Genomic DNA, 144,179 nt, shown 5'->3' with positions numbered 1-144,179 from the left:
GAAAATATAATTAAAACTTTATATGAATATTTCAGGGGGAAGTAGTTTTAAAAGACTGACCAATTTAAAGTAGAAAAAAATATGAATATATAATATTTTTAATGCCCTTTTTGGGGCAGGACCGTTTTGTAGCCTTAGGGCCTTTAAAGGGTGCATTTTTTAGGGCCTAAGAGGGGGTTTTAACTTCACTGTCTGCACATAACATGCAAAACTAAAAATAAATTAAAATTTAAAAAAAAAAAAAAAAAAAAAAAAAAAAAAAGAAAAGAAAGAAAGAAAGTTTGAGCAGTTTCTGATCCACAACATAAATGAGCAGGACACCGATACAAAGATTGACAGTAACAGAGTAAGACTAATTTTTCCAACCTTACAGTATCCCCTCATTCATTTTATGAACGTTTTCCCTGTAGGCAAACCTCCCCCCCCCCAGTGATTCTTTCACTTGTCGCTTACTCCCACCAACAGCGACAGCAGACTGTAGTTCTTAAAAGGCCAGAGTAGCCTGGCAAACATCAAGAGATCTTCTTTAGCAGACAACAGATGATGGCAATTAGTATCAGCTAGCCTAATTAATGTCAAATCTCTGAGAAGGTAGACCCAGAGGAAACCAGACGAGCCCGTTACTGCAGCTCAGTCGACCAGCACACAAACTGTTTGAGCCTTCTGATGGAAGCTGCAGGTAGCAGATATTTTCCTGTGGTACCAAAAATATAAATAAAAACCCACTATCACTACTGTTACTGTTTATACAAGTGGCAGTTGTAAGAAACAAGTCACTATACAGCCAATGTCCCATAAACATTATGTTCAATAATATTTAAATTTAGTCTTTAGACTCCAAAATGCCTCACCTAACAATCTTTGCTGTAACGTGGCATAATATCCTTGTTATGTCATAACATCTATCACTTTAGGCAATCATGTTCTGAATGTTACAGTTTGATGAGATTGTGTGGGTTGGGATAATCAGGGTCAGTGCCATTCCTGGCTTTTTTTTATTAAAGCTGAAACGCGCTCTCAGAGCAGGAGGTATAACTAAATAAAATAGAAAATATTCAGATTCAGAGCATTGGAAGACTCGGGAGGGGGAGAAAAAAAGCACACACACACACACCACGGTCAGCCATTTGCCTGACCCATAAAAACAAATTTTCCTACAGAGGTGAGCTGTGCAGCTTGTTCTTAAAGCTTGCTAAACAGCAGCTTAATGCCGAGGCTGCTGTCTGTGACATCCTGCCAAAAATCACGTGCACGGTATGTTGGCTTGCATAAAGGCGTATCTGCTTTGCAAAAAGATTAACCTTAATGTGACCATCATAGCATATCACGTGCATATGTTTGCATTATTTATTTAAAAATTATTTTGACAAAACGTTGTGCTGTTGAAAGTTGACCTTCATGTTTAAATTATGGCACAGCTGGCCAAATAGCTCTAAGTAGATTTAAATCTAGTCATGAGGAGATGAGGACCTAGAATGCAGTTACCAAAGCAGGATTGGATGGAAAAACAAAAGGCGAACAAATGTTAAAGGTGAAAAAACCAAAACAGCATAACAATGCCACAGATGGCAAAATGTGAATACACAGGGGAAGAGACAAGGAAAGAAACATGAGAAACACTGAGGGTTTAAATAGATATGTGAGGTAATCAGGAAGACGAAGCATAGCTGGCGACACAAGGCACAGGTGAACAGAATCAAGATAACAAGACAACAGCACAAGAGATTGAGGACTACTGAAATAATGAAAAGGAGGTAAGAAAACATGAACACATTAAACACAGCGAAGGAGACTTGGACTACGTCCACACGTACACGGGTATTTTTGAAAACGCAGATTTTTCTATGCGTTTGCACCTTTCGTCCACACGTAAACGGCGTTTTTGGTCACTGAAAACTGCGATTTTTCAAAACTCCGGCCAGGGTGGATATTTTTGAAAACGCAGTTTTTGCATTTACGTGTGGACGAGAAAAGCGGAGAAACATTTCTGCACAGTTAGGAATATATCGCCACCTGCTGCTTTGGCATGTCCTAGCAGCGTTTTCCTTCATTTCTGCTTTTACGTGTGGACGGGATTATTTTTTAAAACGAAAACGGAAAATCTCTGTTTTCAAAAATACCCGTGTACGTGTGGACGTAGCCTTGACCACAGATCTCGAGGAGCACAGGGGAGGCAGGAGTAAACAGAAAACTTTTAGAAAATGAAATATAAAAAATCCATACAAAATATAATAGTTTAAAAATCTCTTCATATGAAGAACAGAATTAAAGCAGAAACTCTATCCAAGTGAAACATGGCACAGAAAACGAGAAGTTTAAAATAACTACATATTCAAAAGAAATAAGGAATAAACTCTTGTATACTTGAATTCAAAAGAAAATTAAAACTTAAAAATCCTTTTTTTCCCTATTTGTTCTGTATTTGTTTACACATTCCTCAAAATGTGATTGAAGTGTAGACTTTAAGCTTTAATTGAAAGGGTTTAGCAAACGGCTCAAAAGTCCCGGGATAATAGAACATAATTTGACATATAATTTCTTTAGGGATTAAAAAGTATTCTGGTTGTGAGGATTGGGTTAAATTCTTTGCAGTCAATGGGGCTAAATTACAAACACTGCTTATATACAAATCATGTATATGAATATTTCATGCACTAATTGATAACACATAAATATTTAACTACAAATTTATAAGTGCCTATGACCATGTGTACGAAAATAAGAATTTTTAATCATTAAGCTGTCCATCACCAAAAATAATGAAGTTAATATTACACAGTCAAATTCTCAGAATTGTAATTAAATTATCAAAAATTATACTATTGTTTGTGTATTTATACACAAGCACTCATATATATTCAAATAATTTAAAAAAAATGTTTATTTACCTGTTACTACCACACACCAAATCTGGTTGTTGGTACTTCCTGGCTTGTGTAGCCACTAGGTAACAAAAGCTAAACACTGCGCCTAGCATCCTGGAGCACTTCTGTAAAAACTTACATGTTTTAAGTTTTTATGTGCTTCTGAGTTTTTACGTGTTTCGGAGTTTGTACGTGATTTGAAGTTTGTATGTGCTTTGTCTGTAGGGGCCACTGTAATTTTATATACTTGTATTTATTCACTCCACATAAAATGTAATAAATAAATCATATAATACAAAAATAAACTATTCACAGTTCAACTTTTAACTATTTAAATTTTCAGCTTTTTCTTTTTACAAATTTAAAGTGAAACAACACAAAACACTGCAAACCACAACACAATTAAATATAAATTATAATATGAAAACAAAAAAAACATGCATATTCTCTGTCATATGGACCTGCATGAATAAACTTTCTGAATCCTTTATCATCTGCAACTGAATATAGTTGTGGATGATTACTATACCTTTCTAATGTGACGTTGTTGTCCCTGGCTCTTTCTCTGTCTCTTTCCCTCCCGCTCTGTTCCTGTGAGTGTAACTACTGCCCCTCCCCCCTCTGCCCAGCGTAAAGCACAAGGCTCACGTGCTGAGTGAAGCGGGGAAAAAAGTGCGAGAGAGAGAGAAAGAAACAAAAAAACCCAGGGCTCGAGTCGTTCACGTCAAAGATCCGGCTCTAAGAGCCATTTCGTTCAGACCGAATCACTAATCTGCACAGCAACCTGAGATGAGTGTAACCTGATTTTTTGTTTAGAGAGCACCCAGCTGTGTCAGGTTTCAGTACAGCACACACTGTGTGATTGTGTAGAAGTGTGTGCACAGTGAAAATATAAATACTATTGATTGTTCTGAATTCCCTGTCTGGATCTGTGTTAAAGGTAACCCACAAGAAGCAGAATTCCTGCTATGGCTATTTTTTTTTAGTAATAAGAGAATTTATCACATTTTTATTTAAGTATTTTAGGTAACAGTAATCTACCTGTTAGATCCAAGCTACCCCAGTGTGGTCTGGATTGCGCTATTTAAGGGTCTGAGTTTCTGGTCCCAAAGGGTGTTACCCTAATAGAAATCGCCAGAAACTTGTTTAAGCCAATGGTGGGGAGTAGGGATGGTAATCAAGAACCGGTTCTTCTAGAGACCCAGTTCCCAGTAGTCCAATTCCTTGGAATTGTTAGCCTGCCTGCCCATAGATCCCGCTTATCAGTTCTTGAACACTCTTTCAACTCCACAGTTGCAGCACAACTTTTAAACTCCTCCAACTTCACAGAACTCATTTTCAACTGTAAATGAGCCATGTCTTGGAGTTTATTAAGGGCTTCAAAGTACTTCCACTTAACCTTCCTCCCATCTTCTGTCTCAAATTCCATCGAAGATGCAAAGGCATTACGAAGAAGCTTTAGCATATGGCATGCATCCAGGATCGCATGCACTTTTTGTGTGTGATTCTCTGGATGAAAGAAGTAGGGCTTCATGTTGTCGATATTTAATTCTGTGCCAAGTTCCCTTATCATGCCGAGGTTACTTGTAGGAGCATCACACGTAAGGTAGACAACTTTAACAATGACCTCATGAAGCCTGCTAAGGCTTTCCCGAATAACATTGGCCTTCTCTGATCCATCCATACCATCGATGAGGACGTATGCAACGAGTCATGGGAATTTTCCATGACTCGTTGACAGCCACAACCAAAAGGACCAAGGCCTGGGTGGCGAGTGTGTTGTCAATTTCACCAGTGCCTATATCTACATAGCCATGGAACTAGTCTTCTGCAAACTCAGTCATCTTGTGGATGTACATTTCATCCATTAGAGCACACACTGTTTCCTTTCCCTGTTCTCCATTTGCCTCCACATGACTTGTTAGTGCTCTGAAAGTTGCTACATTAATCCAGGATCAGCTGAGACACTACTGTACCAAGTGCGAACGGTGTGACTGTGTGGCAACGCTTTATTAAAATTCTCCCGTACATACTTGTATGCCTTTGGGCAGTAAAAATGAAGTGTGGTGGCAAACTGTTTCAGCTCCTCAGAATATTTAGCTGACTTTTTCCCCTCTTGTATTTTACGCAAGATGTGTTTTAGAACTTCATTGATTGACTCAAGCAAAGATGCACACTGATTTGAGATCAAGAGCTTTTTCTTGAGTTCTTTGGTGACATTCTTTAAGGTACACACTTTTGTCTTTAAATGCCTAGACTTTTGGCATTTCAGTCTCAGCTTTTTCCTGTACTTTGTTAGCATCTCTTCTGAAGCCTGATTTTCACGCTTTAAAGACTTTGGAGACTCAATGTTGTAGCAGTGATCCTCTTGAATACCGCTCGGTTTTGCTAATGTAGTTGTTAATAATGCGTAACTATGGTCCTGATGGTTAATATCCACTGTGACGGCAGTGTCATTTTCAATCAAGGTGCTGTAATTGGCAGCAGATGTCATGTTGTGGTCGAATTTTGCATGTGTTTGACCAACATTACTGTTCCCTGACACCTTGCTTGATAAACCTGGAGAGCTACTTACCTCTGTGCCAATACCTACCAAAATCTTACGTCTTGCTCCTCTCACAGTTGACTTCACCTGAATACATGGAAAACTGAAAATAGTTGGAACTGCTGTGCTGCTGAGGCAACAGATTTCCTAAAGCAGCACAAAATAAGAATGAGGAACTTTATATTTAATGTTATTTTTTTATAATATTACATATTGTATAGTTATGGATTTTATTAACCTTTGAGTCCGTGATGATGACATTTTCTTCAAAATGAGCACTGCAAAGACGACATGATGGTGTGTGGTGCTGTAGCCTGTAGGTTTATATTGTTAAATGGTAATTATGCGACAGTGCCTTTCATTTTACAGAGTAACGTGAAAGTAATGTAACGAGTAGTATAACGACTGTCTTTCTCCTGGGAGTAATTAAGTAACAATACTGCACTACTTTTAAGAAAAGTGTTCTCAATAATATGCGTAATAATGTTTTTACTTTACTTTTTTGAGTAATGACCCCAACACTGATCACAACCTTGATGCTGATCACACCTCCAATATGCACAAAACATTTGATCACCCAGCATGAAATTAATTTGCATGAATGTAATGTCTTTGACATGCTTGCTTAGAGATGATGGTGACTCTCAAGTTGGAACCAGTGAGAATTAATAAGGAATCGAATTGATAGTGATACATGGAGTCAGAATTGCTAAATTCTTATCTATTTCAATTCCTGGTGGGGAGACATGCCTTTATCACAGTGGCCCACCAGTCCGGTACCATAACCAGCCAGACCCATTAATAGCAGTTTTCCATTTAATGATCGGTGAACTTTGCTTGATAAAACTTGTAGTTAAGGCTAGCCTGAGTGACCCTAGCAATCCCTTATGTAGGGGTGGGCGATATAAACGATATACGATAGAAATGATATAAATTTGGCCAACGTTAGAGATTTTGACTATATCGCTCTATCGCGGTAGCGCATGTTGATGATGTCATCAAGCTGCGCCTGTTTTGGTCAAAAGCATTGCAGCGGCTAAAACCATTATCTGCAAATTATGGCGGGCGTCATAGCAAAGAGATGAAGCACTTTTGAAATATGGGGAAAGCCAAAAACTGCCCTTGTGGATGAATAATCTCAGTTGTTCTCCTGACTGAAGTTTGGCCCGTGTATAACATCCACTATGCGATTGCATTTGTCCCTGACCACCAGAAACCCTCACATTAACTTTTATCGAGTGGAAAAAAAGTTGGCGTTCATCCTCCAGCTTCTTTTTTTTTTTTTTTTTTCTGTCCCGTTTGGCTCTTTTGCCATCAGAATTATTGTCTAAAGGCGAAGAAAGATGCCCAACGGATTTTCTTTACCAAATTGACCATCCCAGCTTTGCCGTAATGGTCCATTTGATTCACCTTTTATTCTTTATTTTATTTTCACTTGCTGAATACGGGACAGACTTGACTGGGGGAAAGAAAAGGGAGAAAGAAAGAGGGAAAGAAAAACAGTTGAGAAGAGGGACGGGGGAGAAGGGCAAAAAACAAAAACCAGAATAAGCAAAAAAAAAAAAAAAAAATACATGTATCGATCACCTGGATCACCTGTTGAGAAAGAAAAAAGAAAACAAGCAGAAGAAAACGAGAGTAATACAATAAACAACATCACAATGATATATGGGAATATGACAGTAAATACTAAATATTAAACATTATTGTGCAGCACGTAAGATCGACAGCACAGTGTGCATTGAGGTAGGAGCCAAAAAGGGTGTAGTTTGTGTGTGTGATCACCCGTGTGTACACCTGTGAGCATGGACGCGCTTGTTTTCTTAAAAGGTTCCCTCATGTAATGATCTGCTAGAGGGTGTGGGGGGCCACTGCCCCGTCCTCCAGGGCATGAAGCAGGTATGGAGGAGATCAAAACTCCAGACATCCAGAGGCCCCCAGAACACAAGAGACCAAGGAAGACCAACAGAGGGGCAGCCGTGCCACTGTCCCAGAAAGAGCTGAGGAGAGTCCCAGATGAGGGGTCACCCAGCAGCCACGGAGCAGAAGCCAGGGGGGGTTGCAGCGACGTGCCCGTGAGCTCCGCCGGCAGCCAGCTGTGCCTGAGTGACCGAGCCCCAGGCCGAGAGGCCGGGGGCACCCCACCTCCGAAGTGGCCCAAGCGAGCCCCAGGCTCCAGGCCCCGATAAGCAGCCGCCAAGGAGTGAGCCGGTGTGCACCCGGACGCCCACCCCCGGACACAAAGAACCACCAACGCACCGATGTCTGAGGGAGTCCGCCCCCGGCAGGGGAAGTGGTGGGGGGAGATAGGCCTCCAAACCTTGGAGGGCCTGAGCTGTCCTCAGAGAGGTGGCGTCTGATACCCAACCTGACATATGGACACAGACATACAGGCACACACAGATACAAACATCCATTCCCACCCTCATGCTCTCATATGCACTTACTCCACACTTAACCAACGTGGAGACAGACATAAAGAGACGCTGTACACACAATCATACTCCCCAAGCGTACTCTACAAACCGGGTCTAGGTACCCTTGCCCCTGGAGGGGGGAACTGCACCCAGACCCAGGTTGTGTTACCCTTTTTCCCTGCGGTGGGGAGAAGCAGACCGCCCCGACTCCGCAGCAGCAGGGAGGCCCCACATTCCGGACCCCAGCCGGACGGCCAACTCCTCCTCCTAGCCCCCCTGCTCCAGCAGACCGCAGAGAACGAGGGTGAGAGAAGACTCCTAACCTCCCTCCACCCGCTCATTGTAGTGTTGATGTATGTGTGTTCTAAGGTGCATTTAAAACCCAGGAGGGCATGGAGCTACCTGCCAGAGAGCAGCAGGTAAGCGCATAGTCCCTCCTGCTAGCCCTCAATGTCTACGTGTATTTAAAATTGAGAGGTGGGCAACGACGCCAGGGGTGAGGTGTACACCCTGATGGTAATTGAGATTCCGTGTAGCGTGCCCACCCCCAAGATCCTATATGTATGTGTAATGAGAGTGTGAGTAATGTGAATGTCTAAGTTGCGGGATAAAATTGAGGCAGAGGCAGCCAGAAGGGGACAGAGGGGGGGGTTACCTCCTCTGCACCCTGGTGACACAACCCTACTCCAAGGCCCTGCATGTGTGGGTGGTTGTGGTGGAGCGGGAAGAGGGAGGCAGCTGGAGATGGGGAGGGAAGGAAGGGAGGGGCAAGTGACCCCTCCCTGGGGCCAGCTCCCCCGCTGACCCCAGTAGGCACCCCCATACTCCGCGACCCGCCAGGGAAGGGGGGCCCAGGCCCATCCGAACCGGGGCCCAGTGCAGCGGCGGCGCCCGGCCCCACAGAGCCCGGGGCAGTCCACCCAACCCCACCACAGAGAAAACTGCACCCACCCCATCATCCACTCATCTTCCAGACTACATAAGACAATAGACGCCCAGGCTGAGATCTTCCTCCACTTCTCCTGTATTTCCCCCTCTTGCAGAGAGAGTTCCTGAGAGAGGAAAGCTCCTGCAAGATGTGACAACCCCCCCCCCCCCCCCCCCACACCAGTTGAAGAGCCCCCCAGGTGGCTCGGCGCACCGGCGGCACCCCGCGCCAGTGGTGGGCCCCCATATACCCACCGGCCCACAACCCCGGCAACACACCAACCAGGACCCAGGCCCCCGAGGCCCGGCCAGGGCCCCAGGCCAGAGCCGGGCCCGTCCCGGACCCACCCAGGGGCAGCCAGGCTACCAGGTCAGTAACCCCCGTCCGTCAGCACAGACCCTCCCCTAGCCCCGCTGCACGTAGCCACGAGGAAACCGTCACCTAAGAGCCAACAGAGCTCCTAATTGGCCATGACCGCTACCCCGGGTTGAGCCCCCCAAGGAAGATGCTCCCGAGGAACCCCCCGACGCCCTAAGCCTGACCCTACCCCCACACCAATCACAACAGTGAAGGCGAGACCAAAATATGACCCCCCACCCCCACTAGGTGATGGAGCTGATCAGAGGAGCCCAGAGCGATTGATCTGATGTGGTGGCAGAGGCTGTATCAAGACTAATGTAATCTAATAGATAATTTCTATATTGGTTAGAATTAAGATTGTTTTTATTTTTCCAGTTCATGAGGACTGTTTTCTTGGCTATGCATAGGGCAGTGAAAACCATATGGGCTATATTCTTTTCTGAAGTGACATTATCTAAGCTGCCCAACAAACACACTAAGGGGGAAGTTGGAATGTTACATTTCAGACACTTTGATAAGTCTTCACATATCTCGCGCCAAAACTTCTGAACTGGTGGACAGAACCAAAGAGCATGGATATAATTGTCCGGTGAATTGGTTTGGCAGTGTGAGCAGTTGTTGGTAGATGCAAAGCCCATCTTGAACATCCGATGACCTGTATAGTGCACTCTATGTAGTATTTTGTATTGAATTAATTGAAGACTGGGATTTTTGATTAGATGAAAGGTTTTTAAGCAAATCTGAGACCAGAAGTTTTGGTCTAAGTTAACTGATAAATCCGCTTCCCATTTTGCAATAGGAAGTGATATTGATTCATCTATTTTAGAAAGCATTCTGTATATTTTGGATAGTAATTTGGGGGTTTTAAGAGTAAAAAATTGAACCACACTTGGTGGTGTTTGTAGTTCAACTTGACCCGGTTTAAATTTCTTTTTTATTATGGATTTAATTTGTTGATATTCTAAAAATCTTTTCTTGTTGATCCCATATTGTGTAACTAGTCTGTCAAATGAAATAAATTCTGTTCCTTCTAGTATATGTTCTACATATTTGATTCCTTTACCATTCCAATCTTAAAAGTTTATCATATTATTGTTTTGTAATATGTCAGGGTTGTTCCAGATAGGTGTACGTTTGCATGGGATTAATGAAGACTCTGTCAACTTCAGAAACTCCCACCATGCTGTCAGAGAAGAGCTGATGTTGATGCTTTTGAAGCATTCATGTCGTTGTATGTTTGAGCTGATAAATGGTAGATCTGAAATCTCTAGATTATTGCAAAGTGCTTGTTCTACATCTAGCCAAGGTTCATCTAAAAGGGTATGTTTTAGCCATCCTGAGATAAACTGAAGCCTGTTGGCTAAGAAGTAGTGCTGAAAGTTAGGTAGTTCTAATCCTCCTTTATCCTTGGTCTTTTGTAGTGTTTTTAAGCTTATACGTGGGGGCTTATTTTTCCAAAGGAATTTGGACATATATGAATCTAGAGATCTGAACCAATCTTGCGGCGGTTTAGTTGGGATCATTGAGAATAAATAATTTATTTTTGGTAATACCATCATTTTTATAGCAGCAACCCTTCCCATGAGTGATATGGGTAGACATTTCCATCTAGCCAGATCACCTTCTACTTTCTTTAAAAGTGGGGTATGGTTTAATTTAGTTAGATCTGCAAGCTTGGGAGAAATATTAATACCTAAATATTTTATATTTCCCGATTGCAGTGGAGTAGAAGAGGAATTATGGAAGCAGCAATTAATAGGAAGGACTGTAGATTTTGACCAGTTAATTGAGTAATCTGATATTCTTGCAAAAGAGTTTATCAATTCAATCACCCCAGAGATATTGGTTTGTGAATTTTGGAGAAAGAGTAACACATCATCAGCATAAAGGCTGATTTTATGTTCCACGTTCTTGCATTTTATGCCCTTAATTGCTGAATTCTGTCTAATTGTTGCTGCTAGTGGTTCGATAAAAATTGCAAACAGTGAAGGGGAGAGTGGGCATCCCTGCCTGGTGCCCCTCAGGAGACATAAGCTGGAGGATGTCTGGTCATTTGTTCTGACACAAGCTGTTGGGGAATTATATAATATTTTTAACCAGTTGATGAAAGAAGATCCAAAACCAAATTTGTGTAAAGTTGCAAATAGAAATTTCCAGTTAACTCTGTCAAACGCTTTTTCTGCATCTAAGGAAAATATTGTAGTTTCAAGGTTTTTACTGTATGAGTAGTCTATCAAATTAAGTAATCTACGTGTATTTGTTGATGAGTGCCTACCTTTTATGAAACCAGTTTGGTCAGGATGAATTAAGAGGGGGGTTATTTTCTCTAGTCTCTTCGAGAGAGCTTTGCAGATTATTTTGAGGTCTACATTAATAAGGGATATTGGACGATAGCTTGAGGGATATACAGGGTCTTTGCCTGGTTTTAGCAGGAGATTAATGTTTGCAGAATTCATATTTGATGGAAGTCTGCCCTTTTCTTTGATTTCTAACAACGTTCTGTAAAAAACTGGTGCTAGAATCGTCCAGAATTCTTTGTAGAATTCTGCAGGAAAGCCGTCTGGACCTGGAGCCTTATTATTGGACATACTTATCAGGGCTTCCTGGAGTTCACCTGATGTCAGTGGCGAATCCAGTGCCATTGCTTGAGCTTCTAATAATTTTGGGAGAGTTATGTTGTCTAAAAATTGATCAATTTCCTTTTTAGATGGGTTTATTTGTGGTGAATACAACGTTTTATAGAAATCCCTGAAAATGTTGTTTATTTGTTTCGGTTCATATATTGTGTTCCCAGATGAATCTTGAACAGCACATATAGTTGTTTTTTCTTTATTTATTTTTAGCTGGTTTGCTAGAAATTGACCGGATTTATTACTATGTTCATAATTTTGTAAGCGTAGTCTTTGTACTAAGAATTTTGTTTTTCTATCAATTATCTCATTTAATTCTAGTTTTGTTTTGCGTATTTTGTTCAATGTTTCCTGATCTTGGTGGGACGCGTAGGCTTCTTCTAGTGATTTGATGTTTTTTTCCAATTCCTGAATATTTTTGTTTTCTTTTTTCTTTTTATGTGATGAGAAAGAAATTATTTTACCTCTCATCACAGCTTTCCCTGCTTCCCATAAAACAGAAGCTGATGTTCCGGGAGTGTCATTAAAGTCTAAATATGAAGTCCACTCTTTTTTAAAATATTTAATAAAGTCTTCATCTTTAAGCAGTGATGTATTAAATCTCCAGTTTTTACTTGGCATAGTATTATTCTTGTGCATTAGTGTTAAAGATACAGGAGCATGATCGCTGACAGCTATAGGGTGAATCTCAGTGTCTGAAATGTCACTCAGCAGTGAGCTGCTGACCAAAAAATAATCTAGACGAGAGTAGGAGTGATGAACATGTGAAAAAAAAGTATATTCCTTACTGGTGGGGTGAAGGGAGCGCCATGCATCGCAAAGACCAAAGTCGCTCATATACTGTTTGATTATATTTGTGGACTGCCAATTACGCTGAGTTCCTGCTGTATTGAGCCTATCCATTTCTTCATTCAGTCCAAGGTTGAGGTCGCCTCCAAGCACAAGTGTGCCATCTAAGTGTTCAGAGAGTGCACTGAAAAAACCGTGAAAGAATGAGGGATCATCAACATTTGGACCATATACACTTACAATACATAGCTTTTTATCAAGTATAGATAGTTTAATGATTAAGAATCTGCCCTCTGGATCTATAACTGTATCGAGTACTGTGAAATTAATTTTTTTATGGATTAAAATTGCTACTCCCCTTTGTCTAGAACTATAACAAGCTGAGAACACATTAGGAAACTCAGGTGTTTTAAGTTCATTCGAACCTCTAAGAGGCCACCTGGATTGGCTGGAGGACTGTTTACTTAGCCTGATAGGGCGAAGGACACTGTCTCAGCTGAACTATGGACACGCATACACACACACTTACACTGATAAGCACTCACTCATCTCCCCTTCCCTTTCCAACGCCTTCGATGCTTGTTACCTCCTGGGAACACGAGGCGGGTCTGGGCCCGCGCTGGCGAGTCGGCGCAGTGGCAGGATGTCTGCTGTGTTGCCTGGGATTACTCCATCCCCCTACTCCCACCCTGTGGCTTGTTATGTCTTCATAATGTTGTGCTGTGAACATTCATGTGCTTTTTTTTGTGCAGAGGAGTTTTTTTTGTTTCCTGTTCTCGTGCTGTCCTACCATGGAAGCACAGCATGAGTAGGGGTCTCTTTTTTTCCTCTTGTACCTTCCCATTGTGTGTGTACATTTCAGTGTTTTTTTCCACAACTGCCGATCTCCGACTTGTAACCCCCATGTAATGTCTGTGTTATGTGTGTAAGGTCGGGGGGGGGTGTCTCATTTCACTGCGGGGAAACCTGTATGTGACAAATAAAATCTGAATCTGATCTGATCTGAATCTGTGGGTCTCTTGTAAAAGGACAACATCTGCCTGTAGTTTTTTGAGTTGGTTAAATATTTTTAACCTCTTTTCTCTGGAGCCAGCTCCATTTACATTCCATGTAACGAATCTTAGTGCACCCATAGATGTCTGTACATAACTAGGGGTGTACTCTGTGTGTGTTGCTTAGACAGGTGGAGAGAATACATCACTTGTTCATAAATAAGGAGAGGGAGAGAGAGAAAAAATGTGTGGCGAGATGCTCCCTGAGTCTGACTATGTGTTTGCATATTTACTAATATGAGTATGCTTGGCTTAAGTGTGTGTGTCCTGTAGGTCTGTGTGCGCTGTCTGACTGATGTAAATGTGCTGCCGTTGAGCGCATGACTGTGCGTGATTGTGCAGTGAGTAAGTGTCGAAATAAATGATGTTGTTTGTGGATGAGTGTGGAAGTAGGTGATCGAAGCAGTGAAAGAAATAAAGAAAGAAACCAAGGACGAGGGTGAGCAGCATAAAAACAAGAGGGGGAAAAGAGAGAAGAAAAAAAAACCAAACAAACAAAAAAAAACCGAGAAGAGTGAAAAGAAAACGTAAACATTCCAATTAAATCACTGACGGAGAGTGACGGTGTTAATACTGCTATGAAATCACACTTAAGATGCGATTTGATACCGGTAAGTTAAACAGATGTTAATGCAAGTTAGTGTGAGTGGATAGGGAAAGGGTGTAGCGGATTCTTATCTGGTCTGAAGTTAATACAGCCACGGAGTGATGTTGGGGTCGCGGTGGAGCTGTCCGTCCACGTACAGCCGGTCCACAGCGATGACAGCGCGGGAGCCTTTCTGGATGAAGCCGCGAATTGGGAAGAGGACCCTGCGTCGTTCCAGGATCTCTTTGGGGAACTGATCGTTCACGCTGAAGTCCGTTCCTTTTAATTCCCTGCCGCGGCTTTTCACATGTTGCTTTTGTTTGAAGTGGCCGAATTTGGCCACGATAGGACGTGGTCTCCCGGCCGTAGCCCGAATGGGGCCGAGGCGATGCACCCTATCGAAAACGATGTTCTTCACCGTGTCCTCCGGCAGCTTCAGGTGGGTTTGGATGAAGCTTTTTACCGTGGTCTCCGCGTCCTCTCCAGCGGCTTCTGGAATACCAGAAAATACTAGATTATCACGCATGCTACGAGCTTGTAGATCAATAACCGTTTCTTTTATTTTTTTATTTTCTCTATTGAGCTGAGTAACATTTTCTGTGAGAGATTTCACCGACTCCCTTAGCGTGGCATTTTCAGCAGCGAGCGTTTCCACTTGCTGCTGGCTGAACTCCAGGGATTCTCGCAAGCATTTAAATTCCCGGTGAAGAATCTCCACCAGGGACAGCCTTGCGTCGAAACTGGACAATCGCTTGTCGATTGACTCCAGTATGTCGGCAATATCTTTGCCAGCTGGCGATGTTGTGCCGGGGGAATCTGCCGGGCGTTGTCTTTTCGACGACGGCGTCTCAGATTTGGCCGGGGAAGCTGCACTCTGGGCCTTCTTCATCACGAGATCCTGAAAGCACTGATCAATATAATCTTGGAGAGCCTCTAAACTCTCCCTGTTGTTCTCCAGGGTGTTGGAGATTATTTAGACAAATATTGTTAGTTATGAGACAATTGATAAGTGTATTTGGTAATACTGAGGCTTAAAGAAATTTGTTCAAATCTAAACTACCATTTGCTTTAATTTTCCGCCAAAATCTCCGGCGTCTGACGTCAGTTACAACATGAATCGCTTACCTTGACCGTCACTTCCGCTTCACTGTGCTAATGTTATGCTAACATAGCTGTGTCGCTAGCAATCACGTAGCACAACATTATATACCAGGTAGTCCAACTTCAGTAACCCTGCAAACGCACTGCTGTTTAGTTTTCTGTCTTCATTTATGTTGGAAGTGGTAGCAGAGCTGTACGTTTTAATTAGTTTCAAAAATCTCTCAGTCAGAACATGGTATGAAATGTTTAGGTGGAAACTAGCGAGCTAACTTCCTGTTAACTTCTAACTCCGTTAAATTTAATAAATTCTGTTTTCATGGATGCCTGGATGTTAAACTTAATTGTTACACCCGATAAAGCAGCAACGCTGATGATTTAATCAAAGATGAAAGAATTCAGACCGTTTTTAACTAGTGTTTGTTTGACTTTGGGACCTGAAGGAGACGGAGTTTTGGACCTGAAGAAGACGGAGTTTTGGACCCAGATTACTCCGCGAAGCTCCTCACTACGGCAGCCGTAATGCTCTGACAATCCATCAAGCAGTGCGGCTTACCAAAGTTGTACTAAAACATTTTCAAACAGATTTCTGCAGCCAAAATCAGTTCGAGGTCAGTAAGCACAACCAGAATTCATACATAAGGCACACTGTTGACAAATTATATCGCGATATGAATTTTAGGCCATATCGCCCAGCCCTACCCTTATGTTATTTTGCAAGAGATCAAGGGTGCTGGGGGGGGGATTCCCATGATGCACTTTTCCTTCTTTACTCACCTCTTTTCCCTTTGTTTTTATATGCTATTCTGCATTTAATCATTAGTTGTTATTACTCTTGCTCCCCTCCACGGCATCTTATGTCTTGTCTCTCTGCCCTCAATCCCAACCTGTCAGCTGATGGCCGTCCCTCCCTGAGCCTTGTTCAGCTGGAGGTTTCTTCCTGTTAAAAGGGAGTTTTTCCTTCTCCCTGTCAACAAGTGTTTGCTCATAAGGGTTGTCTGATTGTTGGGATTTTCTCTGTATTATTGTAGGATCTTTATCTTTAGATATAAAACTCAGTGAGGAATTGAATTGGTGAATTGCTAAGATTTTACTTTAGTTGTCAAGAAAAGGAATGTATGAAATCTCTCCATAGTTCCCTTGAAATCCATAACGCAACATAAGAGAGTGACAAGCATTCCTTGTCTTTTCAAGACATCTATTAAAACGTTTCAAAGAGCATTCTGTTCGTGCACATTTTCCTGTGTTAGAGGCCTGACTTCAGTTCAGGAGATGTGGCTTGAGGTAAGGAGGAATAGGATGATATTTTATTGAGATGTTGGTCAGCATGGCAGCTTCTGCAAACCAGTACTTGCTTCTATGTTGTTTAATGGATACGATGCAGTCTCATAAAATTGTCAGTCTATGAGACTGCATCGGTTTGTTGAGAGATGCAGTTACACACTAGTCAATATATATATTTGTGAGTACAACATTATTTTTTTATTAAATAACCTAAAAAATCATCGATTGTACGTTTTAACTAAGTTCAGTACAACCGATAATTAAGGAGTATTGTTTGTTTCATATATTATGAATACTTCATGTATTCATATATTATGAATACACATGTGCTCAGTGTTGCCAACTTAGCGACTTTGTCGCTATATTTAGCGAGTTTTCAGACCCCCTTAGTGACTTTTTTTTTCTAAAAAGCGACTAGCGACAAATCTGGCGATTTTTTTCTGGTGTTATTGGAGACTTATTTATGACGACTTTTTGACGTGAAAACGCGTATTGCTCTTACTCTCAACAAGCAGCGGTGCTGCCTTGGGCACCTCACCTGTGCCAAAGCACTCCCAGGCGGAGGATAGTCCTCCCCCCACTGCTATCAGGGCAGGAGATTTTCACACCTGTGCGTCCAAACTGCAAATGAATCGCGCATGAGCGAAGCCGCTGCTCCCGTACTGACTGTAACACAGTCAATTCTTCTTTTACCGTTATGCTGTTTTGTGGATGACAAGGTTTAAAACTACTTATAAACACACACACACACAAAGTAACTCCACCAGAGTGCCAATGTCGGGTCACTTTTGCCAGTCCAGGCCTGGATAAAGGAGCAGGGTTGGAATTGTGACATTAAAAAACAATAATTGCTAAAATAAATTTAATTTGTAGTTCTAAATAAATTCAAACTGCATTTAGGACGTTTTTTACTCACTTTATGTCTCTTCCACGATGTTATTTCTCTCTCCAACAGCGTAGGTTACAATTACATTAGCAAGACCAATTATGCAAATTAGGCGATAAGGTCATTTAACGACTTCTAGCGACTTTTAGGACAGCCAATAGCGATTTTCCTTACTGAGGATTTGGCAACACTGCATGTGCTGGCTATGACCACAAAGGAGAAACTTCTGTAATAAACTCAATGTGCTCACAAACCCTAATTACATAAGTTACACTGAGGAAGAAAACTTCTCTCCTGCCTGACTGCCCTAGTCCTTTTTGCCTCTCTCTCTCTCCCTGGTTAACTACTGTACCAGGACCCATCAGCTAGTCTTTTTGCCTGTCCGTCTGTCAAGCTTTCCACTTGGTTTCCCACCAAGATGTGTTTTTTCCACCTCATGGAGCAGACATAAAAAAGAAAAGATTTTCTATTTCCCTTATTTTTTTCCCCCCAATATAGCAGTTTTTTTTTGTTTTTTTTTTATCCAAGTGAGTAAAATACACAAGTACATGATATTCAGTTGGAAAAAAAAATATCTTTGCTCTACAGCATGGTTGAATTCTTGCTTCTGTTAATCCATCTGTTATTCTCTTTTTGTTCATTGTCAGTCTGTTCTGAATTCACAGGAGCAGACAGTACTGCAGTCAAACAGCTCCACTTGTTCTTTGTCATCTGCTCGTTATTAGTTTAATGGAAGTGTTAAATCAAAACAATGTACAACAGTAAATCCAAATCACAGTGGGCTTCTTATAACTATGTGTTCATTGCTGTTTGTTCATTCTCCCTTTGTAGCCATCTGTCTGAGGTCCAACCCTCAGCATTCATTTTCCTTTCATCTGTGTCTGAAAAGGCTGGACTGCATAATTCATTATGAAAACCGACCTCATTATATACATGCCTCATTACAAACTACTTTACAATCATTTAAAATAAAAACACATTTATGACTTTTAAAATTCCTAGTAAGTGGGTTTCAACCATCTATAAATGTTCCTGCTTAATTCTTCAGGGGAATACAAAATGCATAGATGCATTACACTTTGATTCTAATAAGAGCAAGAAAAACAAGTTGTTCATTCTTGTTTTTATTTTTTTGTATTACATTGAAGGCTTAAAAAAGAACATTTACAAACTGTAGGACTGCCAATTTACAGATCTAGAAAGTATAAGGGAACTATTCAATTGTTTTGGAATGAGTTTTAAATGTTGGAACATTTTCCAGTCGTTTAAGTTAAAGTTTTGGTCTGTACCAACTACTGACAGAAATACTTGGGCCATTTATTCACAAAGCTTGATATTAATGCTATTCTAAAAAATCTAAATCCTAAACAAAAACAATTAAAGAAAGTTATAGAAGTGGGATACTTTCTAAGATCGTCCCAGTAACAATAAAAGGTGCTCACGAAACGTGTACTGTCTACAAATCATGTGACAGCAATGTGCACCCTTGTAGTGGAAAGACTCTGTTCTGTATTATGATGACTTAAAATATTAAATACTCTATGCGGTTTTTATTCTGCTAACCTTGAGTTTAGATCAACTACACACTTTTGTCAATTCTATTTAGTTGTGATCATTTCTGCACTTTTCTTACTGTGACCCGTGGTAGGTACCTATTTAAAATAGGACAGAGTCAGTTAAAAGGAGTTTAATTTTTAATACCAAATAAAAGTAACAGTGTAACAGCGGCACCTAAAAACAATTAAAAACTTTACCTTATTAAAAACGATAAAACTGTATGATTGCCCTTGAGACAGGACAAGCGCTGCAGGGAACCGCTTAAGAACAAATCGATATAGCACACAGGTTAAAAAGGGACGGCAACTCACACATGACCCCAAATGGACAAAACACTATAGAAAAAGGCTAATCTTCAGCGCCGTCTTCACTCAGGCAGTGAGTGCATGCAAAAGTGGTGAGACAAAAAAAAAAAGGATTTGTTTCCCCTGCAGCGCCTTCACCGTCTGCGACAATATATATTTAAGAAAGGGGTTAAAATACTAAAAGAATCAATCTCTGTGGTGCCTACTGATACAGAAAAATAAAACAAGAAACAACAAAATCGACAGCCGCAGCAGTCACAGTCTGTCGAATTACACCAGTTTAAAACAAATTAAAACACACTGATGTGTCAGGTCCTTTTACCCGCAGCCAGAAATCCACTTGGCAAAGCAGCAGCTCGGTACTCTGTAAATAAAAGGCAGGAGATGACTTACGCTGGACAGTAAAACACAGGAATATTCCTCAACTGTATTGTTTTCGTTACCTGTCCACAAGTTCGCGTCACACCCTAATAAATGTGGGTCAGTGGCGGTGAAGTCCACGACACTGTTCTCACGGGAACGCAATGTTTCCCACCTACAAGGGTGCAAATAACTGTAAACCTCAGCCACAACAACCAGAGCTCAGTTGGTACATTGTTGTGTAACCTACCGTTCTAACAGAAGTTTAGGGGGACCCGCATCAAGCTTTCATGGAAAGAAATTAAAAACACCAACTTGCCCAACTTGGACCAAACACTTGCAGCTTCAGGTTTGCTAAGGAATACCTAATTGCCCACACCTGAGCTTATGAAAGGAGCAAAGACCAGCTCCGCCCACCAGGGGCGGTTCCCAGTCTCAGGTCTCACCTGTCACATTACCTTAGTGGGTGATTTCATCCTGTGATATGGTATTTCTCTTACTGACCTATTTTAGCTATTTTGTTGTAGGTGGTGGGGTGTTTGGTGTCTGTGTCATGGTCCTGGGTCAGTGACCTGGTGTTTTTGAATTATTAATAGTCTTTGACTTCATTGTTATTTATAGTTTCTAGTCTCTTGGGTTCTGTCTCTGTGCCTCCCTGGTGTTCCTCGTGTCACGTCGTCTTTTCATGTCTTCCCCAGTTCCAGTGTCAAGTCCACGTCTCAGTCTGTGTCTCATGTTTCCTGTTTTATTTTGCTAGTTCCTTGTCTGGTGTGTAGCGCGTTCAGTTTTGCTTCCCTCCCAGCCTTGTGTGTGATTACTCCCACCTGTGCTCTCCTCCTGTGTCTCATTCCCTCGCACACTGGATGGGAAGCTGTGGGATAGCAGGCTGAACAAAACACGTTCTTTTGATTTGATTGATGTGAAAGGAGGGATTTGTTCGGATTAAAAGGATGACATTTTCTGGGCTGAGGGAGTCCGAACAGAATGTCCCAAACGTAGATAATAAATAGAATCAGTAGGATAATATTAATAATCAAGGCTAGGCTGGTGTTTTTCTTTTCTCTGATCTTTTCCAGGAGGAGCAGGTACGAGGCAAGGTCGATGTGAATCGCAGGGAGACTGCAAGACTGTCCTGCCGCTTCCGGAAGAAGATAGTCATAATAATACTTCTTATTGTTGAGGAATAAAACTGTACCGGTTTTAGATCCAGGGTGATCGGTCCAGCACTGTAACTTGGGATTTCAGCTGCTGAAGCAAATTAAAACGATAAACATTCTGAAAGATAACTTCATGAAGTGTCTATAGAGTTGACCATCTATGTAAGCTTGCCACCGTATGAACAATGGTCACATAGACATTAAACAAAAAATATTCAACCATGCAACAAATGGATTAAATGCTAAATATAACAGCATGGTTTTTAAAAAAAACCAAAAACATGCCAACGCATTGCACACATAATTGTTTGTTTGAATCAGTTTGTAGACAACAATATGGCTTCAGATCTGTTTGACAGAAATGTTTGTTACATGAAGTAGCATTTTTAACTATACCTCATCTTTATAGTGACTAAATTCTATGATTATGTATGCTTTTCTAAAAGTGCATTTGATGTTAACCAGTAAGCTCTTTCATATCTAGTGATATTGTTTTAGTGTCAGACTTTTTCTGGTGCATTTTAGCTCCATCATTTTGAAGCAGCTACATACCAGCACAGTATTGAAGTATATCCACAGGATGAGGACCTCACTGGAGAAGCAAGTGATTGGTGGAGGGATATTTATTGTCATAAAGTATATTTAAAGAAAAAGTTGAGCTTTTTTTTAAGCACTCCAGTCACCCCAAATCAATTTAAATCTGCAGGAAATAGAGCAGGGGCTTGGTTTTAATGTTAGTCCCACATGACAGGCAATCGATTGGATGATTTGGTGTGAGCAGAAAACTTTTGTATTCTGGCTACAGATAGGCAGTCTGTAACACTGGCAAAATGCTTAAGTTCCACTCACACTGTGGAACTTTGGTTTCTCCTAATTCATTAAGTAGATTAAAATGTTATTTTTAGGAGTAGTTGTTTGAACCACAGAGCGTACTGAATCCAGGAAGTTTTACTGGTCATTGTGTGACTGGGGACAAATATTCCTGCCGTTGCATCTTACAAACACTCAACTTGGGCTTCTGCAGTGTAACTGCTCATTTCCCCTTAACCCTCTCAGGCTCAAATTAAACTTTTTGTTGCTAATGCACAACCAAGTCCTGCAGTGGTACTTCTGAGTAAAAAAAAAGTCATAAAACATGTATGTGGGGTAATCAGGTTGTTAGTTTTTAACTGTTGCAAATCGGCAACGCCTGCCTCGAGAGGGTTAAACAGGATGCGATGGTTTAAATGGTGTTCAGGACCTTTGCTCCTGGTATTATGTGCGATTGTTGCCTTCGGCATTAAGTGTATTCTTCTCTAACTCAGGTGAGGTGAATGATGCACCTCCTTTTGGTGACAGCAGAATTTATAAAGCTTTGCCATGAAACTCCCGTGCTTATGTTCATTTGTTGTCTCAAAAACCCATCCCACAGATGCTGCTAATTTGATTTTACTGTGAATAGTAGGTTTTTTGGAGACCTGGTGCCAGGAGAATAACCTCCTCCTAAACATCAGCAAGACTAAGGAGCTGATCGTGGACTTCACCACAAAGCAGGCGAGGAATTACAAACCCCTCATCATCAGTGGCACGCCAGTGGAGAGAGTGGACATTTTTTGATACCTGGGTGTCCACATCACTCAGGACCTGTCATGGTCCTGCCACATCAACACCCTGGTTAAGAAAGCCCGCCAGCGTCTCTTCTTCCTCAGAAGACTTAGAGACTTCCATCTGCCACTGAAGGTGCTCAAGAACTTCTACTGCTGCACCATCGAGAGCGTCCTGACGGCAAACATCTGCACCTGGTTTGGGAACAGCACCAAGCAGGACAGACGAGATCTGCAAAGAGTGGTGCGCTCAGCCGAACGCATCATTCAATCAGAGCTCCCTGACCTGCTGTCCATCTACACCAAGCGGTGCAAGTCCAAAGCTAGGAAGATTATGATGGACCTCTCCCATCCCAACAATGGACTCTTCTCACTGTTGAGGTCTGGGAAGCGCTTCCGCTCGCTTAAGGCCAAAACAGAGAGAATGAGGAGGAGCTTCTTCCCCCAGGCTATTCAGGCCCTGAACCAGGTGTAGGACTGGACTCCCACACACATCACATCACCACACGCACCACCACACATTTCCTATAATTTATAATCTTTATAATCTCTTTCTGCTGTTTGCACATTTTTATTTATTTTTTTATTTTTATTTTTACTGTAAATTCCTAAGTTAATTTGTAAATTTTGTAGTAAATTGTAAATACTGTAAAACTTTTTTCTGTCATTTAATGGTCGGGCATTGTACAGCTACAAGCATTTCACCCCCATGTCATACTGTGTATGGTTGTGTGTGTGTGACAAATAAAATTTGAATTTGAATTTGATTTTCTGGAAGGACATTATTGCCTCTTCACCTTCTACCCGAGCCAAATGAATTGGCTGCTGAAAATACCCCTGCTATCATTATCGGAGGTGCTCCAACTGTTTAGAGAGAATAGAGATCTCAGCAGGTTTAAGAGACAGGAGGAGGTGTATTTATCCTTCTGCTGAGAAGAGAGGTACACTGCAGCGTCTCATCTCTCATTGCACTGTTCAGTCTGAAGGGGAAACTCCCCCATCTGTTTCCCTGCAGGGAAAATGTTATTTGGCTGACTGAGACAGCTTCCACGATTGCAGCCACTGATGGTGGGTAACGTGTGTCTGTCCATGTGCGTGCTGTCTCTTCAGTTATTTGGAGATGATTGTGTAATGGGTTGCAGTTGAAAATAGGAAAACTGTACATGAAGTGCTACACTAACAGAAAAAGGAACAAGGAAAACGGGTTCTTTACTTTGAATTATTGAAAGTTTACCTTACAGCTGAGTTCCTGGGATTAACACAGTATGGATCTTTATAGATTTATGTGTAGAAAAACTATATGTTTGGAGCAGCCTGAGTATGGCCTGGGTATGTGGCTCATTTTTACGTATTTTACCACAATCACAGCTTGGTCGTTGTCAGCATGAGTCAGACTTATTTCTGGTAGGGTTTTGGACTTCACCAAGGCTTCCTTTTGTCAGCTATTGTGTCTTCAATGATGTGCACGCTGTACTGATGCTGATGAGAAAGCTGAGCATAAATATGAAACTGAAATTTGAGGACTTTTTTAATCCCACTGAGATGTCGTCTGTAGAGGAAGCAAAGTCTGAAGGAAGGGGAATAAAAATAAACTTATCCAAGACCGCTTTGGATGGGGGGTTTTCGAAGTGGGAAAAGGGTATCGTGAGAATATGTTACTTAATCACATCATCAAAATGTTTTTTACTGGGTTGACTGACAGTACCCTGTGAGTTTACATTTTTATGATTATTGAAGCATGTTTGTGTGCTTAACATGAGGAATTTTGTTCATTGGCTCACTGGAAACTCTTGTCAATGCTATTTTCTGTTTCCAGGTGCCTTCCCAGTTACCACGGCCAACTTCTGTAGCATGACCTTCCATCCTCAAGCTTCCATAGAAGCCAGTAGACTCAGCAGAAATTACACTGTCCAGAAGCACCTACACACACTTAAGTAGTTTTATCATTACATAATATTAGATGGGTTATTATGGAAAGCTGACATAAATCGATTTTCACACAAATAGGTTGTTTTGTGAAATTTTAATTCCCTTTTGCAAAGGGGTCAAACAACAATACAGAGCACAACAGCACTCTGTGTGGCTTTTGAGAAAGAATAATAACAAAAACCAAATCATTTATAGAAACAAGTTATCTCCCTGCTATGGTCACAGCATACAATACGGACATTCCATGCAAAACAAATGGCATTCATAGCCGACTATATCTTGTATTCAAAGATTATATAAATGATGCTTTGGAACCTCCCGTTCAGCCAGGTCAGCTTAACACACACAACGAGAGAATCTTTACATTTTCCATCATTTTTTCACCGTCACACATCATGTTTACAAAAATGGCACAATCAATAAACTTCGAAACATCTTACCATGTTTTAACTTGAAGCAACTGGGCTCATAAAAACATCAGCAGAGGAGAAAGAGTTAAAATGAGAAACACGATTAATGCTGGAATAATAAGACAGAATTCCTTAATCTGTGGCTCAGTTGCTCTTCCACATTTAAAGGAGGCAGTTAAGCTGGTTCGGGCATGACCAGGATGTCTCCTCGAGATTACATCTCTCAGCTAGCCTCGGCTGGCATGGAGAAGGTGGCTGGGAAAAGAGAGGTCTCGGCTTCATTCCTTAGAAAATGGATGGATTTTTTTTTTAATCCTAAATGTGACATTTTTTGTGAGGTTTTAATTAAGAATTTAATGAAGGTTTCTTATTCTAATTCCACTTTCCATTTATTTGGGTATTTATTAATGCATTAATAGTTCATTTAGAAATATTTACTTATAATTTTGCTTTTTATTGTAAATTTAAATGATTAAATATAGAATTACTTCATCAATGTCTCTCAAATGATTCAGTAAAGGACTAGATGTTACAATCCCTGATAATGCATTGCTTCAAATGGAGAAAGTCTTGAGGGATGGCTGTTATTAGGAAAGGCAGTCCAGAGACTTTACCAGCGGGACACATCTATGTGTGCCTCAACTTCACAGGGTGTTTCGGTCTTGTATCCCAGGCTAATCTGCCCTTTTTTTCCTTCCTTGGTTAGGGTTTAGGAATTAGAGATCTGATCTAGATTATCATATTAAAATTTTGGGACACATCATCAGTAGTGGACCTTGGATTCATCGGGTGTTTCAGCCATTATTACTAGACACTCTCATCCAAGGAGGACTTCCATGGTTGATCAGTCACTGGTTTATGTTAAATTGTTATTTCTACTGCTTTCTTCTGTTTAGTTTTCTACAATAGTAATACTTATCCCTTTGAAGAAGCCTCACTTCTTCAAAGGGATAGAAAAGGTGATAGAGAGAAGAAAGACAAAAGAGACAAGATAGGAGAGGGCAGAGAGGACACACCTCCCCGCTGGATCGGGCTGTACGCTCTACCTCCCCACTGCCTCCCAGAAAAGGGAAGAAGAGCAGAGGGGAGAAAAGCGTAACATCTTTATTTCTCTTTCATTTAGTTTCACTACCATGAGGTTGACTGCACAGCCCCCAGGAGGCCCTGAGACAGCTGTATCAGTCAACCAGCAAAATTTCTAGTGTTTTCTACCCTTTTGACACCCTCTACTAAGGCAGGCCCACCACAGGTTAATCAATCCTGGGCGTGTGTCTCACGGTTAGCTGACTGCCTTAGCTGCCCAAGTGTTGTCAGTCCTCTTTAGCCACAGCCAGTGACTGGTCCTCTCAGCAGTGTTAGCTAGTTCTTTTATAGCCTGACGCTGCGCCTGTCCTCTGATCCCAATCTCTCTAAGCAGTTTTGCTGTTGTACTGCCAACAAAGCCCCTGTACCCCACTTCCACCGGGCGCACCTTGATCTTTCAGCCTCTGTCCTCTGCCTCAGCTGCCAAGTTGGCATACCGCAGCTTCTTCTACGCTCAACTGCTTCCTCAATTGCATCCTCCCACGGCACCGTCAGCTCAAAGACGTAGACAAGTTTTCGGGAGTTGGACCAAAGGACTTTATATTATAACTATATTATTATATTTTTATACTTTTTGATGTGCGTAACTCTCCTGATCCTCCACAATAAGCATTTTCGTTTTGCATTTAAAGAATTTCCCAGTGGACATATTTTGTCCAAATGCTTCATTTTGCAATTCATGCTAATTAGTTGGGTCTGTTGCAAAGAGAAAACAGATTGTGCTGAGCACATTTTGTTGTGATTTTGTAAGCAGATTTTCCAAACATCCCCATTTCCACAGCTATACAAGAGTGTGGTCTCTATCATCAATATTTCCCTTTGAAAATTTAGTTTGTCTTCAGAAAAACCGTATAGATGAATGTTTGTTATCTCCATGTCTGTAACTGTGCATTCAGCCAGGCTTGAATGAAAGGATAGAAACAGAAAGCGAGAGCTCTGTGTTTGCTCATCAAATATGAAACAGCCTCCTTGGTGGCAGCGGCTCCCCAGGATAGATTTTAATTTCTGTAATGCTGTGTGCTCGTACACCATCTCCCTGTGTATGTGTGTTAATGAGTGAGTAGGAAAGAAAGAGAAACTTGCCTGCTGCCGAAGGACGAGGGCAATCCAGTGTGTAAGCGTGTGTTTCCATCTGTTTTCACACATGTATGTGTCTTTATGGGAGTTCAGATGAGTTAAAACCAACATTATGTAATTATTAATTTCGTGGGAATAATATAATGAATGTTTTCTACCTTATTCTGCAAAATGAAACACTCGCCTGCATTGATTCGTTTTTTATCACTGCAGAGGACAAACGTGAGTGTCATGATTACATCAGACTTCAGCGTCATTATCAGCTTCACTTTTTTTTCTTGTTTTTTCTCTTAATATAAGTTAATAAACCTTGATGTTTTGAGAAGGGCTGCATGCTGCGTCGTGTAAATCATTTGATTTAAAAGTGGATTTTTCAGATTTCCCTTGTGGGTGTGTGTGCGATAATGCAGAATGACCGATTATAAACAATGTCCACCAAATGGACTGGACTATATATAGATATACACTCCCAACTGGTGCATCTGTGTCCAGTAAAGGTCCCTAGGCTAGACTTCCATGCCAACCAAGCCTACCTCAGACATGAGCAAGAGACAGAAAAATGAAGCGATACCAGCTCAGACATCACCCGGATTAACAAGGTCCACGTCAGGTGTTGAGGAACCAGGACACACTGAAAAGGGGGCAACTGGAACAAGATGGCATAAGTGGGCAAGAGATGAAAATAGGGTGCTGTTTGAATGCTACTACACAAGTAACCTCAGCGGAGGGGGTTATATGAATAGAATGAAAAACTGAAGAAGGAACTGCTATCACGGCGGTACAACACAAATGCTACGGCAAGGGGGAGCCAGGACAACAGGTGAGGGGATTATCATCATATGTGAGGACAGCCTGGAAGGCTTCTGGAGAAACCTGCAGCAGAGGAGGGACTGGTTCCATTCAACTACCAGCCGATATCCTGCCTCAGTACCACAGGCATCAGAAGAATCAGAATCAGAAAGGGTTTTATTGCCAAATGTTGAGCAGGTTTACAACATTAGGAAATTGCTGCGGTACTTAGTGCAAACATACTGTCATATAACACTTAAATAAACATGAAAATAAAAATAAGAATAAGAATTAAAAGTGCTAAGTAGATAGATATATACATGAGTGCAGGTGGTGATCAGTGCAAACATGGAATGATGCAGTGAACACAGTGTAGGGTCACGTGTTAGTGGTGGGAACAGTCATACGGTTATTGTTCATGAGTCCAACAGCAGAGGGGAAGAAACTGTTCTTATGGCGAGAGGTTCTGGTGCGAATGGACCGGAGCCTCCTGCCTGAGGGGAGCAGGTCAAACAGACTGTGTCCGGGGTGAGAAGGGTCAGCTGAGATCCGAGCTGCACGCCCCAGTGTCCTGGAGGTGTACAGGTCCTGCAGAGATGGGAGTCTGCAGCCAATCACCTTCTCAGCAGAGCGCACGACACGCTGCAGTCTCTTTGTCCCTGATAGTGGCTCCAGCGTACCACACGGTGATGGAGGAGGTGAGGATGGACTCGATGATTGCAGTGTAGAATTGCATCATCGTCCGTTTTGGCAGGTTGAATTTCTTCAGCTGCCTCTGGAAGTACATCCTCTGGCTAAGATGAATAGCCACATGGTTCAATGCATAAGCGGGACACAGAAAGGAAATGGCAAGAAAACCAGAGGAGCAAAACACCAGCTACTGGTAGACAGCAGTCGCCTGAGACTGCAAGACCAGGCCGACCAACCTATGCACTGCCTGGATTGATTACAAGAAGGCCTATGAGTCAATGCCCCACAACTGGATCCTAGAATGCCTATAATTGTACAAGATCAACTGGACCTTGAGAGTCTTCATCAGGAATTCAATGGGGATGTGGCATACAACACTAGAGGCCAACTTAAAGGCCGCAGCACAAGTCAAAATCAAGTGCAGGATCTACCAAGCAGATGCTCTGTCCCCAATGATGATCTGCATAGGCCTCAACCTCCTCAGTCAGCTCATTGACAAGACATGACGGATACAAACTAAGAAACAGAGCAATCGTCAGCCACCTCCTCTACATGGATGACATCAAGCTGTATGCCAAGAGTGAACACTGATCCACACTACCAGGATATACAGCAATGACACTGGAATGTCATTCGGACTGGAGAAGTGTAGTCGGATACTAAAGTGAGGCCTACTAGTTTAATTTCATTGAATCGGTTTTATTTGAAAAGGGATGATGTACAATATAAACAGAAATCTTGCCATGTGATGAATTATACCAGAGTTGATGTGGCCAGATGGGCTACTCGCCTTTCTTTTTATCTCTCGCTTGCTCTCTCCTGCGCTCGCTCTCTTCGCCGCGCAACTAGGTTAATTGGGAACCCACCTGCATATTGATCGCAGGGTGGCGTTAGCCCGTATAAAGCAAGCCGGTGTTTTTATTGGATCATTCCTCCCGTGCATTCGGCGCAAAGCAGCAGTAAATGCTGGCCCACTGTGACGGACTGATCAGCAAGAGTAGATCATATGACAGCTACAGGTACGCTATCGCTTAACCTCCGATTCCCTCCGAGCACTGGAATTTGTGTTAATAGTTTTTGCGGCCTGTTGTAGCGCGGCAGTTTGTTTTATTCCGGCGTTGCGGAGAGAGGTGCTCGTGTTATCCCCACCAGTGAGAGTATAGCGCCTCCGGTCCTGGGGTAAGCCGTTAAAACAACTTTTATTAGCATTCATAGCTATGAGAGTCTTGAGTTTTAGGGTTTGACTGCTGTATTCGCCTCTGCGTGGCAAATCGCCCAACCTAAACCGGAAGAGTGAAACGCCTTCCCAGCCGCTGTTGTGAGGACTCCTCCTCGGTGGAGCCTGTTGTCTTGTCTTGTCTTGTCTTGTCTTGTCTCGTCTTGTTTTGTTTTGTTTTAGCTGGTCTTATCTTGTTTTTATTAAGTAGGCTTACCTTTTTCTGGTTCGCCTGATTTTATTCTATTTTATTCTGGACTGTTGCTCGTACCCACGCTTCTGTGATCGGGCTGAAGCGACCCTCTGCCCGAGTGTCGTGCTGGGACTTTAAATCGCCTCGGTTGCCGGTCTCAGCCGGTGAAGAGCCAGACCGGCTTGCGATTGAGGATAATTACTACCAGCACGAGTGGTAGTTTGACCCGTGGGGTATAAGCCTTCCTGCGTGTGTGTGTGTGTGTGTGTGTTTCGTTTTATTAAAGTTATTAAAGTGTGTTTTAGTTTTTTATGATCTGTAGCGAGCCTGACACTCAGTGTCCTTTTATTCTTTTAACATATTTTTCTGCATTTTATTTCAGTGAACGGAAGACGTGCCAGTGACCTCCTCAGGCCCACCTCAGGTGGTGGGTCGTTTTCACACTTTCTTTTGTACAGCACCGGGTGGGCTGCAGTGATTTTATTTCTTGTGTGATTTTTCTTTTGGGTCCACGGCTGCTGGTAAGTCCAAGTTCCCTGATTGTTTTATTTTCACTTTAGGACACTGTCAACAATGACGCTACATCTTGGGTTTTAATATTTTATTTATTTTTACTATAAATAAAACTGTTTTAATATTGGAGCCAACCTGCCTCAGTGTGCATCCTTGAATCTGTGCGGCCTCCTTTTATTCTTTTTATCTGTTTTTCTTAAATATATTTCCTGGGGGTGAAATTCCCCTAGGTGGCGTTGTCATTTTATTACTTTTTATCTAACCCCGCCGACCACTTGGTCACATTAGCTTAAAACTAATTGGCATGTGCAGTCCCTTGGCAGGTTACATGCAAAGATCACAAAAATGTCCATGTGAGACAAATGAGGACACACACACAGCATTGCACATTGCTATGTGCTTTATTGTGTATACGATTAGGCACTTTCTTTCTGAGCAGCTTTCCAGCTGCTACACCGCTCTCCCCTCCAGTGCCGGCAACATCCTTTAGGGAGACACGATTCGATGATGGAGGTCAGGTGTGTGAGTCAGCCTCCCCTGACACCACACCCTGAACACACTGCTCCACACCTCCCTGCAGCTGAGCCACAAGCCACACCCCACCGAAGTTATTCACACAACAAAAAATAAACTAGTGCAAACATCCGTCAAATAGATCAAAACCATAAAATTATTGGACAAATAAGAAATGAAGTCTGTGTCCTCATCATAGATTTTTTTCTGTTTCTCATTTTTTCTGTCCAAATTGTAAAACAATAAGAAATAAACAAAAAAAATCTACATTATATGAATTTAAAGTGCACATAGAATACATAAATATGTGACTGGGCATCAGTGTAATCATTATAATTTCATTGCAATAAAGACAGATTAAACAAAGAGAGAACAAACTGTGAAAACTCAGTGCAAGGCAGCAGCAAAGAACTCTAAAGGGATTAATTTTAATTCTGTAACAGGGTAATTAATCTGCTGCGGAGAGTTCAGTAGTTCATTGTTTTTTTCTTTTCCACAACCAGGATTCATTCCAGAAAAACGCAGCTGAACACCTCTAACATCATTTTCACCATGTGCTACAAAGTTCTTTTAAAAGACTCTCCAGCTGGTCCCGCAACATCTGACAAGCCTCTTTTTGGAAAGTCTGACTTTACTCAATATAGCTTGTACATGTGCAAGGCTCTGAGGCTGTCAGCATGTGAACACCCATCACTGACGCAGACAATCCTCGTCATGCTTGACCTCAGCTGCGCTTCTTTACCAATGGGAGCCGCTCAAAATATACTAGCATAATGTGGCAATACTTTACCTCAAATTACTCTAATCCAAGATACTGGAGATATACATTCAAAATCAATTACATTACATCAATGGTGATAATAGTTCCCTTTTTACAACCTACTAATTGTGTTTAAAGCTGTAACAAGATGTGTTTAAACTGGTTTACTGCCAAGATTGCAGCTTTGCAATAAACCAGTAAACTGTAGAGTCTGGACTATGGAGAGTCGCAGAATATGACCTTACAGTCACTCAGAGACTTTTTCTTTATCAGCTTGCTGTCTTGCAGAAAATATGAGAGGTTTTGAGCTAGGTATGTCGTTTCCACCTTTATTTGTCAAGCTTTGCATTAACATTAGAACTTAAGTCTGTTAAATGTACATCAAAGCAGTGGTAGGTGTACACTTAAACACAAAAAGTACTCAATTAAACTAACAAACTCTAAAAATGAAATCTAAAAAAGCATTAACAGCACAATATTTCCATGAAGTGTTAAAAAAGGACTTGTTTTCCAACCAATGGCCAGTGTTGGGAAGGTTACTTTTAAAATGTATTCCATTACAGATTACAGAATACATGCCCCAAAATGTATTCTGTAACGTATTCCGTTACGTTACTCAATGAGAGTAACGTATTCTGAATACTTTGGATTACTTAATATATTATCATGCTGTTTACTACTACATGAATGTACTATTGCTGTGATTTATTACTGTTACTGAAGGTCCGCGGCTCCGAACCGTAGTAAAGGACCTCTGGCTAATACGGTGGGTTCTGTGTCGGGCTCGTAGCCGAAAACTAGCTTTACTTTGTTGTCTGGGTCAACTTTGCTAGCGAGAGACAGAGAGAGGCGTTGAAAGGCTGCTCCAAAGGAACTTATTGTTTTTGGAGGAAAACACGAACACGGTGTACAGTCGAGTCTTAATAGCTTACTTACAACTGGGCTCGTCAGGCTCTCTTCTTGGCTGCAGTGGTTATTATTATATTTACATGCTTCCAGCTCCCGTTTTTGCTCGATGACAGCTCGTACTTTTCCTTTTTCTTCCTCCCTCGCTCACAGACACATAACGGGTATGGCAGTCCATTCTCCCTGCAGCACGGACTACACTGCCTATGATGCTACATTCTTTAAAGCTATACCTGTAGCATTCTGCCTATTAGCTTAGCACAACAACAACAAAAAGTCGCTCTCTCACCCAGGAAACACGCAGAGAGAGAGCGTCACCCTGTAACCATGGCAACCGTAACATTGCCACCTGGAACAACAGAACGTAGCTGTCAAACAAAACCCAAACAGTCCTGACCCGCCACAATATGAAACAGGAAAGTACCGCCGTGTAATCCATTTATTTCAACAAAGTAACTGTATTCTAAATACCACCTTTTTAAACGGTAACTGTAACGGAATACAGTTACTCATATTTTGTATTTTAAATATGTAACGGCGGTACATGTATTCCGTTACTCCCCAACACTGCCAATGGTGAACAATCAAGGGGGATTAGGTAACTCAATTGCTGGAATCTGAAGGGTACAGTGGTCCCTCGCCATAACGCGGTTCACCTTTCGCGGTCTCGCTGTTTCGCAGATTTTTTTGGGTGCAATTTTGCATGCCTTTCGTACAGCGCATTGTGTTCTGATTGGCTGTAGACCATTGTCAATCAATCTCGTGCTGTGTCTCCTGTGCAGTACAGAATGCGTTCAGATTGTCACATTTACATAAATCTTCTATCGCTAGCAGTGTAACTCTGAAGTACTGTACTGTATGTTTGTAAGTTTTCTCCCCAACAAACAAAATGTGGTGCCTTTGGTTTCATTCTATGATACTGGACTTATTTTTCTACGAAGGTTTGTACTTTGAGAGCATTTAAACAAGAGAGAAAAGTGTGAAAATGTTCATGCCTGTCTGAGAAAAGTGCATAAATTGTGTAGTGACGCGTTTTACAGCCTTAAGACATCTATAATAATTGTAAAAAATATTGTGGGTTATTTTTGGAACGTAACTCCCGCGATAAACGAGGGACCACTGTACAAGATAAGAGGTGACTAATGCAAAAGTTCTACATAAACTTGAATGGACTGACTTCTTTGTGAAATATTAGTTTCATTACCCGTGTAGTTATCCAATTGAGTCCTTAAATGTTCACTGTGGCCAAATTATCCTAAAATGTCACTGTCTGAAACTGTGTATAAAAGATGGATGTGAGCGCCATGACGCCACCCAGTGGTTAGTGAGATGTAGATCTGTTTTATACCTCCTTTTGAGGAATGTGTTTTTCCTTACTTATTTCTTAAGCCACTTAAACCTGACCTATGAAACCTTCAGGAGGAAGAACCTGAGAGATGAATCTACTGTTCAATGAAGCGTCATCAAAAATGGCCTAATTAAAATGTAGCAGTTTTTTTTTCCATCTTTTAAACACAGTTTATGATCAGACTGCATGGAAAGAAACAACTCACAACTCTTCTGTACGTAAACTCATTGTTGCGTAAAACCCCAGTCGGGCTTGAATAACTACTCCTGCACAGCAGGTTATATTTTAATGTTACTGCTCTCATTAATCACCACGGTGTTAAACACACAACACAGTGACCAGCCACAGCTGCTCTTTACATAACACGATCTATCTGAAATGTCTACAAATGGAATGTGATAGCAGTCAAGTCACCACTGCCAGAATGACTTCAATGTTACCTAGAGGGGAAGGGGCGTTACTAAATTTGTACATTCACAACAGAGAATGAGAGATCAGAAGAAAAAGGAGGAGAAGAATCGTAGGGTTAGACAGTGTTGGGAAGGTTACTTTTAAAATGTATTCCATTACAGATTACAGAATACATGCCCCAAAATGTATTCTGTAACGTATTCCGTTACGTTACTCAATGAGAGTAACGTATTCTGAATACTTTGGATTACTTAATATATTATCATGCTGTTTACAACTACATGAATGTACTATTGCCGTGATTTATTACTGTTACTGAAGGTCCGCGGCTCCGAACCGTAGTAAAGGGACCTCTGGCTAATACGGTGGGTTCTGTGTCGGCTCGTAGCCGAAAACTAGCTTTACTTTGTTGTCTGGGTCAACTTTGCTAGCAGAGACAGAGAGAGGCGTTGAAAGGCTGCTCCAAAGGAACTTATTGTTTTTGGAGGAAAACACGAACACGGTGTACAGTCGAGTCTTAATAGCTTACTTACAACTGGGCTCGTCAGGCTCTCTTCTTGGCTGCAGTGGTTATTATTATATTTACATGCTTCCAGCTCCCGTTTTTGCTCGATGACAGCTCGTACTTTTCCTTTTTCTCCCTCCCTCGCTCACAGACACATAACGTGTATGGCAGTCCATTCTCCCTGCAGCACGGACTACACTGCCCATGATGCTACATTCTTTAGAGCTATACCTGTAGCATTCTGCCTATCAGCTTAGCACAACAACAACAAAAAGGCCTCTCTCACCCAGGAAACACGCAGAGAGAGAGAGCGTCACCCTGTAACCATGGCAACCATAACGCTGCCACCTGGAACTACAGAACGTAGCTGTCAAACAAAACCCAAACAGTCCTGACCCGCCACAATATGAAACAGGAAAGTACCGCCGTGTAATCCATTTATTTCAACAAAGTAACTATATTCTAAATACCACCTTTTTAAACGGTAACTGTAACGGAATACAGTTACTCATATTTTGTATTTTAAATACGTAACTTTCACGATGAGTTTCTGGGGTCATTTAATCGTTTCTATTCACAATCTTTGATTAAGTGTCATAACATGGACCAGACCTACCGCATGTGTCATGGTCTTCAAACCCCTATGCTGCCTCACTCTTTTCTATCTTTTCTCTTCTCTTTATTCTCTTCTTCTCGTTCTCCCTGTCTATCTGAATGTTGGTGTCAGTGTGTGTGCTAGCCACACGCTGTGTTTCAGGGGTGGGTCCTACTCTGGTTTCCCACCCTCAGAATCTGCACACCTGGAACTAACAAATTCACCTGTCGGTTATTACCTGAGTTTTCTACTTAAGAGGAAGGAAGACCTTCGGCTGATGCCTGATCATTTTTTGGGACCGAGTTAGTGATGGTGCCTCCTTACCTGCCTGTTGCTTTATTTTTGCTCTGTGACTTTGTCTAACCTTCTGGTCTCCTCTGTGCAGAAAACCTGGAAGTGGAAACTGAGTGAGTTACCAAGAGAGCGCTTCCTGAGAGAGGTTTATTCTGTGCATGTGTTTGTGGGAGCCCAGGCTAAGCTAACCTTGAATCTTCCACCTTTAATTACTGTAAATAAACATGCTGAACTTATCTCCCGAGTCCAACCTGCACCTGTATGATAATGTCTCAGTAGCTCTTCCATGGTAGCTGGAGCCTGGCTATGTAGAGCTTTATGAATTAATGATAGAATTTTAAAGTGGATGCTGAATTTCACTGGAAGCCAGTAAAGTGATGAAAGAATATGAGTGTTGTGCGCCTGCCTTCTCGCTCTTGTTAGCAGCCTACCTGCTGCATTCTCAACCAAGTGAAGTCAGGCTAAGGAAGACAGAGATGCACGTAACACAATAGTTACAATAATCACAGCAGGAGAGAATCCAAGTGCATACTGAAAGTTCCAAATTATTGTAAATGTTTAATTTTTTGCAATACTTTTGCTGGATAAACTTGATGTAAGATTCAAACTTCAGATCGATTCAATTTTATTTGTACAGCGCCAAATCACAACAGTCATCTCAAGGCATTTTATATTGTAAGTTAGACCCTACAATAATACATAAAAACCCAACAATCATATGACCCCCTATGAGCAAGCACTTTGGTGACAGTGGGAAGGAAAAACAGGAAAAAACCTCCAGCAGAACCAGGCTCGGGGAGGGGCGCGACCGGTTGGGGAGAGAGAAGAAAGACAGGATAAAAGACATCATGGTTAAAGATGATACCGTGGTTTTGCTTTAAAGGGGGCCGATATAATAACCGGCCTCCTTAGAGAAGCTGTCAGGGTCAAACACAAGAAGCCGAGTTATCCCAGGGTTGAGATGGAGGAAATATGGGGACATCCAATTCTTAATAGAAATGGAGAGGCTTTTGAGGTTGTTTTGAGGCTGCTGGGCTTAACAGAAAAATTGAAAATAATTATGATGAAACCCATTTGAGAACATCACTGTGCCAGTGATGCGAAAACAGTTCTATAATCCATTAATAAGAAAAAGGTTGCTGAAAAACTGAAATGAAAAATTCACCTTTGTCTAAGTGCATAAAAATATTAGTAATTTTCAGTAAAGTGGACTCAATGAGCGATGGCAGTTTGAAATAAACGGCAGTTTGGAAGTAGGCCTGTAATTCTAAAAGGACAGAACTCTAAGAAGAAGTTGTTTTAAGGAGAGGAAGACATGAGCTCTTTGACCCCTAAACTGGGCAAGTGGCTCCAGCAGATCCCAGGAACAACATCTGAGATCTCTGTCCAGAAGAGCGCAGTCTCAGGCCTGAGATTGAAGGGCAAAGACTGTTGCTAGGTGAAATTAGAACTCTTTGGCCCGTAGCTAATTGCTTCATTTGCCCATAGTTTGCATGGAAGATGCTGACTTGTTTGCCACGCTCGCTAATTAACCACTAAGCAGTATTTAAAAAATGAAGACATGAGGCAAACAAAAAAGTAAAATCTTTTTATGCTCATCAGCCATTCTGTGAGATCTTGTGTTTTATTACCAATCATTATAGAAATGTTCGATTACAGGTGAGCATTTAGAGGAACATCCTGAAACTTTCCTCCAAGGGAACAAGTAGACCCAAAGCAAAACTTCCCCACAGCATGACAGCATGACAAAATCCCCTCACTGTGGCGGTCAGTGTTTCATTTTGTTCCTTAAAGAGTTGGAGTCACGCACACAGACACTTTATGTGCAGTACATAGAAACAAGGATACTGTGCATGTTCAGATTTACACACAAATACACACTGTTATATGCATTCTTTCACACACAGAAACACACACGCATGCTTTCATAGATGTCGCCACGCTAGTGTGTGCGCCCTGTCAACACCACAGGCTGGCTCTGGGGGAGGAGGGGGAGGGCTGAGAGGCAGAGGCTCGTGTTTTCCCGAGTGGTAATTGGCAGTCGCCATACCAACGAGGGAGGGCCAAAGTCAGAGATTGGTGGGGGAGGAGTTGCAGGCTGATTAAAAAGCCCTCCTCAGCAGCAGTTTCTCCTCTCCTGAGCTGTCTCCACTGTATTTCTGTGTCTTTATTTAGTCCTTCCTGTTATCTGGCCAGTGAAGCGACGCTTTGCGTGGAGGACGGAAGGGAGGGTGGAAGGGTGAGCTGTCAGAAGGACTGGTGGACAGGTTGGTCAGTTTCTTTACCCTGCCAAGTCATCTGTCCATCACTGTGGTAGAGCTGCCTACATCCTGTGGATTTATCTCTGTTTAAGACTGTGAGTGACACCTGGGAAGGCGAGGAGAAACCTGAGAGACAGGAGGCAGGAGGCTGCTCAAATCCCCTCCTCACCTCGCCTCTCACTCCCTCCATCCATCCATCCTCTGTGTGTGTGTAGATGACCTCTGCTCTTCTGTAAGTAAGTAGCTCTGCTGCAGCAACATCCACTCACAATGTTTATTAAAGGTGAACAGACTTCATAGCACCGATCAGGGGTTCAGGGAAAGCATACTTACATTTCTCTTTTTCTTTTTTCTTTAGAAATCCTCATTACCTCACCGAATATCTCATTCAGTAGCTGTCATTTGCCACATAAGTTGCCAGTTTCGGTTTGACGCTTTGTCTGGTGCAAACACAAGGTCAGACTTAGAGATTGTTTACCCATAATAAAAGCTGCTATTACATAACATGCTCTAAGTACAACAGGTACTGATATGAGGAAGCATTTTTCTTAAAGTTGTACGTCTGCACAATAACTGTAGCTGCTACAAAAATAACATCCAAGCACATCTGAAATCCCTGCCTACTCCCACCTCTCCCCTCAAGGTCTCTTCTCTGTGATCAGCTTCATGCATTAGTGCACACATGTAACCTGACACAGTGATAGCTGTGATGTAATAAGGACCCCTCACCCCAATTTACAGAGATCCATCTACAAACACTGTACACACTGCACTGTTTGCCCATAAGGGCCTGCAGGTGTAATTGTGCATCTGATGTGTGTGTACGTGTGTGCAGACCAGCTTCTCTTTTCCACTTCATTGTCACACGTTGTTGAATCATGCAGAGTTAAGTCTGCAGCGTTGCTGCTATGGCATCACGAAAATAACTGACTGTAACATTTTGGTGAGAAGTTTTACGTCTGCTTAAGTGTTGCATCCTGAGCACGCTAAGAATGTGAAGTCATTATTAAATAGTTTAAAGTCTTCGCAGGCATCAAATAGCTTCGACTTTAATTCAGTTTCATTTTTCTGCAACTGCATTTAGTGACATACAGTTGGCAAATGTTTCATTTGGCAATAACTGATCTCCCCTTATTCTGGACAGCAACTATAGGATGGCCGGGCATGTTTGACAGGCTTTGATTATATCAAAATAGCAAAGTAGTGTCTGCAGGGCTTAAAGTTATCAAAACACCTCAGTAAAGGTGCAGAGGCAAAATGTGTGTTTTAGTTAGTCCAACGTTACCATTAGCTCGCTGCCTACTGTGGTACCTTAGTGCTGTGTGGATATTAGCTGCCAATATGGGTAACCTTAAAAAGCCACTCAGGACCAAAATATACTGAACACAGAGCTGCAAGCAAAAACACAACCAAAAGTGAATCTTTGAACTTGTTGCTAAGCCATCCAGGTCATTATAATCCTAAGTGGTTGAGTTAAAGGCAACGGGACTCCTTTTTAGGTGCATGAAGATATTTCATCTCTTTGAGACATTTTGGTTACACAACTTGCCTCATTCCCCCATTTATACAAACACTTTTTTCCTCTTGCCAAAAGATATTTGGCATGCAGACTGGAGCAACCAGGGTTGGAACCACCAACCTTCCGATTAGCAGATGACCTTAGCTTCTGAGCAAGAGGTAGCCAGGGGTGCTTAATAAAGTGTCTGGTGAACATAAATATGTAGCCATAGATAATGTTCCCTCTAAGCTGCGCGCTGTGCAATTGCGCACTGCTGGCACGGTCTCTGCGCACAGAAAATCTGTGTTGCGCACAAAAAAAAAAAATCCAACCTGAATTGAAATGAAAATTAATATTTAACAATAATGTTTTGCAGTGTTAGTCAGTAAGTGACTGGCTGCTCCCGTATGGGATTAGAACGATGCCACCTTATCCCATAGTCCAGCCAATGATGCGATTCACATTCGTATATACGCAGCTAAGCAACGTCGTTGACAGGCTATGACAGCGTCCTTATGTGCCGACACCGGTGTTTTAGCAAGCAAAGCGGCATAGCTGATGTGGAGTGAAGCCACGTTAATGACAACGTGTACAACCATTGGAGATGTGAGCAGAACAGACGAACAATTGACAGAAAAAGTGTGGACTTTATACCAGTTTTTAAATTGTGTTGATCGGCCACGTAAAACCAGAGTTATGATAAAAATATCTGCAATGTTTGTTTTTCGTCCTGAATACTATCGTTGTTTATATTTACTGCGGGAAGAAACGGTAAAAACTGCGTTTTATAAGGAAAACGCTCGAAAGCCTGTGAGCAAAAACGACACCAAAGAATGCCACCCTTTCCTATTGGTCGAAAAATGTACTATGTTGACCAATCAAAAAATGATAAGGCAACATCACATTTAGTTGTTTAGGAATGGGGGAAGTTTTAGGAGTGACGGTGGTGGTTTTGAGATGTGAGAGATTTGCCACGTTTAGCGCAAATCTTGTGTAGTTAGTGCGTAGTGTGGTCAATAGTTTTGTTGTGTGTGTCAGAACAATGAGGCGACTGCTGAATGTTACAGGTGTTACAGCAGTGACACATCTCCTGTTGTCAGGCCTGCAGGTATCAGGCTGTTGTTCTCCTTTATCTCATAGTGGACAGAAATTATTTTTTGGCACAAATGATTTGTGTGGCATCAAATTTGATGCAGAACAGCTGATTGTTCTGTAAATAGTTTGAAATGTTTATTTAAAAACTGCCTTGGCTGCATTTTTAGCTAAACAGCTGCAAAAAACGTTGTTGTTTGCATAACTCAGTTACTTTTTTGAAGAAGTAACTATATAATTAATTGCCCAACATTGGTCATTATATTCTGTATTTTGCAGACAGAAAGTTACAGACTCTCTCCCAGACCACAGACTCATAATACAAGTCAGAGCTTTATTTAAAAAAGAAAGAAAGTTGTTGGAGTTCAAGTTATTTTTACTTCCAATAGTGTTAACATACTACACAGGTCAATGACTACATTTTTGTTTTACATTTTTATTGTAAGTGGGCTAAAGCAGTTAATTAAAAGTCGTCTAGCATAAATGTAAATGCTGTACTTTGATTATTTTAATAAACCATGTAACTTGGATGGATTCGATGCTGTCGCTCACAGTGGTCCATGGGATCATTCAGCGAGTTTGTGTGTTCATTCAGACACAAGAAAAATTAGAGGGAACGTTGGCCATATACACATCGTAGCTTTTTGCAGGGTTCTTTGTTGTAAAATAGATTATCAGGTTACAATTTGAATGCTAACTGGCTATCTGGCTAGCTAGTAGTTCTAAAACTCCCATTAGCAGTTTCTAGCTTACCTGGCAAACATGTTTATTTTTAAGTAAGTAAGTAAGTAAAATGTATTTATATAGCACATTTCACAGATAAAAATCACAAAGTGCTTTACAATAAGATCAGACATACAAGTTAAAATTAATTAAAAGCCCGTTGCTTTTTAAAGCAACGGGCTCTACTGACTCTTTTTAAAGGAGTCAGTAGAGTCTAGACAGCGTAAAGACAACGGCAGAGAGTTCCACAGCCTCGGTGCCTGAAAAGCCCGATCCCCACGTGTTTTAAACCTGGTACGTGGGACCACCAGTAGCCTCTGACCTGAAGACCTAAGTGCTTGGGATGAAGCATGAGGTTTCAACAGGTCAGAGATATACTGGGGAGCTTCACCGTGCAGAGCTCTAAAAGTTACAACTAAAATTTTAAAATGAACCCTAAAATTTACAGGCAACCAATGAAGAGAAGCCAAAACTGGACTAATGTGTGACCTCTTGTTTGTACCAGTTAAAAGTCTTGCCGCTGCATTCTGTACAGACTGAAGAGACGATCCAGAGCTGATTTGTTGAGACATGTAAAAAGACCGTTACAATAATCCAAACGAGAAGAGATAAAAGCACGAATCATCTCAAGTTCTGCCTTTGACACCAGTCTGAGTTTAGAAATGTTTCTTAGATGATAAAAACAGTTCCGGACAAGTTGTTTAGAGTGTTTCTCAAGAGACATCGAACTGTCAAATATAACACCCAAGTTTCTGAGACTCGACTGAAATGAAGGGTCTAAAAAACTGATATGCTGCCTAATTTCTGAGAGCATGTGATCAGGTGCAATAATCAAAGTTTCTGTTTTATCTGCATTTAACTGAAGGAAATTGTCATTTAACCATTGTTTGATTTCTGACAGACAATTATTTAAACAAGACAATTTATACAACTCAGAAGCTTTGAAAGAACAGTACAACTGAATGTCATCAGCATAGAGATGATAAGAAATATTATTGTAACGTCTGATAATGTGGCCTAGAGGGAGTTTTTGTATTTGTTAACTGCATATGTGTCAAGCAAAAATGAATTGCAAGTGCAGCAGCAGTGGCTCAGAGGGGTCTGAATGGGATGTGAAGGCTCACCTGTCTGCATGCAAGACAGCAGCTTGGATGTGAATAAAGTGACGTTGCATAAACAGTCACTTTCTTTCTAGTATTCAAGTGTTTAACACTGAATTTGTCCCATCGCTCCAGGATTAATCCAACAGACTAAACACAACATTTGCTCCTGCTTTTTTGTATTCTGTAAGTCTTTGTCAGCCTCATGACAGCTTCCCGTTTCAGATGACATTATCACATGCGTCACGTGGTTGTGGGTTTTTTTAAAGTAACACTTTGCCACACAGAGAGGTTTGTATAATTTGGAAATCATCATCATATGTGCAGCTGAGGCACAATAGTAATATTTACATAAGCAGCTTATTATTGAGTTCCTAATTACAGAGCTCTAGGCCCACTCAGCCATGATAATGTGAAGATAGACCTTATCGTATTCAACAATAGCCATGGCACCAGCTCTGAGATGAACAAACACACGCAAACATTTGGTCAAACACACCAAATGGAAGATGGCTTGCCTGTCACACAGCACCAGGCCTCTCTCGCAACTAATGTGATGAAACATTAAAAGATTAAATGCTCCAGCAAGCCAGAATCTTTTGTGCAAATATTTCCACCGTGTCCGTCACCTGAGACTCCATTTGTCTTTACTGTGTCTGCATTATTACAAAGGCTGTATTTCATTCGTGTAACCTGTTTAAACAGGACGTGGCACTTCACCACTTTGTTTCTTTGTTTTCCACGAGACGTACAAAAAGTTATGTTTACTCGCTGTTCTTATAAATCATTTGTCAGTCTTTAATAGTGCATTTGTAATCATAAACTAGCAGAACTGCCTGACGTCCTTACCACAAATGTGCATCATATTGCAAGTGGCTTCGCATGAATGCTGGGCTGCTGGTGGGACCTTTAAATACGATCTTCTATAAATCATGTTCACATTTTATAAAGTGTTACAATGTTCCAATATGTGGACAAACTGTAGCAGTTTGCATGTAGCAGTCAACTGAATTCTGTTTTCTTATTATGCATAATCCAAGCTATGGTGGCCTCGCCTGGCTGACTAAAGCATACTTGTCCTACAGCAATCAAAAACATTAACTCATAACTTTCATTTAACTGATAACAGACTCCAAGGAATGAGAAAATAGGTGAAAAATGGATATGTCTTCATATTTTGCACTGTCACTGTGCAGAACCATATGTTACTGGTTAAAAGGGCTGAACTAGTGCTGCACGATTATTGCCAAAATGATTATCTTAATTATTTTTTATTAATATTGAGATGATAAACATTTGTCGAGATTATGCAATGGGTTCAGTGACAAAAATGTTTTTATTCCACTTAACACTGGTTTCACATCCATGTTGGGGTGACATTCATGGTAATGTACAGGGTGGGCCATTTATATGGATACACCGTAATAACATGGGAATGGTTGGTGATATTAAAGTCCTGTTTGTGGCACATTAGTATATGTGAGGGGGCAAACTCCTCAAGATGGGTGGTGACCATGGGGGCCTTTTAGAAGTCGGCCATCTTGGATACAACTTTTGTTGTATCACCATTGTTTTTCTTGTGACATTACCAATAAGTTTGATGTGTCACATGGCCCTCTTCCTATTGAAAAAACAAAAGTTCTATCCAAGATGGCCGACTTCTAAATGGCCCCCATGGTCACCACCCATCTTGAGGAGTTTGCCCCCTCACATATACTAATGTGCCACAAACAGGACTTTAATATCACCAACCATTCCCATGTTATTACGGTGTATCCATATAAATGGCCCACCCTGTATACATTGTTGCATCACATAAAACTGATGACACTGATTCACCTAAATTCAGTTTTGTCTTTTAGAAGAAAAGTGTAAAAATATAATTAGAAGAACTGCATCAAAAACAGGGAATTGTTTTCACCTTTAGATTCTGTTCCATTCCTGTTGGTCGCATTGGAAAGCTGGCCCTCTCTGAGCCTGGTCCTTCCAGAGGTTACTTCCTGTTAAAAAGGAGTTTTTCCTTCCCACAGTCGCCAAATGCAGAGTGTCATCTGATGGTTGGAGCGTTCTCTGTATTATTGTAGGCCCTTTGCCTTTCAGTAAAAGCTGCCTCGACACAAATGTTGTTGTGAAATGGCACCACAGAAATGAAATTGAATTTAATTATTTTAAACATCTATGTAGGCAAACAAGGTATGTATTCACCTGACCTACGTGCATCTATTAGAAGCTCAATGTAAAGTCTTTCACTCTGTTGACTGTGCCCGCATTATGGATGTGACTAAAACCCATATCAAAGCACTCAACAGCTGTATGACAGCTGTACGTTGACCATTTTCCTGAAGCGTGTTCCTCACTGTGTTTAATGGACAGATGTCTTTGGCCAGAACAAATCTGACTGCTTGGTGATTTCAGTGTGTCTTAGTGAGCTGGATGGATTGTAAAACCAGCTGTACAGGCTCATCTTTATATAAGCCTGAGCTGATGTTGTAACATTCACATTAGTTACCTTACATTGTTTTTATTTGCTTTCATGCAGTAATTATACTGCAGCCTGTGGTGGCTTTCCAGGCAGCTGAATAAATCAGTTGTGTTGCTCTAGACCGCTCTGCATATGATTTGTTCTTGATCACTTGTGCTCAGTCCAAATTATTTCCAAACAGCAGATGATGGTCCTCTATGAGGGACAAACTCGGTTTGATTTTTGTTTAACATAGTGTTACTCTTTCAGACTAGTACAGGAAACTTCAAGGTGCACAATACACGATGAGTGCATCATTTGGTTTGGTTTTGTTCTATTGGTGAAGCAGCCATTTTCAATAACGCTTTGGTGGTAGAGTGCACGGTCAAGTCAATCAGAAGGTCGGCGAATCGAACCCTGGCTTTTATAATCCATGTGTCAAAGTAACCTTGGGCAAGATACTGGACCCCAAGTTGCCCCTGATGCATCTATCAGTGTGTGTGAGAGAGAGAGTGTGGATGTTAGATAAAAGCACTGCATGAATGCATTTGTGAGCATTATAACACACAGTCAATATATGAAATGGTCAAATTTCACAAGCATTCGCAGACTGCATGTCAGATTCTGTCATGTGCACAGGCAGTAACCGCGTACTGCAGCATGTGCAGCTCTGGCTGCTGCTGCTGCCAAGGTCACACTAAATTATTTATTTTTAAAGCCCTAAAGGACGTAAAGTGTTGCTGGGCATTCTTACCTCACTCACACCCATCACGCTTCAAATGGTTGTCACAGGTGTGTGGGCAGCGCTTTCGCAGCCTCGCAGTCCAGCTCATTTAAATGATCCACCCTATCTCAGGCAGCCAGTGCTTTTTAAAGAATAATTGTTGTTTTCAGGAATGTTGGACAAAAGCAATTGTTGTGACAGGCTCCTTCTCGAGGGGGGGGTTCGGTGATGGCATGGGAAAACGGACATCCAGGATCTGCTTCCTTCTCTGTTCAGGAGGATAAACACTTTAAACTGTGAGCTCAGTTTTGTATTTGAACACTCTGGATAATTGCAGGGCTTTTTCTCAGAAGTTGCTACAGTGCTGCAGCTGCGTTGGCTTGTTAGATGCCCGCTCACACACAGACATGTAGAAGACACCTCTGTGGTGTAAGGTAAGCTGTGAGTCACCAAGCTGCTCCTGTCAGAAACCTGACCAGAAGCTAAAACCTGAGGGAAGAGTCTCAAAAACACCAGAATAATCACACACACCAGGTGATGTGAGGCGGTCTGACAGGTGTGAATGTCTGAAACACGATTCCTGTTTCCTGTTTTTCCTGTTTTTAAAGTTTCTGTCTTTAAAATGTGTTAATTTCACAACCAAAGTTTGTTTTTCCACTTATACAAACTGAAAGAAACAGAAGATCCATAAAGCTAAAAATCACATCAGCAGCCCTAATCTGAAAGTTAATATCTCTCAGTGAAACACTGTTTCGAGTATTTGCCCCCTTTCTTAATTATTTTTGCATAGATTTGAATGACTTTGTTTCTCAGCTGTTTCTTTTGATAGTGGCATGATTTTAGCCTGCTTCACTTTATCAGACAGGTTTTATTTAAGTGATGTATTTCTGTTTAAGGTCTGGCAGTAACCAGGCCTGGGTGTGGCTAGTGAAACTTTGGATGTTGATTGGTTAAGCTATAAGGACATTAAATTGTAGCAGGCACAATGCACAGCTCCTTATTAGGAGTGCGGAGCAATATCAACAGTAACTGAAACGTGCCCTCAGTAATTCCTCAGATGGCGTTTGTGAGATAGAAAGCAACACCAGTGTCAAATAAAGCGTATGTATGGTGCCGATCAGAACGCCCTGACTAAACTCAACATTTCTTTCTGTCAACAGGAAGTCCCTCACTCTAATTTTGCACTGAGCCTTTTTGGCCTCACTCGAGTAATTTCATGTTTTCAGTCACAACAAATGTCCATTAGGCTGAGCTGAGCTTGTTTGAGCATGATAGCCTTTCAGTGACGCTGCTCCTTTATTCTTTATAGTCTGGGATTAGTTTTTCTTCTTTGTTCTTATACCCTTTGTTTTTCTGTTTGGCAGCTAAATTATTTGGAGAGACATTTTGTTTATGCTGCACTTTGCATCACATGATACCACATTTCAGTCTGAATCCTGAGCACTGAAGTCAATGTGAAATCTCCATATCTTTAAGTTAACAGTAAACCTGAGCTAGCAGGATGGTTTATGTTGGATCTATGTCTTTATTGTTGTTCATGGAGGAGTGCACACACTCGTTCCCTGTTCTTTGTAAGGATATGAACTTAACATGTTGCGTAACCTGTTAGCCTCTCTGCAGGTGTAGACAGTCTAAATAGATGCAGCAAAAAGGAAATCCCTTCATTCATTTTAGGTTGCTGATGCAAAATTTTTACTCTCATTTGTAGAGAAATGATTGAAAGCATAAGTACTTTAACAATGCGGCAGACTCACACTCACTACAAACAGTTGCTGAGGAAACGGAGCCACACTGCTAAGTAGCTCCCCCGAAGATCTTGATCAGCTGCAGGTGTGTGAGATCATCCTCGTCAGGTGTGGCCAGCCTCCCAATGGGACACACCCGGGACACAGGGTTGACAGGCCTGACGGTTACTGTAAACCAGTCCTCCGGAACACCCACACACAAACACCTATACACACAATCCTGGAAACGAGGGACACGAGCACCACGGACCAGCAAATATACACAATTCCACAACCTACTCAAGACTTGACAGTACCACCAAGTTTTCCCTCTTTTTAATCGAACTGTGTGACAAATGTTGTCACCTGTGGTAAGGCCTCAGTTTTGGTGACTGGTATTTTTTTAGTCTGTTACCTAATCATAATTAGGAGTTTTCTGTCACAGCTCCTTGTTTCCACATAAGTCAGAGTAGTCATGCCCCTCACTGTGAGTCTCACCCAGTGTTGGTCAAGTTACTTGAAAAAAAGTAATCAGTAGCTAATTACTGATTATTTCCCCTAAAAAGTAATCCTGTCACTTTACTGATTACTTATTTTCAAAAGTAATTAATTACTTAGTTACTTAGTTACTTTTAAAAACACGATTTACAACCTGAATAGGTGATAAAGTGATAGATCTTTCAGCCCAATTCTACTTTTTCTACATAATCCATCATACAAAATGTAATCAAATGGAAACGTCTCTTTTTTTTAAACTTGTTTTATTAGTTTTAATCTTTTAACTTTATGCATCAAGTAAAAATTTAATTATATGCAACATTCTATGACTGGAAGAAATTAGTTTAACATTTAAACCTATTTTCTGCACATCCCAGCACATAAAATAAAATATTTTTTGTGTTTACACTCAGTCTTTCAAATAGATGCAAGTAAAACACAGCAGAAAATAAATAAAGTCAAAGACTCAGCGGTCCTGTTGCTCTATTTTCACCTGTAAAGCAGGAGTGGGGTAGGCGGAGGTTTACCCTGGTGCAGGTGTGCTGCAGCGGTCAGTGGAAGGATACGGCAGTTTCTCTGTGAATTTCCCATTACGTGGTAGCGCACTCGGTGCTTGTTTAGGGTTTTTTTTCGCTGTAAAAAGAAGTTTTCTTCCCACGCACAAGGGACACTAATGTTTTTGTCACTTTTTATGGAATCAAACTCAAAGTAAGGTCAGTACTTCCACGCTTTAAATGCTGCACGCTCATACTCTCTCCCGCACTTGATATATTATCCATTGTTGATCTGCACACAGCTGTTGTCACGAACTTCGCACTCGCTTACGTCACTGTCATGAGACATTCTTGCAAAAAAAAAAATCACGGTTTTGCAGAGTTCCTACAGGAAAGTAACGGTAATCTAATTACTGTTTTTGCGATAGTAATCCCTTACTTTACTCGTTACTTTAAAGTAATCAGATTACAGTAATGCGTTAAAGTAACGCGTTACTGCCCATCTCTGGTCTCACCAATATTATATTTATTATTAACTAGTATAAAGTTTTACAAACTTTCCCCACTATAGAGTTATTATGAAAGGGGAAACTGGCCAAAGAGGCCAAAGCAATTCATGTGCTCAGTTGTTAAGGTTTTCCAAGCACATTCATCTGTTAGGAAGTCAGATGCAGGTTCTGGGAATGTCCATCAGCTGACTGCCTAGAATTAATTTTAAAATAAATACTAAAGCTCTTACAAACACATTTGCTGTTTTATTAAAACTTCTGACTGATTTAAAAATAAGCAAAACTAAATGAATTAGAGGATATGATAAACAAGGAAACAGAACAACCTCTATGACATTTAACACGTGCAGCACAAACCATGTCGGCCTGGGTTACAATAGGCCAGTCTGACCTGTTTGACATCAGTACTTTTGCTATTCACTCGTGAATACAGTGGGGCTACTGTTGACACGGGGACATGGGGCGACATGTAACAGAAAACAGCAGAGTACAAAGAGATTTATTGTTTCTATCAAACGTCTTGTCCGTTTTATCTCATTTATTAGCATTTATCTTCATCATCGAAGACGTGAACTGAGAATTTAAGAGCGATGGGAGATGAACAAAGTGATGGAAATGTGTAGCAGAGAACAGAAGCGACTGTAGTCTAATCAGCCTTGATTGAAAAAACAAGAATAGATGGGAAGGAAGCAAACAAAATGCCATCTTTATTAAGGCTTCAGCCTGGAGACAAAGAGGAGGCGAGAATGTGACATCATATTTCTAATTACAAGTATTGTGTAATATGTCACACAAATGTTAAGCACAACAATGCTTGATTTTTCATCATTGATAAAAGGGGGACACCGACTCATAAACAAGCCTGTGTCAAGTCATTCAGGCTCGACTTTGCTTAACACAACACTGCACAGAGACGTCTGGCAGAATCGATTATCACTGTGGGACATGGAGGCAGGGGGAATGCCTGGGTGGCTACCTCTTAAGCTAATCACACTTGTTCCTGACACGACTTAAGTCAAGTCCCTATCAAATGTGCTTTAACTCTAAATTCTTCTTAAAACTGTCCTGAAGCCTGTGAAAAGTAAAGAGTAAGCATTCAGGTGCTGCTTTGTCCACAGTGACTTCAGATTTAGTTAAATATGTGAAAGGACATGTTAGACTGCTGAGAGCTCTTCTTTAAGTTTGGTTTGAAGTTTCTGAGATGTACGATTGTTATTTGTATTGTTATGTCAGCCAGCTACAGGAAGCTCGCAATGTCATGGACTAAACACAGAAAGCTCAGGCCTCAAGGTCTAATTTTAAAAAAGGCACAAAAGCTTGCTTTTAAAGCTCAAATTATAAATGTTTTTAAAGCATCAGATAATAAATGACTACATGTAATCGTACTTCTGCAACAACATTAACCGTGTTACAATCCCTCAGTTTTGCTCTGCTCCAAAGAGCTTTTAGCAGCTTTAGCAAATTGCTTTGGTTCCTCTTGGTCACCAACTCCATGTTCATTGTTTTACCAGTAGAAGGTGGTTATTCTATCTTCTATATTCTGGATGGGTCAAGTTCAAGACTTGACCTGTTTTAACATTTAAATGACCAGTATTTAACATTTAGTCTTCTTGTGGTGAGACGTTGAAGACTGAAATCAGTGCGTACCCTTCTGTCACACCTTATCTTTAGTCCACACAGGACAGAAGAGACTAGCAGCAACATGGAGACCAGAGATCATGAATTGCCAAAGAAATTCGGCAACTTGCAGCAAAAACGGGTGAAATAACTGCTATAGACTCTTTCCACTAGTGCCTGCTTGGGTCACCTCAGCATGACTCGACTTAGGCTTTTCGATTAGGTGGTAGTACCTGCCCTTTAGTACCTACTTCGCAGGGTTTCAAGCAATTGGCTGGTCAGTGGCGTCACCGGATGAATCATGAGTGTGTGTCTTCTTCTAAAATCAAAACCGCCATTTCTCAGAGCAGCAGGTATATCATCGCCTCAACGTCCCCCATTGTGTTGTTTGTGTTGCATATAAATGACATCAAAGGACTTTCAGGCACGTTGCTATAGCAACCCTACGCACATTAGGTGCTACTTGATTGTAATGGAACCAAGTTGAGTTGATTGATGGGTGGGTGGGGGGTACTTAGTGGATCATAGCTCGGTTTTTGTGCTCTCAAAGAACTCAGTGGGACTGTGCACAGGAAGAATTCATTCATAGCGTGATGGCGTTGGTTCCAGGGTGGATGAAATTTACTCTGTATTAGAGAATTACCAATACAACCAGGTTTCAACTCCAACTAGCTTTTGATGACTGTTCTGGGCTGCAGTAGAAAGAAGACAGCTCACTTCCATCTAAATAAAGTGTTTATTTTAATAATTTTACTAATATTCATATAAGGAGTTCATTGCCATTGTGATCGTTCTGTATTCAGGGTTTATTTATGTAATGTCTTAGATTATATAACACTTTGCTCATACAGAGACGTGTATTTGATTATATATGTGTATTGTTGCAGTATGGCTGGATAATGGCAGCTAAGACTTGATTGGCTGCATTACAGACTGTACAGCAGCTATTTCATAGTGATTGTCTTTCACCACTCTGTGAGCAGCACTGTCACTCCCATTCATCTTCTTTTAGGGAAAATGTGCGTGTATTTATGCACGTGTGATGGTGGGTGTTGTGCAAGCAAAGGGTTTTTTTTTTCAGTCTATATGAAGCAGTGGAGCACACAGTAATTTAACCCCAGGCTCAAGGTCAGTTAAGAGCGCATGAGCCATCAAACGAATACACAGAAGACACTGACAGACATGTTCACGTGCTGAACTCTACTCCCTCTGTTTCTCACACACGTTGAACATAAAGCAGAGAAAAGCATGTATGACATGGCATGAACTACATAGAAAATAAGTGTGTGTGATAACAAGACCAAACTCGTGGAATGCACATATACAGTACAACAAACAACAAACCTTTCCACCACATGTGCTGCTGGTGTGCAGCTGGAGACGTTCTTGCAGGAGCAGTCATGATACTCAATCCTGAACAGAAATCTGTGGGAGACTTCAAAAAATGGTGGTTACCTCTGCCCCTCGAGAGCTAATTAGCAGCTGAAGCATATTAGCTGTCCCACTGACATCGGTGCATGGCAGAGATTTAGATGTGTGGTAGACTCTCTTATTCATTACCAAAGTAAAGATTTACATAAGGGTACTTTATTTTTTTGTCTTAGTATCTATGATGTAATGTGAGCCTTTGATCACACAGTGAGTTATTAATACAGCTTTAATCTTGTGAAACTTTGAGCATTAAAGTGATTTATTTCTAAAGGAAAAGGTTTTTTGTAGATCCTTGTGTGGATCAGATCACAGCTTGTGCTGTCGGAAACAAGAAACGGCCATGCCAGGTTTCACTGGACAAACACAGCAGTCAGATGATGCAGCAGTCTGAGTGATAGCAGGCTTATGGCCTGCTCTGACGCTACGCCAGAGCTGCTTTTTACCAGCCTCTCAGGGTCATTCATTCACTCACTTTCAACAAACTGAATGGCGAGATAAAAATATATGTTTGCCCAAGGCTCTATATCTGAATGAGTGCACATGTGAACTGTGGTTTGAGTCACAGTGGTATACAGTCATGCCTGTTCTGTTAAATGCAGATGGACTGTTGAACGTGTCATATTTCCTGAGGTCTGTGCTTACTGACCATGAAGCCCATCTAAACAACCCATCAGCTGGCCCCATTCTAAACAAGCGCACACAAGGGGAGTTGTGTATGCCACGCTTCACTGGGCCATGGGTGTATGGCTTTTTGCTGAATCAAACACAACGTCCACTGAACTACTCCAGTAGATCTGATTCTAACCCAAAAGTGCAATATTTTGTTAGCACTCAGCAGCTGAGCCAAGTTACTTGATGCATTTATAAGTATGTAACTAACAGGGCTACTGTCGGCTTTTGCGATTATCTAAACCACGATAGTGAAAGGCAGATTGTTATTTCCATCCACAGTACTTTATATTTAGCTAAGCCTGCACTGGACCTCCCCGTCCTTTCATGTGCATACATGGAAAGCCAGAAGCAAGGAGAGCAGCAGCAAGACCCCCCAGCACAGAAAAGGACAGGCATCAGTGGGGGGAGGGGGGGGGGGGGGGGGGGGGTTTGGCATACATTTTGTTTCCCCCAACTATTTAGTTTATCAGTTAGAAGAGTAACCATTTTGGCGGTACTGTTGACATTACTTTAACCCTTTAAAGCCGGTTGGAGCGGCACGCTCAGTTTTGCGTAACTATTTTTAAATCCCTGTAGAACCGGAACCGCGTAAGCTAGCGCAATAATTTTTTTTGCATATGAAACCGGAGGAGTTGTACTTACATCTTATGCCATCAGCTTGTCCTAAGTCATGGTTTCCTTCCACATAAAGCTTTGCAAATATTGCATAAAAAGCGCTTGCAGGAACAAAAACATAATATTCCAGAAACAGGCTTTGCCGATCCGATCAGCTGTTCGTAACACTTCCCACATTGAAACAAATATCAGCACGAACGATCGCATGTCCGCCATTTCCTGCCCAAAACCGGAAGTGATGTCATTTTCGCGGAAAATGTAGTTTTTTTTACTTGTAGGCCTTAAAAGCCTATACTGGTGTTTTTATAAGTCATGTTTGACTTCATGCTTTTCTGAATAGTTGCTGGGATGCTTAGAACTCGAATTGCACTGCTTAAAATAGTTTATTTTGATGCACATGCTGTTTTCTTTGCAAATTTGCATCATAGGATTGTTTTTCGTTTTTCCTGCAGTATATAAAAATTGGTGTATCTTAAAAATAAAACTATGAAGACACTCAAAATAAATTTCCTGTTGTTGTAAACTATTTTTTGCAACTTTTTTGTATTTAAAGTTTTGAGGGATAAACCTCTTAAATTTCTCCAAGTAGAAATATATGTAAAAAAAACAAAACAAAAAACGATTTTCAATTTTTTTGTAGTTTATTGCACTTTTTTGCAATTTATGTAATTACTATGGACTTAATGCATACATATTATTAAAATATGGGCTATAACAGTTGTATTGATGTATAGCAACTTGAAATGCTCCCAAAAATGGCACTACAGCATGTACAAATATAAAGTAAGCTCTGGCGGCCTTGGTTCTATGTTAGGTCTTAAAGGGTTAACCTGTTTTGGAATGTTGCAACTCTTCCAGTCTCCTCTAACTGTAGCGGATTAATCAGAGGTCGGCTGGGACATATTCCCAGGTCACTCTGTGCATGTAAGTCATCATACTGCTTATTTTGCAATCACAATATAAAATTCTCTGTATCCATGGCCAAATCATCATAATAATTTACTCTGATGTTATCCTAATACCTAGAGATATTTTGAAGAATAAACAATATTCCATCCTGTTAATAAAATAACATTAATGTACTAATGCCCAATTCATTTTTAATTGCCAAATAAATACTGGTGTAGAGAGTAGAGCCATATGTGTCCAAGCGCTTTCTGATTGGCTGTTATTCGCATAATATGTTTGTTAACAACATGATATCAAAATGTCATTTTCAAAGCTGTGGTTTGCCTGGATGTAGAAGGCCAGGCAAAATAATTAAACTAGATTTTTTTAAACAGACACTGAGTCATAGTAAGCTCAAACTGCCCAATGATTTTAATCTGAAGCTCAATAAGCAAAAGGATAAAAAAAACACAAACACACATTAGCTAAAAACTGATCATTAGTGATTGTTTAGATTGACTTGGTTCCAGACTCACAGGTTTCACAGCTGCATCTCTTCTTTATTCTCTACTTTGCTTTTCTTTCTTTCCTTTTTCCTGATTGATGTGTCTAACATTGGCTCCATGTGTCCATTTACGTGTGTAATTAGCCATTAGAGAGCATGCAGTCTGTGGCTGAGACTCTGGCACATAAACTGTTTGCTGATCAAGTGGAATCGCAGTAAAGTGGCTCAGTGCTAACAGAAATGTATTTTAATATAACTCAAATCCATAAAAACATCTAAAAATGCAAAAACACAACATTATTTATGCATAAAAAGAAATTCTGAATTTTCAGAGCTGAAAACTAATTGATAATAACACTAAGACAACACACATGAATATGTATAGCAGGCCAAAATTACCCTCGGGACACCAGGAAATATCCAGTGTCCCCTGGAATAATGACCAGTCTGCCTCTGACAGTTACAATCATTTAGTATTTTAATTTCTTTTACATACGTATCATTCTGTTAACCAGCTCAAATCTAAATTATTCACAGTAAAAACAGCATGTTTTAAAGAAAAGCTGGTGGTGCAGCAGGTGCAGTGGCTCTATAAGCTCTATGGGTTAGGGCTTTGTCTACGTTCACAAATAAGCAGACTATAATCAGTGGGGGTGCAACAATCCACAAAATTCACGGTTCGGTTCGATACTTTGGTGTCACGGTTTGATATTTTTTCGATACAAAAAAATGTTCATGCCTTTTTAATTTGTCATTTATTAAAATTCTAAATATATATTTTAACTCAAAAGTACAGTTTTTAAATTTAATGTTGCTGAAACAACATAATAATAAAAAAATTAATCTATCTGATCGAGAAATCACTCATCTTTGGAAAAGAGAGTTTATTACAGAGAAATGTCTCTTTCCAAAATAAAAGCTATACTATACACTTCTTCTGGGCTATATTCTCAGCAGCATATTAAACATATCAGGTCCCCATAAGGAGAATCATGTGCTAACGGCTGTCTAAATGACTCGGGTAAAGTTTGTAGCATTAAAAATTTTGTATTGTTCGATACATATGCGTACTGAACCGAAAGCACTGTATTGAACGGTTCAATATCAATACGAGTATCGTTGCACCCCTAATAATCAGCTAGACTTCCTCATGGAAGAACATGATGTTCATACAGGTTTCCATCCATTCCCTTCTGCTTATCCTTTTATACCTTCATTTTTTCTTGATTCTGTTCTCTTACCTATCATCCAATGTTTTAGTCAAGATCATGTTTTTAATGTTGTGCTATAGAATATTATCATCGTATGTATTTACAGTGACAATGTTTATTTTTTAAACTACCAGATCTCTGGCAGTTTATTCAGGGTGAAGATTTGGATTTTGTTGTGCTGAACGAGCACAACTCGGGTGTGCCAGATGTTTCATTAAAAAATACAATAAAAAATAGAATCTAATTGTAGCCTAACCTAAACTGGTCCACAGACAGGCTTGTTAGTGTTAAGAGGATAAAAATAAAGTCACTGGCATGTTTCTGTCTGCAGTGGAACCGAGGGTGCAATGCTGATTTACAACATTTCTAATAGAACAAATTAAGGTTACGTGAGTGACGTGTGTGAAAGAAGCCCTCATCCAGATGCATGAGAGGTGGGAGGGTTGATGGAGGAAGACAAAGAGAGATCAAAGAGGAGAGTGGGTGCTGTAGCAACGTGAAGTGTCCAGGCAGGATCACAGTGAGGGGGAAACTGAGATATGCTGGCACCTTGCTTTGAGCAGATGCACTTATGAGATCAAGCGTGTGTGTGTGTGTGTGTGTGTGGTCAGACAGTATCACACAACTACAACCACAAAGACCAGCTTCCTCCCTTTGATGGAGTAACTCTGAGTGTGATGCCAGATTCGGCTGATTGGATGCAACCATCCAGGACCTAAATCTGCACTCTTCTCCAAACAGAGGGCTCTGTTGTCTGGAAGATAAATACAACACACCGCTGGTCTCACAGAAAAACACACAAACACTGTCCACTGCAATCAGGAACTTTCTCCGTCACGACCTATGCAATTATGTTGTTCAAGAGGGCAAATGAGGGAGCAGAGAGAATAAAGGGAGGCTTTCAATCAGATGTTTTTCAAAGTCCTGTGTGGAAAATGAAACTTTTGATTTTCTTTCGGAGAGCAAAAGGGCAACATCAACTGATATTATCTTTGTGTGGACACTGCAAACAGAAAACATGTGGCTGATTGGCACTCTGTGTGAATAGAGTTGGAGGGGAACTACAGATGAACAGATCTGTGGTTAAAATCTGAGGTTTCAGAGACGATTTCCACTTTGCTCTCTGTCTAAACTTTGGAAATTAAGTCATTTCACATATGCATAATACTGTACATGGGCTTTCATTTGGGGTTTTAATACTCTGGGCAGTGTTGTGGTTAGCACTTGAGTCTGCAGGGTTCTGGATTCACACTTCTTGGTCATCTGGGGCCTTTCTGTGTGGGGTTTGCATGTTTTCCCTGTATTTTTGTGGTTTTTGTGAGTGTCAGTGTGTGGTTTTCTGTCTCTCTGACCTGCACACGCCATGTGTGCATTAGCTTGGGGTGCCCAGCATAAGCGCTGTGTCAAACCAAGTAGTGTTAAGTGGATTTTAAAGTCCTCCAACACTAATGCATACTTGCTAACCTCACTCCGTGAAGGAGCAGCACCTGGTTTGTTTCTTCTTTGGAGGAAACAATCACTTCCAAAACTTAGTTTTTATTATTTCAGTGGAAAAGGAATGTTTTTAATGGAAACTTTGTACATGACTTTCTACATCTGTACATTTAACCCTCAATATTGAATTTTTCCCTCTATAGCAAACCAAAAATGTTTTTTATTTTGAATGAAGTAATGCCAAAACAGATGTCAGAGACTTAGTTTGAAGGGTTAGAAGCTTCTGAAACTAAGCTTGTTTAGTGTGTTGCTGAAATGCAACTCTAACCCCAGTTCTAAGTAGTTCACTGGGTGATCTGGTGGATTTGAACCCTTTGAGTCTAAGTCATAATCCTGCCCCTGTGATGGACTGGCAAACTATCCAGGCTGTACCTTGCCCTATGGCCCAGGTGTCAAACTCGAGTCCTCGAGGGCCGGTGTCCTGAAACTTTTCCGTGTGTCCCTGCTGCAACACACCTGAATACAGTCATTAGCAAGACTCTATAGAACCGGACTGCATGCTGAGGTGATAATGCAGCCACTTGATTCATGTAACAGCAGCTCATGAGTGAATGAACATGTTGCAATGAAAGTACTTTTAGAACTACATTTTCCCAACACTTAAATTTACTTAGATTTACTTGAGTAGGGTTAGAGTCCCCACCTCAGCATGCAATCAAGTTCTATAGAGTCTTGCTAATGACCTACTAATTTTATTCAGGTGTGTTGCAGCAGGGACACATTTAAACATTTCAGGACACCGTTCCTCGAGGACTGGAGTTTGACACTTGTGCTGTATGGCATCTGGTTGTCTCGACATACTGAAATAATAAAGACTGGTATGTAAAAACAATATTTACTTAGGGTTTCAGGCCCAGTGTCGGGGGCAGAGTTAGGGGTTAGGAGGTTTATCTAAAAATAAAAACTGGAAACTATTTTGGCTGTAGCTCAGGTGGCAGAGCAGGTCAGCCACTAATCTGAAGGTCGGTGGTTCGATCCCAGGCTGTCTCCTGGCTGCATGCCAAATATCCTTGGGCAAGATACTAACCCCATGTTTGCCTACTGGTGCTGGTCAGAGGGCCCGGTGGCGCCAGTGTCCGGCAGCCTCGCTTCTGTCAGTGCGCCCCAGGGCAGCTGTGGCTACAATGTAGCTGCCATCACCAATGTGTGGATGACTGAATGTAGTGTGAAGCGCTTTGGGGTCCTTAGGGACTAGAAAAGCGCTATACAAATGCAGGCCATTTACCATTTTCTTCAATGATGCTGATAAAGATTAAAACAAAAAAACATCTCCTCAATCTCCTTAGAAAGAACAGCTCAGCCAGTAGGCCAGTGCTGATGTAACACGAGGAAGTGTTTGTATTGCTGTTTTGTTTTGTTTTTTTGCTTTGTTTTAGATCAATTTCCTTGACTTCAGTTTTAAACCACAGACTGAGCTACAATGTTCCTTTGTGTATCTCAGCTCCTGGATAAAGTGCATCGGAGGTACTCCTTGTCTGTGCAGCAGACTTCCCTACCCTGCTGGTACACTGGGGAATTTAGCCTTCACACAGGCAGCCCCACAAATCCTCATGGGGAGAAACATTTGCCACAACTACAAACAAAGGAACACTTCAGTCAGCCTGCTGGTATTGATTTCTGTCTTCTCAGTAAGCCTCTTTCCGCCTCCATTCTCAAGTCGTTAATCTGCTTTCTATCTGATGGCTTTTACTATTCCAGCTTCCCAAATTTAGAACTATTGTGCATTCCAACAATTCACAATAAATGCCTCAGTCGTCAGGGTTCATTGTTTATTCTAGTCTCTGGGCTTATGGGATTATTATTATTTAAATAACTGGAGCAAAGATATTTACTGGTAGTGAGAACAACTGCAATTTTACTGATACATTTAACTTAATCTAATGCATATATAAAATGTGAAATGTCAGCTGCTCATTTGACTTGATGCTATCAGGTCTTTAAAAAAAGGTGATCTTTAGTTCTTGAAGCTCTGCTATGACAGTGCTGTTGTGATTTCTGCCTCCAAGAGTGAGATTCCCTCCACAACGAGGCTTCACGTGAGCTGAATTTGATTTCTAAAGGCTTCCCCTTTTAGAAAATTAGAAATCTTCTCTTTCTCTGCACTGATCTGGGGATTATTTGCTTCCACCATCTTCTTGTGAGCAGCTTCCTCTCCTCTCATTCACTGTTCAATTTATGGCTGCCACCTACACGTCTTTGGTTCTGAGAATGCATTCATTATCTTCTCCCAACCTCCTGGTCTGTATTCATTTTTCACACCTTTAAATTATTTTTATAACAGATTAAAGCACCAAACTAGTTATGCACTGTCATCTGTAGAGCTGAAAAAATAACTAAATACATAAACATATACACAGTATGTGGTAACTGTTCCCTGGTTGTTGAAATGACAATAAGCTGAACACCAGCTCACTGGCAGGCTGAGGATACTGTCTCATAACTATTGCTGTCTGGCCAAAGCCATCAAAGGAATCTTAAATAATCAAACCAAAACAGTTAAAGCAAACTTTAATAAGTCAGTTTTTGATTTTCTCCAGTCCTGTTCCTGTTACTAAAATGAGAATCAGACCTCAGCCAATGCACTTATAAATCTGCTTATATTTCCTGTTTAAAAGAAGAAAAAACTGTTGGCTTCTATATCGCAGTGTCAGACTTTTAAATCACCAAATATCCGTCACATTCTTAATAGGCCTGTGTCCTTTGGCTTATGATGAGTACGCTACAAAAATATTATGCATGTATCAAAATTTGTTACATGACAGTTACATTGATACTTTCAGCATGAATTAAACTTCTTCCACTTAACTTTAAGTTTTAAGAGATTATGGATATCTGCCACATACACAAAACCTAATATTAGATTAATGTTAGCCTCATATCAAACTTTTCCATCCATCCATTCGCTTCCACTTCTCCTTTTCAGGGTCGCGGGGGGCGCTGGAGCCTATCCCAGCTGTCATAGGGCGAGAGGCGGGGTACACCCTGGACAGGTCGCCAGTCTGTTGCAGGGCCAACACACAGGGACAGACAACCATTCGTACTCACATTCACTCGCACATTCACACCTAGTGACAATTTGGATTTTCCAATTAACCTATCCCCACAAGCTGCATGTCTTTGGACGGTGGGAGGAAGCCGGAGTACCCGGAGGGAACCCACACAAACACGGGGAGAACATGCAAACTCCACACAGAAAGACCCCGGCCTGATGGTGGAATTGAACTCAGGACCTTCTTGCTGTGCGGCAACAGTGCTAACCACCGTGCTGCCTCAAACCTTTCCATTTAATAATATTTAATCAGCTACAAAAACCTATCAAGATTATGAACGAGTGTGTGCACACCTGTTTCTAATGATGTTTCTCTGAGTCATCACAAGGCTAACATTATTCATGCTAATCTCATTAGTCTGCAGTCCCACTGTTATCAAAAGTATCAGTTGCAATAGTGACTAAGCAGCGTGTGTTGTCTTACCTTGAAGCTGGATTTTAAAGGTTATTCACCACCTTCAGTGTTTCCCCTGTATTGACCAGTTTGGAAGGGGGAGGTGGTTTGTAGTGGCAACATCACCGAGTCCAGCAATGACACTCTTCCCTCAGAGCCCATTTAGAACTCAGGTGCACAGACTTTGTCATGCTGACTGCTCCGGTGCCTGCCTGCTTTAGAATTCCTTGGAATGTTGTGGAAAATTCTGGAAATGACCATTGTCGTACTACTGCCTTTACCTTTACTGGGAAAGGATCAAGAAACTAGCTGAAATTAAAATTAAAAATGTTGTTTTTAGCTCTGTGTGCATATTTGTGAATAATTCATCTAACTTCACTTACAGGAAATGTGTGTATGAATCATTTCTGTGAGTGAAAATTTCAAAATATTAATTCCTTCCCCAGATCTCCACATACAAGTCTAGATTTTTCTCCTCAAGGTTTTGTGGCCAGCTTTGTGTTAACATGTTGGGAATGCTAAGAGTGATTTGCAGCAGTGAGCTGTTGTGTAGGATCGGGCACAGTCTGTACTTTACCATCATGTTCTTCTCCTTTTCAGAAAAGACCTCCTTTCTGAAAGCTGCAGAAGTTTTAACTGAAAGTGTTCTCATGTTACAGGGATCTGAATGCAGTTTTTACACTGCATTCACTGAAAGACACTGTATGGGCTTTAATTTAAACCTAAAATGTTACCCACCTTAACCAGAGACTAAATAAAAATATTCAACCTTATCAAAGAGTGAAATCTGCTGTCATTAATAGCAAAATGCTGAACATAAGATATCATGGCTCAAAATATCAGATTTTCTAGGGGTTTTTTTTGAAGAATAAAACAAGATAACATAAAATAAATCTTCCTAGACAATAGAGTGCTGCTGGAGTGTGTCATGACTTTTAGATTGCTGCTATTTTCTGTGTGCGTCTTTGTTGTTTTTGCTTTCAGTCTTTGTTTCTCTGCCACCTTGCGTCTTTCCTGCTCCTTTGTTCTGTCTCTTCCTGTGTCTCCAGCCTTGGTGTTTTCACTGTATATGACAAATAGACTAGTATTTACAAAGCACTTTTCTAGCTGTAATGACCATGAGCCACATTTATAAAACATTCATTTCAAATACTTTTCTGTTTTGCCCACACTCTCTCACACTGTAAATTAAAAGCTCAGTATCTTGCAGACTGAACCATCCAACCTCCAGTTTGCAGATGCACAGTTCTGCCTCTACAAACACATCCACGTGCTTTTTCCAGTCTTTTTGCTTTTCCTGGAATTGGATATGTTTGCGGTCCTGCGTCAGACCTTTGTTCATTATACCTCCCTCCTGATCTACATCTAATGTCAGGGTAAAGGGAGATGAGTAGTTTGATTAGGTTTCTCAATCATGCTTTTATCTATTAAAAAACTTTAGTGATTGTTAAGGAGGGAAAATTCTGGGTAACAGATTCATATCAGGAGTTTGACATTTTCTGCAGTTACAAAAGATCTTTGTGAAACCAGGGTCACTAATCATGAATACCTTAAATGTTCGCTTCCTGGAAAAGTAATCAATTTCCCACTGATTACATGTGAATTGTGCTGCTTGGCACCAAAATAACTCCTGATATTCATCCTGCATTTTTGGTGCAGATGTTTAGTGAGGTGAAGGTGCAGCTGCTGTATTTCCCAGAGAGAGAAATAAAATATTTGATCATTTTATGATGAAGAAAGATGTCATGTAGGAATGCAGGAATCATTTTTGAATGTAAGGACTGCTCCATGACATTTGATAAACTGGACATTTAAAGCCTACATGTGATGTCCTTTGTTAGAGTTTAACAGAGCCAGATGATTTGGTGCTGATATGTTTTTTCTTTTTTCTTTTTAAAATATCTTCCAAAACAAATTGTAAAAAAACAAGAAGTATATGAAAATATTAGGCAGTTTCATGTTAATCAAATCAAGCTGAATTTAAGCTGTTGTCGATCTGCAGAACTCATTGAGCTTTATACTGTGTTTATATTGTCTAAAGGTTGAAAATCAACCATCACAGATGCAACAACATCTGTGTATATCTTGTTAAATTCTCTTGGCTAAATCCATAAAGAGCAGTGAATCTCAGATAAGAGAGCACAACTTCTCATCCCAGTCTATACACATAAATCTTAACCTATTTTTAATGGACCTGACGGGACTCAACTGGACTTAACTTTTTCTGTTAAGGTGAGGAGGTAAAGACAACCATTTACAATGTAAGAAACAGCAAATACAGCTGGATGTTTTAATTCCCTGTTTCCTGCTTTTCTTCTGCTAAATAGATGTTCAAATTGAGCACATTCAGAAGAATTTGAATTTAACTTGAAATAAAGTTTGTACTCCGCTGTACAAAGTGATTTATTTTGTTATATATTAATATGATGTGTTGTACAGTTTCCTTTGCAAAAATGATCTGATAGAAATGCCCTCCAACAACGTGCTTTTTACAACCTGCACTTTTTCAATGCAAGTTAATCTTCTACTTCAACTTTTTCCAGAGTTTGTCTCTTTAAGTCAAAATGTTTGTACGTTGCCACTGCAAAAGTCACCAGATGCAGATGAAGTGGTGATGACTCCATCTCAAAACCTTCAAATGAAGGATTTTGAGTGCAGCAGGCTTTTACTTTTGTTCTGCACCTTTTCCCTGGATGTGTTGTTGGGCCCGGGCATGATGTCTATACACTAACGCTACTCGGTAAATAAAAGTGATTACAGGATTGTATTGTAGAGCAATACAATACTGTGCACTGAGAAATGATGCTAAAAACATGTACAGCAGACTATATTGTGCCAGGGATGGATCCTGACCACATCATTGTGCTGAGGTCTAAACCATGATGAGTGCCAACCCTAACCCTAAACAATATTTTTGCGAAGTTTTTGGGAATATTTTTCTTTTCTTTTAGATAGTGAGATCGTTTACTATGTTCCTTAATTACCAGAGACTTGGGGAGCAATTGAATAAAAGCAAAAAGGGACATATTCTGATTCACTAAGGGGGACGGGGCTGTCAAAGATGATGACATAAACCTCGTGGCTAAGACTCGGTAGTGAGAACAGGTTGCAGTACATTAAAATCCATATATTCAAATATTTGGTAGTGGGCTGGAAGATTGCACCTGCTGGCAGAGTTCTTAAAAATAGAGAATACTGTCTCCTAACCCTCTTAAGACGTCTGCATCACCAACAACCTCAATCCTGGCTCCAAACCCTAACCTTGAACCTTTTCTAGGAAAATGTAAATAGTTTTTAAAATGTTTCAGTTATATATTATGATAACACAGGGTTAGCGTAATCACAGATGACAACTTCCCTTACATTATATATGCCTTACAGGGATATATAATGGACAAGCACAGTATTTTATTTGGTGCATTCATACATTTTTTCACATTTTCCTGACGGGGCTAGGCCGCCGTCTGACCTGCACTGTGTACAGACGCACGCTCTCTTAGTACCTACGAAGGTTTCTCTGAGACAGCGATACTCTTATGAGCGAAGGCTCAGAGTGCTGGTGGTATTTGAACCCACCACACACATCTTAGTTTTTTGCAGTAATGAGCAAAAACACATATACATATATGCTATATGTGGAAATCTTAGATAGTAAAGAAATGGTGGCGACCCTACGATACCAGTCTGTGCGACACACAGACCACAGGAAAGGAGGAGGATCAAAAAAACAAGACCAACAAAGTAAAAACTAACTGCTAGGGCAGGATTTGGCTGTGTAACCTACTGAGAGAGGGAGTATATTGATCAGCTGCTTTCCCGCTGCTTTCTGCCTCATTATCAGATGACTTTATTTGGTCAAGCTGCACATGAAGATCAGAGCTGTACAACATGCCCTGCAGCCTGTGCCATGTAGACGGTGTACCAAGGAGGATTAACACTTAGTTACTTGTATTGATGCTGTCCTCTTCTTTTTTTTTCTTCTTTTTTTTTTACATCAATCATTCTCTTTACCAGGATGGAGGTATGTGTTTACTGCCGCTTTTTAGTTAGCAAGGTCATGCAAAAGCCCCCTGACACAAAGAGAACAAAGGAAAAATCTCTCCCAGTGCGCTCATTGTATAGTTTGCATTCAAAATGATGGACTACCGAGTGTAGTGTGCATGGCTTTATTACACCTTGAACGTTTTTGTGAAATCTCTCTCTGCTTGTCTTCTCCTAGAGTCAACTACTCAGCATCATGAACAAGATGAAGAACTTTAAGAGACGTTTCTCTTTGTCGGTTCCTCGGACTGAGACGATTGAAGAAAACGAGTTCACTGAGCAGATCAACCAGCTCAACATACGGCACACTCAGGGTAAGAACACCTTTCCCCCTCAAATCACCAGCATTGTCTGAGATTACTAGAATTATCTGTTCAATTTTGAAATTTCACAGATTATGAAAACCATTGCTGTTGCCAGGCAAACAGCAAATAACAGCAAATAACTCTTCAAAACTCACTATGATGGTCGATTTGTCGTATCATCCACTGGTAACCCACATAGTGTCGTATGATGTGGAATTGAGCACCCAAAGGACGAGTTGTGGGACAGAGTTCATAAAGAAAAAGACAAACATTTATTCACGTGTACCAGAGAAGTCCAAGTGGCAACTGATAAGCAAAGTCCGTAAGTCCAAACCAAGAGAGGAAGGACTGATAATCAGAGAACTGAGGGGAGACCGAGGGTATAAATATACAGTAGGCCATCAGGGAGACAAAACACAGATGCAAATAACCAATAATTAAGAAAAAGACAAGGGAAGTAAACTTAAATATACAAACATAATTCAATTTAGTTGCTTCACTAAACAACTTTCTATGCATTGTTTTGATTTAACAGCCAATTCAAAGATGTCCACTCTCGTCAACAACCTTTGGCACCAAAGCAACAAATAAAATCCACACGTTAGCAACTAGGTGCTGAATGCAGTGGAGCATTTAGCATCTGCAGCTAGAGAGAAGACCAGAGCAGAGTTGTTGGCATTGATCACTTTACTGTTAGAACAGGCAGCTGGTGGAACATTTAGGAGCTTGAAAAGCCAGATGTTTCTGCCGTTCTAGATTTAAAGAAAAAATAGTGCATATCTGACTTAAGGTTGTAAGGTGAGCACGAGCTTTAAATGGAAGACGTTGTTCTTTAACTGTTGACTGTGTGATTTCTCAGAGTATTCAGAGGCCGAACGAGCCATTTTAAAAACAATAAAGCACTGGGTAATTAAAAGCATTCAAATCCATTCACATTCCCAACCCATGAGCTCTTCTACCTCTTTGCATCTTTGGTCTCCATGTGAGCATTAATGGCTTGTGTCTAATAATAGAGCACAAACTGCAACACCGCTCTGGGTTTTAATACAAAAGCCTTCCTTCCTTCCGTGTCTGTAGCAGACCCTCACAGATTAACTGGGGGGTTTCCGGCTATGACTGGTACCACCACCAAGTCGGAGCCAGAGGATCAGCAGGCTTCAAACGGGAATAAGGGTTATAGTGGGATAAATTGGGGTAGATAATACCAGGGAGCTGAATGCACTCACAAGTAGATCCTTGGGTGCCTGTGCTTGATTATGTAAACCACGTCTGATACTGAGAGATGAAATAACACTGCAGAGTCTATAAAATGCATCTGATTTAAACTTTCATCACAATTTCCAACCATTTGTTCCCGGGTTCAATTCAATTCTATCTTTCATAAGATACGTTAGCCGTTCGTGTGTACTACCACATAAGTAATCAAAATGAGGCATCTAAAGTGCTTGCCTCCTATGAAAATATTACATTTGAATGAGGATGTTATTCAGCTGTCTAACGGAGTAGCAGCTGGCTATGTAGTCTTACCCCCCCCAGAGTCCATCAGTCTGCGTTACTGTCTGCTACTGAAGGTCAGGAGAGAGGTAAGCAGACAAACCCAGCAACCTCCTGATATTTACAGTGCACTCGTAGCTCTTACTGATCATTTCTCTTTTTTGTTTTGCTCTGTTCCATCTGGATTGTATCGTGTCCCATAGTGTAGACTTGAATAAAAAACATCTCGGATATAAGCATCACATGGAAAAATCATGTGATGCCTTAACATTTTATTGTTGCTGTATGCCAACGTCAAAATTTGTGTGGTGATGGAAAAAGTTTGGTCGGCATCAGCAAACACGGTTTTTGTTTTTTTTTAATTCAACCCAGAATTGTTTCTCGTGCAGCAAAATAAGTAGACTACCATACTACGTCAAAGGTTTGGACACACCTTCACATTTTTCTTCTGTTTCTTCTTTATTTTCATTACTATTTACATTGTAGATTCTCACTGAAGTGAAACTATGAATGAAAAGATACAGAATTATGTAGTAAACAAAGTGTGAAATAACTACCGTATTTCCCGGACTACAAAGCGCACCTGAATATTAGCCGCACAAGCTAAAATCAGGGGAAAATCCTGTTTTGTACATACATTAGCCGCACCTGACTAAAAGCCGCAGGTGTTTCAATGTTGACTTATCATATGTAAGAGAATATGCACAAAGGGAATTGTCAGGAAAGAGATGGCTGTTTGGAGACACACCCCTTTTATTAATATTTTGAAAAACAAGTTATGGCTACATATTTGCATAACTTTTTAGGTATATGTACAAGTAGCGGTAATTACAAGTACGAAACATGTACTGTGCTTCATAAATGAGTAACAAATGTAGTACATAACAATAACCTACAGCACATCAGAAAAATAGATTCGGCCTACCTTTTAGGCTCAGGTGCAGTGACACGGCTTTAACAAGAAGAAAAGTCAGTCATTCACCACCATCTTTCTCTTCTTCCTGCGCACTAAAACCACCAAAGTCCTCTTCTCCAGTGTCGGATACGAACAGGCTCAGGATGGCTTCGTCATCCACTCTCCGCTTCTTTCCTTTGTTGTCACTTTCAAAACCAAACAAATCCTCGTTGTCAGTGTCAGAGTCGAACACCCTCTGAAGGGCCTTGGCGGTGTCCTCCTCTCCATCATGCAGCAGTCCAGCCCTTCAAAATCCGTTGGTGATCATGGATGTTTCCACACTTTTCCACGCTGTCAGATTCCACCGGTGGAGTTGAGCATAACTTGCTTTTCGCAAGTTTATCGCCGCTCATCATCCACGCCTCCCGCTGAACGCGTAGCGCTACTTTGAAGTTCGTTTTTTGCGCTACTTCGTACGGCACTACGTTGCCTGGCAGACGGACATGACCAACATACCACTCTTGAACCCCGATCCTTCCGCCAGGCAACGTAGTGCCGGAGAACAGCGGAACAAACAAAACAAATCCTCTTAAGATATGACAAAAATCATGGACAATCCTTAGAAAAGCCGCACCTGACTAAAAGCCGCAGGGTTCAAAGCTTGTGCAAAAAGTAGCGGCTTATAGCCCGACAATTACGGTAGTTTTAGATTCTTTAAAACAGCCACCCTTAGCTTTGATTCTTGCTTTGGACACTCTTAGCATTCTCTCGATGAACTTCATGAGGTCGTCACCTGAAATTGTTTTCAAACAGTTTTGAAGGAGTTCCCAGAGATGCTGAGCACTTTTTGGTCCTTTAGCCTTCACTCTGCGCTCCATCTCATCCCAAACCATCTCCACTGGAGGTCAGCCTCCATATGTCAGGTGACTGTGGAGGACAGGCCATCTGGTGCAGCACTCCATCGCTCTCCTTCTTAGTCTTCCATTCAGTGTGCCTTCAGTTTTGAATAAATCCCCAACAGTGTCACCAGCAAAGCACCCCACAACATCACACCTCCTCCACCATGCTTCACGGTGGGATCCATGCATGTGGAGACCATCCATTCACCTTTTCTGCGTCGCACAAAGACACAGTGGGTTGAAACAAAGATCTCAAATTTGGACTCATCAGACCAAAGCACAGATTTCCACTGGTCTAATGTCCACTCCTTGTGTTTCTTGGCCCAAACAAATCTCTTCTGCTTGTTGCTTTTCCTTAGTAGTGGTTTCTTAGCAGCTATTTGACCATAAAGGCCTGATTCACAGTCTCACAGTTGATGTAGAGATGTGTCTTCTACTGGAACTCGGTGTGGCATTTTTCTGGGCTCTAACCTGAGCTGCTGTTAACTTGTGTTAACTTTTTGAGGCTGGTGACTCGGATGAATGTATCCTCAGCAGCAGAGCTGACTCTTGGTCTTCCTTTCCTGGGTGGTCCTCATGTGAGCCCGTTTCCTCGTAGCACTTGGGGACGCATTCAAAGTTTTAGAAAATTTCCAGACTGACCTGGCAGTAATGACAGACTGTCATTTCTCTTTGCTTAGCTGATTGGTTCTTACCATAATATAAATTGTAACAGTTGACAATGCACACCTGTGAAGGGAGAACCATCTCAGGTGACGACATCATGAAGCTCATCGAGAGAAGGCCAACGGTTTGGAGCACTGTCAACAAAGCAAAGGGTGGCTACTTTCAGGAATCTAAAATATAAGACATATTTAGAGTTATTGCTCATTTTTTTTCTTTGCCACATAATTCCATATATCTTGCTTCATATATTTGATGACTGTATCTATAAAGAAAACCCATTAAATGAAAAGGTGTGTCCAAACTTTTGACCGGCAGTGTATAAGTGGTCAAATAAGTCATGCAAACATTAGCTGGCAATGTTAAAATACAATCAATTACATGACTAACTGAATGATTTTACAGACGTGTGGCAACAGGACTGAAAACACCTGATGAAAAATTACTTATACATATAGACCTATACTACAGCGCTGTAATAGTGAAGTACAATAGTGCAGGACAGTGTAGTATATGTTGCATAATATGTTGTTTTGGTAAATTGTCTCTATCATTGTAGTAATACGATGGTACTTTGTCATAAAGATGTAAATAGAGGCTCAACTTATAAGATCCCACTATCCATACTATAATAGTTTTAATGTAGTGTATCCTGTCAAATCATTGGTTTCTATTACATGTTTTTTAAAAAACATTGCAGCATCAAACAGAGACGAGTCACAGAGTACAATCAGCTCATCAGCATAACCTATAGATTCATGCACACATGAACAAAAACACACACTTTCAGTGCTGTTTTCAGTCATTATAAAATTAATTATATTACATTGCAGGAATATTTTTTTTGTTTGCATGAAACTACGTGAGAGTGATTTTATTTTAATGGGTAATTTAAAGCCGCTTTGCTGAATATGCTTTTGTATAAGTGTGATATTTAAATGTCAAGTGTTTTCCCTTAAGGAGCTATACCAGAACAGAAATTCTTCTCAGTCAATTGTCTGTGCGGACGACAACACTGATGAAAAGCAAAGCAAATAATCTAACATGTCCAAGTCAGTACTGAAGGTACTTCTTTCCCCGCTCATTTGTTCCTATTTCAGCCTCTCACTATGAGCACAGTTTGAGATGGAAATGCTACAAAAACATCATGCGGCGTACCATATTGGATTGTCCTTTTTCTAACAAGATTTCTAGCAGGCATCCATCCATATTTCACAGCAATGTGACACTTTGTTAGCGCGTGTTCATATCAGTGTCACCTTCACCCACCCTGATTAGCATCAAGAGATCAAAGGAGTGCTGTAGCTGTGATATTCAAATGACCAGCAAACAGGTTGTCATTTCATCCCCCCGGCCCATTTAGACAGTCACTGAATACAACGCATAGCATGGCTTGTTAAAAGCCTCTCGGCGGTGCTGTTAAAACGTCGCATCAAACTAAACCAGGCATGCTCAAATCTGAGCACCTGCCTCTAGTTTTGCTTTATCTGTTTATATGTGTGTGTATATATGAATGAGCTGGGTGTGTGTGGGCAGGTTGAGAAAGGCCATAGTTACACACAGTAAATTAGCATGTATACATATAAATGTGTGAGTGTGTGTGCTGTGCGGAAGCTAAGAAGAAGCCTTCCTTCTGAGACCTCCTCCTTAACACGAGACCTGCTTCCCTTGTTAACCAGTATCCCCATGGAAACAGGGGCGCTTTGTATTTTAATGCACATACAAATGCCTGGAGGCTGCAGATGAGATGAAGCTTATGGACAGTGAGGAGCTACTACCCCTGTGCTGGCACAGCTGTCAATCAAATCAGGTCAACATTCAAACTTTAAGTCTCATTAAAATGGTTGTAAAAAATAAAAAAGTCACACACACAAATTTTGTTCCACCCTGTAAACATGGCGTTTAGTTGGGCATTTAAAAAAAAGTCCTTATTTCACACAAGCATTTGAAGTACATAAGCAGAGTTTTAAACATAAAAGGAGAAGGCAGTTTTCTTGGGAAAAACACAGATTTGTGCACACATGGATATCGGGGTCAGATGTACAGCTTTGAAGTCAGACTTAATTACATGGGTTGGGGATGGATGTTTCCCCTTGATATTGAAAGTCAGCTGTAGTTGTGTGATTAAAGGACCACGACTGCAGAGAAACCCGAAGTGAATTACTGCTTAAACTCAACGAATGCCGACGCTTTACAGGAGCTGAGGTGCCAGTCGCTGACTGTTCTGTCAACTTTAAAAATTAAAAACTTTCAAATTCACGTGATATGTTTTCACAGTCACCAGATTTGAACCCAACTAAATTTTGTTCTTCTCTCCAGAAAATTTCTCTGAGAACGTATCCCATCAGATCTTAAGCTGTTCTCAGAGTTTTCGGTGTCCCACCATCGCTGACTATATTTCCCCTCTGTCAGGCCTGACTCCAGACAGACTGGGTCCTCCATCTCATGATGTCAGCCCAGTGAGCCCTGAACCAACCACTCCAGGAGCTCAGTCTCCATCCCACCTCCACTACCACAGCAAGGCCCAGCACAGACGCTTCTCCATGGAGGTAAGTAAAAACTCAAATTGCAGTATTACAGTACAAGTAAATCAGTGTGTGTGTGTGGGGGGGGGGGGGGGGGGGGGGGGGGCAAGGTGTTTCTGCGCAGTGTACCAGGGGCACGGAGAGAAGTTGTCGTACCATAGGCACGAGGTGTGTGTGTGTGTGTGTGTGTGCATCACATCAGTCTCCTGCATCTTTGTATTATCTGTTGTTTTCTTCTTACTACACTGATACAAATCATTGTACCATTTGCCAAAAACCAGACTACAGTCCAAAATTGAATTTTTATTTTTTTAATGAATCATAAAACTTCAAAGCCGGTGGATTAACATGCAAAAACAGGTTTAATTTCCTATGAATTTGTTGCTTAAACGTGTCACACTGTGTCTGTTCTGTGAATTATTGTGGTTTAGCAATGATGCATAAATAGTAATCTATAAATCATCACTTACAGCATGTTTGTAAATGATTAAACTTCCAATAAAAACTCGACCAGGGTTACAAGAAACTGTTAATCAATCATAAACCACACAGTGTTTGGACATGAGCTGGAAAAATGGGCTGCCAAGTGACTGTAGAGTGGACAACCAGGTGATCTGGCAGAGACAATATATACATTGAGTCACAGAAGAGAGGAAGAAGAGGAAGTCATAGAAGAGGAGAAGACTATGAGAGCAGGGCAGACAATCACAACAGAAGGAGACAAAAACAGAAAGTAAAATTATCAAAGGTCCAAAACACAGCAACATGAGGATGAGATGTGAAGACTGACACTAAAAAAGATGTCGGACGAAGAGACAGAAAGGACGAAGGCACTGAAGGAGAGACGGAAGGAGATGAAAGAGAAGCACTAATAACAATGCAGTCAAAGCAAAGACCATGGAGTGAATCACATTAATTCCATCAGGAAGTTTTACTGAAAGGTGAAACTATAAAGATTAAAACTGATAACTTCGTCATCAGAAGGACCCAGCAGAGCTGGTTTGGTTATCTGACAACAACCAGGAGGAGGCCCCAGGGGAGACCCATTACAAGCTGGAGAGATTGTATCTGTCGACACTATGAGCTGGTTAAGGTGGCCGGGATGTTGGAAGTCTGGGCTTCTCTGCTCAGACTGTTGCCTCCACGAACTTAAGATAAGGGACAAATGGAAACTGATCGCTAGAATAACAAAGAAATCAAACAGGAGCCAAAACTCATGTGAGCTCAAATCCATCTAGAAAAAAAAATCTGGATGATAACAGAATGACAAATGTTCCTGCTTATGTGCAGAGGTAATGAATTGTTCTGAAGGATTTTACAGCTTCTTTTAAAACCTTCATCTGTCATTTGAGAACTGAACAAAAGAGACTGAGAAAACTCTTAATACTTAGAGTATTTTTGTAGAGTATTCAGTGTCACTGAAATACCTGGTTAAACCTCCTAGGACCTGGCGTCCACATATATGGACATCACATTTTGGGTTATTTAGACTAAAATACTAAATTTTGCTCTACATGGGCCTGATATCCACTTACGAGGACATTATACTGCTACTGTTCTATCAAAATTGTAAACGAATGCCCTCATATGTGGCTCTTATTTTTCTTAAAAATAAAAACAAGGTTGAAAAAAAATCTGGTAATTCTTTGTTTTTACATTCATCGGACCCCAATCAGCCCAAATATAAAGAGAAATTAAAAATGCATGCCGTGGAAGAGTTCGGGTCTTAGGAGGTTAAAGAATCTCAAAGTAAGACGACATTTTGATGGCAGTGAATTATTCATGCAAAGATTTGATTTTGATGTAAAATAATAATAATGGATTGGATTTATATAGCGCTTTTCAAGGCACCCAAAGCGCTTTACAATGCCACTCTCACATTCACACACTGGTGGAGGCAGCTACAGTTGTAGCCACAGCTGCCCTGGGGCAGACTGACAGAGGCGAGGCTGCCATATCGCGCCATCGGCCCCTCTGGCCTCTGGTGGTAGGTGAAGTGTCTTGCCCAAGGACACAACGACCAGGACAGAGAGCCCGGGGATCGAACCGGCGACCTTCCAGTTACAGATGCGCGTCCCAACCCCCTGAGCCACAGTCGCCCCCAAGCAATACATCGCTGCGTGTATAAGTTCTTTTATGAAAAGCATCTTCAGAGGGGAGGCGTTAAAACATGTCGTGTCACAGCACTACAGAAAAACTGTAATATAATAGATGGTAGGGTTTGGATTCCTGTAATGCCTTCCATCTCACACGCTGCTTTCACACTAATTTGTGTTTTGCCAACTGACTGAAAGGAAACTGTCTCGGTTGGAGTGCATATTAAAAACATGAAACATCAGCCAGGCGCAGATATCAGCAGTTACACGAGGAGATGTCCTCCTCCCCAGGGTTGTTTCTCCATTTCCACCTCCGTGGGCTCAGTGAGATGAGTCAGAAGCTTTTAACCCTGCGCGCTGCAGCAGACATTTTTATTGAAAATGTGAGAGTTCACAGTTCCACCTTTGCAGAAAAAGTCCCTGTGGAGCAAAAGTGATTCACGCCACACAGCACAGACAGTCGAGCGAAGCCAAGAGAGAAACGAGTGCTCAGTGAGAAGACAGAAATAGGTTGCAGCCTGCGAGCTTACACAGACTTGGACAGCTTTTGTGTGCAGCTCTTTCTAATAAAAGGCTTTAAATACTGTAACTAATTAATGTGCTTTAATAAGAGATCGTTTCATGGATTCAGCACTCCTCTGCTCAGTCTGAGCAGAGTTGCAGTAAATAGCCCCTGTGTGGGTGCTGTCTTATCAAGTAACACTTTTTGACCACACACTCTTTAATTACACGTCATGTTGCAGTTACTAAAACCGACTGAGTAAATTGCTCGAGGGCAGTCATTAATGACTGTTTAATAGCAGCGCAGTTACTTCACTTTATGTTTTCAAGTGTCATTTCTTTCATTTTAACATGCAAAAGTGCAAAATGGAATTTAACCTATAATAAATGCACACTGCCTTATTTAAGTGTGTATGTAGGACATTAAATCTGATATGTATTTTAACCCCCCTGCTCCCCAACGTCTCACTTAAGCTCCTCCCTGAGCCTGCTGGAGGTTTCTTCCTGTTAAAGGGAACTTTCCCTTCGCACTAGTCCTGCTCATATGTTGGGGTTTCTTTCTAAAGTTTAGGTTTTTACCTTACAGTAAAGTGCTTTAAGATGACTGTTGTGAATTGGTGCTTTATATAACACTGACTTGAATTGAATTGAAATCATCCTGTAGTAACTATATTACTATTTGTGGGGAAATTTCCAGCTTTTACTAGATCGATGAGGTTTTGGCTGCAAGTAATTAATTTCTGTTTAATATGAATTTCTATGAATGTAGACAACTACATGCCAAGTAACTAGACTCAATCCCTGTATTATCACAAACACATTGCCAGTTTGATCCCGTCACAGAATGATAGCAGACTGATTGTCTTATTGCTGCTTCATCACAGTCCTGATGCTCTAAAGACACTTGGAAGGTGGCAACAGACTGGAGAGTCATCGCAGATCTGGTCCCCATCTTTGAAGCAGCCATTTGAAAGGCAACAAGACTGCATGTTCTTTGCACACGGTCAAAATAATTGTGTTAGTGCCGCAGTTTCCAACCACTATTTTTACCCAGTCTGACTTTGGCATGATTTAATAAGGTTGTGTTATGTCGGTTGTGCAGCATTGTGTGGACTTTGTATTTTGAAGGCAGACATGACTAACAAGTGAATTGGACTGAGTGAAAGTAAACGGACAATAAAAAGTGTTAAGCAATGATGTAATTTAAAAATAATAATAGTATTCTGCCCTCACTAGGGTGTGAAGCTGGTTTCTAGCTTGGCAGATAGCTAACAGGTCCACAATAAACATCCAGGAGTCAGCGGATACGTTTTAGATGTTTACTGTTGAAGCACTGTAAAACTGCTACAGAAACAAAAATAAAATATTACATTTCTGCTGTAATTGCATTTTCTTTACAACATCAAACATTAAGTCATGCACTACAATGTAGATAACACATAAACACAAACTTATCCAAACCCTTTCACTGGTTATTAGGCCCACGCATTTAGCGATTAGCTTAATGCTAACATTACATGGGAAATCCTATAGACGGGCTAACGTGTTAGCATCGCGGCCGTTTTTCCTCACAAAAGAAAGTTTTCCACACAAACCTCTAAACTGCTACACAAAACTATCGCGAGAAAGCTTACAAAACAAATAGCAACTACTTACAGGCATGTGCTCTCTCAGGCTCAGCAAGAAAAAGTGAACAAAAATTTGGAACAGAAGACAGTTTGTCCAAAGAACTGTTTTTCACTGGTGAGGTACTACGGCAAGTCTGCTGGTACAAAAAACACACATCCAAATTATCATGCCTGCCTTAAAGGGGCAGCACAAATAGTTATAAATGGTAAAAGAATTAACAGTATTAATGACAATGGCTCAAAAAGTACAGATTCTCCGCAGCCTTCAGGAACAGTAAAGCCATCATTGTGGATTACAGATGACAGCTGAGGTGTGTGGAGACCTGAGAAGGCCTAAAGGATATTCACTCCAAGAAATATCCAGCCTACTTATTGAGGTCAGGTCAGTTCTCTTGTTGGATGGACCCGTGTGTTGAGGATGAGACTGCTGGTGGAGCACCAAGCTGACAGGTTTAGCAGTTCCCTGTATGCAGTCTCCTCATTGCTGCCGATTAAACGAATGACTGTTGTGTCAACCGCAAATTGTATGATGGTGTTGTTGCATGAACGGTGTTTGTGCCAGGATCAGTCCCTCGAAGCACTCGGAAATGAGAACGTAGAGTTTTTATGAATCACTTTTATTCTTGCAGGACGTTAGTAAGCGCATGTCACTGCCAATGGACATCCGCCTGCCTCCAGAGTTTCTGAAGAAGTTGCAGATGGAGAATGAAAACTCACCGCTCTGCAAACCTCTCAGTCGCATGTCTCGACGCGCCTCACTGGTTAGTGATGTGTCTGTTTTCGCCACGTTTGTCTGTCTTTTTAATAGAACTTTCTCATTTTAGCGACTTTATTGGCTTTTGAAGAAATTGCCCTTGATTGAAAGAACATCCGTCCTCTTGCCTTGCTTCTGTGTTTTTGTTGTTATCGAGTTCCTTCTGTAATAATATAATGTCTAATTATGAGCCAATTGTTTTCTTGGACCTTCTTCTTAATTAAGAGGTATTTGCTTCCTGCTCGCTTGACAGAATGAACTCTCTTGCTCTAATATAAAGCATTAGCTAATAAAAGCAGGGTGTAATCAGACTGAAGGTACTACAGCAGTGGATGCTATAAGATTAAGCTTTCCTTTTCTTCTTGCTTCTAGTCTGACATAGGATTTGGGAAACTGGAAACATACGTTAAGCTTGGCAAACTGGGTGAGGTAAGTTGTATCTTTCAACAGTTTTCATGTTTCATTAAAAGCATACACATCGGTTAAACACTCAATTTTGCTTATAAAGGCTTTGAAACAAGCGAAATGACGTGGACACATCTGCATAGCAGCCATAATAAGAGCTGGGTGAATTCTCTAAACACCTGAAATGGCATCATTGCTTCCTGTATTACCTCTTTTATCAGAGGGCCATCCTTTGTGAAAGGAAAGGAGATAATGGCGTCCAATATTTCAATGTGACACACTACAAAAACAAACCATCAACACAAGGTTATCATGTAAGCTGCTGCTCCGTTTCTTATCTTACAGGCTACAATGTGATGTTAATACATGTGTTGAACTCTGCACGATTTGTTAAACCCATCGGTGAACTTTAAACACTTTGCCGTCGTGTTACGTAGTTGTTGTGTCAAGTACTTTGGAAATGGAGCAGACTGGAATTTGTGTAGTGCTTTTCTAGCCTTACTGACCAATCAGAAAGGTTATGCTACGTTCATGCACTTCTGTCCTCTCCACTTTATCTACCTCACATCCAGGACCAGTGTGGAATCACCAGTTAACCTAATATGCATGTGTCTGAGTACAGGTCAGAGTACTCACGGGTACAGAGCAGTGTTGGTCAAGTTACTTGAAAATAGTAATTAGTTTCTAATTACTGATCACTTCTCAAAGAAAGTAATCCCGTTACTTTACTGATTACTTATTTTCAAAAGTATTTACTTTGTTACTTTGTTACTTTTTAAAAGCACGATACACAACCTGAATCAGTGTTACCAACTTAGCGACTTTGTCGCTATATTTAGCGAGTTTTCAGACCCCCTAGCGACTTTTTTTTTTAAAAAAGACGTGAAAGCGCATATCGCTTTTACTCTCAACAAGCAGCGGGTGCTGTAACGCAGTCAGTTCTTCTTTTACTCTTTTACTCTTATGCTGTTTTGTGGATCACAAGGTTTAAAACTACTTATAAACACACACACACACAAAGTAACTCCACCAGAGCGCCTATTTCGGGTCACTTTTGCCGGTCCAAGCCCGGGTAAAGGAGCAGGGTTGGAATTGTGACATTACAAAAAACAATAATTGCTAAAAGAAATTTAATTTGTAGTTCTAAATAAATTCTAAATGCATTTAGGACGTTTTTTACTCACTTTATGTTTCTTCCACGATGTTATTTCTCTCTCCAACAACGTAGGTTACAATTACATTAGCATGACCAATTATGCAAATTAGGTGATGACGTCATTTAGCGACTTCTAGCGACTTTTAGGACAGCCAATAGCGATTTTCCTTACTGAGGAGTTGGCAACACTGACCTGAATATGTAATAAAGCAACAGACCTTTCAGCCATTTTTTTCTGCATAATCCATCATATGTAACTGAATCAAATGAAAAAAAGTATCTTTTTAAAACTTGTTTTTTTAGTTTTCATCTTTTAACGTTATGCACATTGCATCAAGCAAAAATTCAATGCATTAAATGCAGTTATATGCAACACTGTTTGACTTGAAGAAATCTCTTTAACATTGAAACCTATTTTCTGCATATAAAATTAAATAATTTTAAACTCAAAGTGATATGAGTACTTCCACACTTTAAACGCTGCATGGTCGTGTTCTCTCCTGCACTCCATATTATCCATTGTTGATCTGCACATGTCTGTCACCACGGATGTCGCACGCTCGTACATCATTGTCATGAGACACTTACAAACAAAATCACGGTTTAGTAACGCAGCCTGCTTACGGGAAAGTAACTGTATTTAATTACCTTTTTTGCAATAGTAATCCCTTACTTTTTTCAAGTAATGAGTAAAGTAACTGGATTACAGAGAGACCATGCAGGAAAGGCCCCAGTCAACCAGGAAATGTAAATCAGGAAGTTTCTTGCCATGATTTTGAGCTGTATTAAAATGATGAAGTGGAGTTTGTAGTCTATCCTCATTTTGGACATAGTTGTATTTTAATTAGTTTGCCAAGTTCGCAGAATGATTTCAATAGGTTTTCATATTTTTAAAAGTCTCATTTTTATTTTCATTTTAATTAACTAAGTTTTTAGTTTAAGTTAACTGTAAAGACCTCGCTCCAAGCACTCTGTGTCCTCATTTCACATGGTGTTAATTTGCCTCTCATCCATTTCTAGAAACACAAGAATCTGAACTGACGTGTTTTTGCAAAGCTTGAATATTTTAACACAGATTACTCTCTATTCAGTTTTGCCTGGAGTGAAGTAATCTCAGTTAACCTAACATAACATGACATGACACTTCATGTGAATGCACAGTAGACTTTACAGAAGTTGGGAATTAATCTTGTAATGAAGTGATTTTTGCTACTGGTTTGTCCACGCTGACACAGCCATTCATAAAACACAGAAACAATGCCCAGGGCAAAGTATAAAAGATGTGAGTTTTGTAGTCCATGATATCAACTCAGCAGACTGACATCAGCAACATACTGCTGTCACATTATCACGTGTCAGAGCAGTCACATACACACTGGTTCTGTCCTCCTCAGTCACTATAACTGCCGCTTTACAAGAAATAGATTTTCACCCACATCATAGTCCAGTGAGATATGAGTGTGCACAACAAGTCCACAGATAAACGTCTCCGGAGGATAACGTTGTCTGTGATCAGCCATGCTCATCATATCAAAATGAGTACCACGTGCAGTATGTGCCTTCTTTGCTTATATACCAAGCCAAACGAGTGTACCCATGTGTCCAGATTTCTGGCATGGCTTCATGACACATTGCTAAGTGGATTACATTTCATGGACTTGCCTAAGATGAAGAGGGCTCATGGGCTGAAAGCACCTAAATACCATGCTATTCATGTGAGAACATTTATTGCCTTAAGGGCTGAGGAATGTCTAGTGGCAGAAGCAGCCTGCATCAATCTGAGTCACAAGGCTCAGCAGCTGATAACAGGGGTGGCGGGAGATCAAGAAGAGCTGCTTTTATTGTCAATTATAGTGAGAGGAGGTCCACAAAAGCATGGTTGGCTTTACACAAAATCAGCAGTGGAAGGTTATTCTAGATGACAAATCATCAAACTTTAATAATCAGATCCTAAAACAATATATATATATATATATATATATATATATGCATATACACATATATATATATTTAATTATTGAATGTGACAAAGGCTGTTCGAGATGTGAAGTTGATGCTTTCACACACAATATGTGAAATCTTAATTCAGTTTGTAAAAGAACGGAAAAGTTTCATTGGGAATCTTTTAAAAAATGATATTATTATAACATTATAACCTATTGTGACATCGAATTGTTCCTTAAAAAGAAAAATTGTTATTGTTGTTATGGATTTTCATAAACTATAGACTTCATTGTTTCATCCTGCTATGGATGGTTTCATTGCGCTTCCCAGTATTCCTGTTATGACTCCACACATATGCAGATGTTTGAGGCTCTTTTCCTTTTGATGGAATACCAATAAGAGCCAAGGATGCAGTTAACGATTGAAAATATATTAAAGGGTTATTTGTGCATAAGTGATGTGGATGTGTGTGTGGATGCCACACCCATAGTCTCTATGTGAACATGTACTTTTTGTTAGTATATTTTGTTGTAGTACAGCAACGTGAGAATATCAGTAAGCTCTTCTCTGTGCAGGGGACATATGCTACAGTCTTTAAAGGGCGGAGCAAACTCACTGAGAACCTGGTTGCACTGAAGGAGATCCGGCTGGAGCACGATGAGGGGGCACCTTGCACTGCTATCAGAGAAGGTATGTGCACACAGACACACACACTTTACAGTCCAGTGCTGCTACTACTACTTACACTACTTACTACTAACAGGTAGGTCTAATAATAACACCGTGTCCTTTTATTCACCTGCAGCTTTAGTAACAGAGCAACTTGAATTAATACTACAGAACTGTTGATACAGTTCAATATATCAGGTCGATGTTAGTTTAAACAACTTGCTAAAGAATTTGCTCATGTTTGATCCTTTTTAGAAGCTGGATTATCTTAGATGGTTATTTAAATGTTCCTCATGTGAGTCATGTCACGGTCTCGGGATTTTACAGTGTTATGGAATTTTGATCATCATTAAATTTTTATTTTTGTTTGGTTTATTCTAGTCTAGTTGTTCTAGTTATTTTATTCTGTCTCTTAGGCTGAGATGTGGAAAGATCTTGCAGACCCAAATGCAAGACGCAGAAGACGCAAACTCAAAACAGACATTAAGTGCAAATTTAATCTGAACAATTTACAATGTCCAAAGAATCCAAAGGGAATGCAAGCCAAACAAAACTCCAAATACAAGGGAATATATACAAGTTAAGACCAAGAACACAAGAAACAGAGAGCAACCAGTACTGAAAAAATAAATAAAAGGGAACTCATTAAATAGTAACAGTGAGTGAAACTTAAAAGAACATAATATATCAGAAACTCAAAACACAAAATCTTTGTGTGGAAACAGTGAAGCAGGAGTATAAAGTAGCATGAAAAAAAATCAGTACATGCATGTGTGTTAAATTTGATGAAAAGGATCAAAGAGCTCTTTTTGTTGTACAGTGGCTATGCAAACTTTAAAGCAACACACAGCTGCTAGCTTTAGACCACAGACTGTATATAAAGGTGGACAAATAAGTGAAGCCAGAACATTTAGTTCCACACCTCGGGTGTAGTGTTGTCAGGTTTTGTTGAATAAAACAGCTCACTTCATGTCTCCTTCCCTTGCCCAACCAGTGTCTCTGCTAAAGAACCTGAAGCACGCTAACATTGTCACCCTGCATGACATCATCCACACCGACCGCTGCCTTACTCTGGTGTTTGAGTATCTTGTGAGTATATCACGTCATCTTTATTAGGTTTTCTGAAGATGTTGATCTCAAATACCAAAAAGCCAAATGGATCAATTTGACTGTGTGTTTCAGGACAGTGATCTTAAACAGTACTTGGACAACTGTGGGAACCTCATGAGCATGCATAATGTCAAGGTGAGTCATATGCATGAATCATCATCTACATACTGACCAAAGAGTTCAGTTGCAGGCTGCAAGCTGTAGCACTAAGTAAGTTTCCTGAAAAATGCATTCAACATTTCTTTAACAAAGGTCGGGAGGTCACCGAACCTCACCAAACCAAATTACAATCAGGAGGAACCAACAAAAAATTCTGCCACTGTGGATCCACCTGCTACAGTGACCCACGTGAATAAGAGAGAAGCCAAAACAAACTATTTGTTTGCAAATGTGAAAACCTTTGGGCAGATCTACGGTCTGTATCAGGACAAAACTGTTTAGTTTTTTGATACTAAGAGTTGCTCTCCATATTCATCACTAGGTCCAGTGTAAATTGTGCAGTGGAAAGCTGGCCTTACTGCATATGTATTTATGGGAGCTTCCTTTTCAGCTTGAAAAAGTTTGGAAGGAGAGTATTTAAATGATTGACAGAAATGTGCTTTGTACATCTTGTATGATGTATGTTTAGATTTAGTAAGTAAAACTTTATTTATACAGCACCTTTCAAGATAAAAATCACAAAGTGCTTCACAGAAGCTAAAACCTAAAAATAAAAATCAACCAAAAGCAAGTTTAAAAAGATGAGTTTTTAGCTGTTTTTTAAAAGCGACCACTGAGTCCACAGATCTCAGGCTCAAAGGGAGAGAGTTCCACAATCTGGGGGCCACAGTTACAAAAGCTTTGTCGCCTTTTGTTTTCAGCCTCGTGTGTTGGACAGCAAGCAAGCCCTGGTCACATGACCTCAGGGACCTGCTGGGAATGTATGGATGTAAAAGTTCACTTATATATGTTGGTGCTTGTCCATGCAGAGCCCTGAAAGTCAAGGTCAAAACCTTAAACTGGATATTGAATTTAACGGGGAGCCAGTGCAGCTGAATCAGCAGGGGAGTGACATGGGAAAACTTGGAGGACTTGGTCAGAAGCTTTGCAGCAGCGTTCTGAACAACTTGCAGACGCTCCAAAGGGGCTTTACATAAACAAGTAAACAAAGAATTACAATAGTCCAGACGAGATGAAACAAATGCATGAATGACAATTTCTGATTTGGAGCGCAATACAATGGGACTCAGCTTAGCAATGTTTCTCAAGTGATAAAAGCAGGAGCGAACCAGAGATTTTACATGGGCATCCAAAGTCAGAGCTGAGTCAATAGTAACACCAAGGCTCCTGATAGATGGTTTTGCAAATGTAGCAAGTGGACCCATGTTTTCCATAACACTAGGTACAACATTTTTAGGAGCACAAACAAGAACTTAAGTCTTCTCCTCATTTAGTTGAAGAAAGTTTCCAGCCATCCAACATCTAATGGAGTCTATGCACTTATGCAAAATCTGTAGCTTGGAAAACATTAGTTAAACGTAAACAGTTTTTTAATTTTATTTTAGAGTTACTATACGAGTTTCCTTAAACAACTACATCCATTGATCAATTTTTTTCTGCTTATTTGGGCCCTGGTCGCGGCAGCAGCCTAAGTTGACCACCCTCTCCCCAGCCACCTCCTCTAGTGTGTCCATGGAAAAACCGAAGCATTCCCATACCAGCTGAGAGATATATTCCCTACAGCATGACAACTACATTGTTTAAGGACTCTGATAATAGATGATAGCAATACACTGAACATAGAAAACATATCAAATGTTTAAATTAAGGGAATGTGCCATTTTAAGATGTAAATAAGGTCTGTACTTACCTCCCAGAATTAATGCTGCCTTTCCAGATCCATTCCCACACGCTCAGAAATCCAGAGTGCAGATGCGCATCCATGTTTTCTAAAATGAACTTCACCACAGTCCAGTTTAAATTAGCATAACGGAGAGAAGAGGATGCTGTTTCTAGATGCTGTGGACATGTTCACAGACCTTTGACCTTGCTTTGTGAACGGCACGGTGAACTGTGTTCACAGAGGGTGATTTGTGGAAGCGTCCCTTAGTGTCATTTTTATTAAAGATTGTTTTGTTTTTATCTTTTGTTTTAAATCTTAACTATTACACAACTCCTGCAACTCTTTTTCTCCTCAGATTTGTCCTGTGTTGTTGTTCTGGTAATTACACCCTCCTTTCATGTTTCTGTCTGCAGATCTTCATGTTCCAGCTGCTGCGTGGTCTGTCCTATTGTCACAAGAGAAAAATCCTCCACAGAGACCTAAAGCCTCAGAACCTGCTCATCAATGATAAGGGCGAATTGAAATTAGCTGATTTTGGTAGGAAGGAGAACAATAACAAACACACAACAACACGCACACATTAACAAGTGAACTTTTGTGAAGGAAACGGCACATTTCTGGGCATGATCACTCTCCAGTTCTATTTTACTGCCACTCAGAGATCGCCTGTCCTAATTACTTTAGCACCTTTACTTCCTGTATCCTAGCAACTGTGCCCCTCACTCTGAGTTTTCACAGTTTCCTGCTGGAAATGGGTAGTTAAATCCACCAGTACTTTCTGACTGCATTTCAAAAGTTTTAAATAAACACGGGTAATGAGCGGATAGCGGACGCTTCTCTTTACCTGCTCACAGTGTGTAGATGATGGACTTATGATATTTCACTGTGCTGTTACTGAGGTCCTGTGACTTGTGTAATGTCCAGGTCTGGCCAGGGCCAAGTCCGTCCCCACTAAGACCTATTCCAATGAGGTGGTAACGCTTTGGTATCGACCTCCTGACGTGCTGCTAGGCTCTACAGAATATTCCACACCCATCGACATGTGGTAAGCACATTTTTCCACATCAGTCACGGTGACCACTGACCTGCTTGGCTGGAAACTAAAGGCTTGAAACACAGCTAGAAGTGTACTTTAAACCACTGAGCTTGTCAGGAGAGGAATTGGTGCCGACCCTGGTTACAGTAAAATCCTGTTACTTGGTGAAACACTTAAATATACTCAAGGGCCATCCAGGATTTCCATGACTCAGTTCTGTCTATTAAAATGTCACAGGTTGTTAGCAGTGAGGTGAGTCACTAGTCATACAAAGGGGTGTGCATTCACTTTCCTTACGTGTTTTTGCACACAGTTTTCTGTGGTGAGAACACCCCCACAGCTCTGCTAAATCAGAAATATAAATGTGGCTCTCTGGCAACACAGCAGCCTTTCATGAGCACATAGAGCTACATACACTCTCATCAGACTGCAGGATGCCTCTTCACCACGCCATCCTGTGTGGAACAAAAGGCTGGACTGTGCCCACTCACTGCATACTAGTTTGCACTTACAATTAACAGTCTTTGAAGTGTGTGTGTGTGTGTGTGTGTGTTGAACTCGACCTCACTCAGAATTTTTATACCTAACAGCTCGTCCTCCTCTGTGCCTCCTTATCTCCGCCTCCTTCTCACAGGGGCGTAGGCTGCATCCTGTATGAGATGGCAACAGGTCGTCCTATGTTTCCTGGTGCCACTGTGAAGGAAGAACTACATCTAATTTTTAGGCTCATGGGTAAGAAAAACATTATTCTATAATGGTTGTATTGATGTATAGCAACTTGAAATGCTCCCAAAAATGGCTCCACAGCATGTAAAAATATAATATAAGCTCTGGCGGACTTGGTTCTATGGTAGGTCTTAAAGGGTTAATCATCTGGGAATTTACCCAGTGTGATTCAGTCCACACAGATGTGAAGCAACTGACCACACATGAAACTATTTTACATCCAAACCTGAATAAATAGTCATTATTTATGCACATTTTACAAGTTCAGTTTCATGAATTGGATACATTTCTCGTTCAAAGAGCTTTTTAAAGCTTTGTCTAAGACTACATCTAACCTCTCTCCCGCTCACTTACCAAACTTTGCATGCTTGTGCACCAATCGCCTGATATTTACAGATCGCATCACGTGCCGACGTGGGGTTTTGAGGCCACAAATTCCACAAAACCACCCAGATCCACAAATACAAAATCATCCGATTCGTAAAGTTGAACTTAATAAATAAATTGACTTCCTTATGCATATGCAAACTGCCGCGTCTTTACACAGTACTGTGCAAAGGTTTCAGGCAGGTGAGAAAAAATGCTGCAAAGAAAGAATTCTTTCACAAATCGAAGTGTTAATCATTTATTTTCATCAATCAAAAAAAATGCAGTGAATGAACAAAAGAGACATCTAAATCCAATCAGGATTTGGTGTGACCTCCCTTTGCCTTCTTCTAGGTGCACTTGCACAGTTTTTGAAGGAACTCTGGTGGTAGGTTGTTCCAAACATCTTGGAGAACTAAGCACAGATCTTCTGTGGAAGTAAGCTTCCTCACATCCTTCTGTCTCTTCGTGTAATCTCAGACACACTCGTTGATTGTTGCCGTACCATCACTTCCAGTACTTCCAGTTCTTCTTCACACTGAAGATAGTTCTTACTGCAGAATACATTTGGGGCCAATAAACAATCATTTATATTTCTGAAAGCTTTCTTTGTTTACACCATTTTTTCACACCTGCCTAAAACTTTTGCACAGTACTGTATGTGCCAAACACAAAGCTGCCAACCAACATTTTATAAGGCCGGGTACAAGCACATCTCCCAAGAGTAAGATAGTATAGACCTGAATATCATTTGTGCATGTTGTTATTTTAAAAACATTTATTTAATCCTTGAGATCATGAGCTCGTTTTTAGGAGAGGCCTTTGTACAAAGCACGTGTAACAATATAGACAGGCACACGTATGTAATACAAAGATACATGTTCACACATAAATATAACCTTTTAAAATGCTCTAATGAAATAATAAAATGCAGCTTTTTTCTAGTTTATCGTGTTCATAGGCAGCAACGGTTTCCATCCACTTTGTTTCAAGTTCAACGTAACTGAGAAGAAGAGCTGATGTTAACATGAGTGCAGAAAAGAACCACCTGTGAAAACACACAAACCCCACCAAAGGCAGTGTTGGGCAAGTTACTTAATTATAGTTACTAGTTACTTCTTCAAAAAAGTAACTGAGTTAGTAACTGAGTTACAATATTCTAAAAGTAATTAATTACGTGAAAATTAACTATTGCGTTACTTTAAAAAACGTTTAACCCTCTGGGGTCCAGGGTATAATTGGCCATTTTTAACTACTTTTGATGTTTCCTCCACATTTCACCTTTAAAAACTATTTATTTGCCTTGTTCGGTATCATCCTTTTCAGCACAGCCTCACGTGTCTGAATTTACAGTCATGTTTTCATTTTGACTGTATTAACACAATTGATCTAAAATCAGAACAAAAACATAAAATCCGAGTAGAAAAAGTTATATTTTTACTGTAACAACCACAAACATGTTTATTGAATCATATTTCAGAACTTTAAGTGCAAATATAAATTGTCAATTTTAAAATCATATGCACAAGTTTTGCAAACAAAGTTATTTGCAGCCATTTACCTTTGACCCTTTTTTTAATAACCATTTCAAACTATTTACAGAACAATCAGCTGTTCTTCAATAAGACGCCACACAAATTATTTGTGCCACTCCAAAAAAATCATTTCTGTCCACTATAAAGGAGAACATCACAGCCTGATACCTGCAGGTCTGACAGCAGGTGCTCCTCTCACTCCTCCTGTTTTTCACCTGGAGACAGCAGTCGCCTCATTGTTCTGACACACAACACAAAACTATCCACAGCACTACACACTAACTACACAAGACATCACATTAACTACACACTCCAAACACGCTAAACGTCACAAATCTCTCACATCTCAAAACTCTCTCTCTCTCTTTCTCCGTCACTCGTAAAACTTCCCGGTTTTTTTTTTTGGTTTTTTTGCTCATAAGCAGAGAGGTCTCGCTGCGCTGTCCTTAGACAGTAAACGTGACGAAACTATTGAGGAAAAAACGCAGCGTATATATTGTTTATCATGACTCTGGTTTTACGAGGCCTATCAACACAATTTATAAACTGGTATATATCACCTTGTTGCTTCGTCATCTTGAAGTGGTCATGTGATTGGCTTACCATGACTACTTTATTCTTCCTCAGTCAAACAGCAGCACTCATGCGATTGTTTTGCCCCCTGAGCTCCTGCTGTTGTGCAGTGATCATTTACCGTCCGCGGGAGCGCGCAGCTGCTTAAAGCTGTAGCGTCCAGATTACTTACAGCTGCTTCCGTGCAACTGATATAAGATGCGGTAAGCTGAACACAGCTTCAACCGTCTGTTTGTTGAACAATAGTAACGGACCGCATTTTCTTATTAGTAACTGTAACGGCGTTGTAACGATAGGATTAGTAATTAGTTAGATTACTCGTTACTGAAAAAAGTAATGCCGTTACTTGTAACGCCGTTATTCCCATCTAAGGTAATCGAGAAAAAAATGTAAAAATTGAATAATAACTTTCAAATTTACATTTTCTCAAATTTACTCTCCTGAAGTCTCACAGAGAAGACAATTCTTTCCATAATAACGATTCCATAAGTAACATCCAATCCTCACAGACCGATGCATCTGACTTAAGCCATGTCTTTGTAGTCGCTTTTCTGGTAGCTACACAAAAAGATGGCAGATAAAGAAAGTAGAAAAGAGAAAGAAATGTTTCCAAATGAAAGTCATATGTTTTCTGAATGATCCTGAAATGTGGGACTTCTGGACAGGTGGACTGGAATATTTGTGAAGACTCTTCCTGTCAAACATCGAAATGTTTCGCCCCTCCTTAATGCACCGGCTGATCTGGATGCACACTAGCCCATACAATGTGCATCCTACCTCTTACGGATAAAATGAAGGTAATGGAAACACTCTCAAAAACGTTATCTCTGTCACGGCGGGGATCGCCGGCGTGTTTAAGAAGCAGACCCAAAAGGCAGAGACGGGAGAAAAACAGAGTGTAACAAAAAGCAAACTTTTATTGTGGCTGAATATCATAAACAGAAAACAAGGCAAAATGAGGCAAAGACTCAAACTTATACTGGGATAAACTAAGATTAACTATGAAAACTGTGACAAAAAACATGAACATGAATCTGGAGAGAAGCAAAAAAAAAAAAAAACTGAAACGTGAAGCAAGACAAACAGACACACCGACACTGAACAGAGGAAGACAGAGGACTTAAATACTCAGGAGGGTACGTGTACAAGTAAAAACAACTAAACATGACGCCACAGGGCAAAGTAAAACTAAGCACATTAAACATGAAAACACTAAACTCTTCAAAATAAAACAGGAACCATGGAGAGACGTAGACATGACACCACAAGCCTGACAATTAGATCATGGCACACGCTGAGAGACGGACACACGGGCATAACTGAAAAGTAAAACCACTGAGGACGAGACGGACCACAAAGAGGACAACAAAAGACTTCAGGAGTTATAGATGAAACAAAAACTAGAATGAAACTCAATTAAATTCTAACTAATAATAACAACCAAAGAACTAAACATATTTCTAATATAACATGAGGAATCAGAAATGCAAAATAAACTCAAAACGCGCGGTCACAGACCCAGCGCCTGACAATTTCTTTGAGCAAGCCATCATTAGCAATAATATTTAGCCTTGTTTCCAGAGATTGTCGATCCATTTGTTAGTTCCTGCAAATTTTTAATAAAATTTTTCTTGCCCAACTGTGCTTGAACCCCAAACGTGTGCCCTTTAATTCCCTTCCATCTTCTACTGTAGTTTGCACCATTATTTTATTGGTGTCTATTCAGTAACGATTCAGTGAGCTTAATGTTTGTCTTGCTCCTGATTTAGATATAGATCAGCTCAACATTTGTATGAAAATGTTAGCTGGCAGCGTCCTCTGATCAAGTATTTCTTTTGTTTCTTTGCCCATCAGGCACTCCGACAGAGGAGACCTGGCCTGGTATCAGCAGTAATGAGGAATTTATGTCCTACCTCTTTCCTCAGTACAGACCTCAAGCTCTCATCAACCATGTGCCCCGGTAAAACTCACAATCTTCTGTTCACTGACACGAAAAAACAAGCTAACATTTGCTAATTAGCATCACATGCAGAATAATTGCTGACGCTGGTATCAGTTTGCTTGCATGTTTTTTGTTGTTGTTGTTGTTGTTGTTTTTTAAAGGATGCAAAACATTTTTGAAGAAAGTAACTAGTTTTCGAGCCATCACATTGATAATGGTAACTTTATTTGTCCCCAATATGCTAATGTTGTTGTCATGTTTCAGGTCTTACATAGTTAACTGAACTCAAAGTTAATTATGTCAATTCTGAACACAAAATACAATACAGTATAAAAATGTTATTCATTGTTTACAGTAGTAATATGCATTTAAAGGCACAATTGGTGCCTTTAAATGCATATTACTGGTGACAAGTGGTGTCCTGTACAGAAACTGTATTTCTTGCAGCTAAACTCATTATACAGTCTGTTGCTTTGTGTCCCTAAGGTTGGACCCAGAAGGGATCGACCTGCTGTCTGCTCTGTTGCTGGTAAAGGACCACACATCCACACTCACACAGGTTATGAGTTATAAATATTCAGACTCACCGATGAGCTGTTTTTATCTCATGATTGCAGTATGACACCCGGAGCAGACTCTCCTCTGAAACCGCTCTACGTCACCCCTACTTCCTGAGTCTGGGAGACAACATTCACAATTTGGCAGACAGTAAGACACACACACACACACACACACACACACACACACACACAGAGAGAGAGAGAGAATATCTAACAAAGCATGAATGCTGATGGTGCTTTGTACTAAGTTAAATTACTAAACTCAATATTTGTTCTAATTACTGAAGGCAGGAATGTTTTTACTCTGTGTGGATAATATTTTCCTGCTGCTGTATTATCACTCTTCAGAAACAAATGTCTTTTCCTGCATGTCAGTTTGTCTTGTCATAGCAGTGTAATGACCAGTGTGTAGCTAATTTAGTTAATTATGACCCTGTTCCAATTGTGGGGACACCCATAGATGAACCTCTCCAGAGCCTGCTCTTCAACATTGTTGAAGCAGTGTGGGGTCATCTTGACAGATTTGTATATATTTGGACCAACTTTGTCTTACAGCATAGTGATTAACATTTGCTTGACAAGCAAAAGGTCAGTTGTTCAATTCCAGCCAGAGACAGAAATCCCCTTTGGGGTCGAATCAGAATCAGTATCCAGTATGAAACTCCTCCAAATGAAGCATGTGAAGCTGCCCGCACTGGCAACCCCTTTGTAAAAAGGGAGGACCTAAAAATAAATTCTCCTGTTACTCAAGAGGATAAGTGAGTTTGCCCTTTGCTGGGCTGAGAGAGGTGCCAGCTGCAGCCTGAAACCTTCACGGGGGCGTGGGTTTCTGCCTGGGCTTTAATTTCTTCTGGTCTTCTGTAGAGATTATTGCCACTGTAACGGTGTACCATCTCTGGGATCTGAACCTGAAAGTGCAGGTAGTATATGAAGAAGGTGAACTCCTTCCTTAAACACAAGAAGAGCGCAGGTTCACAGCTTTGTCATACCACCTCACAATGATGTTGTCCTGCTTTTCTCTGATGTCTAAAGAGCCTCTTCCCTTTTTCTTCAAGTCTTTCTCATCCATTGTGTTGCAGTCTTTCACTCTGCTCATTCAAACTTTTCATGTCATGTTTTGGATTCCTCTTTCTTTCGAGTGTTCCGCCTATAAAAGGGAAGAAAGTAGCTTTCTGCAAAAACCTTGTGATTTTATCTTTCCTGCTGGAAGAGCTGAGGCCATTTTTACACAGCATCTCCAGCAGAACCAACATCAGATTTATTTGTTCTGGATTTTCTGCCCCTTGGCAAACATCAAAGTAAAAAAACACAAATACTTTGTCCTGTACGTCTCCGCATCTTGAAAATCCATTGTGGAAGTTTTGCATGTTAGATGCGCAAATGTTATTTTAAGTGAATCAGCATCAGCACTTTTAGGAATTGGTCTCAACACATCGCTTCACAAACAGCAAAGCGCTTTGCCTTCATCTCCAGACTCGTACACTGGGCAGCTGTACTTATCCCATGTGCATGTACATACCCAGAATTTGCTCAGTTCTTAGGAATTTTGTGACTTTCTTCTTTCCACACACTACACATGTTTGTTTGTTCTGTTGTTGTTGTTTCTTGAAGCATTTCGTATTCACAGAATTTACAAAATGCATGTATGGTGCTCAGACAAGTCTGTCGTCTGAGTCGTCCTCAACACATTCCACAAATTTAACATCTCAAAGTCAGGAAGTTTTTCTTCTTCCACTGATACTCTTTCCTTTGCACTTTGCCTCTTGCTGAGTGCTTTGAGGTCAGTTGGTGTGATCTGGACAGTTTAGGTGTGACTTGTGACAAATACTGGATGAAAATGGGACGCCGTCAAACAAAAATGTGACCAAGCTCAGCATGAAGAGGTTGCAGCCTGTGTCAGCTGTGTATGGTTCCCCCACATGCTACTGAAGGCCTTTATTGTTAAATGAATACATTAAATTGTCAATACAGTAAACAACAACAAACAACAAACAACAGCAGAATAACTGTTTGGTACTGACAGAGAAGCTTTAGCAAGGTTTTCATGGGAGCAGCCCACCTTCAGTGCTCTATTTATTGTGAAGAACTGTTACTATAGAGCAAAGGAATAACTGACCAAACAAAAGTGTCCTTACTTGCTTTGTGCTACGTTTTTTTTGCATAACTTGTTCTCCACCTGCGTTACAGCTGCTTCAGTGTTTTCTCTCAGAGAGGTGCAGCTCCAGAAGGACCCAGGACACCGCAGCTCAGTATTCCAGCCTTTAGGTAAAGGATCTGACCTCAGTGCAAAATCTGGCCACTTGTTGTTCACATAAATAACATTCAGTCTTTGTGTTTTCTTCATGTTGGTCACAAGAGAAACATTTCCTTCATTGTTAATTTATCTGATTCTAAAAAACAACTTTGTTCTTGAAATGCTGAAGTGTCTGCAGATGTACTTTGTCAATTAGCAAAGCACTCTGAGAGGCCAGCATGCCTTGTTTGTTTGTTCTAATGCAATAAAATTGCCACTCCAAAAACTCTCAGGGGAACTGAAAGACAAGTAAAAGTAATAAAGCCCTCTACTTTTTCATTTCATTTTCTTTTATTGGAAAGTAGGCTCAGCTATTGTGAGATTTCTACTCTTTAATCAAACGAATTAATGTTAGGTTGAGATTCCTTTAAGGAAAAAAACATGAGTCATTCTTTCTTTTAAAAAATGCTTTTATTTGTTTGAATTAGTCAATAGGGCTGTTCGATATAACGATATATATCGGATGCTACGGTTTGTTTCGTGGTGTCGCAAAATAAACTGTTTACAGCAATATTCTTTCATCGTTTTGATGGTCACTGTAGTGGTTATATTAATTTCTTAAAGTTCTCTCTTTCTCTTATATTTAATATAACCACACTACGGACGGACAAGTGCCTGTTTTTATGCGTTGTCGTTAGCAACAACGACGGTAACAGCATCGCGTGTCCGCTTGTTTATGTTCCACATAAACCTTTCACAATAAAGCTCAAGATCCTGTTGAGACTTTTCAAAATAAACTGAATCACATGAAAGAGCAGATTATTTATGGATGAGAAGTAAAAAGGTGCTAAAAAATAAACCTTAGACTCAAACGTTAGAACAGGCTTTTCCCCGCAGCACGCCGTGTAATAAATACTCACAAAGAAGATGGCGGCCGTTACAACTTATTGATTGATTGATTGATTGAATCTTTATTTTGAACATGTTGAAAAAGTACAACAACATAGAATTAAAAGAGACAAATGAACAAAGCAAAACAAAAAGAAAACGAGCAACCACATGTACAAATAACTTTCATGTTCAAAAAGGAGCAGGAAGAAGCATAAGCTTATTTAATCCCACCCCTTTTCCACTATCTAGTAATCAATAGACTACAGAAATACCTCCTTGCAATTACATTATATGTCATGTGTATTTTTTTTTTAATTATTATTCTTTTTTTTTATATATATATATACATATATGTTTCTATCTATCCATACATACGTATATACACATACGCACATATACACATTTTCAATAACCCCAGTAACACCTCAAAGGATACACAACCTACAAATATATATATATATATACCCATACCAACATACCCGTGCACCCGCACACACATGAAAATATTAGACAGGAACACCCTATCAAATCTCTACCTCCTCCCTGTACCCTGTAAAAACCATCTCCTTAAACCGCTTTTTAAACTGCACCATGCTCGGACATTGCTTTATATCTTTACTTAGTCTGTTCCACAGCTTCACTCCACACACAGAGATGCAAAAACTTTTTAATGTTGTACGGATACGAGGATGTTTTAAATTTAATTTCCCCCTCAAATTGTATCCCCGTTCCCTTTCAGAAAACATTTTTAGAAACTTCTGTCTAAAAATGTATCGTTTCATGCATCTGTTAAAACACTCGACTCCAGCTAAATGACGCGCAGCTGGAAACACTTCATGAAAGTCAAGCTGCCCGAGATTCACAGAATTTACAGAAAATGTTACATTTTTGTGATTTATATCGTTATCTGGATGATAGATGTCTTATATCGGGATATGAGATTTTGGTCATATCGCACAGCCCTATTAGTCAATGCCAACTACAAGTGTCAACTTCAATTACAGGTCGAGGAAAGAACCGAAGACAAAGCATCTTCTAGAGGTTGTGGAGAGGATGAAGAGAGAAGACGGCGAGGAACTGCCTTTTCAGATCACGACACCAAGGCCATCGCAGCTCAGCACATTCACAGCATGTTCACCTGCACGGACAAACACGCACTCATTTCCATGGCAGCTGACCGTGGAGGCACACAGAGTTTCTGGAGACAAACTTGTATTGCACTTGAAATACCTTCTCTATTCATACATATTTGCACACATTTGCACAATCAGCTACACTGAACATGCTGCCGTGATGTAACACACGAGAGATTCATCCTCCCGACACGCACATGCATTTCAGCCTAAGAAGAAACTAAATGAAACGCTCTGCTATGCTATACTTACACAGGCCTGCTTTACATAGTGTTCAGAGCACACCCAGGGTTCTAGCCATTCAAAGTAGCTGCTATCACAACTGGAACAATGGAGACAGTTGCAGGTGTGCGTGTCTTTGCCCTAACAGAAATGCAAGTATTGCATTATGTGTTGAGTTTGTTCCAGGTCAGTTGGTTTCTAAATTATTTTCTGGTTTTATCTTACAAACCTTATGGTCTAACACTGATATGTAGCTTAAAGACACAGTTTGGCAACCAAGGACCCTTATGAATCCTAATTCTTCTCTCAGCTCAACAGAGATTCACTAGGGATTTGTAGTTTGAGGACAGGGTTAAAACTACACCACCACTACCCACAGAAAAGGCTGATCAGAAACCAAAGAGAATAGTCACATTTTTTCTGTTACTTGGATTATCGATTTTGTGATGTAATTTGTTTAAACATTGTGTAAATATATAGTTAATATTTTATTGTCACACAAGACGTTCATATCATGTTTTTAAGCCCCTTTGCTTTGCTAATCTGAAATTTTAAAAAACTGTAATGTTAGATATAACTCTGGGTGCTGCTAGGCACTTGCTCAATAATGGACTCGTATGCATTTGCAAAGTGTTTTGGCGAACTGATGAGGCAAAAACATTATGTGGCTCACAGAAAAACATTCAGTAAGGCTTCATGGTCATTCATTACTTTGCATAATGTGACGAGCTATGCATAATGTGCATTAGCTAGTGACGGTTAGCTATCTCAGCTAGCTAAAAATTTATTCCAAATCCCACTGACATTTGTAATTATGCTAATAGCTAAAAGTTTATTCTGGAAGGGCATCTTTTAAAATGGCACGTGACAGGCACACAGATATTAAATTAGATATTTGAAGACTGATATAATATTATTGCTCAATAATCAGTCTGTTTAACAGTGCAGGGTTGCATGGTAGTTTTAGCATGTAGTGGTCAAACCATGTTCAGTTTCTGTGTTCACTGTGTGCTGCAGAAGGCGTTGATGCTCTCTTGGCTTTGTAACGAATATATACTTGTAGGTGCTGCTTTCAGTCTTGTTAGGTGCTTCTCTGCACTCTCGCTCACCTGACCAAGGATTCAGCACAGCACTAATCTGAAATGCAGTCGCAGTTTACTTACACTTTGACAGCACAGTAAATGGGTTCAAATGGTGTGAGTTGCATTTGACAGTTGATTTTTTACCGCTCAAGTTTATGAAAAGCACCTGTAGAATTGGACAGTTAACTTTAAGTGTTATATTATCGAAGTATTAGGGTTGCTAACAACAACTTAAGATATTTTGTTATTAAAATATTCTTATAGGGAAACCCACAGATCCAAAATCTTTTTAAAATTCACTCATGGTCATTTTTAATTGAGTACGAGCCTCTGTCCCATAGTTACAACTGGAGGTTCAGCTCTTCATGAACAATATGGCAACCGTGTTGACACAATGGTCCAATGAATTGCAGCATCTACATGTATATACCTTATCTCAGCTGTTGTTATTGAACAGAATGGAATCGGATGTATTGTGATATTACCTCCGACTTTCTTATCATTTCTTTGTTATCATATAACAGTCTTGAAGTCGTAGGCATAGCGTCACACTGCTCATTTGCAGTACCTCTGCCGTCATGTAACAACCACTGAAGCTACCGTAAAATCTCCGTTGTGAATATAAACCTGGAAACTGGATAGACTCGCCTCGCTACAGTGCCCGTGTCTTCTCGTTGTGGGGGTTCCTCATTCCTGACAGTGTTAACAGCTGACTTTCACACCAGTTTTTTGAAGTTGCCTTAGTAAACTGTGCATGATATTTTAGCTTGTGAAGAAATTATATTTGCTTCAGTGTATCCAATGTGCTAGGAGGCATTTATTTTGTGTATGTAAATAACTCACTATGGGTGTATGTATTTTTGTAGTTTCCTATTTGCACAAGCCGGAAGTGTCCTCTGAAGCCTGTTCCCCTCCCTTTGTGTCTTTCCTTACACGGTTCCAAAGTATGACCCCATATTTTACCAAACCCCCCCATTCCTAAACCAGTGAATGGAGAAAATATGCCCTGTAGGTGCTTTCTAGTATCAGTTTAATAGGGGTCACCACTACCCTTCATAATTTGCACAGCCTGTTGTTAGAGAGCAGCTTTTCACAGTAGATTCACTAAACTAAACAAAACAGTGATAAGTACACTCATCTGTTAATAGACAGGTGAGAATTTCACAACTGTGTTTTTAATAGTTCCCATGTGATCATTTGAGCCAAGAGCTTATGTGTATGTCCTGTTCAATGAATATTATCTGGAGACAAAAGTGATAATGGCTTTTGGATATGATACTCTCCTCTGTCCTTAATTTGCTCTGACATCTTGCCTGTCCTCTTCCTTCTTGTTCAGTGCTGCTGCCTCATTAACACCTCTGAGGTGTTGAGGCAACTGAGGTATTATTAATAGTTTTAGATACACCGTTCGGTGCCCTTGGACACATCATCAGTGATGTAACCTGAGGTCATGGGGGGTTTCGGGTCTTTCAACAATCAGACCCCCTCTGCCAGGCGACCCAGCTAGTGTTGATCAAGCCCCAGCTTGTGGCCAGGTACTTGTGGCCCTACATGCCACGCCTCTCCTCTTCTGATCCACAGCGACTTTGACGTCGCTTCTGCTGCTTTGGTGGCCAACTTGATGGCCCTTCGCTGGCTGGCCCCTACGATGCCCAGCATTTTGTATGCCCTACAGAGGGATTGACCCGCGAATCCTCAACATCCCACTTCGATGGGTTGTCATCTGGCCAACCATTACTCCGGCACTCCTCCACTAGCACAGAATACTTTCCCTCTTTCTCTCATTGACCTCCTCCATAGCATCTTCCCAAGGCACAGTAAGCTCCAAGAGGATTACGTGCTTGGAATCAGCTGAGGTAAGAACGATGTCCAGCCTCAGCGTTGTCTTGGTTACCACTTCAGGGAACTTTAACTGCTTTGCCAGATCAGCTCTCAGTTCCCAATCATGCGCCGTTGCCAACAGGCCAGGGAAGGTGTTTCGGACTGCTGCTGCTGGCTTCTCCTCAGCTTTTATGAGAGTGACCTGTAAAAATCCTGTTTTAAAATAGCTGAAAACCTTTAAATTAATTAAACCTATCAACAGAATGTGAACAAATGACTACTTTACTTTACACTCGGCTGAGACAGCAGACAAAAGGAGTGGCAGTAATTTTCATAAACTTGCTCCTTGAAATTGATCTCTCCATTGAAAAAGAAGGTAGGCATTATTTTGTGACACGTTCAAGGCTTAAGTATGTGATCTGTAGTAAAAAGGTCCATAAAATATGTGAAAACTTCAAAGACCACTGTACTCGGACCACTGCTCTCCTGCCTCGGTCACCTCTGAGCTAAAGCGGTACTGAGTAAGCACTGGTTTTGAAACTTTCAGGGTGGTGCTTACACCGCTGAACGTTGCAGATATATTAGTTTGTTTTGTCTGTAGTTACCAGCCCGGCTGCCTTTGTAAGAATTCAGCTCTGTATGTATGAGAGAGACATGAAAAAGTATTTCCCTCCTTCCTGTTTTTTTTTTTGTATATCTGTCACACTTACAGGTTTCAGATCATCAAACAAGTTTTAATATTAAAATATCAATATAATAATTTAATATTAGACAAAGACTGATCCAAACCCAATGTAAGGTTTATGTCACAGCTTGCTAACAGTATCAGTAATTACAGTTTTGTTTCTGTAATGCTTAATCCACCAGTTTGTGCAACATATTTAATCAAAATCATATTTTTAATACTACAGTGTAGTAATTATCATTATCTATGAGCTTTCAAATTTACTATTATACATAAATCCAAAAAAATAAAATAAAAAGCATATCATTATTATTTTTCTATTAAGATAAATAAACTAAATTGTTATAATTTTTCGCTGATATTCAAGTATAAAATTAGTTTTGGTGGTTGGATGCTACACTTGATTGATGTCTGACTAAAGTCCAGTGTCGGCTTAAATTTGAGTATAAAAACATGAATTCAGTAATAAATAACAATCACATTTTTAGTTTTAAACGTGTTTTTAACAGATATCTAAAATATCTGTTTTCTAGTTTTTATGAAAGGTGGTCTAAAAAATTGGTAAGCACTCTCCATACAGTAAATAGATATAGGAAGGCAACCCAGCAGCCTTTAAGGCTTTTGGTTGGGAGACCAGTCGTTGCATTTTGAGCAGAATGGCTCTAAATCACTGCTGTGTATTCCAGACAACCAGTGTGGTCGTGCTTTAAACTTGCATTCTTTCCTAAGGCCAGCTGTGAGCAAGTCCTCTAGTTGCAAAAAGAAGTCCAGTAGAAGTCTGTTGTTTAAGCCTGTGATCTCAGTAAACACTGTCCCCATCAGCCTCTGCTAGTTCATGTTCTAAAACAGTGGTCCCCAACCTTTTTTGTGCCACGGACCGGTTTATGCCCGACAATATTTTCACGGACCGGCCTTTAAGGTGTCGCGGATAAATACAACAAAATAAAAGTAGTACCAGTACCGAAAAAAAGAAGATTTATTCATAACACACGTGAAAAGACCAAGGAAAACCGAGTTAACGATAAAAACGATAACAAAATAACGCTGAAAACCGATAAAAACCCTGAAAACCATACATTTCACACCTGAGCCTCAACTCTCGTGGCCCGGTACCAAACGACTCATGGACCGGTACCGGTCCGAGGACCGGTGGTTGGGGACCGCTGTTCTAAATGATGGTCCCTGCTAAAGTGAAAAGGAAGAGCAAAGCTGGGAATGCTGTAGGGCTGTGACTGATGTGTTGCTATTGTATAAGCTTCACGCATTACAATAACCTGAGGATTATGATGGACTGTGAAGTGGATGGGCTACTATGTCACTGGCATTCTGGTGCACATGTGAGTCTAGTTTTAATATAATTTTAATGCAGAGTAACTGATGTCACACCATGTGATGTAGGTTGCTAATGGTGGATGGCTGTGTGCTGTTTTACTGATGTCAAGGACAGTTTGAAGTCATCCTGGCTGCTAAAAAAGACCAACCCTTGATTTTTATGTTGCAGTATTGAGTATTGCTGCACATCTAATGTGAACAGTCTCACAGGCTGCAGTAGTTTTTAATCTGCCTGTGATTTAACACGCCAAATGAGGCGTTGAGTGGGGATGGCGATTCCAAGAGGCTGTAAAAGCCTTTTTGGGTGAGTGTAGATATGTCCTAATGAAATCTACGGCCACTCCAGTTGTATTTTACTTAGCTTGAATAGATAAGTCAATCCACAGATTTACTGGTTATGTGTGCTCTCGATCCAAGTGCAAGCAAACAAATATCACTTTAAAGTGCTCATAGAGGACAGCAGTAGAGAAGCAGAGAGCTGGGTCCAAGTGTCCTTAAGTCGAGCGCTGAGCCTCTAAAGCAGGTGCTTGCTGAGCACCGTCAATGGGGTTACGCTTGAAGAGACAGACGCCATTCAAATTTTTTTCTACCTCTACAAGTGGGTGACTAGAATAATGGTACAACCATCCCAACCTCTGTTCACCTGTCAGCGTGTTAGAGCAAAGATAGACACGAGGAGAGGAATTCAGGGCCCACCTGCAGGGACTTCAGATGGATGTATCGCTGTAGACGTCACACTTCCAACCTTCCCCTCCTCCTCCCTCAATGGCAGAAGTATTACTGTGTGTTTAGTTGTGGTAAATGAAGCTATTTTAAATATTGTAATAAAGAAAAAATAAATAATATATGTATTTTAACAGATGTTCTCATTTTTCTCAGTGAGTTTTATGATGTTAAAAAAAAAGCGGAGCTCTTAAAATAAAAATAAAAAAACTGTAGATGACGTCTAAATGTTTTATAAACGATGAGTTTAGATTTTGTATAAGATGTGATATTTTGTGGGATTTGTCTACACTGTTATACAACGAGAAATTGAATGTACTGTGACCGCCATAGGCATAAAACTGATTGAATAATTGCTCAATTAATGAATCAATAAACTGATAAATTGTGGAGAAAACTGGTTCCAGTCTTTTTGTGTACGTTTACCATAATGCTGCTCTTGGGGGACACGATGCCAAGGAGAAGAAGTAGTAACTCAGATGAACACAAGGTGGTGCTACTGGACAACTACAGGCTGTTTTTTGCTGGATGAATGAAGAGAATATAAGGACAGTGACAGCTCCAGTAATTTCAGTTGACAACAATTAAACTCAGTTGTTGTTATTAGTTAAGGTAAATGATTGGAGGACCAGAGAACTGACTGTGACAGATAAACATGTTAGAGTGTCAGTGTCACAGGCATAATGAGTTTGCAGACCTGTAAACTGCAGCAGGAATTCAAAGAGTTGATTTAAAAGAAACAAAGACCTGACAGATGTTGTGCAGAGACGCAGGATGTGGCCACAATCCAAGTCATCACAGAGTGTCAGTGAAACATAGAAGTCACATGACGCTCTGGATATGTTTGCAGCTTCTGTAACTGGCACAGATGGTGGCAGCAGTGAGACGCATGCAGAAGTGTGCAGACACTTTTATCCTACAGCCAGACGATGATCTGAAAACACCCACCAACCACAGTTTTTATCCCAGTATAAAACAGGAAGTGTTAGAATGGTTAAATCAGTCAGGGGTGTTGTAACAACAACAAAGAAACGCCCTGAGAAGAAAGCTTTTCTGAAGCAGATGTTAAGTTCTGTCAGTAGTCACAGATTTAATGGCATCATTGTATCGACAGCTTGTGCGATAGAGGTGTTCCGCTTTTGTTTGCCATGAGATTCATCTGTTAGCAGAGTCAAGATCATCATTACTGTTTGTATGAAATAATACAATTTATATGCATTTACATGTATTGAGTTATGAAGATCTCTGCTCCTTTTTATCCTCCATGCAGTACAAACCAGTCCTGCAATTAAATTCAACTGTATCTATAAATCACCAATTCTCACCAACAGAGACATTATATTGTAAGGTGAAACCCTAAAATGATAGAGATAATCAGATAACTCCCTATGAGCAATTACTTGGCAACAGTGGGAAGGAAAAACTCTCTTTTAGCAGGAAGAAGCTTCAGGCAGAAGCTTCTTCCTGCTCAGCGAGGGGAAAGCAGAGAGAGACTGAAGAGAGCGGAGAGAATGAACGTGTTTCTTAATGTATTGTAGAAACATCTGATTGTGCCCTGTATGCCATGGTAAGCATCATAAACGAGCTATTATTTAAGGAGTTTAACAGTTCACCTTTCAGCGCCCACAAAGTCAGTGGCAACCCATGAAGAATCAGGGTTAGGGTTTAGGGGAGGTTAATATCCCCTCTTTTTACAAAATCTTCACCTGTTTGAAAAACGGTAAACCTTCAAGGCCAAAATGAACGTATGATGCTTCATTTGAAAGATACATCTTTTATAGTTACACCCTCCCACTCACAAACCCTAAAGCTAACCCTGAACATGTCACTGCTGGTGACTTGGTCGTCAGAAGGCTGCGCATGTCTCTCAGTAAAGGAAACAATGCATTTCCACCAGAAACTGAGGGAACTGTTTCACCCTGGGGACCTATGGCTCAGATTTTTTGTTGGAAGAAATATGAGTGTAAGAAGTCCACATATAATAATAAATTAAAAAAATATTATGATTATATTTCACCAATTACTGTTCTCCTTCAGATTTTCCAAAGTCATCCAGCGGACTGTTTGACACCACAGCACTAGAGAAAGCTCTAGCTTAACCTTTTAAGTCATATTTGACATTATGTAGTCTGTGTAGGATTACAGAAGAGAAGGAAGATACAACTAAACAGTTGAGTCAAGTTCCCAAGATATTGGACAACTCTGAATATTGATCATACATTGGATATCCGTATCTGTGTTGTAGAGGCGAGAACACGCCGCAGCAGCTGTAACTTACTCTAAAAGAGCTCACAGGTGTCACCGCCCATTTTCACACTGAGGAAGGTTCCTGCTGAAGTTCAACACTGACTCTGACATAGTTTTCCTGACAGTAAAAAAGCATCTGGGCTCAAATGGACAGAGGTGGGACCAAGTCATTGTTTTGCAAGTCTCAAGTCTTTACCCTCAAGTCACAAGTCAAGTCTCAAGTAATGTCAGGCAAGTCAGAGTCGAGTCTCAAGTCACTGGTGTAAAAGTCCGAGTAAAGTCACAAGGCTGTGGAACTCTCTGCCCCCAGAAATAAGAAACATTGGTTCTCTCCCACAGTTTAAATCCCAACTCAAAACTTATCTGTTCAAATCTGCATATTCACTGTGAATCCACTGTTTGTTAATTTTATTTTGTGCTTTTATTTTATTGTTCTTATTCTGCCATTGTTTTACTAAGTGTTTTATCCTATTGTAAAGTGTCCTTGGGTGACTTGAAAGGCGCTCATAAATAAAATTTATTATTATTATTATTATTAAGTCTGAAACTTTGAATTTCAAGTCCTTTCGAGTCTTTAAAAAAAGAAAAAGAAAAATGAAAAAAAGAATGTTGCAGTTATGCTAACTGTAAATATTAGACCATGTGATTTTTAAATCTCTGTTTTTCTCAACACATGACAAAATAGTGAACTTAGAAAATATACACAAATTGTGAAATTGCACCTCTATAAAATGCAGCTCAATTAAACTTAGCTCCAAGAATAATTTTCACTAACAGTTCTGAGATAAGCTGCATGTTATTCTTGGATGCGCTTGTTGGACCAGCTTTAAAATAGCATGACAAAAATATCATACACATTAAAACCAAACAGTATCATCAACGTAGCCTGGACAACATTTGCTAGTTAGATGAAGTCAGCTATCTCATCGTAGCAAAAGAGAACCTACTGTTCTTTATGCAACTTCAACTGTCGGAGAAAGTTGAAGTTTTTTGAGCGTTTTTTTTTCTTCTTAAAAAAATCGGGTTAATTTGATTGGCTGTGCTACAGCTCACGCTCACATACGTACGGAGTGTGGTTTGAATAAATGAATGAATGAATTGAATTAATGGTGCACACTTTCTATATAATATGCGTGTTAAATTTTAGATTTGGGGTGAAATATCAAGTCTTTTCAAGTAAACCGGTTCAAGTCCAATTCAAGTCCCAGGTCATTGGTGTAAAAGTCCAAGTCAAGTCACAAGTCTTAGAACATTTTTTCAAGTCAAGTCTAAAGTCATAAAATTAATTCCAAGTCGTGTGACTCGAGTCCACACCTCTGCAAATGGATTAACTATGATTTGTTTCTTCTTCCAGTTCTATACGCCATTTAATGTCATCATCTGCATTATGTGTGGTTTGTTTTTGAAGAATGCTTTGAATCTCACATGCCTGCACAGCCTCCTGTAACGATAGTCACATGAGAATTCCGTCCACCCTTCAGGAAGGACCACAACAACTTTTAGACGTTTGTGACCTCACAGAAAACGGATCTCGGATGAGACAAAACGGATCAGATCGGTCAATATCACGAGGGCGGTGCTTTCGACAGCCAATCAACGTGATTTTCACTACAAGCTGGCACAGCAGTGGAGGACGCCCCGGCTGAGTGCCCGCACTCTGTTTACTTTGTGTGTTCAGTTCAGTGTGGAGGAGCCGGCTCTGTAGATATGAGCAGCTGGCAGCTGTGAGGCCTCTCAGGACTTCCGTCTGCTCAGACGTGTTAACGATGCTGCTGCTGGACGAGCGGATCTGGTTGCTGTTTAAGCGCCACTGGCCTCAGACTCTCACCTACTGGAGCGTGTTCTTCAGCTTCGGCCTGTGCATCGCCTTCCTGGGACCCACTATCCTGGACCTGAGGTGTCAGACCCAGTCGACCCTGCAGCAGATCACCTGGGTGTTTGTCTCTCAGCAGTTCTTTGTGCTGGTGGGCAGCAGCGTGGGAGGACTGTTTAAGAAAACGTGAGTCTGGTTAGTGAACACCGAGTGTTTTCATGAGGTCTGGCTTCACATGTAAAACACCTCACCGCTCACTGTTTCATCCAGTGCGTCCTCTGCCATCAGTGCTTTGACTTGTGTTTGTTATCAGAGCTCAGCTGTGAAAGCTGACGGTGAATCCTCTCTCACTCTGTATGCGTGATGGGTTAGACACAAGCCCACTGGGACGGTTTCTAACAGGGTCCATGTGAACCCAAGGAGTGTGTAGGATAACATAGTTTACATGTCAGTGATGAACTTTATAATAAACAAAGGATCATATACTTCACCTTTACAGGTCCCAGCTGTGCGGCAAAGGGAGTTACTATGAACTGTTTTCAATCTATGCGCGGTTCCACACATTTCCTAAAAGAACCTGGTTTGTACTAAAAGCATGATATGAATAAACTGCTGGCTGCAAAGCTGAAGTGGTCAGTGGTTATAGGAGAGGCTACTCTCTCAGGTGGGTCTGTTATCAGGGTTTCTGCGAGTGCACTACAAGCACAACTGCCTGCAGGAACCTTTCTAGATACTAAAACCACAATTGTTAAACTAGTTAATATGTCTTATTAGCCTTCTGTTACATGTTGAAAATACACTTACCACAGTGGGTGGCGTGGCGTGTTTGGATCTTTAGCTTAAGTTTTAGGGAGCAGCTGCATGAAAGCAGCTAAAAAAAGTTAAAAGTTTTTAAATAAGGAAAAAAGGACGAGTTTTACCTGTTAAGTTTAAGTCAGTTATGTCACTTATGTCCTCTAATTCACCTGCGTCTTCTAATTACAGGACTTAGCTGCAGTGATATCAGCGTTCTTGCTCTGGCAGAATAACTGGTTCTCACATTTGAGCAGGACAGTGGTTTAGAGTTTCACAGAGTACAGCCATATACAGTAACTAACCCTGTGGGTAACAAAGGCATGCCTTTGCTGATATCTCTGCTACCTTTAAAGCTTTATTTTTGGCCCTAAAACAGAATAAAGTTACATTCAAACGAGAGTTCAGGTTTATGAATGCACAAATAAAATAACTGAGCAGATGAATTATTACACCAAATGGGATTTTTTTCTTTTTAGTGACTGAAGTTGAGAGTTTGCAAAATATTGTGGTTTTGATGGACGGCTCAGAATGAAATGTTTTGTTCCTGATTAACAATAGTGTTGAAATAATTTTCTGACTGCAGCTAGACTTTCACCTGTGACAGTTGGACTGAATGTTGTATTTGACTGGCACATCTATGCCATGCAAATGACAGAGTTTTGGTTCACATCTCTGTTTGAAATTTACAGCCACTGAGCAGGAACGACAGATTGTGTGAAATGGAAATCTACATGTGTTGGGACACAATGGACATACAGTATAATGCCAAACGCATTCACTCGTCTGTGACGTCCCATTCTTAATCCATAGAGCTTAATGTGATGTCAGCCGCTGTTTGCAGCTATAACAGCTTCACCAAGGTTTAGTTTTTATGGGAATTTCTGACCATTTTTCCAGAATCACTCTTGTGGGGCCAGACACTGATTCTCTAACTCATCTCAAACGTGTTCTGTCAGGTTGATTTGAGGACTCTGTGCAAGTTCTTCCACATCAAACTAACTCGTCCGTGTCTTTATGGACCTTGCTTTGTGCAGTGGTGCACAGTCATGTTTGAACAGGAAGGAGCCATCTCCAAACTGTTCCCACAAACTGTCTTGCTCAAAATGTCTTGGTGTGCTGAAGCATTAGGAGTTCCTTTCATTGAATGTTGGGTTTTTTGGTTAATGGGAAAAAGCCTTTGGAACCTTGGGACGTTCCCATGGAAGCCCAGTCTCTTTCTTATTGTTAAACCATCAAAACTGACCTTAACTGAGACAAGTGAGACTTTTGAGACATCCTGGATGAGTTGTTCTTGATGTTTCTTTGTGCAGTGATGTGTTGCTTTTAGAGATCTTTCAGCTTACTTCACTTAATACATACATTTTCTACTTCAGTGATACTTCAGTGAGCAGGTCTGGCAGTACTCAGGATTGTGTGGCTGTTGAACCAGAGATTAGCTTTCCAAAAAATGCAGTTAATCAGTTAATTTATGATTGAATAAGGAGGGAACTATTAATATAAAATAATATTTAATAAACTAAATCATCATTTTAAAAAGTAATTTTCTATTTACTTGGGTTATTTTTAAAATAATTCAGTTTGTTTCGTGATATGAAACATGTGAGGAAAAAGAGGAAAAACAGAAACTAGGAAGTGGGTAAATACTTTTTCGCAGCACAGTTTCAGCCTGGTACCTATCATATCAAATTCTCTAAATACTGAGGAAAGATGCTTTTTTTCTTCGCTCCTTTACCAAAGACACACCGGACCATCCATTACGAACAGAGAGGACATAATGCTGCCGCATTCATACAAACAAACAACATAATTAATAAGTGACTTTGGTCATTATGTACATTGCTGTGTTCTCCCCTGTTACTGTTACTTGCCAATATGCTGTTAGGTGTTGAACTTTCATCAGTTTGAAGTGTTTGAAGTGCATAGTTCACTTATAGATTTAACAAACTTGAAGCACTTTACAAAAGCTTTCGTGCTATAGTTAATGACCTACAGTACTGTGTGTTTAAATAATCCACAAGAAGCTAAGCATTGTCGAGGACCACGCCCACCTCGTGTCATGGGTGTATTCATGGGGTTTTCCTGATGGCTGTGGCCTCTTTCAGCAGAATAATGCACCCTGCCACAAAGACAAAATGGTTCAGGAACAGCTGTGATCCAGCTTCAGCTTCTGAGAACGGGCCTGTTTGGCATGTGGCTAAAGCAAAGTCAGGTGGCTGTTAAGAGGTTAAACAGCCAACCGTGTTTCTTGGACATTTGTTGTTTTTTTTAACCAGTATCTTTTAGTGCACCTACACTGTTTTTTCATTATCACTGTTGAGAAAGCTCCTTTATCTTTATTGTGTTTGCTGCTCACCTTGCACACCTGCGTAGCTGAATTCATTTCCCAAAAGCTAATCCTGGATGTGTTTGTGTGCACTTTGGAAGCCTTAAACATTACATTTATATAATTTAAAGTGGAAGCCTTTACAAACTCAGCAGGTGTGATTCATTATTTTTGCTGCTCTGGTGGTTTTTGTGAATGTCCCTGTAGCTAACAGGATTATCTGAGAAGAAGGGGAATGTAAGGTGAAGATAAGATGTAGGTTTACTGAAGCTGTGTGTGTGTGTGTGTTTGGGGGGGTGGCTGTGATAATTTTGGCTAGGTAAATAAGTTTTAAGTGACAGACCATCAAGGTGACTTTACTGCAGCAGTAAGTAGGTGTGAATGTAGGCGGACAATTATTGTTTGTATTTTCCTTCAGTTTTAGGTTAGTAGAGCATAAGTTTATTTATTCAAACAAAACTCTATCATGTGTGGATGTGTATCTATCCTCTGCTCCCTCTTTTTTTTTTTTTTTTAGCCTTAAGTCCTCGCTCTTAGCCCTCTTCTCCTGCACCCTCATCATCTCGCTGGTGTTTGCCGTCATACCACTATGTCACCACGTCATACTGCTGTCCATCGCCATGGGGCTGGCTGGCAAAGCCATGGGCGTGATCGACACCATCGCTAACCTGCAGCTAGTGAAGCTGTACCAGAAGGACTCTGCCATCTTCCTGCAGGTCACTAAGATGTTGATGTGTTTGTGTGTTTGTGTCGGTGCAGTTAAAAAGCTGCTGTGGGTCAATTTGGGGAAAACAAAAAGAAAATCACTGTTTGACATAACCTTGTTGAAAAAAGTAAGGGGAGTAACTGAGAATAATGGTGCCTTAATGAGCATTTTTATTTAGTCTAACAGTCACATGGTTTTGTGTCTGGATTTTTATGGGTTTTATAGGTTACTCATTTGTTTACTGTTTGGATTTCTTTCATTGGGCTCATTAGGAGGCCAAACTAGGTTAAAAGGAGAGTGGCAGAAACCCGGCGCCTGCACAGTCAGGTGAAAATCCTGTTTGCTTGTCATTGCAAATGACCCCTTATCACGCTGCCCTTGACACACCGCACTGAGCCTGCACGATTATGGCAAGAATGATTATCGCAATTATTTTGTTCAGTCTTGAAATGACTTTTATTTGTAGTGATTGTTAAAAGGCTTTAGAGACAAAGTGTCTTTTTATTGCACTGTCATATAAATTGAATACTGCTTTCACATCTCAACGTCTGTATAAATCTTAGCACAAATATAACATCTCTTCATTATTGAGCTGAGCATCTAAGAACATGTAAGAAAAACAAAACACACCAAAATGTAGCACAAAATGAATTCAGAAGGACACTTTCACTTCATTTCACCTTTACATTGTGCTACATTATGCTACATTATGTAATTCCGTCCTGTCTCTTTGTCCAGACTATTCCAAGAAACTTCAAGCTGTGTGGTTCAGGGAACAGCTGTGATAATTGGTCAGCGGCTGATTTGGTCAACAGAGCATGCTTTTTAAATATCGCTTGATCATGCTCATATGATTGTTGGAAACCAAAATTGTGATTGAGTTTAAAATTGTATTAACTGTACAGATCTGGCTGATAGCACAATGCCAGCTAAAATAAACGGATAAGTACATGCAGGGCTGGAGGAGGGTGCAATATTTTAAAAAGTAAAAACAAAACCTTTTTTTTAATCTTGAAAGTTCTGACTCCTAGACTGCCAGATCCTCTTAATTTGAATAACGGAGGCTGCTGTTCGTGTCTCTTGCCAGGCCTTGCATTTCTTCACAGGCCTTGGGGCGCTGGTCAGTCCCCTGGTGGCCGATCCCTTCCTGGCTGAGGACAGCTGTGTGCTGGGAGCTAACTTGACCACCAACTCATCCTCTCCCAGGAACCTCCAGCATCTCCGCAGCACCCTCGCTGGCCACGGAGCAGCACTGCACACCACCTCTCACTTTCATCTGTATACCGACGGGGTTGTCGTCACCAGGGTGTCGTATGCTTTCTGGATCATGGCTCTTATCAATGTGAGTTCAATGTGATGATCCTTGATTTCTTAATTTTTGTGTATTTTTCACACTTAAATGTTTCCGATTATCAAACCAATGTAAATATTAGGCAATGATAACCCGAGAAAATACAACATAGAGTTTTTAAGTCATGATTAAATATATTTTTTGGAAAGAAGGTCCATTTCTCTTACAGTAACCAGGCTTAATTACTTCCACACCCACTGAATCAAAAGATCCCCTTCTGGTCTGATGAGATAAGAGCTGAACTTTCTGGAAGCTTTGAGTCCCATCAGATCTGGTGTAAAACTAACACAGCATTTCATAAAAAGAACATCATACCAGTCAAACATGGTGGTGGTCTACGCCTGCTTTGCTGCTTGATGACTTGCTGTAATTGGTGGAACCATGAATTCTGCTCTCTAACAGAGCATCCTGAAGGAAAATGTCCGGCCATCCCTCCATCTCCTAAAACTCAAGTGCTCTTGGGTAATGGTTCAAAATAATATAACACACCTATGAATGACAGTGACCTAGTCAAAATCCAGACTTAGATTTGACTGATGTCTTGAAATGTCCTTAAACATTAACGGCTGTCGTTAAACAGCATAATGCTTGAAAACTGTCCAGTGTGTCTGTCACCAGTTATTAGGTTTAAGAAACCATTACTTTTTCACGTAGGGCCACTCTTTGCTTTGATTGCTGCTTTGCAGACTCTCGATGAGCTTCATGAGGTCGTCACCTGAAATCAGTAGCGGTTTTAGATACGGGCGACACGGGCGGTTGCCCGGGGCGGCATTGTGGTGGGGGCATCGGCAAAAAAATAATTTAAAAAATGTTCGTACTCATGCTGCCCTGGCGTCATGCCAGCGCATATTGGGAATGGCACAGGCACCGATCGGTTTTCTATCGCCCATTTGCTGGGAGTAAGGGCGCCCTTCGTTTGCGACGTGCGCCTGCTGTTTAGCGGCACAGAGAGGAGAGGGCGGGGCGGCGGGGATTCTCTGACCGGCTGGAGCGGCATCTAATAACCAACTCGCAAAATAAAACAAAATAAAAACAAAACAACAAACACGAAAACACCAGACATTATAATACAGACTTATAATATGTACCGATGTTTTTTCGAAATTCTGTACACGAAAAGTGAGCGCGAGAGCCCTCGGTGCGCCTGCTCGCTGCTGAAGTCAAAGTAAACTTTATTGTCATCTCCGCTACATACAGTCCAGTATAAAGAGAGACGAGACGACGAGGCTCCAGTTACAGCAGTGCAAGTAAACAAACAATATATATAAGAAGAGTAAGAAAATAAATATACACTTTAGGACTCAGGTTAAAGGGATCAATAACAGGACGCCAAACAGGCTAGGACCGCCACTGCCTGAAATGATTTTCCAACAGTCTTGAAGGAGTTCCCAGAGATGCTGAGCACTTGTTGGCCTGTTTGCCTTCACTCTGAGGTCCATCTCATCCCAAAACCATCTCAATTGGGTTTAGGTCAGGTGACTGTGGAGGCCAGGCCATCTGGTCTGATCTGGGGTCATTGTCCTTTTGAAAAATAAATGATGGTGGTCCAACTAAATGCAAACAGGATAGAATGGCATGTCGCTGCAGGATGCTGTGGTAGCCATGCTGGTTCAGTGTGCCTTCAGTTTTGAATAAATCCCCAACAGTGTCACCAGCAAAGCACCCCACACCATCACACCTCCTCCACCTCCATGCGTCACGGTGGGAACCATGCATGTGGAGACCATCCGTTCACCTTTTCTGCGTCGCACAAAGACACAGTGGGTTGAAACAAAGATCTCAAATTTGGACTCATCAGACCAAAGCACAGATTTCCACTGGTCTAATGTCCACTCCTTGTGTTTCTTGGCCCAAACAAATCTCTTCTGCTTGTTGCTTTTCCTTAGTAGTGGTTTCTTAGCAGCTATTTGACCATAAAGGCCTGATTCACAGTCTCCTCTGAACTTTTTGAGGCTGGTGACTTGGATGATTTTATCCTCAGCAGCAGGGCTGACTCTTGGTCTTCCTTTACTGGGGCGGTCCTCATGTGAGCCCGTTTCCTCGTAGCACTTGATGGTTTTTGCGACTGCACTTCGGGACGCATTCAGTTTTAGAACATTTCCAGACTGACCTGACCGTAATGACGGACTGTCGTTTCTCTTTACTTAGCTGATTGGTTCTTGCCATAATATAAATTCTAACAGTTGTCAAATAGGGCTGTCAGCTGTGCACCACCCTGACTTCTAGACAATAGAACTGATGCTCCCAACCCCATTAAGAAAGCTTGAAATTCCAGAAATGAACCGTGACAAGGCACACCTGTTGTGATAACCATTTCAGGTGACTACATCATGATGTCACTGAGAGAAAGCCAACAGTTTGGAGCACTGTCAACAAAGCAATCTTCAATAATCTTAAAATATAATACATAGTGTTACTGATCATTTTTTTCTTTGCTACATATTTCCATATATCTTGCTTCATATATTTGATGTCTTCATTTTGTATCTACAATGTAGAAAGTAGTAAAAATAAAGAATTAAATGAGAAGGCGTGTCCAAACTTTTGACCACATGTGATGAAAAAAAAAAAAAAAAGTCATGAAGGGGCACATACTTTCCCATGGTACTGTACATGATGTGAATAATGCAAACACATAGTTACATAATACATGATCTTTAAAGTTAATCTATGAAGTTGTCTGTTGTGAATAGGATCCTCTTATGAATAGAACACTAGTCAGGTGTGGTTCTGAATGAACAAAGAGCCTGTTTGACATGTTTGCCTCATTGTTAGTAGTTCATTGTTAGCAGAGTAGTCAAACATGCTAACAATTAAGGCAAATTAATGAATACCCTTTGCTTGATTCAAGAAAACCGGACTTACTATACATAAAGAAATGTATAATGATCATGTTTTGTTCTATAAGGACTGCATTGTTTCAGCCAAATCCAAATCTGCTTTAATCAGTTCTAATGAAAGTAACTCCAGGTCTTCAAAGGAGCTTGCAAAGAAAAGCGTCTGGACTTCTTTAAGTTGCTTGAAGACGTTTCACCTCTCATCCGAGAAGCTTCTTCAGTTCTAGGGTCAAATGGTGGAGAGTCCCAGATTTAAACCTATTGGGAGTTTCCCCCACAGAGGGACAAAATGATGATCCTCTAATCGCCTGAGCCAAGGTGTGAAACTTGGTGTGGGTCCCAATCAGCCTCTTTCAAACCATCTGTCCTCTCTGTCCAAAATGTGGACAGAGGACAAGACTCAGCTGTCCATCTGCATCTTAAGGATAAAGGACACTCTTTCGAGGATGCCAATGTTCACATTTTGGACAGAGAGGACAGATGGTTTGAAAGAGGAGTGAAAGAAGCATCTATGTCCACTGTGAGCGACCATCTTTGAACAGAGGCGGTGGTTTACGAAACCAACTCTCTGCCATCTATAATCCAGTTTTGAGATCCCTTCCCAGACGCCTTAACGCCCACTCACATCCTGGGCCATCTGACCTCAGGAATTCGCATGATAAGGTGGGGCCAGGTTTCACAAAGAGCTCACCCGAAACTCTGGCTGATTGGGACCCACACCCAGTTTCACACCTTGGCTCAGGCGATTAGAGGATCATCAGGGGGTCCTTTTGTCCCTCTGTGGGGGGAAACTCCCACTAGGTTTAAATCTGGGACTCTCCACCATTTGACCTTAGAACTGAAGAAGCCTCTCGGATGAGAGGTGAAACGTCTTCAAGTAACTTAAAGAAGTCCAGACGCTTTTCTTTGCAAGCTCCTTTGACTACAATGACCTGGATGACTGAGAACCTTCACAGACATAACTCCAGGTCTCTCTTTTCGTTGTTCAGTAAAATTACAAAACCTCCAGACACATTTCCCTCCCACGTGTATTCTGCTGACTTTTGTAATTCTCTTATCTCTTTTTCACTCAGATATTCACCGTCAACTTAACTCTGTAGGAGCTTACGACTCTGAAGTGGACTTCCTGTTTCCCCCGCTGTCTTCCTGTCAGTTATTTTCAAGCTTTACTCCATAACTGATGTATCTAATCTTATTAAAAAATTTAAATCATCAACCTGTCAACTTGACCCTCTTCCCACTGTGTTAGTTAAAGCCTGTCTTCCCTCGTTAGCTCCTCTCATAACCAGTATTATCCATTTCTCACTGAACTCTGGAATCGTTCCTTCATCTCTGAAAAAGGCTTCTGTTATTCCAACTCTCAAAAAGCCTGGTGCAGACCCCAATAACTTTGATAACCTCGCCCTATATCAGATTTCCCCTTTATTTAAAAAATTCTTAAAAAACGTTGTCACCTCCCAGCTTCACTTATGCCTCAATGACCATAATCTTTATGAACAATTTCAATCTGGTTTCTGCCCCAATCATAGCACAGAAACTGCTTTGTTAGGGATTAATTCAATTCAATTCAATTCAATTTTATTTATATAGCGCCAAATCACAACAAAAGTCGCCTCAAGGCGCTTCATAGATACAGAGAAAAACCCAACAATCATATAACCCCCTATGAGCAAGCACTTTGGCGATGACCTTCTGATGGCAGCTGATTCTGGTCTCCTATCCATCCTCATCCTTCTTGATCTTAGTGCGGCGTTTGATACCATTTCTCACAATATCCTCCTGAACCAGTTAGCATCCATTTGCATTACTTATACCCCCCTTGCTTGCTTTGCCTCATATCTTTCAGACCGCACTCAGTTTATCCAATTTAAGAATAGAATAGAATATTTATTATCCCACGGATTAGAAATTTCGGTGTTACAGAGCTCTTACGGCAAGGGAAAATAAAATATAAAAGGAAGACACACGGTGGTCCTATAAACATAAACAACCGAAGTTCGTATATACAGGTAACAATGTACAGAATATGTATAGAAAAATTGTACGGCGATATGTATAAAATGTACAGCACACAAACAAGCTGGTGAGTAAGATGACCACAAGAATGTTAAGCTGCATTAAATCACACTCTTCAAGTCTCTATCCTGTTTCTGCTGGTGTGCCCCAGGGTTCAGTATTAGGGCCTCTTTTATTCATTATTTACATGCTCCCTCTTGGTCATATATTTTGAAAATATAATATAAATCTTCACTGTTATGCCGATGACACCCAGCTCTACATCTCTTCTAAACCCAATTCATCCCTCCCACCTGCCTCCCTCTCAAACTGTCTTATCGAGATTAGATCCTGGTTCTCCTCCAATTTTCTTAAACCAAACAGTAATAAAACAGAAGCTTTACTCGTTGCTACAGCCTCTATCTTAATCAAATCCCACAGTTTTTCCATTAACATTGAAAATTCTCCCACCCTTCCCTCCCCTCAGGTTAAGAGTTTGGGTGTCATACTTGATACTACTCTTTCATTCCAGTCTCACACTAATTACTTAACCCAGTCTGCATACTTCCACTTACGTGATATTAACCGACTCCGTCCCATATTGATTACTGCAATTCCCTCTTATTTGGTCTCCCTAAAAGGTCTCTTCATAAACTCCAACTTCTTTAAATTTCTGCAGCTCGGGTCATAACTCATACTCCATCAAGAGCTCATATTACCCCAATTCCTCAGCAGCTTCACTGGTTGCCCATGGAGGCCAGGATAAACTTTAAAATCTTACTTCTCACATACAAGTGTATCCATAAATCTGCTCCTTCCTATTTGTGTGACCTGCTTCATATCACCACTGTTTCCCGCCCTCTCAGATCCTCATCTGCTGTTCATCTTACTGTTCCGTCCACACGTCTTATCACTGTGGGGAACAGAGCCTTCAGTCGCTCTGGAACTCTCTTCCTGTATTTAAGTCACAGCTCAAAACACACCTGTTCAAACTGGCTTATTCGCTTTAGTGCTCATTTTATTTGTTGTCAAGTTCTGTTTTGCAGCTTATTTTATGACTATTGCTCCTTTTATTAAAATTGTTCTTTTATAAGGTGACCTTGGGTTTTTGAAAGGCACCCTCAAATAAAATGTATTATCATTATTATTATTATTATTATTATTATTATTATTATTATTATTATTATTATTATTATTATTATGATAGCATGCATCCCAGCAAGTCCGTGAACATATTGGGAGGTCAGTTCCTTGATCATTAAGCCAGTGATTATGCACATGTACTGTTTATAAAGTTGGGGAAACCTGCAGTCAGCTGAGACTGAAGAAGTCACCTGGATGAGCGACGAAACATTTCTCCCACTGAAAACGCTACGTCCAGATGAACAGAATCAACCTTTTGGGATTTCCTTGGTTCCTTTCACCCAGTGACTGTAGAAAACATGGACGACCTAATAGCTCCCCAAAAATGAAGCCAAAATTTCTCTATCGCCCTCTGGTGTCTGACTGCAGTATAGGTCATAAACCCCGCCTCCTCCATGTTAGCGGATGGGACTGGGGTCCGACTAAAATAAAAAAATAAATAAAAAAATTCACCTCAGATGATTTTTTTTTTTAATCAGTAGTTCTCGTCACGCTGATTTATGTCCAAGAGGTCTCCTTTCTCATAAGTTTGATTCTAATTACTACCATAATGCTGTTAAATTGGGGTGCAACGTCATCATAACAGCTTTGACCAATGATTGATTTCACCTCTTATCCGAGAAGCTTCTTCAGTTCTTATATAGTTTTAATATTTTTAACAGCTCTTTGGTCCAAATGATCATTCATCAAGTAAAATACATCAAATGAAAGTTTTAAGTTGAACTACTACATCATTAGAACAGTGTAAGAAATATAATCAGCTTTCTCTTAAACACTTAATTTGTGTGTAAATGGTAAATGGACTTGTTCTTATATAGCGCTTTTCTACTCTGTCTGAGCACTCAAAGCGCTTTATACAACTAATTCATTCACCCAATCACACAAGCACTTTTTTCTGACCTAAGTGCTAAGTAGTCTACCATTCATACACATTCACACTCCGATGGATGCATCGGAGAGCAACACGGGGTTAGTATCTTGCCCAAGGATATTTGGCATGCAGACTGGAGCAGCCTGGGATCGAACCACCGACCTTCTGGTTAGTGGCTGACCTGCTCTGCCACCTGAGCTACAGCCATAAGTTTCCACGTAAGTTTGTACCTAAGTTAAATGTTTAGCTTGCCAAGGTTGGGAAGCGTATCTGTAATTGGAAGGTCGCCGGTTCGATCGCCGGGCTCTCTGTCCTGGTCGTGTTCTTGGGCAAGACACTTTACCCTACCGCCTACTGGTGTTGGCCAGAGGGGCCGATGGCGCGATATGGCAGCCTCGCTTCTGTCAGTCTGCCCCAGGGCAGCTGTGGCTACAACTGTAGCTTGCCTCCACCAGTGTGTGAATGTGAGAGTGAATGAATAGTGGCATTGTAAAGCGCTTTGGGTGCCTTGAAAAGCGCTATATAAATCCAATCCATTATTATTGTTATTATTATTATTGGTTGAGTAATTAGCTCGGGGTGCTGGCGGCGAAGAAACAAAACAATCTGCACTGATTTTTAGCGAAGTTTTCTTCCCCATAATGAAATCACTGATGTATCCCATGACTAGATTTCCCGAGTAGTGCTGAACAATTTCACATGAAAATGGCTCAAATGGAAGTTAATGATATAATGACATTTCCAGATAGCATTGCTGCTCCTCAGAGTTGCCTAAACCTCTTGTTTACAGTTTATCTGGGTTAGAAGTAACAGAAGTTCAGATGAAGTAAACAGACTTCCCCATCGCTGCGTGCAGCATTTTCAGAGTGCTGGATCAGTTTCGAGCGGACGACGAGAAAAGAAGATTGTATGTTTGTGAGAAGAGGTTCTCAGAAACATACAAACAGGAAGTGTTACCTCTTCATTTGGTGAACAACGTTCTCATTGTGTGTCTGTGTGTTTGTGTGTTTTGACAGCTCCCTGTCCCAGCAGCAGTGCTCGCATTGATGTCCCATGAGCGATTGCTGCCTTGCTCCAGAAGCAGTCCACGTCTGCTTGATGCAGACTCCAACAGGAGCCCCACGGGGGACACGGACCAAGGTAGTGCACACGTGTTTGTGTGTCTGTGTGACAACTTTGCTGAGATGAAAGTGCAGACCTCTGAGTGTGACTGTCTCCCCAGGACATGGGAGTGTTTTTAGCTGCTGTAACCCTGCCAAACTCCGGGATCGCCCCGCTACTTTCTTCATCATCCACGCTCTCGGAGGAGCTATCCTCTTTATCACAGATGGGATTATAGTAAGGCTTCCAGCTCACACCACACACAATTACACATGAACTTTTTACACTTAGATTAGATTAGATGAAACTTTATTAATCCCTCGGGTGGGTTCCTCCGAGAAATTCAGTTTCCAGTAGCAAAGCACTGAAAGAAGTTGCATGTTACAGATACATTAAGGGGAATAAGAGTAAGGATATAAGCATAAATACACCATATATACACATATATAGATACAGAATATACAATATGGATAAATAGGATTGCTCATTTGAGTGAGTATATTGCACAGTGATTATTGCACAGTTGAATATAAGAAAAAAAGACAAAACAAAAACAAAAAACAAATATTGCACAGTGTAGAAAAGCACCTACAGCTCAGTTGTTCCCGCCCTCCCTTGTCCCCCTGTTTCTCCTCCCCCTCCCCTCCAGTGAGGAGTTAAACAGTCTTATGGCATGTGGGAAGCAAGTCCAATGATTAAAGCCATTTAGGACTGCAGTTAGCTTCAAAATGATGAAGAGTAAAAAGGCGATTGTTAAAAACCTGTGGAGGTATGGAGATGTGTAGGAGAGAGGGCAGTGGACCCCAATCTAGTGACAGTCAGTGAGCAGCAGAATGGCTCCATGGAAAGAAAGAGCATTACAGATGCAATGTTTTCTTTTTTAGACTCAGAGTGTTGATGGAGAAGCATACAATGTGTTTTTGTGGATCTAGAGAAAGCATATGGTAGGATGGCCAGAGAGACTGAGGCACTGTATGAGAAATTCTGTTTGAAGAAAAAGTTGAGGGAAGGTTGAAGTAGCTTGACATGTGCAGAGGAGACTTGGTGGATATACTGGCGTGGATGTTAAAGGTGGCGTTTCCAGGCAGGAGGAAAAGATCCCTGAACTGGTCCTTGTTTGATAGCTGTAGAAAATGGGAACAATCCAAGAATAACCTTTTACACAAGAAACAACAAAGCAGGATCGTGATATGTGAGAGCTTTAGTGGTTTTGGCTTTGCTGTATTAAAACATCATCTAATCCAGCGGTCTCCAACCTTTTTTGTGCCACGGACCGGTTTATGCCCGACAATATTTTCACGGACCGGCCTTTAAGGTGTCGCGGATAAATACAACAAAATAAAACTAGTACCGGTACCGAAAAAAAGAAGATTTATTCATAACACACGTGAAAAGACCCAGGAAAACCGAGTAAACGATAAAAACGACAAAATACAAACAACAAAATAATGCTGAAAACCGATAAAAACCCTGAAAACCATGCATTTCATACCTGAGCCTCAACTCTCGCGGCCCGGTACCAAACGACTCGCGGCCCGGTACCGGTCCGAGGCCCGGGGGTTGGGGATCGTTGATCTAATCGACTAAGACTCTGCTTAGGAGTAACACAGAGCAGTACATCGATGTACCGTCACCGTTAAAATAGAAAGTTTGCACTTGTGACATCATGACTGTTTATTACACTGTTACATATTATATTGCACCCGTGTTATATTTATAGAAGCAATATCCTGGGAAGGGATATTGCTTCTATAAATCTGGTAAGAAGTCATACAAAGAAGAGCACCTTTACACTGAGTTTCATTAAGAAACGTCATTATTAGAGTGACCTGCTGAAGGCTGTCTGTGAATCCAGTGTAAACAGCCAATATAAAGCTTTAAGAACAAGGCTCAGATATTATGGTGCCTTATTTGATCTGATTATATGTTACCAATGAGAACAGGGAAAAAAGTGAGCGACAAAGTTTGTTCCTGGGCCTGATCTAACTGACCTCCGGCCGGGTTTCTTGTCCTGCAGGGCTCTTATGCTGGCTTCGTCTACACCTACGCTGTCTCCCCTCCTCTGCTGATGGGCCATAAGATGGCAGGCTGTCTGGACAGCATATTCTGGGCCGCGATCACCGTGGGAAGACTGGCTTCAATGTACTTGTCCTACAGATACACGGCACCCAAGCTGCTCATCGTCAGTCTGGTATGGACACGTGTCTGAAGGACAAACCTGCATGAACACAGATATCACAGGGCAGGAAAAGCAGAGGTGACCATCAGGGGTCAGGCTTTATTCCTCTGAAAGCTATAAGACGTTTGTCTTACGACAGTTCAAACCAAATATTTGAACAGGGTGGGAATGCAAGCCACTGAGAAGAGGATTGTTGTCTGAGTGGGTACACACAGTGTGTCTGAGCTAACCTGGTTCATTCCACTCAGTTTCGGCATTGTAGTGTAGTGTCTCTGTGGACAAGCAGATCATTACAAACGTATACAAACGTATAAATAAGTAAGGATTGTTATTATCAGTTTTCTGCAGTGTTAGCCTGAACATAAAGTTTGCCTTTCTCATGCAAACAGTGTGACTGTTGTTTTTTTGTCTTTATTAATCTTGTTTTCACACTTCATGATTTATGAAGTGTGAAAACAAGATTGTATGAAATGCAAAAAAACAAATTTTCTACAGTTTCCTGGAGCCCGAGGTGATTTTAAATGATCGTGTTTACAGGTTTTAACCTCTAATGGTTTCTAGTTATTTTTGCTTTTTCTAATCGTTCGTCACAACAAGCTCTCTGTGATGTGTTGAATATCTCAGCTGGTCATGTGTTAGACTGAAGCCGACTTTGGTTCTTTGCTGGGTTTTGGCAGCACTTAGTTCCCTTTTAACCTTTAGCAGGACTTTCCAGTGTTAGTCTAAGCTTTCAAATCCAGTCACCTGTTGTTTCCACTTTACAACAGTATGTGTACATTTCCATCACCGTCTGTGCATTATCTCTCTGTTCTTTCTGTTTATGTATATTTTATATTTAATGTGTGTGTGTGTGTGTTTCTCAGGTGGGAGTCATACTGGTTCAGTGCCTGCTGTTAATCTTCTACACCAGCTCTGTGTTTCTGTTCATTGGCACCTGTGTGTTGGGCCTGTGCATCAGCAGTGTGTTCCCCTCTGTGTTAGCCTTCACAGAGGACATATTAGAATACAAAGGTACACACACACATCGTCAGTGCCTCGCAGGAGTACAGCCATCAAACAGTCATTGTCAATATTAGGCTAAGATAACCCGACGATTTCATTTCCAACCCTACCTGGGCCGGTATAAAAAAGTAACCTCCCCAACAGAGAGTGGCTTATGAAATTAAATTCAGTTTGTTTTGCCATACTCTGGCCTGATTACTGCCAGACCTGTTGAATCAAAAAACAAAAAATAGAATCTGACCAAGTGAAGTTCTCATAAAGCAACACTTCATGCCAAAATGTAAAGAATCTCAAGAAGAGAAACAAAATCAGTCTAGAAAGGTCTTTTCTATGACTTTGAGAGAGCTAATTTCCAAAAATGGATATAATGTTGAACAGTGGTGAACCTTCACAGGAGGAAAAAATGACTCCTATCAAAATAAGAGTGCACTCGTGGCTTATTCAGGTCACACAGGGATGCAGACAAATGTGTAAAGAACAGTTAAGGTCAGCGTTCATACAGTTTGCTCACTGAAGTATTTTCAGTTGTAATATTTCTGTCTTTGTTAGGATTTGTAGAAAAAGAAAACAACGGCCAGAAAGAGGACAAATACTTTTTCACTGCACTAGGGTGCATACTGCGTTTGCTGCATAAGTAATCTGATATATTGTAAACCAGTAGGAAATGAGTAAAATCATTCCTGATGACACTCGGTTACAGAAAAGTTAACAGTGAAAGTGTAAAACGGAAACAAACTGTGGGCATGAAAATATGTGCTCACTTTGAATTTCATGCCACGAAGGCAGCAGAAGGAGAGATTTATAATACATGAAATTAAAACTATCACATAAAAATGTGGATCCATGCAGCATTTTTACATGTAAAAATAAAATATTGATGTTCTGTTTATAATACGCATCATAAAATACTGTGTTTCTACACAGTTGAGGGTTTTCCCCACATTCCTGCACTTGAGTGTAATAATTTCCCCCAAAACAGACAAAGATTGTTTAAATATACATGTTTGTCTTCAAGTATGATTTATTATTATTTCTTAATGATCAGATCTTACTGATTCATTTATACTTTTATTTTTACAATTTTTATGTCATCCAGTTTTATTGTAATATTCAAATTAATTTAAATTTCTCGATATATTTTACATCAAGTGTTTAATATAAACAGAAACCCTGTTCTCCATGTAACACACACATATGATCATAATCTAACACATTTGTTCATTTGTTTGATTATTAATTATTATAACTTAATAATAAGCATTGATTTTTTTTTTAAATTAATTGGTTCATGTACACTTTTACAGCGTGCAGCTTTTGTCCCATAGCTGTAGATTCTTCCTGTGTGCTTATTGTGTTACAGGCTGTGCCACAACAGTGCTGGTAACGAGTGCCAGCACGGGGGAGATGCTGCTTCAGCTGCTTGTTGGATCGGTAAGAAGGGATTCGAGACTCTTCTGTCTTCCTGAACATTCTTATAAAATATTCACTTTCACAAAATGCTTTTACATTCAGTGTTTTATATGAATTTCTCGTTTCTTTCTGAAACATTTAAATAACTGTAATATAATAGTGCATGTCCCCTCACTGGGGAACAGGCTTTCAGGTCACTACTGAGCATTTGTGCAGTGACTGTAGCCTGCTGCGTCTGAATGAATTCGGCTAAAGCGCCTCGCTAATGTTGCTTGGTGGCTCCATTGCTTCCCAGGGTTGACCGCTGAGATCAATGTGTGTTTATGTGTGTGGCTCCTGCAGGTGATCCACAGTCAGGGCAGCTACTCCTTCCTGCTGTGCGGTACAGTAGCGTCCCTTATCGGCTTCTGCCTGTTCCTGCTGCTCCTCTATATCCAGAATATCCACAGAAGCCAGCACACAGGTAAATACATGCAGAAAGACTAAATGATTTGCCAAAACACTGGTGATGCCATCTGAAAATACAAAAGGCAGCCTCAAGTGGCCATTAGAGGAACTGCAATTTTGGCACTTGTGCTTCAGTCACATTTTCTGCGCTGGAGGTTGCTGCCTGGACTCGTTTCTATCTGCGCTCACAGCTAGCGAACCAACAATCAAACCTCCTTTTTCATAGATTTTTTTTCAGCTTGACAATATCGCATCCGATGTGACGCGTCTGCCTGTGGATGTCTTTTTTTTCTCCTGTTTTCCTTTAGTAACCAACTCTTTTTCCTCTCAGATTTGTCTCAATGCACAGACATGAAAGAGAAGCCGAAGACCGGAGACTCGTGACGCACTGCAACCCAGAGAGCAGAGGATACAGCAAAGGGAGAAATACTTCAGGAGAAGCTGACACTTCTTCACAATCACACTCCTGCGTCATGGAAATGCTGAATAATTATTTGCACCCTACTTTCACAGCCTGATGATCAACAAACAGCTCAATGGATGATTAGAGTGTACACAATCATCTCTTTGAGCACATTAAACTGTGCGTTGATTAAATACGACCTCTTCAGTATGAATGTAAATGGACTCTTATAATAGGACTCGTTCGGTGGTGGAAAATAAAGACACACGGTGTAAGATGCAGTCGGTTAGAGATCTTTTATTATTGGTTTCTCCTACTGTAATTCTTCTTATATGAACTCTTCCTCACACATCAATACGCAATACAGTCAATCCTGTGAGTGCATGTAAAGTGAGTCACTAATGGAGATTATCAGTCATCAAAAGTGGTTTTGGATGGGGCCAGACTGCAGGCCTTTCTCTGAAGTGTTTCAGCAAAGAGTTTCAATTCACTTTCACTTATATGAACCAAATCACAACAACAGTCACCTCAAGCACTTCATGTCATAAGGTAAAGATCCTACAATAAAATAGATGGTAATCAAGTTCTTATATAGCGCTTTGCTATTCTACCTGAACAATCCAAGCACTTTATACATCATGTCTCATTTACCCAAGTGCTTTTCTTCCCTATGCTTAAGTACTTATAAGTAGTATATCCAACATTTACACACTGATGGATGCAAGCTTCTGTTTAGATGACCTCTTGAGCTACAGCCACACCAGACAACAATAAAGTGTCAGATACCAAAAGATCTTATTCAAAGGAGCTTGCAAAGAAAAGCGTCTGGACTTCTTTAAGTTGCTTGAAGACGTTTCACCTCTCATCCGAGAAGCTTCTTCAGTTCTAAGGTCAAATGGTGGAGAGTCCCAGATATAAACCTAGTGGGAGTTTCCCCCCACAGAGGGACAAAAGGACCCCCTGATGATCCTCTAATCGCCTGAGCCAAGCTGTGAAACTGGGTGTGGGTCCCAATCAGCCAGGGTTTCGGGTGAGCTCATTGTGAAACCTGGCCCCACCTTATCATGCGAATTCCTGAGGTCAGATGGCCCAGGATGTGAGTGGGCGTTAAGGCCTCTGGGGAGGGATCTCAAAACTGGATTATAGATGGCAGACAGTTGGTGTCGTAAACCACCGCCTCTGTTCAAAGATGGTCGCTCACAGTGGACATAGATGCCTCTTTCACTCCTCTTTCAAACCATCTGTCCTCTCTGTCCAAAATGTGAACATTGGCATCCTCGAAAGAGTGATCTTTGACCTTTGACTACGATGACCTGGATGACTGAGAACCTTCACAGACAAAAGATCTTATCTTTCAATTCAAGTGTCTTATATATACTATATGTTATGCATATTTGACTTAACGGTTCTTTTATTCTAAAATGTAAATTTGGTTTTGCCGTATGTCATTTGAAAGGGTACTAAGTGGTGCTGTAAAGACGATTCCCACGTCTGGTAGACCTTCAAAAGACTCCTGGAGGAGGCTGGGGAGCTTAAGAGTACCATGTTCAACATACCATTTATATGTAAATGGCTAAATGCATTAAAATGGTTACCTGTGGTAAAACGACTCGGTATCCCAACACCTTCCATAGTTACACCTCTTTCGTAGCGTGCGGCTCATAAAAATCGGTAATCCATTATCTCAGATTATTAGAATATTTTCCAAGGTCAAGCAGAAAAGTATGCTCATTTAAACGCTGACTGTATCGATGGAGTTCATTCGCTTGTGGGACTGCTGAGGTGTTATTAAAGCCTAGGTTGCTTTGATAGCGGTCTTCAGCTCATCTGTAGTTTGAGGTTGGGTGGTTCTTCGGTAAAGTCCTTCTGAAAGCTAAAATCTATCTCCATATAGCTTGTCAACAGATGAAAGCATGAAGTGTTCTGAAATTACATGGCAAAGTTTGGCTTTTGACTTTATAATAGTGGACCGACCACCACAAATACCAGCAAAGGACATGGTGCAACAGTCATCACAGGCTTTGCACTAGACTTCAAACATCTTGGACTTGCTGCCTCTCCACTCTTCCTCCAGGATTTTCAAATGAAGTACAAAATTTGCTTTAATCTGAAAAGACGACCGGATCACAGAACAAAAGTCCAGTTTGTTGCCCGTGTACAGCATCCTGTTATGCGATTGCATTTGTCCCTGACCACCAGAATCCCTCACGTTAACTTTTATCGAGTGGAAAAAAAGTTAGTGTTCATCCTCCAGCTTCACTGTGCTAATGTTATGCTAACATAGCTGTGTCGCTAGCAATCACGTAGCACAACATTATATACCAGGTAGTCCAACTTCAGTAACCCTGCAAACGCCACTGCTGTTTAGTTTTCTGTCTTCATTTATGTTGGAAGTGGTAGCAGAGCTGTACGTTTTAATTAGTTTCAAAAATCTCTCAGTCAGAACTTGGTATGAAATGTTTAGGTGGAAACTAGCGAGCTAACTTCCTGTTGACTTCTAACTCCGTTAAATTTAATAAATTCTGTTTTCATGGATGCATTGATGTAAAACTTAATTGTTACACCTGGTAAAGCAGCAACATTTCTGCACGCCCAAATCGGTTTGAGGTCAGTAAGCACAACCAGAATTCATACATAAGGCACACTCTCGATTTTTGAGAAAATTAACTGATTTTAAGTGCGCCTTACAGTGTGGAAAATACGTTATACAGAAGAAAAGAATATATTGTGATATATATCGTTACCACACGTGCTTCAAATTATATCTGATATGAATTTTAGGCCATATCGCCCAGCCCTAATTGAGAATCGATGTATTTAGAGGCTATTCCTGATCATTTTCAGTCAATAAAATTAAATTCACTTTTTCTGAGTCTGAATAAGTTTAGAAAGTGAAATTCATTTAAAGGTAAAACTGATTTGTGTGAGTGTATGCGCATGTTTGTTTCCTGGCGGACATTAAAGACGCAGTCAGTTAGAGATCTTTTATTATTGGTCTCACCTAACTCTTTTGATATAAACACTTCCTCGCACATCAATACGCCACTTAAGACAAGCAGCTTGTAAACATTTCAAAAAAGCATCAAACAGTTGGAGAACTGGACAACACAAAGCAAGAAGGGGCTCAATTTGTCCAAAACAAGATTTTACATTTGAAGGAAAAGTCAAGGGGGGAAAAAAATAAAATCAGAATACAAAAACAAATATGTCGATGAATAAAAGGCCAAGAGGAAATTTTAAATGGAGTTGAGGTTGAGGTCACGTTCCAGCTATTTCATAGTTTTTTTTTTTCATTAAAGTTACTGCAAAAATATGCAATATAGCTTACCAATTCTATTGGGTATAAAGTCATACAAATAAATATTAAGTGGCAGTGCCTGATTACAAATTATTGTAAATTTATTTGATACACTGTAAAAGATTAAACTCTTGTTTGCCATATAAAATACCAAGTGCATAATTGTTTCCTCCCTTTGGGAAAATAGACATTTCTCAGTAAGCAAACAACATTTCAAAGAGCAACTCTGAGGCATAGAAAAGTGACAGAATCCAATACTACAGGAACCCCGAAGATTTAAGTGCAAACGTTTCATCACAACATCTGCATTTACAATATCAGCACTATTATCAAAACACATAACATAGAAAATGCAGATTTAGATTTATCCCATAAGGCTTTGATTCCCTACAAAACAAAACAAAAATGGCCAACATCGCCACGGGGCTGTCGTTGCCACCTCCTCCTAAATCCACAAGAGGAAACACATGCACAGAGAGAACATTAAATCAGAAAACCCAACATAGGAGACGTCGAACTACTTGGCCATTACAAAAATAGAAATTAATCTTAAAATTCTATTCGTGTTACAGGAAAATAAAGAAGATTACACACAAACAAAAGCTTAAACAGGTCTTCTATATATATTCATATACTTTCTGAGTAGAACATTGAGAAGCAGGCTGGAAACAGACATGGCTGCCAACTTTAATACACGGCCTGATTACATTTTACATGCTGTGCATGTTGCTGTCCGTATGTACAGTAAAGCATCCAGAAGGTCACTGCGGCACATTTGAGCTGCAGCGTGCTTGTGCACAAAACATCCCTGGTGAAGTTTTACTCCAAACTTCTGGGGTTTGGTCTAAGATATGGCATAAAAGCGAAGAGGACAGCTGTGGTTTACTGTTCCATCGCTTTACCTCCATCCAGTATCGGGAGAAACGTGGGCGCGGCTGTGGTAAGGCACCATATATCACTCTGATGGACAGTGGGGTCTGTTAGTTGAGCAGAAATGAGCAGTAAGTTCCCCCACTCCCCAACATCCATCCCTGGGGTGCAAAGTCTGGTAAACACACAAAATTCAGTGTGTTTTATCCAAGTATTGTGTAAACATGTCGTGTACAATTTGCATGTTTAGCATAGAAAGGTGGGATTTACCACCTTTGGGATTTCAGTCTGTCACTCAGACGTATGGCTTTAAAATCAGTGGCAAAGGTGCAAACCTCTCGTGGCTGATCAGCGAATAGAGGGTCCTAAGGGGGAAGGAGCTTTTCTGCAGAGGAGCCACAACATGATGGCTGCTCTCATGAAGAGAGAATAATCTGGGGTGCGTTTAAAGGTACTGTGAGCGAACTGCGAACTAGTAAATCTCAGAAAAACTAGCAGATAGCTCTTACAATGGCCAGCGACAACACATATGGAACACCAAGGCTGGCGTGTGGGGTAGTAACCAACAAACCACCTTCAACCGTCTGATATAATCCCCAACACAGCAGATGTGCACTGTGGCACATTAGCATATGATGAGAGGTGACCATAAATGCTTCGGCTCGTCACTGCATGTTCAGATGACTAACAGCCAGTGCTGGGAACCAATAGCACTGACACGCCAAGCAACACGTCAGATATCAGTGAGACTGTAAAAGATGCTGGGAATGTTTCCTGGGAGAAGAATCCTTCTGGTTTCAGCTCCCACCAAAGATTAACTAACACATCAGCTCAAAGATATTACGTCTTTAAAAACACCACCTCGGCTGACAGAATAACCCAGTATATATGATGTCTGCCATTTTTACTAGATGTTGGCATGTTAAACAAATTGTACAGAAAAGATGGACACGGTCTCCACGACGTTGCCAATTGGTTTTGGTTTAAACAGTTTGAAGCCTCGGTGTCAGGAAACAAGAGGCTGTAAACATACGTTTTAATGCTGTACTGGAGACTTCTCCACATCACCTGTCTTTTGCATAACTACATCAGATAATGATAAACTGGTGTTGGCACAGGTGAGCTTTCATCCACACTGAACTAACGTTATGCATATTAATCACTGAGCTTTAGCGGTTTCTGCTGGAGTGGCAGTAGCGTGGCTGCTATGCAATGAAGTCCTTATTTTCTCTCGGCTTTTCTCTTACACGGTTTGTTTGAGACACTTATGGTAAGAGCCGTTAACATGATGCCTGAATTACAAATGAAGGATTTGTCGTTGCTTGGAGAAAGAGTTATGGCTTCGCTTTCTTTCATTCCCACGTGAAAGCTTTACCAACCGGAGGCAGACCAGCTCATGCTGGATTTCAGACCCATTCTACTAGAGACGCACTATTCACTAGAGCTGATACACCGAGGCAAGGTTCATGGTTCAGCTTGGATTATGGCCACATGTCACGGTAAGACAGAGCAGCTGAGGCAAGGCTTAACATTTAAATTTGTGTTGAGACCTGGCTAGAAGATAGAGGAGCTGCAGGTAAACATGCAGGTTGAAATAAATCCTTTAAACTAGAGGAAAAGTTAAGGACTGAGCACAAAACCAAACAGGATCCGGCGTCGTGTTTGGCAAGAACACTTTAGCACGAGAAAAGAAGGTCTGAGTCTATAAAAGGAAAGATTCAGCTGCTCCGTGTGTCCAGGTATGAAGCAGACTGCGGCTGCTGCGGGTTCAGTCCACGTGCTCATCTGCTTCCATAAAAAAGGGTTTTCAAAAAACAACTTTCTTTCAACTTTTGTGACACAAGGAGCCCCAAAAAAGCCAGACTCGGTTTAAGTGTTGGTATTATTAAGATAATAGTGAAGATGAAAATAAACGAGCACAGCAAAGCAGTCACACAGCAGGCCTGCCGACACTTCTCCACACACCTGAGTGTAGTGTGAATCCTGTGGCAGAGAACTTCAAAGCACCAGAGTGATGTGAAATAAACACTCAGCTCTCACATCATCGTCCTGGATGTGGGTGGAGAAGGTGGCGTAGGAGCGGGAGAAGGGTAGGTGTTTGGCTTTCTGGGTCTAAATGTGTTGGTACTGAGGGGAGGAGGAGACGGGCTACTCCTATGTTTTCTGAGGGTCCGGTGAAATGGGGCCAGGTGTGTTGGTCCCGTCCATGCTGTGCACTGGGATCTGGAACTGGGGGGTGACGACCGACGGAAACTGAAAGAGATTATCAAGGGGTGAGTTAGATGCACCGATAGATACAGAAAGACTGACTAAGAGCAGAGAGCTGCACTGACTTGGAACAGGTGGCCTCCCTGGCGTCGCGTGGCTGGGCTGAGTGGAGCGACCGGACTGAGCGTGCTCCAGAAGTGGATGTTGGAGAGAAGCGGGCTTGGAGTCAGCAGAAGCGTTGGAGTCTAAGGAGGACAAAACAAGGCCCACACTTATACTAGACTGAGATTAATGTCCATAAATGATAAAGATGTTTTTATAGCAGATTTTAAAAAATAAATAAATAAATTGGGTGTCATTTTGGCTCAGTGAGAGAGCACAGAGTCATGACTTTCTAGTCATTGTGCTACACAGAGGTGCCACGTTGCATTTTTGGAGTTTATTTCTAGTCTAACTGTTAGGATCACGATGCTTTTGTTCGACTCCACTGTTGCCCATTAGCAGCAGCAGCATGTATTTCTTGGAGGAACTCTGAGAATGCAATTACAACGCACTAATAGACCTTATCAACGTCCGGGAAGTAGGATGCTGAGGATGCTGCAGGATACCCAAGGGGGTCATAGAGAATCTGCACATCCACAGCTACTTGAATGAATAAATATGCATGTGATACATGATCTGATATGGCACGGAGAGAGAATCACAATCCAAAGGAACAACTACCACCGAGTTAGTGCCAAAACACTTTCACTTGGGTTTCTTTTTTGTTTTGTTTTTTTGTCTGGTAGTTTTTGCAATCAGAATTGTGATCTGAATCCTTTGTGGTGCTAAACACACTTTGCTTTTGCAAGAACAGCTCTAGAGAATCTCTACAAGCTCGTCTTGCTCACATGACTCTTTTAACATTACTCATTTCTATTTGTGTTATTTCAGTTATTACACTATATGTGGCATATAATGACGATGTCTAAGGCAGGACACACACTGACACATTCAAAGACAATACACAGAATAGGGCTGCCACGATTAGTCGACTAGTCACGATTACGTCGACTATCAAAATCGTCGACGACTAATTTAATAGTCGACGCGTCGTTTGAAGCTTTGTAAGATCACAAAAGACGCAGGAATAAGTAGTAGGATTTAAGCGTGTAATAACGGACTGAAACAGAAGATGGCAGCACTGCATGTACAAGGATGCCAGCTGCCGTTAAACCCAGAAGAAGAAGAAGGAGCTGTGTCCCAGAATTCATAGCGCAGCCCAGCTCAGTTTCCAACAATGGCGGCAGCTAGTTAGTTTTAATATTACTCTTATTATTCTTTCTGGGTCACAGAATACACGTTTACACGAGAATGTAGCTGTGTAAACCTCAAATATCTGCTCAGTTTATCAAGACACCACATATTTTCAAAAGCGCTCCGACGTTTTCGGAGACGTCTGTTACCCACTAGCTCGATAGCTAGCCGGGGGCTAGGCTCACTAGAGCCGTGAGAACACCAGACTCCCGCTAATCATTTTCAAACCCACTGCCTTCTTTCGCTACTCAGGTGAAACATATATATGTCACTTAGATAACTTAAAAATGTTATTGTTTGGGTTTTTTTTAGTATTTTATTTGTTCCTGAGTAAATCGGTTTGGCTGAGATTAAAGTTATAGTTTTTACACAGCTAAATAAACGTCAAGCAGACAACTGATTATCAGAAGTGTGAGATGCTCGAGAATTTACTCCGGTGTCCTGTTATATTTTAGATAGCAAGGAGTTTATTAAACTTCACCGAAACAATCTGCAAATGTCATTAAAATTTAACAAACTATCATCTTGTCTTTATTTTTAGTTAGCACATACCTTAAACACTTAAAGCTGTAAGCTAATGACAGTTATATAAGAGCAGATAAGCTGTAAGTTTTACGTCCAATGGATGATGATCTGATTAGTTGACTAATCGCAAAAATAATCGGTGACTAGTCGACTATCAAAATAATCGTTTGTGGCAGCCCTAACACAGAATAATAAATACCAAGTGACCAAATTGAGGTAACGGTTGACAAACAAGTCCCAGGCTGTGTGACGTTAGAGACTTTTTCCCCAGTGGCAAAACGTCTTTACCCAACAACACAGACATTATGTTAGACATCAGAAAAAAGAACAATAGTTTCCTGAAAACATAAAGAGACGATCAAACAGAAGCAAACTGCTTTTACATGACACCTTGGAAATTACTCTTTCATTGTTATTAAAAGTGATCGAGACCTCTCACACATTGCTTTAGTTGAAAATATCCCCATTCAGTCTAAAAATATCTGGATAGGATTTTGATAGTTTTATAGAAAGACAGGAAATAACAGGATGGATCACCATGCGTTAAAAATCAACTACAGCTAAAACCTCTGATGCTACCAGTGCAGCTCTGACTCCATCACAGGCTGCGAACAGAGAAAACATGAGCTGGATCTCATGACCAGACCTGGCTGGCCTGCTGGGGGACAAACAGTGAATCAACAACACAATTACATCTAACAGACTGTGACATTTTATACAGCAGCGCACGCAGGCATGTGATCTGTAAATAGCATGACCAGGAAGACTCAAACATCACAACAAAGCAAGGGAGCATCAGTTAATCCTGAAGCACTGCTGCCCCCTGCTGGACATGCTCACTACCTGTTTGAGCCGTTTCTGTGAACTCACCTGAAGCATTGCTGGTGTGAGCGAGGCAGTAGGCAGTGAGGGGCTGCAGAGATTCATGGGGGAGAAGTCCGAGGCAGTGACGAGCAGAGCTGGCGGGCTGATCTGCAGGATTTTGGGGGGCTTGCGTGCCTTTCCTGAGCTCTGGGTGCTGACTGTGGTGCTGCTGCTCACTGAGGAGGAACTGGTTTCAGTGTCCAACATGCTGGTCTCATCTCCAGACAGGACAACGCTGCTCTCCATCTGCTGCTCAAAAACAGGTTCTCGGTTTTTACTCTGACATATTCAAACTATTAATATCTGACTCAATATGATGGACAGCAAATCAACACAACTCCCCCAAAGAGAACCAGAACAGGAGTCCATAGTGACTTTAGTGGGCATGCTCATTACATTTAACTTTATTTTTAAAATGTCTAGTTTTAATTTATTGTTTTCAATTAGTTCTACTTTTCATTATATGGAGGGGTATTTGTCAGGTGTACCACGTCAAAAAGATATATTGAGAGAGGAGATTAAAGTCAGACTTTGACAGGACTGTAAAATTTATGGAGTAATCCAGTCAGCTGTTTTATCACCAGTATTTACGGCTTCACAAAAAAGCAGCTGCAGAATTCTAAAATACACTTTGACGTTCTTTTATAGACATTACTATCAATATAAAAACACACATAATAAACTAAATCAAAAATCCTGTATTATAAAAAAAAGTTCTACCATTTTTAAAGAAAATGAACTGCTTGAAAACTCTATGTATGATATCCAGTACGGTGTAAAACTCCAGACTTTGTGTGGTTTTCTGTAATCTTGAGTTCTCCAGACTTTCTGAAGGCCTGTCAAAGTTTGTTCTGCAGACATTTGCTGCCTTTTCCCCCCAAAGTCCTTTTTTGGTTTTGTTTCTTTAGCCTCTTAACACTGACCTCTGAATCATTCAAGCAAAAAAGAAAGGCACATAAATAAACAGTGTTGTATAATCATGTAACAGAAAACTTGGCAATCCTATTTCTTTTTGCACTTTTTGGAAGGTGACTCAGAAAGAGCCATTAGCTGCAAACTTGGCATATCAAAAAGAAGGGGCGAAAACATTACTTATAGCAGATGAACAGTATCTAAAGGTCACGTCCTGGGAAGAAAAGGCTGACAAAACTGCCAACAGTGAGCATCCAAAGTCTGTTAAACACAGCAGAGGTCGTGTCATTGTTTGCAGCTGCATCGTTTCACATTACGCTACCGTGTTTCGCAAAATAAACTGTTTATGGCAATATTTTTTCATAGTTTTGATGGTCACTGTAGTGGCTATATTAATTGCTTAAAGTTCTCTCTTTCTCTTATATTTAAACTACACTACGGATGGATCAGTGACTGTTTTTACGGGTTGTCAATAGCAACAATGACGGTAAACCCAGCGTTTCAGCTCCGCCGTCCGCTTGTTTATGTTCCATATAAACACAATAAAGCTGAAGATCCTGTTAAGATTTTTCAAAATAAACTGAAATGATGACAAACAGAAAAAAACAGTCAAAACAAACGGAGGACCTTATTTCTAAACGAGGGGCTCCCTCTGTAGCACGGACATGGTTTGGTTATGAAAAGTCTGCCACGGACCAGAAAACTGTACTATGCAAATTATGCAGGAAACAGGTTCCCACCTCAGACTGAAACCCGGCAAACCTCTAACACCTATGCAAGAATCACGTGAAAGAGTATGGAGACAGTTTATGGATGAGAAGCAAAAAATGAGCCGTCAGGTGCTCAAAATAAACCTTAGACTCAAACATTAGAACAGGCTTTTCCCCGCAGCACGCCGTGTAATAAATACTCACAAAGAAAACGGCGGCCTTTACAACTTATGTCTAAAAATGTATCGTTTCATGCATCGGTTAAAACACTCGACTTCAGGTACACAACGCGCAGCTGAAAACACTTCACGCAGGTCGAGCTGCCCGAGATTCACAGAATTTACAGAAAATGTTACATTTTTTGTGATTTATAGCGTTGTCGGGACGATATATCGGGATATGAGATTTTGGTCATATCGCACAGCCCTACTATCAGTCAGTGACCCCACCAGAGCCAGCACTGAAGCAGTGTGGGATCATTTTAACAGAAACAGAACAAAATGTAAATCAACATCCAAACAAGGGCTTTCAATGTCCTTCAAGAAGTCTGGAGAACTTTTCCTAAAGACTACTTAAAGTACCGCTGACGAATAAAGGTGGTCATACCAAATATGGAGTTTCAAGCTCTTTAAAATTGTACAATCTCGTGTGTACTGTACTTCCACGTCTGTTTGCACATGTTTCAATAAATGGTTGCACCTCCAAGCAAAATTTGAATAATTTCAGTTTTAATTATAACTAAAATTGAGGCGTGATTCAAGGCTCTTGCACAGTACTGTACTATGATGATGTGTGGTTGTTCCACTGAGCAGAGTGACCGTCTCTCTGCGTTTGAATGTATACTTGCCTTCTCCTGTGCCTGAGAATTTGTGGGCTCCGGTGCCTGAGCGTCTGTGGGCTGAGAAGATCCAGACTCAATGTCGCTGTCAATCACCAGCTCCTGGGAAGAGTCTGGCACTAGATTGGGCGAGGGGCTGGTTGAGGTCAGATCTGGGAGGCTGAACGTTGGTTCTGATGGGCGGATGTTATCGAATGAGTAAATGGTCTGTGGTGGCAGGGAGGAGTGTGTGCTGATGTCTTCAGCCCTGCGGGGAGGAGTTTGAAGAGAATCCAAGGGGCTGGGCATGAGGCCGGGCTCTATAGCAACCTGAGGAGGCAGTGCTGGTGCTGGCTTTTGAGGGGTGTTCCCAAACTTGATGACCGAGGGCAAAGCAGTGGGTTGCTGCGTTTGAGGCATCGTCTCCTGGCCCTGTGAAGCGGCAGTGACAGCCCTCTTCTCAGCCATCTTCTCTGCTGGATTCTCTATTTTGATGGACTTGAAGAGCTGCCGCCCATTTTGCAGCGAATTGAGCGTGAAGGACGTGTACATGCCAGAGTGAATGTAGTCATTACGGCTCGACTGCTTGGTGCTGGAGGCCAGAGATGCTGCGCTAACTCCCACCCTGGCTCTGTCGCCAGACTCGACCTCCTGCACAATGTCGTCTGCCCTCTTCGATAGTGGAGTGGTACCCCCTGCGCCCGCATCCACGCCCTCTGCTCGAGTGACGTCTCCTTTGAGGATGTCAGGATAGGACACGAAGCGATAGACAAACTTCTGACCGTTCACCTTCTTTATGATGTTCTACAAAACAGAAACACAGCGTGATAATTATGCACGCACACAGCTAGTGCAGTGTGAGACTGTGGTAGTATGTTTCTAAGAAAAAATATAGAGTCAAACCACAGAAAGGCTTTGTGCGTGGGACAGATCCGTCTTTCCTGTCTGTGCGAATCTACTAACCACGAATGCTGCAGCCAAACATACCAGACCAGCCCTGCCCTGCACGCCCACAGGGTCAGCCTGAGACTCAGCCAAACCGCGAGCAGAGTGGGAGACAGACAGCTCTCTCCTTCTCGTCAACATGTCACAGAGCAGTAGGTTTGAAAGGCCCCTCCCCACACTCAAAAATGCATTTGACTCTTATTGTGGACAACCAAGTGTGGTACTTAAAGAGGAAGTGGGAATGATTCGGTGACATTACTACTGCTTTGAAGCCAATCATGGTGCCACATGTGTTACTACTGAAAACTGTTTTCCTATACGTCTGTATGTACTCTGGAATGGTTGCTCTTTGATGCAGCTGCCTGGAGGAAACGACCTCCGAGTCTCCAGCTGCTGCTTCAAAACACACAACAGCTGCACACCTGATTTCACACACATCAGAATCGAGCATCATGTGATCAAACTTACAGTACACGTTTTGGAATTTGAGTCTTTATGTAGCTAACATTCCGTCTCCCGGACAACATGCCGGGGAGCATTTTTAAATATTCAACTTTTCAAATTTAAAATTCCCTTCTGCTTCATCTGACTTTAGGGGCTTTTTGAAATTCGAGAAATAGGACAAGAATAGAACAAGTGATTCATCATAGATTAACTGTGCTAATGTCATATACTCCAGCATTATCTTATTTATAAAACAATCATCAGTATCTAGAAAACAAGGCCAGGAGACTGTGCTGCACATTTAGTGGGAAAACTGTTGCTAATCTCTACTAGAGAAATCAGAGATGATCTGAACCTGTATGGCCCTCAGCCCAAGGTGCCATCTATGAAGCTGAATGACGCTACCACGAGTAAACTGCAGGTCCTCTAAAGGTCACTTGAACCTGGCTGTAAAAGTGAAGCGATCACCACAGACTTCCAGTTTAAAAGCCTTAACGTGACATCGTGAAAAAACATATTTACATCCCAGTTTAAAAATGGTTTTCCAACTAATGGCTATTTTACTCCTTCACAACAACTGCATGGTAGCTGAGGGTTTTTTTGTTTTTACTTCTCCTGTTTGGTTTACAGTAAGGAGCATGTCAGCTTGGATTGACAGATGTGGTTATGGTTAGGCCTTAACTCTGCTAATTGGAGTCAAAGAACTCGATCGCTTGACCACATTTGAGGGTTTGAGTATGTTAATGGCCTAATTTGATAAATAACGTCCTGCTGTGAGACAAAATCCATTCAATAAGTCTGTGCTTCAATTTCAGTGAAATTCAGTTATTTTATTAGTCTGTTACTTACCGCTGTAGGTCTCTGCATTGCACAGTTTATAAATATGGTCAGCTTTGGCTCCAAAGTGCACATTTCAAAATGAGGAGTCCAAAAACCACAGAGAGTATATAAATCTTTTCAGACTAAGGAAAAAAATTGAGAAATTGCCACAACTGTGTGCTTTGGCTCTTTACCCTCTGCCTCAGTCTGTTTCACTAGTCACTCTTTGTGTTACTTAAGTGGTGTTACCAGTAACAGACCAGTCTCAGATTCAGATTATTACAGTTTCAACTTTCAACTTTCTTTGCTGATTCTGATTTGTTATAACTGCAATCCGCCGATACAGATCTTATTTTTATACACGATTTTCTTTCTCAAACCTATAATAAAATAAAAAACAACTTTTCTTCAATAAAAAGTTTTATTTTCACAACAACAGAAATGATTCAACTTTACAGTTTTCACAAGTTCTCACTTAAACAACTGAAAATAAACTGCTCTCCTGCTGTAAGAGGTACAAACTCTGAAAACAAGTGGCCTGACATATTTTAGCTTACAACACAGAAGCAGGTGCAACAGTTTCGTACAGCAAAACAAATGGCAGTAACTCGTATCACGTTGCAGTATGTTTATAAACTCCTTCGATAAAGAGACTTTTACGCTACTCTCTTTTTCACCTGTCTCTATAATTCTCCTCATAACCACTTTGATCCTTTGCCCGTACTTAGCCTGCTAGCTCGTGACTGGCTATGAGTAGCTTTAGCCCTGTCACTACCCAATCCGTACCGGAAACCCGATTGGTACCCCGCATGCACGAAATGTGTCTACTTCCGGTCGAAGCGTTTTACGATAGTTACGGGTCAGAGTATCTGTTAAGATGTTAAGAATAATAAGTATCTCTTAAAATGTTTCTGATGAAACATTTAATATAATGTAGACGAAAACAAAAAAATTAAAAGATAGTGACAGATTAGGACTCCCTAATCTTTACTGCACATGTGCAAAGTCGGACCGTACAAATTGGGTCTACCCGATCCGTACCGCGCATGTGCAGGGGTTTTCTTCTTCTTCTGTTCGTTTAATGGCAGTTTACTCCCCAAGGTTCGAGGATACTGCCACCTGCTGACTGAGCGAATGAACCCTATTGTAAACTGAATTAGCGTCATTACAAACGTGTGTTAAATTTGATTTAGTGATAGTCAAGTGTGTTTATGCTTGTCTGTGTGGAGAGGATTGTTGGAATAGTGATGATGATGTCCGCTAACACTGTCAATTGTCAGTAAACACTTCATCTGGCTGATGAATCTTCACGTGGCATATTACAAAGTCTGTATTATTAACTCTGTAATTAGGCGCCATTCTTCTTATTTTACGGCGCTGTTGTTCAATCGGGGAACGCTCTCTGTTGAGGAGAAAAGCATGAATTTGTTTGTATACGGATTATCCATTGTTTAAATGTCCCGGGAGTCAAGAGGAGGCAGAGCTGTTGAGAAATGCTAGGAGCTAACTGGGCGCTAACCGTATCATTCAAATATATTGAATGTCGCAATGCTGGCAAAGAGAGGAAGTGATGTAAGATTTGTGCATGCGGGGTACCGATCGGGTTTCCGGTAGCGACAAGCCCTTTTGCCTCTGCTAGCTTCTTTAAAATACCCATGTTCAGCTGGGTGAGGGGGATTTTTAAAACACCCAAATAAAAAACAAAACAAAACAAAAGAACAACTTTTCAAGGCAGTTAAGGCTCACAGCAGCTGGTAGCCCACCAACCACACAGTACCCACCCTATCAGCCACAGGAAAAAAACATATCCTGACATCATCTGGCCTACATGAACACCAGCCTGCAATTGGTTGAATGTTTAAGAATACTGAAAAGCAATGAATGGTTTATGTTCAGTCTTAATGAACTGAAAGTGTAATAACTGTTACTTGAAGAACAAAAAAACTGAGCTTTCAGCTGCGATGTATCCCACCTGATAGAAGACTATAGACGTGCTTACCTTGTCATAGTAGTATCTGAGTGCCCTGCTCAGTTTGTCATAGTTCATATTGGGCTTGTTCTTGCGGGCTCCCCACAGCCGGGCCACCTCCTCAGCCTGCAGCAGTTTGAACTCCCCTTCGTCATTGGTCCAGCAGATGAGCTGCTCATTGTTGGAATCCAACAGAAGCTGAAGCAGGAACTGCCACAGGGTGACGGAGTTGTCCATGTCTCTCACTGGAAAAAAACAAGGTAGGGACAAATAAATAAATAATAAAAAATGACGCTTTGGGTCAGTATTAAATCAAATACTGAGATCCCACAGAAATGTGGCCTCAATTTATATTATATTACATCTTATAACTAAAGATTTACAGCTTTTACAGGACCAGGTGGAATATCTGCTACAAGCACTGTTCACCTGCGTGGTTCTGCCATTGTATGTATTACTGTAGGGTCTACCTTACAATATAAAGCACCTTGAGGCGACTGTAGTTGTGATTTGGCGCTGTATAACTAAAATTGAACTGAATTGCTAGATAATAATGCAGCCACACACTCTGCTGAATAAACGGAAGATTTGTTTCTTTACCGGCTGGACTGAGTCAAAAATCTTCGACGCCACACTCTTTATGGAAATTTCTAATACGCAGAGAACACAGCCACTTTGGTTCGTCTTCATATCTTGGTGAGCAGGAGCATTCTGAACGACTGCGGTTGTTTACGACCATGACACACTCATACTAAACGGAAAATCACATACTTCACTTTAAGCCAATTATTCAGAGATCAACATCAAAATTAACAATGCAATGTGGTTACTATGCAGTCCTGCTCAGGCCCAAATATCTTTCTCACATGTCGGGAGGTATTCACAAAATTCCCTCCCTAAAATGTAATACAGACGGCCCAGAAAGCAGACTTGCTGAAGGGGCCCAGGATATGCACAGGTGTGTCATTTGCAGAGGTGTTTATGTATATATTGTATATGTGTTAATAGACTTCTCTGCATTGAATCATATCTGTTATTAACCTCTGTCTCTCTTCCACAGCATGTCTTTATCCTGTCTTCCTTCTCTCACCCCAACCAGTCGCAGCAGATGGCCCCGCCCCTCCCTGAGCCTGGTTCTGCCGGAGGTTTCTTCCTGTTAAAAGGGAGTTCTTCCTTCCCACTGTCGCCAAAGTGCTTGCTCATAGGGGGTCATATGATTGTTGGGTTTTTCTCTGTATCTATGAAGCGCCTTGAGGCGACTTTTGTTGTGATTTGGCGCTATATAAATAAAATTGAATTGAATATATTTATGTCTACAGTTCCAATAAATGACTGTAGGAACAGGACTCTTTAAAAGAACTTTTATGGGTTTGTTTTTTTATAAAGATGATCAAACTTCATGCCTTTCACTGTTTCTCTGTGTGTGATTTAAAAAAAAAGTGTCTGATATGTTGTTGCACTGCACCATGTTGTGAATTGAATTGGCAACAGCTAAGCTTCGATCACTGACCAGAGAGGAAGAACGTGGTGCAGACCAGCGTTTGTTATTTTTATGTACCATGCCTTTAATTTAGTGTTCAACATTGCGGGACTATGAAGCACTTGTGACATCCACAAGCAGCAACCCCCAACTGGGTAGCAGGCAGCTATTTCTACTAATGGCCCACGCTTTGCTAGACAGGGCTGTTTCCAAATTTTACAAAAGGCATTTACGACAAGCAAAACAATTTTCTGTATTATAAACTACAATAGAAACGGTCACTAACACAAATACTGGATTTACATTAATGGTTATGTTCATGCAACACAGAGCACCTGTATAAAAAAGCACAAAGCCGACTGTACTTCCTCAGGAGGCTGAGGTATTTTAACATCTGCAGGAAGCTCCTGAGGATGCTTTACCAGTCAGTGGTTGCTGGAGTACTTTTCTATGCTGCAGTGTGCTGGGGGAGCAGCACAGCAAAGAAGGACTCATCCAGGCTGGAGATACTGATCAGGAAGGCCGGCTCTGTGGTCGGCATGAACCTGGACACCACCTCCTCAGTGGCAGAGAAAAGGACACTAAAGAAACTGCTGGACGTTATGAACAATGCTGGGTATCCTCTGCACACGGCCATAAACAACCAGAAGAGGAGGAGGAGGGGAAACAGGAGGACAAAGGAGGGGGGAACAACTAAGCTGTAGTGCCTCTTCACTTCACTGTGCAATTACCTTTTGTGCAATACTTTTGTTAACAGTCAACGGTGCAATAGACCTCAATACTTTAAATGTGCAATTCACTTGTATTTTTATTCCTATTTATTCTATTTATCCCCTTTGTATATTTTATTTATATATGTCTCTGTATTTATATATGTGTGTGTGTATATATATAATATTCTGCTCACGCTCTGTAACTTCTGTCGGTGCTGTGCTTTTGGAAACCGAATTTCCCAGAGGAACCTACCCGAGGGATTAATAAAGTTTTATCTTATCTTATCTCTCTTATCTTATCTACATTAAAACAATTTAATAAAAAACTAAAAAAAATTTTTAAAAAACACCTAAAGGATCTTAAATAAAAAAAAAGGATCCCACACACAATTCCATTCTTGGTCTTTCCCAGAAACTTTAGACTGTTTTCCATTCTCTGGGGATACAGTCGCCTGAACACCCTCAAAAAGTACAAAGAAGAAAAACAGGTGAGTCCTAAGTATAATAAGTATAAGTGATAAGTGACTGCCTCCACTTTACACTAAAATTAGCACCCTTATTCATAACAGATTCAACACACATTTACCCACACAGTAATCAATTACATTTATGTGGCTAAAATAGTCTCTTTATCTAACAGACTCTGCCATACACCAAACAGCTGCTCAAGTGCCTGGAAGGCAAAGACAGAATCACACACACAAATCATGTAAATGTATAATAAGTAACCAGTTCTTCCAGGCACATTTACACTTTGAAACTAAATACCAGTTATTCTGAACCAAAAATGACACACCTCCTTATCACAGGCACAACAGTAGTTACAGTATAACAGAACAGTATGTCAAAGGTCACATTTACACCATGATGCATTGAGTTTTTCCTTTCCAGTCACCTTTCTCACTCACTATGTGTTAATAGACCTCTCTGTATTGAATCATATCTGTTATTAATCTCTGTCTCTCTTCCACAGCATGTCTTTATCCTGTCTTCCTTCTCTCACCCCAACCGGTCGCAGCAGATGGCCCCGCCCCTCCCTGAGCCTGGTTCTGCCGGAGGTTTCTTCCTGTTAAAAGGGAGTTTTTCCTTCCCACTGTCGCCAAAGTGCTTGCTCATAGGGGGTCATATGATTGTTGGGCTTTTCTCTGTATCTATTAAGCGCCTTGAGGCGACATTTGTTGTGATTTGGCGCTATATAAATAAAATTGAATTGAATTGAATTGAATTGAATTGGCACTGCTTTAAAGTAATGGATCCAAGTCAAAGGTGACTCGTTTTTGTTAGAAGTTAGAAGGCTGTTTTCTTGCCTCCTCTCCTCACATTTCTAGTGGGAGTGATTAAGACATGAGGGGAGGAGCTGAGGATGAGAATCATTGATGTGCAATTCTGGATAACTGTGACAGAACTCGGACAAAGATTGCTATAAGAATATTTACAGCTTGGTTAATTACTGCACATCTTTTCAAATGCTAGAAGATGCAATCACCACTCAAGAGGATGTTGAGAGAGGGCCGACAAAACCAAAATAAATGGTCACTGTTGGCTAGTTGAGCTAAGACTTGGAGCTAGTGGATTTTTTCTTAAAAAGAAACTGAAGGAATGTGAAAAGATCTGGCACCCTTTCATTTTTGACTGAGTGTCCATTTATGTGGCAACAGTTTTGATAGGTTCTCTTCTCGTCTCATTTTCTTCTTACTGTCGTTATTTTTCATTGTTCCCTGTTTTGTTTTGTTTTTTAATTGTGTATCTTTTTTTAAAGCTAAAAGAAAAAGATGTTTGAGCATTTAAACAGCCAGAACAACTCAAGCTGTCAACTCATGCACTAAATTATATGTAGGAAAACATTCCACCTTAACAGTTGCCAGCTGCCTTGGAACAACAGTGAATTTGATCATTATTTTGTTACCATAACATTCATGGTCTGATAAAGACGGTGAGTCAGAGGCCCTGGCACAGTCAAATGACTTTAGGAACGGTCTACTCAGTTACATCTAAGTGTTATATGTAGAACTGCCATCATAAGAACGGTGGTTACATCACTTCACAAATCAGCCACAAATAACTGCACTCTGGTTTTTAAGTAGACAGCAATTTTAAAGAAGGGTAATGTCTGAGGTGGTCACCATCAGAAGTGTGCATCCCCCAAATAACACAATAACTGTAGCAATGACAGTGGTAGCAGCATTAATACGACTGCCACCCGTAAAAGTGTAACCATGCAGCCTTAACGGTTTGACTCTGTCCAATCCTTACCGGCTGTGTGATGAAGCAATCAGTTTCAGTACTGTTCAAAAGCCTCAAGCCAGATCTCATTTCTTTAGATTTGGCTTCCAAAAAGCCAGTAATCTTGAGCAATAGTTCTCCAGGATTTCTGAAGGTCTTTCAAATTTTTACTTCACTCACTTATTTTCAGTCCAGTCCTCCTACCTGACCATTTTCAGAGGAATGGGTTAGGATTTATCATTATGACTTATGAATCATTCAAGTACAAAAGGCACCTAACTCAAAGGATGAACCAGCGTAAGAGAATTTAGCAAAGAACCAATATATAATTCTATCTTCAGACACACAGAATTTGCCATCACTGACAAACACAAAATAGTACTGTTGCACCAATTAGTAAAAGCGTTATTAGCCAAAAACTGATAGCTTATATGATCTTTTGGTGCGTAGCGTGTCCTTTTTAAGAAGACATTCTTAAGGAAGGGAAACGGGGAGAAAAGAATGAGGTATGCCAAATGACACAGGAACTGGACTGAAAAGCAGCTGGACTTTTGAAGTGATGGATTCAAATCTTAGGTTTAAATCATCACCAAATACCCAGAGGTCAGGAGACAGGTACAACAGTGTGTGTTTTCAGGCATCTGTACAACATGGTGGAGCCTCTGTCATGGTTTGGAACTGCATTTCTTCATCTTGTCAAAGATGAAGGAATAATGAACACAGAAAAGAGCAATCTGATTTTGTCATACCAAATATTGACTTTCAAGCTCAGTAGAATTGCACAAACTCCATTTTTGCCATATTTACATATTAGATATATGCAGGCCTGCTGAGGCCCATTTGTTTCTGACTGTCTTTGAGTCATGGTGGGAAACAACACCAAGTGAATATGCTTATTATGCTAATTTAGCAGAAGAGAGTCCTGTTATTTGCAGATAAATCGCGGTTTCAACAACACTGCAAACAACTGAGTAACAATCAAAAGGCTGACTTTTGGTTTCCTGTATTATTTTGTAATTTTCAGATCATGTCCTCGGTGTGATTTTCTTTCATACTTGTGATCAACTTTACTGATATGACAGTGCGCTCTGATTCCAGCCCAC

The 144,179-nt window shown here is 40.8% G+C and overlaps 3 protein-coding genes across 5 annotated transcripts in view; 2 read left to right on the top strand and 1 right to left on the bottom strand.

The window, feature by feature from the left end:
- The first annotated feature begins 37,785 nt into the window (after positions 1–37,785).
- Positions 37,786–100,747, top strand: cdk18 (cyclin dependent kinase 18). 3 transcript variants are annotated; one of them, XM_087840494.1, is made up of 17 exons: positions 37,786–37,900; positions 37,987–38,126; positions 64,813–64,948; positions 71,303–71,439; positions 76,270–76,401; positions 76,767–76,823; positions 80,475–80,589; positions 81,563–81,657; positions 81,751–81,813; positions 83,914–84,037; positions 84,425–84,545; positions 85,171–85,268; positions 89,591–89,696; positions 90,165–90,207; positions 90,296–90,386; positions 92,426–92,503; positions 94,367–100,747. In XM_087840494.1, exons 3-17 carry the CDS (start codon positions 64,831–64,833, stop codon positions 94,399–94,401), a joined length of 1,413 nt encoding a protein of 470 aa, XP_087696620.1. In that variant the 5' UTR covers positions 37,786–37,900; positions 37,987–38,126; positions 64,813–64,830; the 3' UTR covers positions 94,402–100,747. The 3 variants fall into 3 exon arrangements, with proteins under 3 accessions (XP_087696620.1, XP_087696619.1, XP_087696618.1); XM_087840493.1 differs by having other exon boundaries at positions 37,987–38,130; XM_087840492.1 differs by lacking the exons at positions 37,786–37,900; positions 37,987–38,126 and adding an exon at positions 64,421–64,614.
- A 3,538-nt stretch (positions 100,748–104,285) lies between these two features.
- Positions 104,286–123,030, top strand: slc60a1a (solute carrier family 60 member 1a). Its single transcript, XM_006800188.3, has 10 exons — positions 104,286–104,606; positions 108,056–108,254; positions 109,332–109,586; positions 117,458–117,581; positions 117,664–117,779; positions 119,560–119,733; positions 120,585–120,732; positions 122,084–122,154; positions 122,476–122,596; positions 122,912–123,030. The coding sequence occupies exons 1-10, from the start codon at positions 104,374–104,376 to the stop codon at positions 122,962–122,964; spliced, it is 1,494 nt and encodes a 497-aa protein (XP_006800251.1). The 5' UTR covers positions 104,286–104,373; the 3' UTR covers positions 122,965–123,030.
- Positions 123,031–128,355: 5,325 nt separating this feature from the next.
- Positions 128,356–144,179, bottom strand: part of elk4 (ETS transcription factor ELK4) — a 22,941-nt gene continuing 7,117 nt past the window's right edge. Inside the window, exons 2-6 of the mRNA XM_087840491.1 lie at positions 138,691–138,905; positions 134,514–135,287; positions 132,051–132,293; positions 129,485–129,604; positions 128,356–129,404 (exon numbers count right to left, since the gene is read on the bottom strand). Of these exons, the coding sequence (XP_087696617.1) occupies positions 129,306–129,404; positions 129,485–129,604; positions 132,051–132,293; positions 134,514–135,287; positions 138,691–138,897 (1,443 nt within the window). The 5' untranslated portion in view covers positions 138,898–138,905 and the 3' untranslated portion in view covers positions 128,356–129,305. The remainder of the gene's footprint in view (positions 129,405–129,484; positions 129,605–132,050; positions 132,294–134,513; positions 135,288–138,690; positions 138,906–144,179) is intronic.

The sequence above is a fragment of the Neolamprologus brichardi genome, chromosome 5, assembly GCF_056152115.1.
Source record: "Neolamprologus brichardi isolate AB-2024 chromosome 5, ASM5615211v1, whole genome shotgun sequence".
NCBI classification, from domain to species: domain Eukaryota; kingdom Metazoa; phylum Chordata; class Actinopteri; order Cichliformes; family Cichlidae; genus Neolamprologus; species Neolamprologus brichardi.
Note: the sequence above shows the minus strand (reverse complement) of the source record. Positions and strands in the feature narration are given on the sequence as shown.

What these genes read in the sequence shown, in the direction of transcription:
- slc60a1a (XM_006800188.3), top strand. Translation starts at nt 104,374, where the DNA reads ATGCTGCTGCTGGACGAGCGGATCTGGTTGCTGTTTAAGCGCCACTGG. An exon ending in GGAGGACTGTTTAAGAAAAC is followed by an intron (nt 104,607 to 108,055) that starts GTGAGTCTGGTT and finishes TTTTTTTTTTAG; the next exon opens with CCTTAAGTCCTCGCTCTTAG. An exon ending in TTATCACAGATGGGATTATA is followed by an intron (nt 117,780 to 119,559) that starts GTAAGGCTTCCA and finishes CTTGTCCTGCAG; the next exon opens with GGCTCTTATGCTGGCTTCGT.
- cdk18 (XM_087840492.1), top strand. An exon ending in ACAGACGCTTCTCCATGGAG is followed by an intron (nt 71,440 to 76,269) that starts GTAAGTAAAAAC and finishes TTATTCTTGCAG; the next exon opens with GACGTTAGTAAGCGCATGTC. An exon ending in TTGCACTGCTATCAGAGAAG is followed by an intron (nt 80,590 to 81,562) that starts GTATGTGCACAC and finishes TTGCCCAACCAG; the next exon opens with TGTCTCTGCTAAAGAACCTG.